This window comes from Saccostrea cucullata, unplaced genomic scaffold (genome assembly GCF_032062105.1).
Source record: "Saccostrea cucullata isolate Sc308-1 unplaced genomic scaffold, CSIRO_AGI_Scuc_v1 ctg381, whole genome shotgun sequence".
Lineage (NCBI taxonomy): Eukaryota > Metazoa > Mollusca > Bivalvia > Ostreida > Ostreidae > Saccostrea > Saccostrea cuccullata.
This window is the reverse complement of record NW_026925537.1, coordinates 124,097-242,500: the sequence shown is the minus strand read 5'-3', so window position 1 is coordinate 242,500 and position 118,404 is coordinate 124,097. Positions and strand designations below refer to the sequence as shown.

At 32.7% G+C, this 118,404-nt stretch overlaps 1 protein-coding gene and 3 long non-coding RNA genes across 10 annotated transcripts; 1 reads left to right on the top strand and 3 right to left on the bottom strand.

Annotated features, from left to right (window-relative positions):
- The first annotated feature begins 13,471 nt into the window (after window positions 1-13,471).
- Window positions 13,472-105,606, top strand: LOC134269153 (nuclear hormone receptor HR96-like). 7 transcript variants are annotated; one of them, XM_062751373.1, is made up of 7 exons: window positions 13,472-14,012; window positions 36,599-36,639; window positions 45,522-45,563; window positions 73,643-73,680; window positions 99,717-99,933; window positions 102,810-102,985; window positions 104,132-105,606. In XM_062751373.1, the coding sequence occupies exons 1-7, from the start codon at window positions 13,997-13,999 to the stop codon at window positions 104,940-104,942; spliced, it is 1,341 nt and encodes a 446-aa protein (XP_062607357.1). In that variant the 5' UTR covers window positions 13,472-13,996; the 3' UTR covers window positions 104,943-105,606. The 7 variants fall into 7 exon arrangements, with proteins under 7 accessions (XP_062607357.1, XP_062607359.1, XP_062607362.1 ...); XM_062751375.1 differs by lacking the exon at window positions 45,522-45,563 and having other exon boundaries at window positions 13,474-14,012; XM_062751378.1 differs by lacking the exons at window positions 13,472-14,012; window positions 36,599-36,639; window positions 45,522-45,563 and adding an exon at window positions 39,319-39,431.
- LOC134269145 (uncharacterized) lies at window positions 46,653-47,561 on the bottom strand. Its single transcript, XR_009992510.1, has 3 exons — window positions 47,545-47,561; window positions 46,878-46,981; window positions 46,653-46,714 (listed from the first exon to the last, which is right to left on the bottom strand). It is a non-coding gene; the product is annotated as an uncharacterized LOC134269145 (long non-coding RNA).
- On the bottom strand, window positions 52,723-86,657 carry LOC134269154 (uncharacterized). The gene is made up of 2 exons (XR_009992511.1): window positions 86,156-86,657; window positions 52,723-52,758 (listed from the first exon to the last, which is right to left on the bottom strand). It is a non-coding gene; the product is annotated as an uncharacterized LOC134269154 (long non-coding RNA).
- An 8,247-nt stretch (window positions 105,607-113,853) lies between the features above and the next one.
- On the bottom strand, window positions 113,854-114,781 carry LOC134269144 (uncharacterized). The gene is made up of 3 exons (XR_009992509.1): window positions 114,624-114,781; window positions 114,318-114,382; window positions 113,854-114,048 (listed from the first exon to the last, which is right to left on the bottom strand). It is a non-coding gene; the product is annotated as an uncharacterized LOC134269144 (long non-coding RNA).
- Between the last annotated feature and the right edge of the window lie 3,623 nt (window positions 114,782-118,404).

Sequence of the window (118,404 nt, the reverse complement as noted above, 5' to 3'; positions counted from 1 at the left end):
TTTCTTCTTGACAGCAAATTACTATTAAAATTTTAGAAAATCAATATTGTCATGTATGTATTCTTTGTTATTGGAACTTATGTTTCATGGAACAAAATGTACAAGTACTTAAACAAATTTGGTATAAGATATACCGGTATATTTGCTTGTCAATACTTCACCTGCTTATAAAGTTTTTATGCCCCGCCATGAATATGGCAGGGGCATATAGTGTTTGTCATGTCTGTCTTTCGTCCTTCCGTCTTTCCATCCTTCTGTCCTTCCATCACACTTTGCGTTTATCTCTGTTCAAAGCTTAGTTTCAAAGAAACTAGTTCTAATTGTAACGGGGACCGTTACAAATGTTCCCCAAACGCTCCCCAACTCCCTTTTGGTGCCATATTCCCTGTATCAGCTCCATTAAATAGGACAAAATATATGCATTCGAGACTTTAACAACGCCAAGTTCATTCAAATTTTAGCATTGCAAGCGTGCGCATGTGAATGCATGTGCGTAATGACCATATCATCTTGTCTACACAATCTATATATTTTTTATATACTAAATATTAAAGTACTTAATCCAAAAGTATTAAAAAATACACTCATTCAAGTGTATTTTTGATTTATCTCATTTCATGTGCACGCACGTACGTGCATACATGAGCATGGTGACCATATCTTCTTGTAGAAGTCCTTTACATCTATCTATGTTCTAAATCCCACCCCGTTTGGTTGAAAACCAAGGGAAATATAGCTGTTTAAAGTTTCAGCCAATCAGATTACAGTGAACGTACACGCACGTGTTCGCATGTGCATTATGACCATACCGTCTTGTAGAAGTTCATTATATCTATCTATGTTCCAAATTCCATCCTGTTTGGTTGAAAACCAAAGGAGTTATAGCTATTTAAAATTTAAGCCAATCAGATTGCAGCACACGTGCATGCACGTGTTTTCATGATAATTGCTATATATCATATTGTAGGATATCTTAATGCATGGCTATATTCAAAATTTCATAGGATTTCGTCGAAAAACAAGAAAGATATAGAGACTTTAGTTTCAGCCAATCAGAGCGAAGCGCACGTGCATGCGCGTGAGATCTTGCTTTTTTGATCATGTCATCTTGTCTACACTACTAATATATCCTTACATTATAAATTTCAAAAGATTTCATCAAAAAAATAGAAAAGTTAAGGCTATATCCATTATATTGGTCATTTCACGTGTTGCACGTGCGCGCTCTTGCAAGCACGTGCGCACAAAATGGCATGTTGACAATGTCATCTTATCTACATTTATAATATGTCTATATATTCTAAATATCAAAGCATTACATCAAAAAATGTAAAAGTTACGGCAATTTCAAGTATATTGGTCATTTCACGTGTTGCACCTGCGCGCTCTTGCAAGCACGTGCGCGCAAAATGACCCTCGTTCCGCAAATCTACATAACATGCCTACTTATCCAAAAAAGGTTTCCCCTTAATCGGATGTGTACTTTACAAGATCATTCGCGGACAAAATTTTCCCAAGAAGAAAAATAATAATAACTAGATGAGAAACTCGTTGCGAGCAACGAGAGGTCTTCCGTCCGATTCCGGTAAGAAAGCGTAAAATCGACCTAAAAAAGTAAACAAAAATTGCACACAAGAGGGATTGAGCTGCCAGCATGAAAATCCAACGAGTTAGATATTACTGAATTGGGACCTCTGCTCTGAATCTTCCTGTATATACCTCTGTGTAACAGTGCTTTTTGTCTTATAATTATGAAAGGCGAGTCACTATTCATAATTTCGCGCCAAACGCTACGAGTTAATTATAGCGCCTTTTCTTTGGAAAGTTCTATTAAATAGGTGTGATAGCTTCAATGAAATAAAAAATGTGTTCTTATAGCCTAAAATTCGAGGATTAGAAAGTACCCGGTATATTAAAAACATTTACAAATTCCATATCGTTTGTAAGCAAGTGACACTAAAGCGGTGAAACAGCTATGGATTTTTAACTTTTTAAAAATTCCCTGTTTATCCCCAAAGTGAACTCTCCCGATTAGTTAAACTTTCATGAAAAGGTTGAACTGTTTCGCCGAAAAAAAATGTTCGCCTTAGGACGGTCAGGGAATTGGATACCATTTATGCTCAATAACTTGAATCAGCTCTTTGAGACAAGAATGCTGATATAAACTCCATTAAACGATCTGTCAAAAAATGGTTCTCTTATTTTTGTCTTTTCTATTAGTTTAATATGACACGAATGTGCATCGGAAAGACAGTGGTTAAGTTTTATACTTACAATTTCATTGATATTCTTTCTGAGAGAGTATTACTTATAACTATGATTTAAGACCTGTTTTTCCGTCGTGCACAAGATATTAAGCATCGAATTTCATTTGCATAATATTATTATGTCTCTTATTTTTTTTTTTTTACTTTGAGATCCAGCCAAAACCCATTATAGAAGATACGTTAGTTTGAAACAGAATTGCGACTTAACTACGACGTGTCAATCCAAGAATTCCTTTACATTTCATTTATCCTTATGATACCTTCGTTCAAGCAAACGCTCAGCTGCCTCCGTAAACCCCGATTGCGAAATACCGGAGACAGCCGCCATTTTGGACCCGCTTCAGATTTTTGAATGCTTTTATCTGGAGTTTGGATTAATGAATATTCAAACAAATTATAAAGTAAGCATCATAAGAAGGGTTTCTATTAACATACCAAAAATAAATGAAAAATATTGAAAAACAAAAAAGTTAGAAAATACGATATTTTTTAATTTGCATCTCGTAACGACCGGAAGTATTGACGACGCACGAAAAGGTGATTCTGCAAACCAGAAAGTCATGATCTATCATCTCCAATAAGTCTCCATTTCATATACTTAGCTATTTTCGAGAAAAAGGGGCGACAAAATTGCATTTTAAAATCAGGAAATTGTCCATAACTTGGCACCAGAAGAGAATTTTCCAAATTTCTCTTCGGATGTAACAACTTCATATTATGACACATATTTTGTGAAAGTTTTATGAAAAACTGCTGAATAGTTTTCGAGAAATCGCCTGCACAAAATTTTGTCAAAAAAAAGAATAATAAGAATAATAAGAATAATAATAAGAAACAGTAGAATCACTATAAGGTCTTCCGTGAAGACGGAAGACCTTAACTAGATGAGATCTCGTTGCGAGCAACGAGTAGGTCTTCCGTTGAATTTATCGATAAGATGAGATGTGATTTTGACTGAGATATTCGTAATAAGGTAATGAAATTAAGTTTTCCATCATTAAATTTAATTTTTCTGATTTATATCAAACTATTTTGAGCATCTTTAGTTCAATATGCTTATAATTAAAATATTCCTCCTTTTTGAGATGTAAAGCATTCAAAATATAGAATTTTGGCCCCTCGCAACCCCATATTACGCAACAGCAACATGTAATCAAAATCTTATAAAACGTTGTTGCAAAGCGTTACGATGAATATCTTTGCTTCAGTAATGTATTACAAAATATACATGAGCTAAAGATGAAAGACTTTTGGCCCCTCTGGACCCTAATTTGAGGAGTCAGCCCCTTTTTTCTGGATTTCAAATGAAAGGTCTTGTGAATTCAAAGATTTTTTGTTCAAAACCTATTCAGAGATTTCTTTTCGTTGTGGAGATATGCTGAATGGAAATATTTAAGTGCTACCCTCAAAGTCCTGAATGGGGCCATTTTACAAAAAAATTGAAGTAAGAATATTGTTTAAAACATTATTCCGACCATCTTTTGTTCAATATTGCTTATCAAAGTATTCGCCCTTTTCGAGATATAAAACCTCAAAGATTTAGCATTCTGGCCCTTTGTGACCCCTAATTACGTAACCTATGACCAAAATTTTATAATATCTTGTTGCTAATCGTTAAGATAAATACTTTTGCTTCAGTAATGTATAACAAAATATTTATCGTTAACGAGCTAAAGATGGAAGACTTTTGGCCCCTCTGAGCCCCTAATTTGAGGAGTCAGCCTCATTTTCTTAATATCAAATGAAAGGTCTTGTGATTTTGAAGATTTTTTGTTCAACACTTATTCAGAGATTTCTTTTTGTTGTGGAGATATGCTAAATGGAAATATTTAGGGGCCACCCTAAAAGTCCTTAACGGGGCCCGTTTTACAAAAATTCAAAGTATGCATATTATGTAGAACATTATTCTGACTATCTTTTGTTCAATACTGCTAATCAAAATATTCCCCCTTTTTGAGATATAAAGCGTAAAAAATTTGACATTCTGGCCCCTTGTGACCCTTAATTACGTAACATATGATCAAAATTTTATCATATTTTGTTGCTAATTGTTTAGATAAATACTTTTGCTTCAGTAATGTATAACAAAATATTGGTCATTAGAGAGTTATAGATAAAAGATTTTTGGCCCCTCTGAGCCCCTAATTTGAGGGGTCAGCCCCATTTTCTTGATATCAAATGAAAGATCTTGCCATTTTGCACATTTTTTCTTCAATATGCTCTAACAAATTATGAACAGGTACGAAGATATGAAACAAAATGTGTCAATTTTTGTGAGATGTTTCTGAGACATTTTTCGGGCTCTACCGAGCCCCGGCGCCTTTTGCGCTAGAAAAATTTTGAGACCCAATTACAATTCACTATACCTTTGTTTACTTTCACTGAAAATCTTAAGTCAATATCTTAAGTCGTTTTGGAGGAGTTTCTTGGACAAGCCGACCCTCTGAAAATCAGAAAATCGTCCATATCTCACGACCGGAAGTGACGTCATCAATATAAAAAATTTCCAATAAGGTTCAGATCAATATCTATTAGATCTGAAAGTTTCATTTAAATCGATCGAGCCGTTTCTGAGAACTCGCGTGCACAAAAATCGGTAAGAAAAAAATAATAATAATAGGGAAAAAGAAACCGAACGAAAACAATAAGGTCTTCCGTTGGAAACGGAAAACCTTAATAAGAAACAGAGTAAAAACAATATGTTCCCCAACTTCGTTTGGGGAACATAACTATCCAAGATATTTTCATCAAACTTCACATGCTGATAGATATTGATGAGAGCTTTGCAACTGCATCAACATTTTTTGACCTTGACCTTATCAAACTGCATATGCTGATACATACTGAAGAGGCCTATTCAACTTCATCAACATTTTTTACCTTGACCTTTCCTTTGACCTTGACCTTTTTTTCTTAAATTAATGTTTAGCTCAGTTTTTAAGAAATCATCCAAGATATTTTTATCAAACTTCATTAGCTGATAAATACTGATGAGAGCTATTCAACTGCATCAACATTTTGACCTTGACCTCACTTTTCCTAAATCAGTGTCTATTCATATGCTGATATATACTGATGTAAGCAATTCAACTGCATAAAGATTTTAGACCTTGACCTTTCATTTGATCTTGACCTCACTTTTATCAAATTGTGTTTAAGTCAGTTTTAAAGAAATCATTCAAGTTATCTTTATCAAACTTCATATGTTGATACAAATTGATGAGAGATATTCAACTGCATCAACATTTTTGACCTTGACTTTTCCTTTGACCTTTGACCCCACATTTCCTAAATTAGTGCCAAACTTCATATGCTAATACATATTGATGTTAGCAATTCAACTGCATCAACATTTTTGACATCGACCTTCATTTGACCTTGACCTCAATTTTAACAAATTGGTTTTAAGTCGGTTTTAAATAAACCATTCACAATATTTTTTTTCAACTTCATATGCTGATGAGAGCTTTTCAATTGCATCAACATTTTTTGACCCTGACATTTCCTTTGACCTTGACCTCACTTTAAAGAAATTAGTGTCAAACTTCATATGCTGATACATACTAATGTAAGCAATTAAACTGCATCACTTTTCAAGATATTCTGATCAAATTTCATACAGTTATACAAATTTTCATGTTGCATTACTAATAAACCCTAGGCGGAGCATATGGACATATTTCTAGTTTTTAGACGGGGTCACGTGACCCGTCTATTAGTTTACTGTCAGAGGCCTCAAAACGGAAAACGTAGTGATAACACATGAATTAAATCTACGCTATATGAAAGAGTGCAGAAATTGTTTTGATCAAAATATAAACATTCTGTATCAAATTGAAGAAAGTGATATAAACTTTTTTCAAACTCAAACTAATAAAGCATTTTGAACATTTAATACTAAAAATATTAATTGTAAATCGCTCTAGTAAACAAAGTATTCTCCTGCATATTATTACGACTGCGTGTGCATCATCCATTGTTTACTTCCGGAAAAGTATTCATTCGTACCTGGTGAAATTCGGACAGTTCAAAAAGGTTTCCAGACTGAGCAATTATTGAAATTTCTACATCAAATTACATTAAAAACGTGAATTTATATCATACACAGTTTTGTTTTTTGTATATTAGAAAAAAATTAAGTTGTTATTAAAACTCGTAAAAAATAAATCACATTTGTGAAATCTAGCATGAAGATTATTTTGACCCCGTCTTTCAGCACTGTCTCAGTACTTTGATTTATGTAGTGTTAATTGCACCTCCTGATCCTTAGCCACCCTCTGTAGTATGCGAGTTTAAGTTTATAGCATAAATTCATGATGGATGCCATGGTGCCTTATGACATATGAATCACTAACCAGTCCCTCTATTAGCACTATAGAAACTGAAGGTTCTAAATACCACTGTACTTAACTATTAAGTAACCTAATTTAATTCTTCACTAAGATTCAGAATTTACAAAACAACTTACAACTAACACCAAAAACTTCATATGATTGTAAAATTCTGCAAAATTAATCATTCTCTTTGAAGTTGTTTATGTAAAAATATCTTACCACATTTCTTTTAAAAATTTTGAAATAATTTTCAATATAATATGTATAATGTCAATTTAAAAGTTATATGAAGAATTAAATTTAGTCGTAAGTCATAAGTCCTTTTGTAAAATGGGCTCCAGGGTGCTCTCATCTTCAGTAAGTGACACAGAATATTCTTTGTTGAACACATTTAATAGCTTCAAAAGAAATCAAGTAACATTAAAACTACTATATTTCCATTTCTAATTTTTTTCTCTGTGTTAACTCTTTGAAAGTTAGCGGAGTTGATTTCTTGATAATTCTACCGGAATGTAAATTAGGCAGGTCGAGAGGTCAGGAGCTAAGGAGGCCTAATATGCATGCAAATTTCGTACACATCTGTGTCTGTGTCTGACGCTAAGGAAGCCAACTATGCATGTAAATCTCGTGCGGCTGCCTTTGTGTTTGACGTCTGTGGCAGCTAGAGGACTATTGAAATTGGCATTGGAGCCCTCGTGTAATTTAAATCTATGTCTACATTTAAAATCTAAATCTACCATTTTAATTTACAATGAAATGGAAATATAAGGAATCACTGTCTAGTTAGTATAGTATGCCAGGGACATCAACAATAGTTGGAAACATGGGATAATTTATGCATAACGGGCTTTGCCCTTATGCAAATTATCCCATGTTTCCCACTATTGTTGATGCCCTGGCATACTATACTAACTAGACAGTGATTCCTTAAGTAAGAACATCAAAACTTCTAAATAAATCAGATAAACTTGCAAAAATTACGTATTTCCCTACATGAGAAGACATTGTTTTTTGAAAAAAAATTGTTCATGTCATTATCATCTTAACATTTTGGCAATTTTTATTTGTATCTTAATCTCTTAGTGACAGCTTTTCACTTTTTCTACACTGTGTATTAAATTCTAACTTGTAAAACCTAATGAATTTTAGACTTTTAAAGGTGGCAATTTTCTCTTACTTGATGCCCCCCATGAATTCAGTGAAAGCCTTTCTCTATGATTTGTTTTCCTGATCCTTTAAATTGTCTTATCCTACAATCTCGTCTCTCTCAACTTTAAAATGTTAATATTTAATACTGATGATTGTTCAAGTTTTTTCACAGTATGTAACAGCTCTTGCAAGTCAGGCTGGAAATTAAGTTTCTCTGATAAACTCATTGTAATTTTCTCCATTTATGAACGTGGTAGTCAGCTCATTCATTTACAAGATCAAAATATATCTCTGCGAATGTTTTTTCTTACCGCCATGCTGTCAAACACTTCAGTTCCTAATCTCAATCATCAACACGCTTAATAGCATTGAGAAAAAGGAAAATCAAAGCATTTAAATGACCTAACACATGTTTTTCTTAAAAAAAAATAAACGGATAAAAACGGACAAGAAACGAATCAAATAAAAAAAAAATGTAAATGAAAAGTAGAATAAAATATTTTGAGTCGGGCTAATTTCGTGGGTAGGTCGGCTAAGGGTAAACAAACAATATTTTAATTTAGGCCTAGTACAGATTAAGGTTTGTTCAAATCACGGCCCCCAGGGTTACTTATGTAGGGTGGAGCAACAATAGGGGATCAGCTTTACATTGGAATTTATAGGGAAAATAACTTGTAAAATTTTCTTTTCAAGAACAGCAAAGCTATGATTAGTCATATTATTATGAAAGCATCCTTAAGTAGTGAAGATTCAGGTTTGTTCAAATGATGACCCCTTGAGATTTGGTTGGGCCACAACAGGGGATTTCAAATATCTTCCAATCATGTTCCTATAGGTTGGGCATTAAATGTCCAAATCCAGTTTCTGCTTTTTCCTAGCTAAAGTGCTCTGGTGAGCGATGAGGCCCATGGGCTTCTTGTTAAATAAAAGAACTTGTTTTCAACTTCAAAATTATTGTACCAGGTTAACAGTCTGAATTTTGTGATTTAATTTATAGCACCTTACAAAACAATACTTTAAAGATGCAGCAGCAAGTTTAACCTGATTAGCACTCATGGAGAGAACAAAGAAATACTCTTGATAATTAATGGATGATTGTGGAGGCCATTTTACATGTAGTAGCCTCTTGTTAGTCAAAGCTTTGTAAATTCTCATTCCTAAATTGTCATTGATTGGTTCCAATGAATTTTTAAGGCTGCAAGTGATTTGTATACAATTTACCCATTGTGGTGCATTAATTTTGATGGAAAGCAATCTGATTTTGGACATGCATAAAGAACAGGTATAAATCTGATTTTCTGTTCAGAAAACCTGAAGAAATAGCATACTGTATAAACACATTTAATTTTAGTTTATTAAAGGGATAAATGTGTTTGCAAGTCTACTTGCTTGACAAAATCATCTGGCACGTGATTTACTTTGACACCTTATTCCTTTCATCCTTTCAGTTTTCCAAATTGAGTTTAAAATGTTTTTTACATGCTCGGCTAGAATTGTGCACATATTTGTGAAAATTTACACCTGCTTGAAAGTTATACCCTTTAAAAAAGGGTAATTTATGTAATTGAAAACCAATTGATGCAAAGGCCCGCCTTTTAAATGGCATTTTGTGCATAATCCGATGAAATTTGACTTATGGTTTTGGATGGAAAAACGACAGATCAGTTTCAAAAACTCCTTTATAGGTTTATTAATTGAGCATGGTCCCAACCCGTGATGAGTGGGTATTCAGATTTAATTTGTATCCCGTAATATGCTAGATGAATAGCATGGAGAGACACATTGCAGAAGAAATGCCTGTTAGCCTGATTTAGATTGGGATTATTTTCCTCTTTCAATTTATTCTCAAAGTGAGTCCCTTTATTGGGATGTGCAGTCCGTAGCAATAGAATTTTTTTCAGGTCCCTTTATTGGGATGTGCAGTCCGTAGCAGTAGAATTTTTTCCAGGTCCCTTTATTAGGATGTGCAGTCCCTAGCAATAGAATTTTATTTCAGTAGGAGTTTGCATTGACTTTTTGAAGAAGACAAAATAATGCCAGTATTGATTTACAACTCAAAAACTTTCAAGTTTTGTGCAGAATTTTTTTTTTAATGCAGAATAGTAATGACAGTTAAAATTTTGCTTTACCTTAAGGGTATGATTGATCGAAGCCACCACAGATACAGATGCTCTTAAAAGACCCCCCCTCCCCCCCGCAAAAAAAAAATAAATAAAACAGATGAATATATATTGTAGAGCCAATTTAAAGGGTGTTTCATTAAACTGAATGCTTCATTAATCCAAACAATTTGCTCTGGAGCAAAAGAAATCACACCTAATCTTAAGGCTTGACTGTATTTTAAATGGCTTTAAATCCATCATCATCTATTCTTCCACCCCCTCTATGGACCCTCTTGATAAAAATGTTAAATGCTCTTAAGGACATGGATCTCGAAAAAATATATTAAAATTCTGTTAAACTTTTTTCAACTGTAACTTATGCATGCATTTTTATCACACAGTTTTCATATCAAGCTGGCTATAAATTCCTCATTTATTCCAGATCTTTTTTTTTAAATCTGTATTTAAATTCAATTAAATTGAAATTCTCCAAAATAAATAAAATGTAGTGTAATTTTACCATATTAAAAAAAAAAAACAAAAAAACCATAACAAAATACAAGATACTAAACCTAGATTTTTCCTATAATGGCCTTTGAATTAAACAACACTGCATGCATAGATGCAAAGTAAATTGAAAAAAAACCGGTGATCAAGGAAACATTAGAGGGAAGCAAAAATGGAACCAACATTATTGCATAACAGATCATTTGCTTTATAATTTTAGAATATACTCTTGCTGCAAGGCCCTTTACCCATACCAAACCATTCTCACAATTTGCTCATGAGCAGCTCACGTGAGGATTAACCAGATTTCCTCACCTGAGTTGCTCACGTGAGTCTCATGTGCAATTTAACATGCAAATTAGGTGAAATGCTCACGTGAGCAGGGTTCTGCACATTAGCATTTTTTGCTCACGTGAGGAATCATTTTGCTCACCTAGAATATTGCTCACATGAGGCTCATGAGACTCATGTGCAGCAATTGCTCACTTGAACAAGCAACAACAGAACAAAATTCAGATTACAAACATTATATAATTATGTAATTTTAAAATGTGATTCATCAATTACATTTTAAATACTCTTGAGCAACATGTACATGTAAATAGATGCATGCATAATTATGTTCAGTGAACTTCATTTTTTAAACTTAAAATGAAATGAAAACTTTAATTAAATTATTATAATTATATATGTACAGTACACATATCAATTAAAGTATTATTATCCAATAGTTCCATTTCCAGTAGATTAATATAGAACATCCAATGTAAATGTCCAGTCAACATTTTTGACTTCAAGTACTAGATGGATTAAATTGTCTTAAAGTTGTCTTGGAGGCTAAACGTAGATGTTTCTGCCTTTGCTGAATTTATGAGTGGCATGCAGTCATACTTTGATGTAAAATAATAATCCAGTGGTCTTAAGAATCATAATCAGTTCATCCTGTTCCATTCTTTTTCCTTGCATTTCCTTTAAATGAGTGCCAACATCAGAACTCCATCATGTATGCAAGCTTAGCTAGGGTCCGTGATTAATCTGCAGATCCTTTGATTCCAACTTTTATCTGCAAAAAAATTTGAAGTTATACTTCGTATATTTTCAAGGTTCCATTGGTCATGAAAAGCCAGCGTATAGAAAAATCATATGCATCAATATTTAATTAGCTACTTAAATACATGTTTTCATAGAATACCGCACTGAGGCTGTCAATTGTACACTCTGACCAATTTTTCTTACCATATTTATAGTTTTTAGTTAAACTGTATAATGCCATAATTAAATATATCAAAATTAAATGCACTGATAATTAACACACAAACATATTATTTTTTTTAATTAGTAATATCTGAAATGAGAGGGGGGATAATAAATTTCAGAGCACTTACCCTATTCTCAGATCAGTAAATTAATTAATCTTTGAAATTTTCCTTCATTGTGGCTGCACCATGGTATATCTATACAATTGATCTTTAATCATCCCATGGACATACTGGATACATCTGTAACTTTTAAAGGCTGGCAAAAGTTCAATATGGTGATATATATTTCCAAAAGCAATTTCAAGTTCTTCATGTATTAATCCATATACTTTCAATGTCCCTCACAAACATTTTGTATTGAAATTTTGAACTGGTCTGAGAAAACTTACAAATCTTGACTGGCTCTTTAAACTGCCTTTAAGTAACAGTGGGGGACACAACAGGTTGTTTAGGTAAAAAGCACTTTCAAATTGATGGGAATATATGAAGATTAAAAGCTCAATAAATTAAGATATTCCTGCCTGGTCCCCAATCATTTGTGATGCTATCATCAGGAAGTGTTAATGCTTAACACATGGTCAATTTGTAATAAAGGCTTGGGAAAGCTACCACAAGAGTGTCAAAGTATTTATTTCCTCACGTGAGGCTCACGTTTTAAAATCTGTAGTTTAAATTCTCTGGTTTTGGTTCTACTTGTAATACTGAATTTTGACTATGTCCAATTTCCTCACCTCTTGCTCAAAAAAAAACTCACTTGAGAAAAAAACTTAGAAAAATCACTACCAATGCGCTATATCTTAAATAAGGCTTTTTCTTAGGTGAGCATTGAAAGACTTTTGCTCATGAGCATTGAGGTAAAATTTTGCACATGTGCATTTTGGAAAACAGAGACTAACAAACTGCACATGAGCAAAATCCAATTCTAACCTAATTTGCATATAATTTTAGAATATACTCATGTGCTGCAAGGCCCTTTGTTATTTTTTAATTTTTTAAGCTCAGAACTTAATTTACACTGCATTAACTAGCCTAGAATTTTAGTGAATTAAGGTATTATGTTTACTTTTGTAGCCTTCTTTTTCTGACGGTAATTTTTTAGGCTGCCCATATAATTTCCTTCACCTGTTTTTGCCACATAAATTTGTTCAAGTTAATGATCTGTAAAGAATAAAAACATTTACTTTCTTTATATGAAATTATTTGCACAAATTAAAATTGGAATGTGTTATAGAATGCAATGCAATTTGTTTTTCCATCCCAGTGTTTCATTAGCCTGTTATTTTTTTCCATTCCCCTCGATTTAACCAGGTTTTCTTAATAAACAGTGGCTCATATTACACAGAAATATAAATGCTTTTAGGATTTCTAAATGTGCACATGCTCTGATGTGTTTGACCTCGACCTTTTTCAGCAGTCTGGGGGCTGATTGTACTGCAGATACAATCACATTTAAATAGACTGGTGTCTCAGGCTTGTGAAATTTCAAATGATATCCGATTGTAATATGAAGTCACCCATATAAACATTGCAGTTCAAATTGAACCTTTGTCAGCAAACTTTTTGAACACTACACACCAATGTTTTAGCTGAAATTTTTAAAGAAGAATTTTTTAAGAGAAAAAAATGTATGAAATCTGCAGAAATTATTTTTGCATCCAAAATTGAGGTCTAGCTTATATAAATGAGACGGATAGAGAAAAAAATTAAGACAGGTATGCATAAAATTTGTGTCACGAGTTATTTGTGTGTTTTGACCCTTAAAAATGCCTTGGAGTGTTAAAAGACAGGTAGCAAGCTCATTTAGCATGAATTAATTCTTTGGCAAGGCCTCCTCATGGATGTACGCTAGAAATGATAAGAAAAGCACATCGAGTGACACCGAGATATATTTACATGTAAGGCAGCTAAGACCCAGAGGTTATCACTGAGACCCTACTGTCTGATAAAAGATTATTTTCCACAGGAAAATTCTTGGCACATGGCTTGTATTAACCTGTGTTTTAGTATATACTAGTTTTTCCACATCTGATTGTTTTGTTTGTGTATATACAGTTGGGGGCCAGAAATAGAAGGGGGAAAAAAGAATAGTAAGGGGTGAAAATATCATCAGCTGTGTTTGTTTATTAGTTCGGGATCATCATAGTGAAATTGGAGACCTGTGGATGAAATATACGTGGCTGTGAAATATGATTTTTCTGCAGACCATGCTTTTGATTGTCTTACCATCATAGCGAACTGCTTCCAAGAATTTCCTGATATCTTTATTTTTAGTGTGTGATAGCAATCGGCCAACTTTATTTTTGGTGGGGTACCACATTGCTTTTTATACCTCCCTCTGCAGATAATTCAAAATTTGGAGCTGTGCATGCTTTATACATATGGATAGCAACACAGGTGAGTTTTCTAGAGTATCTCTGATCAGTGCTGAGAATTGAAAAAAGAGAATGTGGCGTACTATTATTTGTCTAAACCCCCCAGATAAAACTCAGCTGATCAATGCTGTTATCTGGGACCCAGACTAAAATTTCTTTCTATACGGTGGAGATAAGATAAAGTCTAGGGAACCTTATTTTAAATTACGCAGGTCGTAAACTCTCGAATGTGAATAAATAAGTGAAAAATTGGTCATTATGGATCTTGTTCATTGTTGCTCTTGTTATTGATGATGTACTGTACAATAATTTAAGTTTGTTTTATTTTATGATAAGAGTTAACGTTCCACTAGAAGAGAGAAAAGCATACTGGCTAATGATCAGGTGATTTATTAATGTATTTAGCTTTGATGTAGGTCCCTAGTGTGCAGATGTAATATTTTTTTTTCAAACAAGACTGATCATGTGAGAGATGAAAGCAGAAATATCTTTTTGTTTTCAAGAAAAAGAAATTGCTAAAGTAGTTAAAATTGAGTGTTTGCAGCACTTCATATATGATTTTTTTTAAAAGTATAGCATATAAACAAGCTTTAGATATACAGCATTTACCCCACATTATTCAAACAATTTCCACAAAATATTTTTATGATTTTGTTCCTAAAACATAGAGCTTATTTTGTTCAAGTTCTATCGATTGACCTATTATGAGTAGGTGTTTGGACTGTAAATAGAACAGCTATATAAGCTAGCCTAAATCAGGTCTTTTCTCTGCAGCATTTTGGAACATAATATTATTTTAAATTCTGTTGTTATAATGTCAGATTCGCTATAAAGATTCTTGTCTTTGATGTTATGTCTGAACCAGACGGATTCTGGTGATCTAATGTTTTGACTTAATGAGTATAAGTTGATGTAAAAATACCATGGTTTCTAACTGTCCTGAAAAAGGAATTGATAACAGAAATCTAATGTTGTGTCAAAGTGAAGGTGATGGTCACATCTGATTTTATTTATATTTTATACCAAAGGCAAGAGTGGCTTGTAAATATTGAAGTATTTTTTTGTGAATTGATAGGTTTTAATTAATGTAAAAAGATACAGATGTCTGCATTCATGAGTTTTTAAGATAATTAAATCGTTAAACCATTGTTAAGGAAGTCTCTGTAATAATTGGATCATTACAAATTTAACTTTGAAAGTTTTTTGTCCTATGAATCATCATTTTACTTGCCAGACTGTCTTAATGATATTATGCCATGTAAGAATATCTAAAGGATATATGATTCTCTATAACAATATCCTTATTTAGGGAATCCTAAAGATGGTTTAAAAGGGGGGGGGGGGTCAACAAATTAACCATCTGATATAACTTAATTTTTTAGATAATGATATCTCTCAATCCATCAACTATCATTTGGCAAATAAAAATTTCATACTTTTTAGTTTTAGAATTTTACCATTATTGTATGTCTTTATATGGAGCTCTTCTTCTAAAGGAGATCAGATCAGGAGGCCCGTGTTTGATTCTCATTCATGGCGCCGCATCAAACCGAAGACATAAAAATAGGTAGTGACTGTTCCTTCGACAAGCACTCGGCATTAGAAGTGAAAGTCATGGGTCTTTCAGATATGCATGTCCTTAAAAATGTAGGTCCTAGCTGTGTCTCGGAAGGCGCTGGCACGATAAAGTACTGCTCAATGGCCCTGTATATGTCTAATTTGAAGCCCTTCACCAGCATATGGTGACATCTCTGTATTAGTGAAAAATTCTTGAATGGGACGTTAAACAATATACTTTAGACAATCTAAAAGAGAACAATATAGGCTGAAAAAGGCCACAACCACCCACCCAGTGATTTTCAAGTATGCCTAAGTAGGGTGTTAAAGTTCTTGCAAAAATGTACTGATGTTTTACCTTTATGAATGTCTGTACCTCAGTCTTTAATGTGTTTTGATTAAAATAGGTTCATTTCTGTAAGAATGTTTACCAGTACATGTAATTGCCTTTTTTCCAAGCATATATGACATGCGATAAGTTTCTGACCCATGTATTGAACACCAGCCTTTCATATATGTGAATTAATTTAGGTGAAAGTACTGTAAAACTGAACCAAAATAGAAATGTACAAAATACGGACCAAAAAAGATCAATTCTAAAGAATGTTATGTACGTGTACCATGCACAAGTCTCTATCCCCAGTCAGTCGTCTGTTTTCATGATACTAAATCAACCCTCTGACTCTGCATTAGAATGGACAATACTTAGGCAGTGTTTGACCCTTCTCAGTATATGGCCTCATCGTTCAGGCAATCTGAGTACTGATCTCAGGTCTCCCAAATAGAAATGTAAGTTAACATATGTACTTTCAGTTTCATGCAGTGTATGTAAGCTCTAGCTCTCTTCCCTTACATCACCATATATGTATAAAAAAAAGAGAGGTAAAATGGAGAAGAATCACCTGTTATATATAATAAACTTGTTTTACTTAATATATCAATTTTTTCGAATTTGTTATTTATTTGATTTATTGGATTCAATAACAGAAAACCAGAAAAGTAATTTAACATTCCTTAATTTTTTTTCATTTTTTGTTAGAGTCAATTTGGGATAACTGTATATAACAAATAACAAGAGACAACACCGGCAAATTTGAAAAAAAAAAAACAAAACTTTCCCATCCTCATCTTGTAGCATTAACAAACCCCTTTATTATATCCAAGAGGTCTTAAAAGATTGTACTTTTTGATTTTCTTCATAAATTCTTTTAAATTTCAGCAAAAACTGAAAAAGGCCACATGATTTTAACTATAGATTTGATGCATTCATAATTAAAATTAAGTGTGAACTATATAGCTCTGAGCATTTCAATAATACTGAAAGACAAATTTCCACTGTGGGTCATTTGGACAGAATAATTACATATTTTAACAATTTTTTTTTTGTAAATTTTTACTTTGTTTTGAATTTATACAAATGATATTGACAACCACAATCATCTTGAAGTTGCCATCTTAGAGAACTAGAAGTTAATTGATAATCAGGTGATTTCAGGTCATCCAAAATTACCTCTGGGTGGACATTTTTCAGACAAAGTAACAAGCATGAATGACAAACACTGCAGTGGGCCAAACAGAGTTATTAATTTAATTTAGTTTTACTGTCCTTATATGCAGATTGCAGTGTCCAGGCTCTGATATATGTACTTGGTAGTTTTTTCTTTGACACATCTTTCTGTACAATTATATGCATGCATACATGTATATATATTGAAATCAGCTTTCTGATTCATGCTTCTCTGGGTAGAATAAAGCTGTCTTGCAGTTGGTCTGAACTTTTTCGGATATTTCTCCTACAGAGACTAATACCGGATCTGCTCATGTTAAGAGCCTTCTGCCATCTTTAGGCAGTCCAAGGGCAGTCTCCCCATCTCCCTGTCAAGGTTCCAAGTTTCCCTTGGTCTAATCCTATTTTCTTCAGATTTTAGCCATATGTATGGCACGCCAAATTCACAAAAATGAGATAATCATAGTTTCACAATCGATAAACAAGGTTTATCGGTTGTAAACTATAGTTTACGAACTGTAAACTATAGTTAACAACGTTAATCTATATTTCACATCTGTAAACCATAGTTAACGCGATAATCTATGTTTCACAACCGTAAACTATACTTAACACCGAAAACAATCATTTGCGATTGCAAAACATAGATTTTCTGATAAATACAGTTTCACAATTTGTAAACTATAGTTTACAAACCGTTAACTATAGTTAACGATCTGATAAATATAGTTTCACGATTTGTGAAACTATGATTAACAACTCTTAACTATAGTTAACGATCGTAAAATATAGTTTACAGACGTGAATCTATGTTTATCACCAAAATCTATTGTTAACGTTTCATTAGAGACAGATAAACTTAGATTATCATTCGTAAACTATAGTTAACAATCGTTAAATATAGTTTTACAGATGAAAACTAAAACTATACTTAGTTAACGAATCGTTAACTATAGTTTACGGTTTGTAAACTCTAGTTTACAGTCGATAAACCTAGTTTATCAATTGTGAAACTATGATTATCTCATTTTTGTGAATTTGGCGTGCCATACATATGGACCAGATGTTCTATGGACAGTTCTTCTTTCCTTTCAATATTCTACTGACATAAATGACTTATTTATTTGGTCTTTGTCAGTGCAGTGTGTGGCCTTGATACTACTTCCAAATCTGTTTCCTTGTTGGAATAAATTGTACACTAGGTTTGACTGTTGACTCATGTGAGTATTGTGGCCAATAAGCCTTTAGAGAATACAGCTTTTGAGGACGTGAAATGCAATTAATTGTGACATTAATTAAAAGTTAAAATAATTTTTGGGAGAAAAAACTTCGATTTGTAAATGGGAGAGTATGATCAAGATTTTTCAATCCTGTAGTTTAAAGTGGAGTTGTTTTGTTAAGAGTTCTTCATACATAATCCCCTCTTAGCAATGCATGTCAGGTATTTCTTTATGCACACATTATCTATCTGGGCAACACAAGGCTTGTCTGCATATATTAATCAAGTTTTCCCAACAGGGGTTTTCCAGAAATACATAATTCAGTCACTATAGTCTGTAAAACTTAATCTTGTGAGATTTTCAGTTGAATTTCTTTTTTAAAAAGTTAAAAAAATCTTCTTTCATCTGTTTGGAGCAAACTGTGTTACAGATGTGTTGTTTTCAGTTGAAAAAAATATTATCTCGCTCAGTTTTTATCTGTTTTAAAAATAATGCTAGCTATTGAAGACAGGAATCAGGTTAAGTGCAAATGTTTACTGGAGGAAAACTGGGGTACCCTTGTAGTTGGCTAATTACAGAAAAGTCTAAGATTTAAATGTTCATCAAATTTAGAAAGATGTGGGTGAAGCTTGCCAAGAATTGTCCGCCTTGCTGCATCTGACTTACATTTTACTGATGAGTGACCAGGATTTAACAGTGGTGTATGTTTTTTGGAGCAGGTCTTATTTCCTAGTAACTGTAAGACTTATATTGACCAAACTTGCATGGATGATATATCTAAGGATGCACACACATAACCAGGCTTGCTTCAGATGCTGGATTTGACTTACATTTTCCATACAAGAGACATGATTTCAGTTTTTGGACCACAGTCATTCTTAAGTAACTCTAAGTCTATGTTCATGACCAAACTTGCCAGAGTTTCCGAAAATTATCGGTCCTACCGGCAAAACCGATAGAAAATTGAAATGTCTGATGAAATTCGCTATAGTACCGGTCCGTGTGACCGATTGTCAGATTGTGGTGAGGGCTTGTCCTGATTAATTTATTGTACTCTGATCTATTGCAATGCCTTCATTAATGAAAATTTTCAATGCAGCAAGCTCCTATTCTTCGTAAATATCCATAATCTTATCCATTTTGCAGTTCTACTTGACTTATTTACTTCCAAAAACGATCGTTTTTTCCTAATCCGAATTTCCTCCATTCCTCTGTTAATGGTAAACACATGCAGTATATAGGTCATGAAGTGCAATGTCGACTGAGAAAACGTAAAGGTAATTTAAAATTAATTTTTATTTTGAATTTCTATCATAACTGCTATTTATATACGAGTCAATTTTACAAGTGAGAATTAAACTTTTAATTTTAAAAAGAATTCTAGAAACCTAAATAAGAAATTTCCTTTTTCAAGAATTAACTTTTTTTTATAATGAGTTGTTTCTTTCCCCCAACATTTAATTGGGGCTTATAAGCTGCCACAAGCCTTTGTGGGCTGGTGCTATGCTTGAATTATTTATAAGTTGCATAACCCTGGTATCACAATCAGTGTTGGTGAGCCATGGAAATTGTTACATATTCAATGCCTTTTTTTTTTTAAATTTACATCTGATAAGAAATATATACTGTATATTCTGAAATTTATTCGGACTGATAGAATATGCATCGGACTGGTAGAACGCATTAAGTCATCAGTCTGAATGACTGATAGAAATATTTGGTTTTCGGAAACTCTGACTTGCATGGATGATACATGTAAGAATCCACACTACTGGACTTTCTTTAGATGTCGGATTTGACCAACATTATCCCAGATGACTGACTAGGTTTTTGGACCTGTTTCTTTAGGAAGTGACTAAAGCCTATGCTTACCATCTTCACACTAAGATACCTTTATTAATGCACACTACCAGAGTTGATTCAGATGCTGGATTTGATTTACATTTTCCAATCAACTACAAGACATACTTGGATCAGACTTAAATGGATGATGCATCTAGGGATGAATAGTTTCAGAGTTGCATCAGATGTGGATCTGACCTACAGTTTCCTGAGGATCTGACCTACATTTTTCTGATGAAAGACCGTAATAAATGTTTTAAAATTAAGTCCATTCCCAGGTAACTTTAAGACCTATCTGAACCAAACTTGCATGGATGATGAATGATGCTGAGTTTATGGGGTTGGAATTTGCCTTACTTAAGGATAACATTTGTTTATGTGGGTCCTGTAATCACAAAATTTATTTTTAATATACATATTCTGTGTGCAATTGTACATTTATATGAAAAATATTCCTCTCAAAGGGACTAAGCAACTTTAAAGTACAATTTTATTTGGTGTCCCAAAGACTGAAACAATATATAATTAAATGATATTTGTCTGGCTTCAATGTTATCTTTTTATCTACAAGAATTTAATATGCAAAACAATTGAATATCAGTATATCTCTATTTACTGGTATGCGGTATAACAAAAAAAAAATTATGGTTAAATTTGTACGCAAGATATGTTGTTGTATACAATAATAAAAAAGGTTTAAAAATGCAACAACAAATGAAGAAATCTGTTTCGCTGACATTTACTCTGAAGGTTTTGAAAATAAAATAATTAATTATCTTCTCAACCATAAATCGCAGCAATGCATTAAATGTTGATGAAGTCAACCACAAATCGTATCGTTGCATATTAAATGTTGATGTAAAGCATCTGAAGAGAAGGTTGGAATTTAGATTTAAAATAATAATCATAAGTGGTTCCTCCCTTTTAATTTGAGTTTGCCAGTACTTTAGAAATGCAAAAAGTTTTGAATTAGTACTCTGCATTTCAGGTTCATGTACACACAAAATGGAATGTTTAAAATATTATCAGAAAAAAAAAAAATTAATAAAATTAAAATGTGACTGGTATACATAGAAATTCTAAAATTTTAAAATATTTTTTTTTTTAACATTTATTTATTTCTCCAATATTGTATGTCTTCTAAATGAGTTAAATCAGCTCTGTAATCTTTTTTAAAAAAAAAAACAAAAAAAAACAATATTTGTTTATATATAATCTTGAAAAATTAATGATCTTGTTAAATTAGACTGTTTAGATTAGTTAGTAAATGTCAAGTTTCAGGTGAGAGAGGTTTGTCTCATATTAATGAGGCATATATTTCATGATTTTGTCACATGTCATATTTATAGCCATTACCGTAAACACGCAGGATTAAAAAAGTAAATTTAAAGAATTATGATCCCCCTCTTTTAGCATGTCACATTGGTTTGGATGCAGTACTATTAATGGAATATTGTAACTGTCTTGTTCGTGTGTCCTGACTTGTCTCTCTACATATCAAAAATATTAAATATTTAAAAATACTGTAGAAACAGAAATTTTCGTGGGCATAAAATTCCGTTGATTTGTCATCTAAAAAGTTTTCTTGGACATAAAATTTCGTTGTTTTGAAATTAACAAAATTTCGTCGGATTTATTTTCGTTGATAATTGTAAATATATATATATAATAATGATATAAATGAAATTCAATATATATATGTATATTAAATATGCAAGATCTGTCTTTTTCATTTATAGATAAGGACAAAGTTAAATGAATGTTAAGGTCTTAAGATTGAAAGAGTTATCAAAAACAAAAACTGTTGGAAACTATCAATGCTTGTGGTATATATATCTTATAACTTATTTTGGGGAAGTCAAGATATAGTGCCCCTTGCCTAATAGATGATATGATTTTCTGTGCTGTAGCAATATATGTATCTTAATTAAATTCCATGCAGTAAATACACATGTAAAAGCCCGATTTTCATTGTATGTGATATTTGCCTTCCTTTAAAGAAGGGAGGGCATATTGCTTTGCTGTTGTCAGTTGGTCTAAAGGTCTGTAAATGGTCTGTTGGTCAACCAACAGTTTCCTTTCATTTCCTTCGCAGAGGTCGCAATTTGGTATACAGATTTATCTCATATTTCTAGGTCAAGTTATACTTTGGGTACGATCAGCAATATTTGACACCTTGGACTTTGAAAAATTCCAATTATTTGCAGTTTCCCTGAAAAAGTTGCAGTTATTTTGCGGTTTCCATTCATTTCCTTTGCAGTAAATAACCCCTATTGATTTTAAGTTCAAAAGGTCAATTTCATTTCGGGAGGTGGCTGCAGTGATCATTGGATGTGAAGCCAGAATTTTCAAGGACATCCAGCTCTGCAGGAGAGCTCTGCAGCCTTGTCTCCATCTATCATTTGCTATGTGGTGTTGACAATCTATGAATTTAGTGTTGTCATAATTTCCCCTAGACACTCGCGTTTGTCTCTGTTTTATGTAACCAATGAGAAGATTAAAGTTCACCTTTTTTGCCCATTAACTATTGAATGCAAGCTTCAGACAGTCATTTGCAGTATGCACAGCACATATATTTATTTAATATAAATGGATGTTAATAGATTTGAAAATATTATTGGTACAAATTTAGAGGTCAGAAAGCTAAGGGGATTTTGATGCAAATAAGGAATTTTATTTATGTCCATTTTTGACAGCATTTTAGATTTATTTTTTTTTACACAGAGGACTAGTTCTGATTTTGACTATAAAGCTTGACCAAGATCACAAGAGCAGGCCATGTCTTGTTAATGATACATGTATTAACCTTCTACTCTAGCTATTTTAACCTATCCATATGTCCCAAAATACAGTTGAGTCTCAATAATCAGAATCCCAGTTATCAAGACTCTCCAACTATTGGACAAAATCTATGCAGAACAGAAATCACCAGTACAGGTAACTTTCAGTTAGGATGTAACAAATCTTACTGACTTTCAATAAGCAGTCAACATAAATGAAATTATGTGAAAAATAGATTCGGATTGTTATATATTTTCATAAATACAGATTCAGTAATTTTTCATTGTGCCATCTAAAATTCCTTTCCTTAATGTAATGACCTCAAAATAGATGCCTTACTTAAGGATATTACATTGGAGACAAACAATTTTGAATTTGTTATAAATGACAGATCAAATTCCTTTTTCATGAAAAAAAAAACTAATTAAAACCTTGAGACTATAATTATTAAGTTGTTAAAGATGAATGAATAATGAACCAGCTGAGATTAAAACAGAGCATAGATATTATATCACAACTGTCTGAAGCTCTTCCATGCTGGTTCATTGCACTTCTAGTCTTGAAATCATGAAAACACAACACATTTGATTGTTAATTTGGGTTAAAATTGTGGGACATGTAAATATAAATTTAATTTTCTTACATGTATTTAAATTTGTTTAATTTGTTTCATCAATCAAAATATGTCTCTAATTAATCCAATTTTCGATTTTGTATCTTTCCCACCATATTGCCCATCACTATATTTTAGGTATGTGATGTTTTTTTTAATCTAAATAATTTGAGAAGATGAGCTTCCTAAGTAATGAGGCTTGACTGTTGCAAGATAGGTACAGTGAAAACTGTCTCATCCGACATGCACTGGGAGACCAATTTTGTGTCAGAATAGACAGGATGTTAGATTGCATAGTGTTAAACACATGAAAAATAGTAAAATGGAAAAGAAATTTAACACACATCAGAATTCACAGTATGCCATATTGCACAGGTGCCAGATTAGACAGTTTTCACATTAATAACATTGACCTCCCTTTCTTCTGTCTATCAGTGTTTAAGGCTTTCAAAGTCATTGTTGAAACAGAGTTCTTGAAATCTTTTTTTCGCTGTCAGTCATTTGGACTGACTGTCCATTTGCTTCATAAGTTTTAATCTAGTTCGATTTTCTCACCTGTCTTACCTTAGCGCCGTCAACAAACTAGTATACCAATCATAGTTTGGCACTTGCGTTAATCGAAGAAGCCATTACAAGGTACTGGAAAGCGTTTGAAAGATTACGATCGGTAGGTTATAGGGATATTCGTACAAAATTTGGTCGGATTGTCGTAAGTTCTTCTATGAACAATTACCAGTCATTTGGACTGACACGGAACGCAAACTAATCAGTCCTTGTGTGTTTTTATCGGTTTTGCCGACAGGACCGAAAGATTTCAAGAACTCTGTTGAAAAAAATTCTTCTGATTGCTTCAATGTACTACTGCCTAAAATTAAGAACTCTCTGGTTGCTGGGATTAGGTGATAGTAATATGCAACATAGATATACATATACCTTACAATAAACTTTTCCCACTGATAATTTTTGGAGATATTCTTAATATACTTTATTTGTTCTTAACAAAAAATCTCAACAAACATTACCAGAGGTTTTGAACAGATATCAATGATGAAAATTCCTTGCTTTATTTAAAAAAAAATGAGACAGATATAGTTTTAGCTGTGTTTCCTCAAAATCTGATTCAGAAAAAGTAAATTGTGTAGTATCATTGGTCATTTACAAAAGTAAGATAAAAGTCCTTCAATAGATGGTTTTCCTTTGAGGTGATTTAAGCAAGAGTTATTCCCCATTGCCACCATATTGTAGGACAACATTCCCAGATCCCTTCATCAGTCTAGTCGAACCCTCAAACGGGGGTATACCCTCAAACGAGGGTTTTCCTTCCCTTAATGCAACGCGCGAAAGCGGAAGTGGAATTCAAGAACGATAACTCTTCTTATTTGAAAAATAATTTTTTTTTTTTTAAATCACAAACATACAAAAATGAATTGTCTACACCTTTGTTTTCAATTAAAAAATAAAATAAATTTTTTTTCGTTTTTCTTTACCTCATTTCTGAAGTACAAAAGTTCGTTTACAGGACAGAGGAAATTCGGACGGGCACACAAGAAAGTGTCGAAAAATAATAAATAAAATGTTAATTACACAAATTTTGTAATACCGGGGAAGGGAATTATATGTAGTTCAACTTTAAACAAACCATTGTTTGTTTATTCATCCGTTTTATTAAATTATGAACAAAAAAATCTAGTTGTGTCAAGCATGGAGGTCAAGGCGCAGAATATGCTAACTTGGGGAGAGAAAAAGTCTCAATTTTTGCAATAAACATATACTTTTTCGCAGTACAATCTCTTTAAACATCTTAAATCTATCAAATTTGAGTACATACAAAGCTACGAAATAATCCATCACTTTGCACGAGTATATTTTGTGGACCACACGTTTTTCCGTGAAAACGGCACTTTTTTTAGTGTTTGCGCATGCGCATACCCCCGTTTGAGGGTACGGTTTTCCTACTTCCGTTTACCCCCGTTTGGGGGTTCGACTAGACTGTTCATTATTCAACCAATTTCAATTTCTTATACTGGTTACTGAGGTAAAGATACAACAATTTTTTTATGAATATACGTTTGTTAAAGCCTCTTTCAATTCATAATTTCAAGATTGTAAATATTTTTCCCCAAATATTTCTGGCATGCATGTTTAGAAATGGTTGCTCAAAGAGAAAATTCACTACTTTGCCCTAGAAAATGGCGACCAAGGGGAATAACTCCGAGGCAAAATATATCAAAGAAAAAGCATCTATTGCCTATGACAAGGCTAGCTTTGGAGTGGATTTTGCCTGGGCATGGAAAAGTTTTATTTATGCTCATCCTGTCAAGAACTCACTGGTGCATTGTCAAAATCTGATAGCAATTGTGTCTTTTTTATATCACTTTCTTTAATTTTTTTTCTTAAAGTACATATTTTTGTGAAAATATGTCTGAAAATGTAGAATAAAAAATTTCAGCTAATTCTCTAGTCATTTTATGACTGGGAATATGATTCATGAGAAAAATTAGAAAATTCATTGCCCTGAACACAAAAATATAACTTCAGATTTCAAAGTGACTCTTGTAGATTAGTCAATGGTTATGCAAGTGGAAAAGTAAAATTACTGATAATTACCCCGGTTAAGAGCTTCAGACTCATAATCCCAATGTAATCACTTTCAATAAATGTATTTTGTTTTGATTGATGATGTTAGTACGTTACCTCTTGGCATTTAACATATAATCAAAACATTAAAGAAAGATGAGATTAATGTATCCCTTATTACTCCATAATGCTAAACATATTTGGAAGTATTCTACTGCACTGCTTAATCACAGAAGATAATACAGTCATCCGTAGAAAATGGTCGCAGATTTTTCCCCTAAGGTCTGTAAGTTTCAGGAAGATTAAGCATGCATATATTATCCGACTTCCCTTTCTATGAATCAATAACTATGATATTCAATATTAAGTCCTCTTTGGATGTAAACTTTTATTTTTAGCAACAATCTGATGCCCTAGCGTTTCAGGCAAATTATTAGATTATACATTTAATTTCTTATTGATAAAGTGGTTTATATTTTTTTTACATGCTTTTTGGACCACCCCCTTTATATGAACATTTCTTAACATCCTAAAAGAAATGGATTTTTTCCAAGTCCTACTTTTCCCACAGAGGTCAAATTGTAGTCATCAAAAATGTATGATTTATTATAACAGTTTCAAAGCCTGCTTCAAAACATGCTTGATCATTCAGTAAATGGCTTTGAAATTCTGCAAAAGCGGAGCATCCACACTGCTTGATTGAAACAAAATTGAGAAAGCTGGAAGCCATAAAGAGCTGTTCAAAGCTTACTGGAGGCATCATTCTCACATGACAATTCAATAAATATGTCAGTTAGTCAATGAAAAGCCTTTCTTAGGATCCCAATTATGGAACGGTATAGTAAATGATTTCTGAGTCAACATTTTCATTTACAGTATACTACCTGGTAATAAGCCTAAATTTTTCTTTTCTTTTTGTTCTTTTCATTTTATAAAAATAATTTAAAAGAAAAAAAAAAAGTTTCCTTATTTTGTCTTAGCTAAAGTCATGATTTGGACAATACTAATGATCTGTTTACTGTGAACTAGCTGTTCTCGTAGAAGAGAAAGTTTTTTTCCTTAGTTATACAGTGAAAATTGTCTAACCCGGTACACCTATGCTATCTGTTTCTGAATGTGAATTCTGCCCCTAATTTAATAAATTCCTATTTTTTGGTTACTTAAGTGACTTGAGTATTGCTACGGTGGGGTGTGTAAAATTTTTTAACATATTTGGCTTCTCTGGAAACAGTTAACCAATTTCAACCAATTTTGGCATATACATGTACTCTATGCAGGGATATTTTCGCCCCCCCTTTTTTTTTTCGCCCTTTTACGCTTTCTAAGAATTTTGCCTCATTTTAAATTCACCCAGTCACAATTCTGTCTAAGAATTGATACTGTTTTTTTTAATTCACCCAGTTTTAAATTTGCCAAATTGTGACAAGGGTGAAAGGGGTGAAAATTTCCCTGTATACAGTAGCGTGGGTGAAGGAGAACAAACATTGTGAAATTCATAGCCTATGCCCCCCTGGGGCCAAGCCTAGAGGGATGGGGCAAAAATCCATCAAACCTAATGCAATATTTAAAAATCCTCTTCATGTCTTGAACATTAAAATATATAGGAACAATCTTTAAAAATCTTTTCCCCAAGAACCACTGGTCCAGAAATGCTGAAACCAGTGAAAAGGAAACCTCCTGTGGGAGTGTAGATTCTAAATTGTCAAATCATGACCTCTAAGGTAGGGTGACACCAGAATAGATTGAAATATAATTGAAAAATCTTTTCAAGGACCATGAGGCCAAAAAATCTGAAACATAATATGGAAGCTTCCTGATGGGGTATTGTGTAAATTCTAAATTGTTCAATTCATGGTCCCTTGGAGTAGGTTGAGGGCACAATAGGAAATCCATGTTGTTCATTGAAATTAATAAGGGGGGAAATTTTAGAAATCTTCTCAAAAAACTTTGGACCAGAAATCTGAAACTTTAATGTCAAAGCTTCTTGAGGTAGTGTAGATTCTAAATTGTTCAAATCCTGAACAACAAGGGTAGGATGGGACCACATTAAGTATTACCAGGGGGGAGCGGGCACTGATGAAGTATAATACTAGGGTAAAGTTACTTAGGTGAGCGATGTGGCCTAAGGGTCTCTTGTGTCAGCCTAGCTATTTACATGAAAATTTGGATTTAGTCTAGCTGATCCAGTAGAAATTTTTGTAAGTTCCCCCTTTGATTGTAGGTTTAACTGGTCATACTGGGGAAAAAAAAACAACTTTTTTTCCATATTAAAGTAAAAGCAATGTCTTTTTCTGTTATAAGCACTGATTTTTTTAGCTCGAAAATGTTATTTACCTTCAAATGAAGAATCTTTTAGAAATAGCCATATGACCTTTATATGTCTGTGGTTCTGGGTCAAAGGAAACCAGAAATTGCAATCAAAAAGACAAATGATTTTAGGGGTTAAAAAAATTAACTTCATGTGAAAAAATTTACTTAAGTTGACTCAGGTCCAAAGTAAATAAAAAAAATGGTATAAATATGTATCTAAATCTAAAGTCACTGAGTGCAAGTTTATCAATTGTTTACACTGATGTTGTTTGTTTATTCAGAGAAATGCCTGTCTAGGATACTTATAGAAGGGGGAACTAATGATTGTTGCTTAAATTCAGTGTTATATAAAGTGGGACCTTTAATTAACTTTTTATCACTTTATTAATTACCATACTAATTACTGAGGTACTGAGAAAGACTCCGAGTAGAGCAGTATACAGTAGATATGTTTTTTATAATTTAATCAACCCACAAATAGTTGTTCAATTTTTTATTGGTCATTTTAAAAATTGTTTAAAAAAAATGCAGCTATACAGTAATCATAAAACCCACTTTTACAAGTGCAGAACCTTAAAGCATAAAGTGTAATATTTATAGTTTGATCATAATGATTAAAAGAAGTGATGTCCAGCATTTTGCTGATGTCCTCTCCTAGAAAATTTATTTTAAAAGTTAATTTTGAGTTAAGGTTCTTTGACCCCTCTCATAAGGGGAATAACTCTTACTGGTATAAATGACTTTTATTCCTTTCCAAATTGTGAAAAAAGATTTTTTAAATCTAATTTTACAACAAAAAAGGTCAATGTTTTTAAAGGTGCTTGCAAAAAGGCTTAAATCATTTGATCCAGTATATCATTACTTATTTTCATCGTTTACAAAAGTGGTACTTGCTGAGCATATTACTAAATATAGATATCTTTCAATACATTGTTTTCTCTGTTGCAAACTCTTTTGAGACAAGATCAAGGCCATTCAAGGGCTCTTGGTAAAATATGCATGTTTTCAACTAATTAGTTCATTGTCATAATTTACGCATACTTTTGTCGTGTTGAGGATCTCCTTCTATAAGTATAGTATATGTTGCTTTGAAGAAACATGCCTACTCTTTGTTTAAAATTAACCGATTTTTTTTTCCTCGGTAGAGAGATAAATTGTCGAGTCTGGCATTTGTCAGTGTCAGTCAAAAGCTTTGCAGTTGCAGACAAGCACCTGCTACCTTTGGATATAGTAAAGAGACACGATAACATGGACTGAGGGGACAACACGTCGAGACATGTTGATTTCTATAGAACAACCATTAGGACCCAGATGTTTTTGTAAAAAACCAAGTACAGCTTATAATAAGTTGATATTGATTTTGGGTGTATGAAGTTTCATTTGAGCTTCATCAAAAATCCACAACTAGTGATAAGCTGTGGAGGGAATGTGCTGGAGATATTATCTCAAGAAAATTTAATTTTTTTTAGAAAATTTAAGTCACAACTTTTTTTTTTAAAAAAGAAGGATGTAGAAGCCTTGACACATTAAAAGTTTGATCAGAAGATCCTGATCTAATGTCAGATGAACAAGATCACATAGGATAAAAAGATTAGAATTTTAAAATTTCAAAATCATGTCAAGTACATTTGTTAGGCTATTTTCAGTCAGGAATTAGTACTATAAGTATTCAGTTGATGCTAGTATTTATCTGTCATGAGAGTGTTAATATGTGTCCATTAAACAAAGTTGATTTTAAAAAAAAAACTGATGAAATAGTACAATTAAGTGAACTACACAGATATTGTATAAGCTTATATTTCACATGAGCGATTGCTGTTGACCATAAGATTGGTCACCACCTTAGACAAGAGTATAGGTGTAAGAAAATGATGGCTGGATTATTTAAGCTTGGTCATGTTTGTTGCAGAAGTTGTGAATATATGTAGAGAGTGCCTTAAAACCAATTGCTTTAGTGATATATAGGATTATAGGATAGGTGTCAACTTTATTCTCTTCTTGTCCTCATGTGTAGTAGGTTAAAATGTATACCTTTCCCAGTCTTTATAATCAATTTCTCAAATCCACTGTTATGAGTATGTAAAAATAAAAACCATATATCAATTTATTCTCCCTATGAAATAATCAACAACCAAAGAGTGCATGCACGTCATTGCCATGCTTTCACACTCAAAAGAGATTGTCTCCTAATCATTCATTGAAAACTTCTAAAATAGTACAGGTATTCTTTTTATTCTTTTAAACTCACCTGAGCCAATGGCTCCAGTGAGCTTATGTCCATTTTCTGTTGTCAGAACCACTGGGCCAGTTTCAACTAAACTTGACACAAAGTATTCTTGGATACAGGGGATTCATTTTTTTTAATGGCATCATTTAAAAATCTTATTCTCAAGAACCAATGTGCTTGAAAATATGAAACTGATATTGAATCATTGTGAGGTAGTGTAGATTAAAATTTGTTCAAACCGTGATCCCCAGTGATAGGGTTGGGCCACAATGGGCAATCAAAGTTTTCCATTTGAATTCATAAGAAAAATCTGTCAAAATCTTCTTTTCAAGAACAGCAAATTTAAGCTATGATTGGTCATATTTATATAGAAGCATCCTCAGGCAGTTAAGATTCATGTTTGTTCAAATCATGACTCCTTGAGGTATGGTAGGTGGGGCCATATTTTCTCCCCAAACCACTTTATGTTTAAATTTTCAATGTTGAACTGATTTCTGCTTTTTTCTAGCCAATAGTCAGGTGAATGATGTGGCCCCTGGGCCTCTTGTTAAGCTCCACTGGTCAGAGACCAGTTGAATTAACACATCAAATTGGGATCCTTTATCCCTCCATTTGTAAGCGATTTTTCAAGATATTGATACATGTAATACTTTCTCTTTTTTTTATTTTGATGAAATGTATTGCCATGGTAGCCAAAAATATTCATTTTAGAAATTCTTTGAAAAAGTTTTTCTTGCTACAGGTTTTGCTCAATATCAGTATAGCTGGGTTATAAATAGTATACACTATAAATTCAGTATTAATATCAACTTTTAGATTTAGTGATTTGAGTTAACAAAGTTACTTAATTAAACTAGAAAATTCTGTGAAATTCTCTTAAAATGCTACTTTTACAACAGTATGTTGTTTTTGTGCATTTTTTAGGAATCTACAGTAAGCATTCATTTCTATATAGCATTGACATCATTTTTACTTTCCCAAGTACTAATTTTACTTGCCTATAGAGCTATTGGATAATTGTTCAATGTTTATCCCTAAAGATCAAGGTCGTATGATGTAGCAGTTAATATTTCTTGAAAATTACTTAGTTTATAAATATCAATATTGTCCTGAATGGAGTGTGGGCTGGCCAGGGGTTAAATGGTCTGCCTGTTTTGCATATTTTATAAAAGAGGGCAACTAGTGTAATTGCTAATTTAAAAAAGAAAGTTCAAATTAAGTAGTATGAAAACACCTTAAAGTAAACAGAATTCTTAAAACATTTTTTACGTGATACTGTATGCTATTAGTTACTCTGAAAACATCTTTTGCATGCGTAATTCAGCATATAATTATTTGCTGACGAAAGGTACGTATCAAATCTGAAACAAAGATGTTGACAGCTGTTCTTGAGCACCTCATTTGTTGATGTTATTTCTGTTTTTAAAGATGACATTGAAATTACTTTTTTCACGGTGGAAACCGATCGATAACTCTGACATTGACATCATCCTAGTAATGAAGCGTGTCCGATCTTTCGTATTTTTTTTCGTCTTGAGACGTGAGAGAATTTTATATTTAAAAAAATAGATTTGGCTATGAAAGAATTAATTTTCATTCGATAAGACAAGTTATTTCTGTTTTTAGCTCTACTGGTCAGAGACTAGAAGAGCTTATGCGATAGTAATGCGTCCGTCGTCCGTCCGTCTGTCTGTCTGTCCGTCTGTCTGTCTGTCTGTCTGTAAAAATTTTTCAAAATGCTACTCCTCCTACAGTTTTGGTCTGATTTCAATATAACTTGGCACACAAGTAGACTACACAAAGATACATAATTCTGTGTATCGGTTTTTGATGTTGTTGCCATGGTTACTAAAAATAGAAATTTCTGTGAAATTCTTTCAAAATGCTACACAGTTTTGAAATATAATTTTTCACTAAGATACATAATTCTGTGTATCGGTTTTTGAGTGAACGGTGTTGCCGTGGTTAAAAAAATAGAATTTTCTGTGAAATTCTTTCAAAATGCTACTCCTCCTACAGTTTTGGTCTGATTTCAATATAACTTGGCACACAAGTAGACTACACTAAGATACATAATTCTGTATATCAGTTTTTGATTTCGATGAACGGTGTTGCTGTGGTTACTAAAAATAGAAATTTCTTGAAATTCTTTCAAAATGCTACTTTTACAGTTTTGGTCTGATTTCAATATAACTTGGCACACAAGTAGAGAGAAGTTTTTGATTTGAAAAAAAAAAATAGATTTCTGTTAAATACTCTCAAAATGCTATGAACAGAAGCCTTATAATTAATGTGGCATGCAAGTTGATAAAGAAACTTAATCAAGTTATTTCTTAAGAACTTTTCTCTTCCTTTGCTTTAAGTAGAATTAAAAATAATGATTAAAAAAAATGATGGTACACTGCATGTACATTTCTTCATTGATTCTCTCAGAGAAAGATTTGGAGTTATATTAATACTCTCTGTCTCAACAATATTAAATAATAATAAAAAAAAGACATCAATTGAATGCTAAATTGACTTAATTTGCAAATTTTTAATGAATTGACTATAAAATAAGAAAAATGTTACAGAAGTCCTGCCATTTCAAAGCCCATCACAACAAGGGCTTGTATGTGTAAGACTTAAACAGCATTTGCAGTAAGACTTATCCAGCATTCGTAGATATGTGTTATTAAGTTATACCATTTATAAAAATAGAGCCTTAAAGCTTAGATGTACTAAACAAGTGAATTAAATGAAACAAAATGAAGTGTATTCAATTTATTATTTTTTAAAAATATTCATGATTAGCTCTAAATAATATATCGAGAAGGCTCCAACAGAAGCAATTCTATAATAGGAAATGCTGTAAAACTGGATCGTTGTTGAGATCTTACGGCTTATATAATTAGTTTAATACATAATAGATATGTTCAAATTTTAAAAAAAAATGGACATTTATGGTCCCATTTGAAGAAGGAAGGGTATATTGCTTTGCTGTTGTCTGTTGGTCTGTCTGTCTATCCATTCACCAACAGTTTTCTTTGCAGAGGTTGCACATACTGAAATAAAATTTGGTATACACAGATTTTTCATTAGGCCTAGAAAAAAATTGTTTGTTTCCGCTTTCAGGCCAAAAAAATATAGGGTAGGTAGGTAGGCAATTTCTTTTTTTTTTTGAAAAATTTCTTTTTGCTTATTTAATCAAAACATGTATAGAAGTAACATTAATGACAAAAGAAATGGTGTTTTCAAGCATTTCTGTGACTTAAACTTATGGCATAGAAATGGTGATCCTAACTTCTTTCTGTCTTGAAAAGCTTGCAAAGTTGGAGGCTATAATTCCCTGGGTGAAATCTTGCACATCATGAAAAAAGCATTATATTTAGGGCGGCACTATAAATTAGTTGACATATTTTATGTCTCAAACAAACATATTTTTTTTCTAGGCCTTAGAATATGTAGGACAAGTTTTGTTTTGGGTACAATCAAGCAATTTTTGACAGAGTTATACCCCTTGGAGGTACAAAAACTCCCAATTTAATATTTGCAGTTTCCATTCATGTCTAAAGGGGGGGGGGGCATAAGTAATTCACAAACTTTATTTGTTTTATTTTTATCACAGACCATTTTCCATGAATTTATGTTGATCCTGGAATTAAATCTATACATTTTTCTAATTCCTTGATAAATGATATCCTCAAATATTGATGAATATTGATGAAACTACAGTACCACAGTGTTGTTCATAAATTGTTTTTGCCATGTTAAAATTACACATAAAAACTAATGCACATAAAAATATTTGTTACTGGAAACCTTGAAATTCTAAAATATGGCAACCAAAAATAACTTTTTACCGTTAAGCAACCTAGAAGTAAGTGTGGCTTGGAGCACTGCATGCATCAGTGTGGATTAATTTTTTTTTTTTTTTTTTATTTATACAAAATTTTATTCACATAAGTGAATGGGATTGGGCAGCAGGCAAAGCCTATTTTAGCCCTCTCCCTACAAGGTCAGAATGAACACACAATATATAGATATGAAAATAAATAGACAAACATAGTAACAAAAAAACAAAAGAAAAAAAAGTAGAAAGAGAGAAAAAAAAAAAAAAAAATTACAGTGAAATACATGTACCGGTTAGAAAGCGTTGGCATAAGTAACATACATGACAGTTTCAAATAAAACGTTTGGTTGCTGCGATGAAAGCATGTACTGCTTCAAATATTTGAGTATTAATACCTAGTCCATGATTGGGACTACCATACAAAAGTAAATCAAGTTCATGAGTTTGATCACAATCAATAATATTTTGAATTGTTTGGAAAAGTACATTTCTTGGAGAGTTATATTTTGGACAAGCAAAAAAATAATGATGAGCATCTTCAACAGAGTCAATACAGTATTCACACATTGGTGTTTCTGATAAAAATTGGTTATATAATTTTGTGTGTGGATTAATTACTTCTCTGTTCTTTCATTTTCCCTTATTCCATCTGTAAGAATAAAACTCATTGGTTATCTTCTCTTATTCTATCAGTAAGAGTAAAACTCATTGGTTTTGATAAGTGCAACCTATTGGCCAAAAAAAATCTGCATGTGGCATATTACATTTATTGCATACAAACTGCTGTGGATCATGCACAAATGTTTTTCAGATGTATTGTTAATTAAGTAAAACCATATGAAACTATGGGGATTATGTAAGAAAAATTGTGTATTTCATAAGTCAATTATTAAGAGGTGTGTACATCTAAATGAGTGGAAAGAGATGAGTGGAAAGAGATATTAATTTTTAGCTCACCTGAGCTGAAGGCTCAAGTGAGCTTTTCTGATCACATTTTGTCCATAGTCCATTCATCCCTCTGTAAACTTTTCATATTTTCAACTTCTTCTCAAGAACCACTGGGCCAATTTTAACCAAACTTGGTACATAGCATCCTTTGGTGATGGGGAGTTTAAATTGTTAAAACAAAGGGCCAAGTCCCCATCCAAGGGAAGATAATCAAGAAAAGACAAAAATAGGGTGGGGTCATTAAAAAATCTTCTCAAGAACCATTGGGCCAGGAAAGCCGAAACTTATGTGAAAGCATCCTGAGGTAGTGTAAATTCTAAATTATTAAAATCATGACCCCCGGGGGTAGGATGGGGCCACAATAGGAAATCCAATTTTTACATAGAAATATATAGGAAAAACCTTCTTCTCAAGAACCAGTGTGCCAGAAAAGCTGACACTTATGTGGAAACATCCTGGAGTAGTGTAGATTCTAAATTGTTCAAATCAAGACCCCGGAGGGAGGGGGGGGGGGGTAAGGGGCCACAATAGATATAAGAAGAGGGGAAATCTGGTAAAGAACTGCATCACCAAAGTTTCTCAGGTGAGTGATGTGGCCCATGAAGCAAAGGGGCTAAACAAATATTTTTTAAAAATAGAAATATAGAAGATATTAGATTTTATGCAGGTACAAATCAAGACCATTAGAAAAAAATTTTTTGATACTATTCTAGGTTTCAATCTTCTGAGTTTTATGCTTGGCAAGTTCCCCAGATGAGCACTTGAGAGTTTGTGTTCAACAAGCCTAGCTCTGGCTACTCTCTGGTCAGACAAGGTCTGACTTCAGCCAATCAACCTGTAGCTCTTAATTAATTGTTTTACATCAGACATAGTTCACATTTCCTCATTCCTACAGGCAGGTGCTTGTACTCAGTTTGTCTTCATTCACTTTGGAGTTATCGATGGTGTGCATAAATGCATTGCTGGTCATTTCCCTTGTTTTATGGAGTTAGATCATTGATGTTTTAAAAACTTTTAAAAGTTGGTTTGTATTTTTATTTCAGTAAACTATATAATATATGATATAACTTTGACATTTCACAAAGAAATCAGGTGAAATTTAGTATAACGAGCCAATAAAAATGCTACATACTTCATTGTTAGTGTAACAAATGTTTTTACCAAACAAAATTAATATCTATTTTTGAATTGTAGATGCAGACCTTGAAGCAGCTGCCCTTGACCTTGATGGAGTTGTGAGTATTTCTAAAATTCAAGACATAATAATCATCAGATACCCATGCATTAATGATCTTGTCTTTTACTGGATCATCACTGGTCAATAAATGTGCAAGGTTTAGCATGGGCTTCCGCCAATGTTTTCTATTAATTAGGAAATGTGAAAATTCTCTCTGATTTTATATATACATGTATTGTCTTCAGAGTAAGAGGAAACTTCAATTGAAAATGATAGATTTTTTAAAACATGAGTATATGGAACACCAGTGGCTATGTGGTAGATTTGTTATTTGATCAACCTACCAATATCTTTCTTTGTAGTTCATGCATTACTCTTCCTGATTTAAGTTAATCAAAACACAGAAAAAAATTCTTTAAGAAAAATTGATCAAAGGAATTGAAACTGGAAAAGAAATGTATTTTTATGGTCTGCAAGCAAGGTAATTTGAAACTGACAGAAGCAAGGAAAGGGGAATGTTTTTAACAGGTTGAATAAGACTTTTCCTTTCTCTTACATATGTACAAACAATCTACCTGTCAGGTAGTCGTGAACAGATACACAGGCTTGGATAGGAACGGACTTGTACCAGAACAAAGCTATTCTCCTGATGCGGGGCATTACAAATAAGAATTACTTTCTGGAGAAATTATTTTCACAAATTTATTTAAACCAAAAGAATATAATCCTGTTACTTTAATTTACATGTATGAATAATGAGGTCTTGTATACAGGGTCCGACACTCGTCAAAATTTGGTCTCGTCATTTGGGCAACCTTGGTATGGTCGCAGGTTGCCCGAATGAATTTCAGGTCGTCCAAATAAAATATCAAATGAAACAAAACTCAATGTACAATTGTTTAAAATTTGTTAAGATAATTAACAGAATTTGTGTTTTTTCAATTTTGTATTAAAAAATGTAAACCCGACATTTTTGGAATATCAAGATGTCTTTCAGTATTTTATCAAACAAAAATATGAGCAGAATGATGATTGAATCAGACATGCAGAATGCTTAAGTTTGTAGTTTAAAACATATAATCCTGTACCCCTTGCTTGTCGTAAAAGGCGACTAAATGGGGCGGTCCTGCGGAATTTACGGCAGGTGTGGCATGATCCCTCCCTGCTCAAAGGCCGTAAGTGCCGAGCATAGGCCTAAATTTGCAGCCCTTCACCGGCAATATATATCAGTGAAATATTCAGAGGGACAACAGAAACCCTGCATAAATGGGTTCAAATAACCTGGACTGAAGTAACGAGGTGTGATATTACAGTGGACACCCAACATGGCTGTCTAGCAGCAGAAAACGATCATCAGATGATCAGAAAGTTGTAGGGGGAAATGCAAGATGTTACAATGATGATAATTACTCTTTATATTTAAGGTGATTGTTGACTAAGTTGACATATTTTATATCTCAAATAAAACTTTAATCAAGACTTTTGGTAAAAATTGCATCAGCTGATTGATCAAACACAGATTTAGCAGGAAGGAAAATCTATGCGGCGGCAATTTGAACATGTTGAAAGAGTTGGTTTTTTTACAGGAAAATATTTTTGCAAAGCCTTATGAAGTTTATTTTAAAATATTAAAGATCATTATTAAATATTCCCAACTTGTCCCAGGTCGTCATTTGGGCGAGCCAAACTAAAAATCAGGTCGTCCAAAATCATTTCTGGATGGAAATGACGAGGTGACGAGCGCGAATGTCGAACCCTGTACAGTATATATCCACAAAGAACTTGAGACTTATCTTGTAAATTAGTGTCAAGACTTTCATGTTCTGTAATATTGTTACATTATTTCAAGTTCATTGATTGCTATATTGATGAAGTAGAATAATTTATAATTTTTAAAAAAAAAATAATTATGCTCATAAAGAAATATTATTTTTATCTGTACTCTCTCTCTCTCTCTCTCTCTCTCTTTCTCATAAATGAAAAACAGACCTGAATTAAGGGGCATAACTCTGAGCTGAGGATTAAAACCTAGGCTAAAAGTTGTGTTGCTATAATCTTTGTTTATTTAAATCATGTGTTGTCAAGTTTGAAATATTTTGAAAAATTATATTACTGTACTTTAAATGAGTTAATATTCTGTTATTGTTCAACCAAATCAGTTAATGATTAGCTATGTGACATTTCAGGGTATGTATTTCATTGGCAATTAATGACGCATACACGGCAGATATACTTTAATCAATTTATTATTTGACAGTCAGTGATCTTGAAATCTCGGGCATCACCAAAACTTTAATAGAATCCAACTATTTTTCTCAAACTACATATTTAAGAGAAAAAAAGAATGAATGAAATTAAAATTAATGCATTAAAAAAAAATATATATAACAAATTGATTAATTAGATATTTATAAATAAAACTCCTGCATCAACAGTTTATTTTTTAAGGAGGAACTATAAAACTTGTGTTAGAGTATATTTTTAAAGCATAATATCTTCATCCTCTTAGCTAGTTAAAGTTGTTACATTTTCCTCCTTGCATGATGCATATAAATGCTGTTATTGATTTATGAAAAAGAGAAGATTAGAATTAATACACTTTCCCATAACACAAGTATAATTAAATCCTAGATTCCTAGTGAAGGAAATGGAAAAAAGAATGTTATATCGTCAGCAGCAACAGAAAATGTGCCTGCCAGATACATGGTGGCCTAGATACTGAGGTAAAAGGTCATGACTGTAAAGTTGACCTATATTGTGAGCCATTTCCTCTTTCTGTTTACATGTGTACAGTGTTAGACAATATGGTGGTGTCTGATATGTACTTCTCTGTGATATCTTAGCCCACAGGTAGGTGACTGTAGATAGAAATCTAGTAATTACTGGAGATAGAATCTGTAAATTTTCATTTACTAGTTATATTCCAGGCTGTGATCTATTTTGAAATAGGCAGTGTAACGATATGAATACTCTGACTGATTTATGAAGTAGAGAGAAGGCCTGTACAGAAACATGAATGACTTCATCATTTTCTAGTTAAATGTAAAATTTTTTTATGAAGCTGGTCATTTACAAAGGATATAGGAGACCTATCAGTGTGGTCTTGATGAGAAATAAGTAGGAAGTGCATTTTTCTTTTATTATATTTGTTTATAGTCTATATATTGATATACTGGAATTCAATTTGGTATGTGTAAGAAGGAAATGAAGAATTTGTATGATCACAAAGTATGGAAAATGTAGGGTTCTGTATCTAAGTGAATTAATTGTTGAATAGGCCTATATTGAGTGTGTTTTTCATTTCTCTAGGGCTATAACTGCAGCATTTATACAATTATTGACTTATAGCTAGAATTTCACTGCAGCACCTGTGCTGACTGTAGACTGCAGTTTTTGTGGATCATGCAAAAAAATCTGTATTTTGGTAAAGCCAATTGGCGATATCCTGTGAGTATATATAATTTTAGTCACAGTATATCAAAGTATATAAGTGCGAATTTCTCATATTGACATTGTAATTTTTTGTCCCCCGCTTTCGCGAAAGCGAGGGGACATTAAATCTCGTTCGTCTGTCTGTCTGTCCGTCTGTCCGTCATACAAAAACTTTAACCTTGCCCATAACTTTTGATTTAGTGGAGCTATGACTTTCATATTTCACATGTGTATTCCTTGTGACAAGACCTTTCTTTGGGTACCACCAAATTTGACCTTTTGACCTTGACCTTGGAGTTTGACCCACTTTTACACAAAAATTCCAAACTTTTACTTTGGCCATAACTTTTGAATAGTAGGTACTAGGACTTTCATATTTCACATATGTATTGTTTGTGGCAAAACCTTTCATTGGATAACAACAACCTTGACCTTTTGACCTTGATTTTGGAGATTTACGTACTTATGAAAAAACTTTAACCTTGACCATAACTTTTGAACGGTGAGGACGAAGGCTTTCGTACTTCACATATGTAATCCTTGTGAGAAGACCTTTCATTGGATACCAATAACTTTTGCCCTTTGACCTTGACCTTGGAGTTTTAATTACATTTTAAAAACTTTAACCTTGGTTACAACTTTTAAACAGTAAATACTAGGACTTTATATTTCACATATGTATTCCTTGTGGCAAGACATTTCATTGGATACCAACAGCCTTGACCTTTTGACCTTGACCTTGGAGATTTATGTACTTATGAAAAAACTTTAACCTTGACCATAACTTTTGAACGGTGAGGACTAGGGCTTTTGTACTTCACATATGTGATCCTTTTGAGAAGACCTTTCATTGGATACCAATAACTTTTACCCTTTGACCTTGACCTTGGAGTTTTAACTACTTTTTAAAAATACTTTAACTTTGGTCACAACTTTTGAACGGTAGATACTAGGACTTTTATATTTTACATATGTATTCTTTGTGGCAAGTCCTTTCATTGGATATCAACAACTTTGACCTTTTGACCTTGACCTTAAAGATTTATGTACTTATGAAAAAACTTTAACCTTGACCATAAATTTTGAACAGTAAGGGCTAGGGCTTTCATACTTCACATATGTAATCCTTGTGAGAAAACTTTTCATTGGATATCAACAACTTTGACCCTTTGATCTTCACCTTGAAGTTGACCTACTTTTGATAAACTTTTTACTTTGGCCATAACTTTTTAACGGTCAGGATTAGGTTTTCATCCTTCAAAAAAATCAACTTCAGTGTTATTTCTCCAATAATTGCCCACGTGTAATGCTAGAACCAGCACAAAAAATATTTTTTTTGCAGTCAGTTTACATGCACTTAAAAACTAGATGGATTAAAAATATTTTTATGGTGTTATTCGATGAATAAAAATCTGCATAAGAAGGGCTGGTTATCAGGAACCATCTATGCAAAGTAGAAACGCGACAAGGATAAGAGGAGTTTATGTTAATTATATTCTGATTTAATAAAGAATGTCAAGTGTTAAATAACTGCTGAATCCAGTTCCCATGATAACCTTAAATGACCTTAGATAAAAATATTTCAACCATTAGGTTTATTTAATAATAAAGTCTCACACTGAGAATGAGTTTTGAAAATAAGATAAATAAGTAAAACTTGATAAAAAATGTTGCAATTCTTGTTGCAAATCTTTTTTAAGTATAGACCAGTAGAGTTACAGTCTCTACAGAGACTTTTGATTAAAGGTTAGACATCAGTATGAACTGCAATCTAGATTTATTCTTTATGAAGTTTATTTACTTTTTATGCATTTTATTTGTAATTTAGGGAGTTAAGGAGTATAAATCACATTAAATTGTCAAAAGAAAAAAATTGTGAGTGGGTGGTGAGATTCCCTGACAAGGCTGATGGATAGAGGAGGCATCTTTATGGAAATAGGATGTAATATCTGTATCAGATGCACAATTTGTTTGGCATTGCAGGACTAAAGCATTAAAAAATATGATCCTGATGATTGGGACCAGAATGGTCTGCCATAAAGCTATCTTTTCCCTTGTACAATTCCAACTTAATATAGATTTCTGTCCTTACAAAAGTCGGTGAAATCTTAATATTGTGCAAATCTGTGTTGTCTTTTATTTGGACTAGAATTAATTTATTAGATCAAGGTCGGAGAAGTATAATTTGTTTAGTTATTTTCAAATTAGATCGTGCTGTAATACCTAAATGTCCAGAATTGAATGAATTCCAATATCTGGATAAGATGAACATATTTGGTAAAAAAAAAAAAAAAAGATCTTTAAATGTCAGCATCAAAAATGTAAGATTTATGTAATATGTATACCATGACTTGACCTAAATCCAGAAAAGGATACCATTGGAAAAACAATTTTAAAAAGATTAAATTTTCTAATAATATAACAGTATATGAATCAACAATTTTCAAAATAAAGTTGACATTAAACCCACATATTAAATTATTATTGTTATACTCCCTGCAAACAAACTTTGGGGGTGGGGATGGGGGGTTGATTGTATGTTATTTAATCCCTCTTGAGAATTTTTCAATCCTATGGAGACACCACCATTTGCCGGTGAAGAGCTACAAATTTTGTTGTATACTCCGCACTCAGGGCCATTGAGTAGTGAGGGATCTTTTTCGTGCCAGCACCTACTGCGACACGGGACCTTGATATATACGGTAACATTTGAAGGACCGGTCTGCACATCCCACAGTGGGAACCCTTAATGAAGGATCAACTCCTTACTTTGCTACTCTAGAGCAGACATTCTAACCACTGCACCACGTGGGGGATGGGGTGATATGAGAATCATGTAATCCAAGTGTCTCTCGGTCCATGTAACCTTGCTTGTCTGAACTAGAACTTTGTAATATAGAATCAATGGAAGCTTGTACTTGGTACAGAGATTCTTTAAAACCAGAGGGTGTTCTTAACCTTGATCAAAGGTCATTCTAACAAGGTCACTGGAAGAAATAAAGTATACAAAACTTGTCCTGACCAAACCATTACAAAGGAGAAACTTGGAAGCTCACACTTTGTACAGAAACTGTTTATGCTGAAAAAAAAAGTTTATCAACATTGGTAAGTAAATCAATGTTCCATTGACAAAATTTGAATGAGCACTTTAAAAAAGATACAGAAGGGGGTATTCATAATTTGGTGAGCTCTTTCATTATTATATTCTTAAGATAGTTATTTTATATAATCGAGTTAAGAATTGGATATGTATACTGATATTTTTCAGAAAAATATTGCAATTAAGGAAAAAAATATTATTTTGAATATGCCACTAATGTGAGTATTGTGATAAACTTAACCATATTTAAATTTTGAATCCCCATTCCTGATTGACACAGAGTGTTGAATTATTTTTGTATCCCCTAGGGAATATTTCAGAATCTTTCATTTAGTAGACATTTGTCATACCAAGTTGAACTTTTTTTGTTTATGTTTTAAGCCAACCTTTATAAATAGGTTTTAAAAGTGCAATGGCTTCTCAGTGCTGTGTTTCATGTCATGGTCATCCAATCTTGAATCTTTTCTTATAGATTCCTGTTATAGTAAACCTTTGGCTTTTATTTCTGTCACTAAAAAAAAGATTGGATATGTCTGCAACCACAAACATGACGCTACTCTTAATTATGGACAACAATGAATAATGTTTGCATTCACTCCAGTTAGTTGTGAAATGTTATAATGTCACCCTGCTTTGCACAGTGGTTAGAATGTTTGCTCCAGAATCAGCGAGTAAGGAGTTGATCATTACGTCATGGGTTTGAATCGCAGTATAGGACGTGGAGTCCAGTATTAATTCAATGAGACCATATAAACCAAGGTCCCATGTTGCAAACAATCAAATTAATGAACAAAGAAGTTCTAAACCTCAACATCTTCTGTCTTGGTAAACAATTTTACTGACTACAACATGTATATACTTTAAAATGCTTCAGTCCTTTCCAACTCAAGACAGACAGACAGACAGACAGACGGTTTGTCTCCTTGCATAAGATGAGATATGTGTAATACTAAATCTACTAATATTATGCATTCAAGTGCTTATGAAACTAATTGCAGTTTATGATTTTGATTCAAGACTGTTTTAATTAAAACACACCAAGAAAGCTCTGATTAAATACTCTTCAATTTTCCCTGAATTATTTATTATAACATTCAAGAAGACATGTTGAAAACCAAGTTCTAAATCATATATGGTAAATAAGTGAAGTTTGAAGGTTTCCTTGTACTTTTAACTAGGAGGTTTTGTTGGCTAAACCAATTAACTTGGTTAATCATTTGTTTACATATATTTGGTTCACTAATTCACCTATAAAAAGAAACTGTTCATTGGTTAAATATATTAAGTTAAATTCTCAAATTTTGACTTTTCTCTTTTCTGTTAGGAATATATTTCCACGAAAAAGGATGCAGTCATCACATGCATTAGTTGTAGATTTAATAAATCATTTTCAAAATATACATATGCAGCTAAATACAGCTATAAGGGGGAAAAAAGTTACGAAAAACGGAAGAATTTTTTTCTAAAGAAAACAAATTCAAATCAAATCTTGTTTCATGCTGATCATTCCAGGTTATATGGGATAATTAAGTGGATATGAATTATAATTGATCAAAAGTGTCTTTTTGTGTCATTTTTTATACATGAAAAAAATGATACATTTTATTTAATTATAGACAATTGATAAACCTGCCTTATAATACATACATCCAATCTTTTAACTCTTAAGCATTAAAATCTGTAAGTTTAAAACTAATTATTGATCTCTTGAAAACAGGTTATTTATTGGGAATTAAAGCCAATTAACTTCATTTAAGGCATTTATGTACAAATTATATTCTTTAAGAATTCAAAGAATTCCTCTTCTTGTTCAATTTAAGAAAGAGTTTTCCTATTTTTCCATATGAATTAGTGAAAGATTATAACTTATTATTTAGAAAATATCATTGTATGATTCAACTGTGAAACAGACGAATGAAAGGGTTGTCTGTCGAAAATACCCTCAAAAGATTTTCACCACACAAAAAAGTGCCAACCCAGGACTCTATTGTTTGAAAATAACGAGAAGGCACAAATAACAAACGTTTTGGTGTCTCGGATGACACGTAGGATTTTGTTTGACTGGGGGTGTTTGGGGTTTACGGATCCTTGACAGGACAACTTTCTATACCCTGATCATTTATTGCTTTTATTTCTGCACTTATCACATAGCAGGACTGAGGAGTTATATCTGAAATACTTCACAGTCGTGAGGAAAACTTTTTTTATTCTGCGCTGCAAAAAGTTGAATATCTAAAGATAGGGTTACTACAGGAAAAATGTGTTTCATATTATAAAAAAGGAGAAATCTAGATACCTTACACCTTAGAATCCTGAGTGCAAAGAAGCACACATTCAGCATTTTGATTTTTTTATGAATGGATGCCTGTCTGATATTTTTTATGTGAACATTGAAATTTGAATTTCAGTTTCTAAGGGGCTATCTGGATTATGCCTCATCCTGCAATGAGGTAAGTTTTATAGGCAGGAAATATCATTGTGGGGTTAAGGATATATGTTACAGAGGACCACGTGCATGTTATATAACCCCTTCCCTGCTTCCTACCCGTCCTCCTGTTTCTGGACTTCGGATGGTACCAGGTGCTTTCAATTCGGGTTGTAGGTCTTAATTAGCATAAACTTTTAAATTTTTATTTTTTCACTTTTTGAAAATCTATAAAGACTTTACAATATGCAATTAATGTGATATAGATCCAATGATTATATCATTTCATGCCACTTTTGAAGAGGAATCAAATTTGATTTTATTCTTTCCCTGTTTGTATATGACATAATTATCGAAATTCCTGATAATATTTAAGATATAGTTCAGCAATATAATAACATGTGCTTTAATTTCCTGGCACACTTTGACCAATATTTAGTCTAATTGAGGATACAAGGACATTGCAAGCAGCTCAAAGGTCAGATATATGTATTCAGTCAATTGAGGTCCAAACATTTTAAAAAATTATTTTAAAAATGCAATGAAACATTTACAGATCATAACTAAAGATACTTTGTTAAATTATGCAATAATTAAAAGGTAGAAGTTTTTTTTTAAGTATGCATGAAAGGCTAAGTGGTTGAATTATGTCCATTGAACTTTGTCTTTTATTTCAGACTTTGTGCAATATAAAGACATGTCCTTATTGTATTTTACTTTAAATTATAAAATAAGGTTTTAACCGGTAAGCATTCTCTTAATTATTTGCAATGAAGAAAAACAATTCTAACAGGGTAGTCTGTCCTTTTGGCTGTTTAAAGTTAATTCTACGTTTAACGTCACACCTAAAGTTCAAAACCTATGAGGGAGGGAGGAAAAAAATAAACAAACAAAATTTTCAAACAGTTGTGAATTTATTCAAATTAACCTATTCAGTACATTAAAAACATTACAATTAAGTAATAAGAGCATTTAATTGATATGACACCTAAGATTAATTTCCCTAGCAGAGTTTTTCCTTAGTATGTAATCAGTTTGAGTCCTATTGTTAGCAAACAATGTAGTCTAAGACTGAATGTGCAGGAAAGTTTTTAACTAGGCCTCAGTTGTAATTGCCACATGTCTATGGTACCCTGGAGGCAAATGCTTCTTCTTGTGGTAAAAGTTGATCAGTATCTACAATCAAAATTATTGATGACAATATTTAAAAGTGTTCATGTTGAAATATCCTCAAATTGAATTATGTCCTATTTTTTCTTAGTATTAGATCTACTAGCATTAAGTTTTGAAAGTGTGAATACTAATATTTGGACCATACTGATAAGATTATCTTTAATACCTTGAATTCCACACAAAAGACAGGATTCTTCACATCTTGGAATACCCCAACCACTTTCCTTACTCTCCTTCACTTGAAAGGCCCTATCTTCGGTAAGCTTCTCCCTGCTCAAATGGTTATGACAAGTATATTATCTTTCCCAAAAATTGTAGCTTTTTGTAGGTACATAAATTATGAAGAAATCAATTATTTTACTCATTACTGTTCCTTTCGATTTTTACAGAAATATTTTTAATATGAAACATATAAGTAAGATTTAAATGATGCTTTTCACTGTATATAAATCACACAGTTTCCACTCAGTAAAAAAGTTTTTCGATTCTCTCCAAAATACAATGAATAAAAAAACCGTCGATAATAATTAAAATGACACAGGAAGTCATTATTGAAGCTCACTCCTCCATGGCATCTGATCCCACCTATGATGTTTTGAAAGTTCTGTTTGCTCTGGTCCTATTTTGTACTGTTTTATGGAATTTGAGATTGGATAAGTTCGTTATCTCCATATCTTTCATAAAAATTATAAAAATTCAGCCAATAGAATCACGAACTGAGAGTCTGTCACTGTCAGTCTGTACATATGATTCGAAGACTGACAAAAAAAAATCAACATACAAGACTTTGTCATTAATATAATCATAAAATAATCTTTTTTTTCTTAACTTACATTTATGGTCCCAAACTTTTAAATTAATTTAACTGTCCATTTTCTGTCACTACGGGATTTCCCAAACCGGAACGGACATAAAAAATTTCTCATAAACCTACGCGCGCGGGTGACGTTAAACGTAGTTTTAATTTTAAACAGCCTTTAGAATTTTCTGTATTCTAATGCAGTAAATTACAGCATATTCAAGGTGATGTAATTAATGTATTTATCCAAAGTTAGTAAAAAAAAAATGCATAATTGCACGGAGATTTTTACATCAACTATGTGGCTTCCTTGCACAAAACAAAAACAGCTAGGATGTGGTAATGTTTTGTAGATCGCTGGAAATAGCTAGGTCACAGGTATTCACTATACAATTTTGTTTCATATATCATTTTAACCTTTTTAAAATCATTCTTAATGCTGTTAGGATTTTATGGTATACCATGAATACTTGGATTTTAAATTAATTTTACTGTCCTTTGATTTCCCTAAAAAATGAAAATCCTGAATACACCCCCGACAAACTCTATGCTTCTTACACTCTGATTTGGCAATCCTTGTAAATTTATTTTAATTTGATACAAAATGTATTATTAAGGAGTCTTCTTCCATATAAATTTTTAAAATAAATTTTTAATGTTCTTCCTTACACAGTTAAGGTAGTTCTTTCTTACACAATTAAGGTATCTTTGTTTTGCATTTTCCTATTAAGAGATTTAAATTATACAATTCTGTATGTGACATCTTACAAAGTTTCATTAATCACCATGTTTTTTAAAGACTTGTCTTTCCATGAATTTACTTCCAGTAATTATGAACAAAGGAAAACAATTGGCACCAGCGTGTGCACTTTGCACCGTTTACTTTAAATGAAACTTGAAACCTTTATTTAAAGGACACATAAACTTTAAAATTGGGGCCTACAAAGACAATTGTTTGGTGTGAATATTGTACATATTGAAATATGTGTGAGATATATACAATTCTGATTTTTTTTTAAATTCTGAATTAAAAGGCAAAGTTTATTAACCCTCACATTATAAGCATGGAAATATTAAAATATTCAAATTGGGAGCAGAGATAAATATTCAGCTTGGGATCAGAGCAAAAATGGTCCCTGGAGGAGTAAGCATCTCCTGTAAAATGATCACATCAGTCGTGTGCTCCTTGTCATGACTGGGCAAATGGAAAATCTGTAGATTTTTGTTACATGTATATGCTTATTGTTAAGCATGAAGACTTTCTAATATGAACTCCCCTATTCTGTTGAGCAAAAAAAAAATATTACCTGCATATGGGGCTGATATGTTTCTAAGTTGATTCAATAGCAAAGAGCAGGTTCTTCACAAAAAAAAAAACAATCTTCAAAATGAGACAAACTACTTGCAAATAAGTTTATTTTTTAAAGGGTAAAAGCTTGTTTAAAGCCAATATTTTTCAGATTCTATGGTCAATTATTACTAATATTTTACTAAATTGACAACTCACAGATTTGTTTATTTTTCTAACCTTGATAAAAGGCAAACAATGGGTGTGACAAGTTGACAGGGGAAGCTTATCTCTCCATTACACCTGATCCTGACCCACCTCTGATGTTTTCATGAGTTTGTGTGTTTGCTCTTTTCATAAATTTATTGGGTTTTGAGCAAGATAAAAGCATTGAGAGTTTATCTCATCTATACATATCAAACATTGATTTAGTAATTTACATATATCTGGCTGTAATCACTCAAAATATGTACTGTTACTTTGAAAGAATTTCAATCACAGGTTTCCTAAATGTAATGCATTATTTAGTGTAGTATGCAACAGGTTGAATGTTCCATTAATTAAAAAAAGGTGACAGTATTGCTAGAAGACAACGTAACACTGAGGAATGAATGGTTTGTCAATAACTGCGTTAATTTATGTCAAGATTTAAGAAATACATGTACCCCAATAATCAGAATGACATGCAAATTAATTTACAAAAGATATTCAAATGAGAATTGAAAAATGGAAGCTCAGAGATGTTGCATTTTAGGTGAAACTAGACTACACAGGCACGTAGCATCGTTTTTGAAAGTGGGGGGGCCAACCTGAGAAATTTTTTTTTTACTTACCTGAAAAACTTGACAAGCAAAAAAAAAAAAAAACGAAAAATTAAAAGTTCCCCAAAGTCGAAAATCCTATTTCATGGGGGGGGGGGGGGGGGGGGGGGGGGGGGGGGGGTAGTGGCCAAGATTTTTCAAGACAGACTATCTTTCAATTCAAACTTTTTGGGGTAAATTTTCTTTATAACACTACACTGTGCTGAAATGTGGGGGGGCCAACCTTCCTTTCAGTAAACATTTTCTATAGTAAAGGTAATGTCGGGATGCAATTGTGCCTTTGTCCCAATCTTTTATATGCCTGCTACAAGTTGATGTAATTGCATGATTACTCTGTGAATTTTTTATTAATGTAGATTCCTTATTTTTTGCGAGTACTTATTATTGCGAATGGGCTCTTCAACGGCAAATCGCAGGAATAACAATTCATGAATAGACGGTTGATCAAGAGATTTTACATGAATTTCAGCACCATAAATATAAAAGCGAGTAATTTTATTTTGCGTGTGATGCTTCTCACAAAATTATGCGATAATTAATTCCATGCATATATTTAGGAATTTACAGTATGAGGAATTTACGCAATTGTGCCTTTGTCACAATCTTTTATATGCTTATTCATTAACCCTTATCGTGCTAATCAAGATCATTTGCCGCGATCAACAATGTTTACGTTTCAGTGCTGGTCGCGGCATAAGTCGTTTTTGAATATCGGAAATTCCAATTCCTATTTTAAGAATAAAAAACCCTTGTACAAACTATTTTTGTGTTGGTATTTCGTCATATCCGTTTTATAATCCGAATCACTGTTTATAAGCCCTTATTTCATTGGTTGAAAGTACAAAAGCTCATCAAAAAGACGCAGGTTGTATTCCTTGTTTACTTCAGTTACAAAAATGGCGGAATGTATCGACACTGACGATTTATTCCTAAACAACGCCGAATAACTGCATTTATTTTAAATTATCTTGGTAATTTAGAAAAGAAATTGCTTTTGAGTGCTTTGAGTATGTTCATTTTATTAATATCAACGAATTTATACCGGAGATGTAGATATATTAGTTGGATAAAGTTGGTGTTATGCAGACGACGATATACACGAGAACTGGAGACGTTGTGGACACGTCTCAGAATAAAACATGGAATTTGAGTTCTTTGTTCTTGTTTAAGTATTTTTTTTTACAATTATTCACACCATTGAAATAAATAAACATAAATAACTGAATATTTTCTCTAGTTTCTTAGTTAATGAGGTTTACCTGACGTACCTGTCTTACCTGAGCGTACCTGTATCACAGTAGATATACGTATAGGAAAAGGTGATGAAATATCATCGCATCAAAACTGTTTTCGATTGAAAGAAATCATATTTGTTTTAAAAGAATGAAATTTTAGTGTAGTTTTGTGTAGAATGCACATGCATTACATTTCTTACCTGTAACTTACACAGGTGAGTTTTTAGAATGAATCTGATAATGGAGTGACATTTGTGCTGATTCAAACTATAAAAATTATACGTATAAGAATTATGGATGTATCTTAAAAAATAAAAATTCTACTGTAATTTAAAGACACTAATATTTAAAAAATGATTTTATTGTTTTATGCAGCACCCTGTTATAATATTATACAAATATTATAAAGCATGATAAGGGTATCAGAAAAACATGGCCTTATTGTGTGTAAGATACATATATTAAATAGAGCAGAGTTAATTCAGATTTTGATCTGTTCTAGAACACAAAAATTCAGACATGTTACTAAGACTGTAGAAATGGGGAAATAGACATCCGGGATTAGAAACCAGGTTAGGGCCATTGTCCCAAAAATCTAGTTGGTTCTTTAAATTTTTAGTTGGGTTCCAGAGTTTTCAGTTCAGTTAATTAGATCAGTTTTAAACCTAAATTTCATTAATTAAACTTGAAAAAATCTTTATTTCTTATACAAAATCAGTTAGAAAATCAGGCTTAATCACCAATGTTAATGCCTGAATATCAGTGTTTAGGACTAAAGGCTACAGCATGACCTTTTTTCTCGTCTTGAAAATATCCCATCCTTTGGTGATAATTATCCCAAACAAGTGACAGGTGTTTTGCCATGGATGAAGTAAGAGTTTATTTATCACTTTTATGGACATAATTCTATTTTGTGTGTGTAATAGCAATTTTGACAAATAAAATGGATCCAAATGGATAACCGGAAAAATGAAATTTAAATGAAACCAAACAGCATGGGCTGCACTGTTTACGCCTTTATTCTGGAGAACTGTGTCAGTCCTAATTCAGGTTGTATCCATATCTATTTTTCTTGGAAACCCTTCTTCTTTATCAGTTTTATTGAGGTCTTTGGCTTATCTGTAGAAATTATGTTGTCTAATATGAAAATGAAGACACAGTAACCTTCAGAGTTTGTCTCAGTCAGTGGTTTAGAAGATTCATCTAGGTCATTAATATCATAATTGCTTTTTTATCTTGGCCTTCAGGGGAAAAGGTACATTGTTGCTTCTACATCAAAACACTGTAATAATTTGATTTTTTTTTGTGTTAGGTTGGTTTCAAAGCCTAAATATTAAAATTCTTAGATAGGATGTGTTATGCCACTGGGTGTAAATTTGATCTTTAAAAGAAATTTGTTCCTGGTGTTAATGAGCAGGGAACCTAATAATTAGCTGTGTTTGGCCTTAAGGTATAGAATACTGGGAGATGTATGAAGATAAGCAGGATATTATTTACAGTATACAGTATGCCTTACCTCGGACACGCTTGGTGAACCTCACGGAGAGGCAATCCATATATTATCTACTGTCATCTTACACACATTTAAATGAGAAAAAAAGAGGTTTTTTGGTGACAATGACATTGTGTATAGGAGATACCTGGAGACTAAGGTGCTCTTTAATCTGTACTTGTAGCGTGACTTTTTGGCGTAGGGGAATCCCATAGTACATTGCTGCAACATGTGGATTTTGGCAGAGTTGGAATATTTTGCAGTGTAGTAGATCCACACCTTGAATGATTCATTTTTGTGTAGTTTCTGGTTTATCTGGTCTCTTTCTCATTTTGCTGCAATCCATATCTTTCACATTAACTTCATGGTGGTGATGTAATTAGATTGACACCATTCTTTCTGCTTCGTTGGGCTTGTGAAAAATAAAAAAAAAAAAAAACATTTATTGATTCCAAACGAATAATTACAGAGGGAGCAAGTCTTGTGCATTGACATTAACACAATTTTGCGCGTGGATGTAAATTCTTTTCATGTGTTGTGTAAGAAGAGAGGTAAAAAAGATGCCTGCAAGGATCAGAAACTAGAGCAAGACTCGGACAAATGGACTGGGACGCACAGGTATGCTGTCTGATTTTGGTGTGTTAGTGGATTGGGTTTTATTGCCTATGTCTTGATGGTGTTAACATTTTTATTGTTTTTCAATGGCTGTAGACACCAGCTACAAAACTTTTTGGCAGGTTAAGGTAAGCAATGTGACAGTTTAGGTGCAATCCTCAATCTCTGGTCTACGTTTTTTTGTGTCTTTGTTTTTGTGTTTTAGAATTACCTCTGGATAAGAATAACTAAGAATGTGTTTACGTGTATATTATTCATTAAGAAATTCTCTGTTATATTGCGCAAGAGAAATATAATTAGACAAAGTGCAATAAACATCTTTGTATTGTTTATTTATTTTTGTTTAACTTAAGCACCTCAATTTATTTTGCTTTTCTGAATTGTATAATTCACATCATATGTATGACAGTTTCTAAAATTTTCATTTTTTTTTTTTTTTTACTGTAGCAGGGTTTTTTTTTTTTAATATATAGAGTATTGCTTTTACTGGAAAATTCTTTGAGTTGGTTAAATTATAAAATGTATTGGTCTTTTAAAAGACTTCAGTTTGAAAAAAAAAATAGTTATGCGTATTGATTACAAGTTAATCTGACTTATAACGTCCCATCTGTGAAGGATAGGAATGGCGAGAATGAAAAGATCTAATTTTGAAGTTTTATCAGGCCACTTTTCCTGTAATTGCATTTTTTGTGCACTTTTAATTATCGTTTCCTTTTCAAGGTCCATTTGCAGTTTAAGATATGTATTGTGTGGTGGATTAAGGCAAGAGATAAAAGTTCAAAGGAAAGAAAGATTTTAATCCATGTTTTTAAGATAATTACCTTGCTTTGGCTAAGGTGAGATAATAATTGAAAATGGTAAGATCAGTGATTTCATCATCAAAGACCGTTCATTTATTTATGGTTCTTGGTTAAAGGGAGTCGATGGGGACATATGTTTCCATTCTTTGAAATTGCCAAGTGTCTTTAAAAACTAAATTAACTAAGAAATCTATCAGTGAATTTCTCTTTGTAATTTTGAGGTTATTTGTTGTTTTTTGAAATGCCTGAAATTCGTGGGCTGACCCAAGGGTTCTATAAATCGGCCATTCCTTACTCAGTGCTCCTTCAGCTTTGTTTACATTGTCAGGTTTTGGGAGTCTGTATAAAATGAGGATGCAGAGATAACGTAATTGATGATGACTATGGAGAATTTGATACAACAGATAAGTAATCATGGAGATAGGGGAATTAATTTTGGTTCCTCATGCTTGTATCTTTTCTTAGAAATCTTTGCCATGTACTAAATTATCAACTCTTTCTGTCTCATTAAGCAATAAAGAATAGCTCCAAATAAAAAGTTTTTTTAGTCGATTTATAAGATAATATTATTCAGTGCCTTTGTTTACTTTAAGATTTCCTCTTAAATCATGAAGAGTTGTCAGAATTGGATTTCACCTGCATGCCATATTTGTAATTAAAGGATGAAAAATTTTATAGGATATGTCCTCAATGAAATTTTAGATGGACCTGACCCATTTTGCTAAATATTTTTGAGGCATCTCAGATCTTTAAAAAACTTGAGGTTCTGCATTTGATTCCATTGTGCTGACCAAAATACATGTTTGCTTATAATGTCCCTTTGAGAATTTTTTCACTCATATTTGAGATGCCACCACTTCTGGTGGAGGCTGGGCTGCAAATTTAGACCAGCATGTACTTGTCATTTGCGGCCTTTGAGTGATGAGGGATTTTTTTTATGCCAACACCTACTGGGACCTAGGACCTTGATTCAAAGGACCAATCTCCATGTCCCACAGTTGAACTCTAACCCACAACATAAGGATCGACTGACCTTAACTCCATGACTTTAGAGCAGAAGCCCAAACCACTGCACCACGTGCAGGAGAATAATACAATTATATTGTGAAATATTATATAAGAAGATAATTTTTTGAAGTCTCAGATGTTGAAAATTAGAAATCTCAATCTTCTTCTATCGGTTTATTTTTACTCATTCTCTTCCTTGTGATTACATTTCTTTTAGCATGTTTATCTATTGTCAGTCCTCATCACCACGGAATAAAACATTACATAATTCCAGGCCCCAGGAGGTACTGTGTTTGTATCATTATAACTCTGATGATTGACAGTACTTGATAGATCAGACTTCTGTCTCTATAAATATAGAAAAGCTAGGGTGCCTTCAGTCAAGTATACAATGTATCAATCAATGTAGAGGTGTTTTGACAAGTAGGTAAAAATATTTTCATTTGATACACCTGTGCACAGACTGCATAATACGTGATTGTTTTGGTAATATTTGATGATGAAGATTTTTTGATTTCATTGCATGAGGGATGTTCATGCACAAGTTCCTTCCTTGTACAAATATACTTTTTACTTGCAACAAAGTTTTTTGTTGAAGCTTTAACATTTTACGGAGGATGTTGAATTAGTCTTTGACATTTCTTCATATGCTGGATATTGCTTGGTAGACAGTTTAGCTTTTTTTTAAAAAAAAAAAAAAAAAAAAAATGTTTAGAAGAAAATTTCATTATAAATTTTAGTGTAATGAAGAATTTATAAATTATAAGGGTATTATTTTTTCAGTACTCAGGCAAAATTTCTGAAATCTTTATATTTGCATATTTCATTTTTTACGTGACCCGGCCTGTCTATTAGTTTACTGTGAGAGCCCTCAAAACGGAGGCCGTAGTGATAACACATGAATTAAATCTACGCTATATGAAAGAGTGCAAAAATTGTTTTGATCAAAATATAAACATTCTATATCAAACTGAAGAAAGTGATATGAACTTTTTTATAAATGAAATTAATGAAGCATTTTATAAACGTAAACTCAGAATATTAATTGTAAAACACACTAGTAAACAAAGTACTCTCCTGCGTAGTATCAGAGCTGCCAACCCTTACGATTTTGGCGTAAGACGTACGAAATCAGCGTCTAAAATACGCCTTACGATTTCTCTTTTTATTCTTCCGATTTCAGTTTTTCTCGTTCAAAATTTATAATACCTGTATTTTCATAAGCTGGCAGTCCATAGTATCTACATTATCATGTATTCATAATTCTTACAACGTTTGCTTGTATCATCATTTCGGTTTTAGAAGGCCAATCACATTCATGTCAATGTTTTAAAGTAAACAAAATGGAAACAACTATGTCTCAGATCGCATGTTCATTTACAAAACATCTTCAGCATCAGGGGGCTTAGGTGGTCCCTAGACCCTGCCTTACTATTTGTCATTTAAGAATGTTGGCAGCTCTGTAGTATTACGACTGCGTACGCATCATCCATTGTTTACTTCCGCAGGAATATTAATTCGGACCAGGTGAAATTCGTACAATTCAAAAAGGTTTCTAGACTTTAATGAAAAACGTGAATTTATGTAATTCACAGGTCTGTTTTTAGTTTCTTACTTAAAAAAATTATCAAAACTCATTAAAAAAATCACATTTGTGAAATCTAGCATGAAAATTATATGGACCCCGTCTTTCAGTACTGTTTCAGTACTTTGATGTATTTCATGGAGTAAAAAATACTGTATGGCCAGTTGAGTGACAGGTTTTCATGGAAAGGGGGGTGGGGTTGAGGTTGCCTCAGAATTGTTGAATGTAAATTTTATAAGGTTTTCTTTTAGACAGACATCTAGTGACACTCAAAACCAAAGAAATTTACTTTGCAGTCAACAGATGCTATATTGCAGGAAGTGTCCCCGGCTCGTAGTTCAAAACATAAGACTATTGAATTTCTTTAATAACTCCATAATTTTGTAACTAGACACTTGTATTGTCTTTTTCTGACATGCAAAATCCTTTAAGTCACAATATTGCATGCAAGATTGAGTGAATTAATTGCAACTTTTCATGCAAACATTGAGTATTTTCTGATGTTATCCTCAATGAATAATCTTTTAAAAAACTAACCATGACAAGATCTATAATGTGTCGATCCATTCAATGATCTAGAGTTGTTGGGAGAGGGGGGTGGGGTTAAAAAAAAGTTAAACAGCAATTAATGTATTAAAATAATGAATCTCAATCTATTACGGGAAAAAGATTGCCAAGACGATTATAGGAATTACAGCGCTATGACAAAAGTATTCGCGATTTTTCAAAATGGCGGACGTAAACACGATGCGCTTCGTAAAAATAAACAATAAATTGTGAAACAAATAACAGACTTACTTTTATTAATACTTGGTGAGGTGGCCCTTAGACTTGATTACTGCTAATAGTCGACGGGGAATAGATTCATACAAGGATTTGATATAGTTTTCGTCGAAGGAAGTCCAGATGTGTAAAATAGCATCGAACAATTCTTCCGGAGTCTTTATGTTTGGAGCTCGATTTTGCAGAGTTCTCTTGATTTTTAGCCATAAATTCTCTATAATATTAATGTCCGGTGATTGAGCTGGCCATACAATTGTAGGAATATTATTTTGTTGTTTGTAATCTACAGTAATACGAGCTCTATGGACGGGGGCGTTGTCGTCTTGAAAACGATAGGTTTTGTTGGGGAAATGTCGGGCAATTACGGGCCAAAGTTGATCTTTTAAAATGGATATGTATTTTACTGCATTGATATTTCCATTGACCATGCAAAGTGTACCAACCCCGTGGTAAGTGATGCATCCCCACACCATTACCGAAATCCTTCTCTGCCGAGGGGGGCACATGCACTGCGGCAAGTACGATTCTTTAGATGTTCTCCACACATACACTCTATGATTCTCTCCTAAAACTATCTGACTTTCATCAGAAAATATAATTGTATTCCAATAATTATTCACTGTGAGTTTTCTTTTCTTAAACACCATGCAACACGCCTTTTTCTGTTGATCTCGGAAACGACCATTTTTTTTCTAACAACTCTTCGCTTATAATCATGATCACGCAAAAATCTTTGGACTGTCCGTGGATTAACAAAGTCATTAGCATCCCTGCTTTCATTAAATTCATTAGTAATATCCTTTAAAACCCGTCCTCTGTTAGTTTTAGTATGTCTAATAATCCAGTTCTGATCTCGTTTTGACAGCTTCCGAGGGCGTCCTTTTCTTTTCAATGTTTTGACTTCACCAGTTGACAAATATTTTTTCCAAATAGATCTGATGGTTGACTCAGGTATTTGTAATAAATTCACAATTACTGATGTTTTTTGCCCCTCCTTTTTCATTTCCACAATTAATTTTTTGACATCATTTGATATTTCTGTAGATTTCTTACCCATCGTAATATCTGTGTGTTTACATAAAATCCAAGACAGCAGACGATAAAAATACTTACATATAACGTCACTTCCGATGTGAAGACAACTCTGTAAAAATTTCGTTTGTCAACACGGCATCTAATTAGAGTTATTTCCCATTCCCCGAGCGAGGCGCAGCGCAAGAAAGACGCCATTGCGTAAAAATCGCGAATACTTTTGTCATAGCGCTGTATGTCAGAGTTTGTTTCTTTTGGTTCATAAAATGTACCTTTGATGCATGATTTTAAATTTTTCAATATTCTTATTTTGAAGCTGACAAAAAACAGAGTATTATGAATATAATTTTTTTTTAATTTGGGGAACAATTAATTATTTAATTTGCTAGAATCTGTATTGAGTGGCAAAATGAGCCTATTTCTAGAGCAAAAAGAAGTGCATGCATGCATGGATTCAATTGCGTTTTGTTTCTGATGATGAAACTCAGTCTTTGTTTCAGTCCTACCAGACTTTGACTGAAAATGATGTCTGATGCTGCCTCTAATTATGGAAACACTTCAAAGGCACTGACTGCTATTTTACTTTCATTAGACATGAATTATAATTGAATGTGATGATTATAAGAGCTACTTTCTCCCTTAAAATGATAGCTTCTGAGTTGATCAAATTTTCTTTCAAGACTGACAACCAAGCAAATATAGGATGAAACTTCTTCACCATATATCAAGCAATTGAAGCGAGACTTATACCAATATCTATATACTGCCACTATAGTACTTCATAAAATTAGATTTCAGCTTAATAATTAAGTGCTCTTTTTCTTCAACGGTACACAATTTTTATCAATGTTTTCCCTTATTTGACTTTAATTTCAATTATCTCTTAATGAGGTATAATTTTTGAAACTTTCATTACCTATCAGAAACACTTTAAGTACCCCTTGACAAAGTGTTGAAGTGAACACCACTGTTAACATGGACTTTTCATATACACACCCCTCAGAGTGTATGTAACTCAGAGAAATGTTTGTTTTACTGGGTATTTACACTTGAGGTCACGGTAAGCCATGGTCAGTTAGTGGTGAATTAAATTGCCAGGTAATATGTACCTGACCATTATTAGTAATAGACAAATGTGAAGTGGTTAGTCTAGTGTAGCAGGCTTTACATAATAACACACATATCCTATGGATTTTGGAGTTCGTCAACATTGAAAAAAAGTGTGTGTATAAACCAGTATTCATTTCATTTTCACAGGGGTCAACAGTATTTACCTCAGGAGGTGTGTAAATATTGAGGTATTCTGAAGTTTTGTCGAAGATATCATACCTGTAGATGTGTGATAGTGCTTTCTGGAGTTTATACTAGTGACATACAGTAATGCGCATATAAGAGAGCTTCATTTTGTTGCAGAAAAAAGTGAAGTGTCTTAAATAGCTGGGTGTAACATTCATCATCTTATTAATCAAAGGAAGATTTGTGGAGGATTTACATAAGTTCAGTAGCATTAAAGGCAGTTATTCTGTGGATTTATCATGGTTTCACTTAATGAGAGGGAACTGTACAAGCACCTGCCTAGTTTTTGACTTGTGATGGCATCCATTCTCAGGTGACCAATTTATGACAGCCAAATATTTGTCCACATATGTAACATTGATTTTTTGGATGTTAATTGATTTTGATTTTTTGCCATGTTGGAGTTGTTACTAGTGCTTGATTTTTCTCAGCAGGATCTGTGATTTAGCTGTGAGCCTTAATTATAACAGTAAAATTTTATTTGATAACTATATTAAGCCTTGTACAATACAGCTCTGATGGATTTTGAAGAATCACGTGTAAAGTCCGAGGTATGTAGATCTTATAAAGATGCAATATGGATTTCTCTTACCTTATATTGCTTTAAACCCATAGGACAGAGAGCATTTAGCTTTTGAGAGTGTTGAAACATTGTGTATACAGTATTTTTACAATGCATTCCAGAAGCTATGGTCTTCAAAATTTAATGTCAGGTTCAAAACATCAGTTATCTTGAGAATTAAGGGTTCCAATGGTCCCAGCATGTTTGAGATATCAAAGTTTGACTGTATATCTAGTAAAATTATCCATGTCAGTGTTTGAAGGTGTTACACATACAAATTAATAGGCCAAAGCTAGAGATGAATTATTATTATCTCAAACTATTAATTTGACTGCAAAAAACACAAAAACAAACCTCGATCAAGCTATATCAAGAAGATTGAAATAAATTTTCAAAAACAGTTACTGGGTCCTCCGTGTGACTTTGATATAATTCCATGGTGTTGGAGATATTGTTGCTCGAGATACAGAAGTTTAATTGAAATCTCTCTTATGAACTAATGAGATTGCAGCATTTTTTTAAAGGTCATTTAACAGTTTCCATTTTCATCCTTTAGGTCATGCAGTATTATTGCCTTTAACTTTCTGGATAACATTTACACTAGATTAAATATCTCTAAAGCAATCTATATACAAAAAAATTTATGGATACATATGCAGGGGGGTCTTAACATAAGGTCCCTGCCCTCTCTGTAAGGTCAAGGTCACTGGAAGAAGCAATGGCATTCTGCTTCTATAGTGACTGTGTCCTTTTCAGACTGAGCTTGAGTCGAGGCCATTACCTCAAAAAATATATTGAGCAATTAATAATCTTAATGTCAACATAAACTAACATGGGACTTTTTACAGAAACTCTCTTTTAGTAAGTTAAAAATCTGTGGTTCAGTTGATTGTACCTAATAGAGTATGGGGAATTTTTACTCAAGATGCTGAGGTGATTGTTAAGGTCCTAGGGCCTGTTGAGAAGGGTTACAGTAATAGTTTTGGATGTTCTGATACTGAGTTATCAGCTGTTGTGTGGGAGTTGGGAGCAGAAAGTGGAAATATAAATATTGTTAGGTATGATAAAATATGCATAATGATGACAATGAAAGCTTAAATGGATCAAAAAACAGGTTACATTAACTCAGATTTTATATATATTTTTGTTTTATAAGAATTAAGGGAGAGCCCCAGATTTGATAAGGGAAGTAATTTTTTGACATTATTTTTCCTATAATAGTATACTGCCGATAGCAGTGATTTCCCTGTCATGTACGAGAGATCAGTTAACTCCCGTAATGTTAAGGTCTTTGACCAGAATGTCATCTCAGCGGATAAAAAGTCTTTCGTAATGATTTAGTGATTCTGTTATTACTGGTTCTTAACTTAATGTACAATACATGATAAATTTAATGTAGATTGTTTAATGTCATCTTGTCCACTCCCTGTCTGTGATCAGATTTATAGTTGATTAACAAGTACATGATTTGCATGACAAATAAATATATATTGGTAATAGAATAAATATTGATATTTTGAGTCCTAAAAAAACTATCAGTGAAATTGTATGATAATTTAAAAGTAACAAAATGTGAAGAAGTTTGACACAGACTCAACCAATCATGACAAATTTTGGTTCATTACTGCAAGTCAGATTTATACCCAAAATAGCAAGTGTTACCAAATGTTTGCCGTAGTGTTTCAATAAATATAGAAAGAAATTATATGTTAAATAAAATGTAGCCTGTGATTAAAATCAAACATCATCAAATTATGTGAAATGTTAGGTCCCTTTGCTAAGTCTGGGGTGACCTATTGCTATGGGATCCTCATTTCCACCTCCTTGAAATTCCAGTATCATCAACTGGTTTTGGGGGTGAAGCATCAGTGGTCATAAAGAGAAACAATTTGGTGCATTTCTTGATACCAGAACACCCCCTCCCCCCTACTCCCAGGAAGGGAACAAAATCATTAAAATTCATTGACTTTGGTTTCAATTTAAGAGTGGTTTGTAATCTTTTGATCATTTCCATCTCCCTGAGATTTGAGAAACATCAATTGGTTTTAGAATAACACAAAAATTGTGCATTTCTGGAAACCTAGGTTTCTCTGATTTTAGTCATGTGTAACAAATACATAAACCTAGGTTTCTCTGATTTGTCATTTAACAGTATTGATCAGAATCATGCATAAAATAAAATCCAGGAGCTGGACATTTTTTTTCTTTTTGAGTTTCAATTAATGCCTTATACATGAGAATTTGAATGTTAGGTTTTCATGATAAACACTCTCCTTGTTTAGTTAAGGAACCACTTATGTACACAAAGCAGGGTCGTATGAAAAGATATTTGCTTTTTCTGAGTTAGACAACTTAACAATATTGCCAAACACAGGTTAGATTTTCATTCAAAGAGGGGCTAACAAGTCAGCAATGTTATTCTATGGAATTTCTTTCCTATAATGGACTCAAAGAGGACGGATGAAGAATACATGCTTTATTGTACTTTGAGAGGAAGTTTGGGGCGTGTCTTTCTACTTAGGAATACTCTGTGTGAGGAAGTTAGGGAAGCATCCAGATACCTTGGCTTCTTTGTGTGATTCAGTGTGGCATTGGAATTATTCTGGTTTTCATAAAAAGATGTACATATGGACTGTGTTTAGAGGATAAAAGGTAAATTTACTGTAGATTCCATGATAATTTTGGTTTTAATATTTTGTAATTTCAGAGAAAAACCTCTTGGCATATAAAATTACTCATAAATTTTATCTCTTTAATGCTGAAAAACATGTAAAAATTTAACTTCAATATTTTGTCCACTTGCAAATCTATGTTCTTGTGATTTATATTTACCAGCGATCATTACGCTCAACTCTTTGCATCCCTTTATGCCAGGATTTGATGCACTGGCCATATCCTTAGAGTGTTTGCCTGGCTGTCCCTTAGACTCAAAAATCAAGCATGATGCATTTTATTCCTTATTATTTATTATTTCACTATTGGGTTCTCTGAGGATGCACAGTTCAGAGTTGAAGGTTTAAGAAAAACAGAGATGACAGCATGGAGATGATTTGTTAGACCAAATGTCTGACATTCATTTAAAAATTGTGAACTATAAGATACTTAGTCTGATCCATGCTTTTATTTTGAATAATTGTGTAGCATATAAAACATAACTTTATCACATTTGTTGCATCTTTGTTTTGAGCATACCAAAGCAATGGTTGTCCATAATTGTGCATGAAGGAAGTTCTTTTTTAGTGTGTGTGTTCAGAGACCAGAAGAGCTTATGCGATAGTAATGCGTCCGGCGTCCGTCCGTCTGTCCGTCTGTCTGTCTGTCTGTCTGTCTGTAAACAATTTTTCAAAATGCTACTCCTCCTACAGTTTTGGTCTAATTTCAATATTACTTGGCACACAAGTAGACTACACTAAGATAGATAATTTTATGTATCGGTTTTTGATTTCAATGAACGGTGTTGCCGTGGTTACTAAAAATAGAAATTTTTGTGAATTTCTTTCAAAATGCTACTTCTCCTACAGTTTTGATCTGATTTCAATATAATTTGGCACACAAGTAGACTACACTAAGATACATAATTCTGTGTATCGGTTTTTGAATTTGATAAACAGTGTTGCCGTGGTAACCAAAAATAGAAATTTCTGTGAAATATCTTTCAAAATGCTACTCCTCCTACAGTTTTGGTCTGATTTCAATATAACTTGGCACACAAGTAGACTGCACTAAGATACATAATTCTGTGTATCGGTTTTTGATTTCGATAAACGGTGTTGCCGTGGTTACTAAAAATAGAAATTTCTGTGAAATATCTTTCAAAATGCTACTCCTCCTACAGTTTTGGTCTGATTTCAATATAACTTGGCACAGAAGTAGACTACACTAAGATCCATAATTGTGTATATCGGTTTTTGATTTCCCTGAACGGTGTTGTCGTGGTTACTAAAAATAGAAATTTCATTAAAATGGTTTCAAAATGCTACTCCTCCTACAGTTTTGATCTGATTTCAATATAACTTGGCACACAAGTAGGCTGCACTAAGATACATAATTAGATTTATCGGTTTTTGATTTCCATGAACGGTGTTGTCGTGGTTACTAAAAATAGAAATTTCTGTAAAATTGTTTCAAAATGCTACTCCTCCTATAGTTTTGGTCTTATTTCAATATAACTTGGAACACAAGTAGACTACACTAGGATCCATAATTGTGTGTATCGGTTTTTGATTTCCATGAATGGTTACTAAAAATAAAAATGTCTATAAAATTGTTTCAAAATGCTACTCCTCCTATAGTTTTGGTCTGATTTCAATATAACTTGGCACACAAGTAGACTACACTAAGAACATAAAGAGACTTTATCAAGGATCATTATTCTATTTATTGCTGTTGTAAAGTTTCAATTCCCAACTGCGTAAGTACTGTAAATCACTTTTTATTCATGAGAACTTTATTTTAGCGTAATTACGCGAGACGGTATACTTCATTGTCGCGTACAATAAAATTCCTAAAGATTATATACAGCAATGACCACACTTCGTGAAAATTTTGTCTCGCTAATAAAGAGTCAATGTATATCTCGCGAAAATAAGGTGTCGCTAAAATTAAGTGATCTACAGTACTTTTCTCTTCCTTTGCTATAAGTACAAACCAGTAGAGCTTCAGTCTCGACAGAGACTTCTGGTTTGTGTGTGTGGTTCAATTATTGAAAGTTCTGACATAAGTAAAAGTTGGCATTTGACTAGACACCTGTAAAACACAGAACAGTACTACATGTAGTAGCCACTTTTAAAACATGGAACAGTGCTTTGCTTTAAGAAGCCTATCTACTTTTGTTAGCTCACCAGGCTTGCCAAATATAAACAGTTCAATGGCAGAGTACTGAAGGACAAATCAGGGGAATAGGAGGAACCTACCGTTGTTGTACCTATATTGATAAGTCCAATAGCATGAGCAAAGTGATATACAAGCAAGATATATTGATACATTTTGAAATTTTATCATTAATATGTACCTTTTAGTAATGAACCTTTGTTTTGGAGCCAGGCTTGTGTCTGTAGTGCAGTCTCAAGTCCTTTTCCTGAGTATCACTTTTCACATCATGTTTTTGCGGACACCAATCGCCTTTCCTTTAAAAAGAAGTGAATAGTTGAACACTTAGTATTTATTGACTGTGACTATAAATATGAGCATGATTGTTTCATTTTGTAAGTGTTAATTCGCTTTGCAGAATAAGCGTGTTGACTATAAAATGTTTAGGTGTATAAAGCTTATTGGCATTCTACATGTTCTTTCTCAGCAGTTTCTATCATCAATATGGATGTTGCAGTTCGTGATCAAGTAAGAAATTTGGATAACCGTGTTTCCCTGAGCGTCTGTACAATAATTGTTTACTGATATAATTAATTATAACTTATCAGTTTGCCCGTTTGACTTTGTCAATCTGTCTGTCTGTTTAATGAGTTTAGGGGTGTTTTAATTAAAATGCTATTAGTAAGTATGGAGACTTCAAACTATGATTAACTATACACCTGAAATATGTTGTTTAACAGGTTTCTGTGAATACCACTATAAATTTTTGTAGTTCTTTTTATTTTGAAATTATATTTCTTTAACTCTTTGAATTATATTTATAGAAACAATTTGTCACATCAGTTCATTAGGACCTATAGACTGAGTTTACATATATGATATGGATATTTTGGTACTTAGTATATCACTTACTCCTTGTCATATACTTAATGTATTTGATATGTGAGTTCACACAATTTGTTGCATTTTTTTGGCCATTGGCATTTTTAAAAAAAGAATTTTTTGTGCATTTATAAGACCTCTATCACTAGAATTAAATAGGACTAATTTTGAACATTTCTCAGTCAACAAATTTAGAAAATTATTTTATTGCACAAAATTTCAATACATTTTAATGTTTAATCAATAATAAAATGAGAACAATGTTTGGTATGGTATATGCATGTTTCCTTACACATCTGATACATAAGGGATTTGTACCAGTCACTGATCTTGGGTATTGTGATATGTTACCTGTATACTGCATAATGCTGTTTTGGTGTATTTACGAAAGTATACATTATGATAAATATATGTAAGACTGTAAGAACTCCAAAGTCAGATGATCAGCTCCAAACCCCGTTGGTTTGACATGCCAAAGTCCGATGGTGCAGAAAAACAATCAATGTCAATTATGACCTCATACTACTTAGCAGCTGCACCAATTTACAATGCAGCTAGATGCCAATGTCCGATGGTTTTCTATAAATGTTAGGTGCAAGACTATCCAAGAGTCAGTCCATTAATTTGCAAAGACTAACCCTTATCAGACAAGTGGTGTGCGAGGACTAACCCTACTTTCTGTGGTGGGTGCAAACAATAAGTAAAATCGGTAAAAACTGTATAGGAGGACAAATACTCAATTGATATGGTTTTGACTGAATGACAATGGGTCAAGGATTGTCATCGGAATATTGGGATATATCATAAGCATAGATTGTTTCTCCAAACAACCAACATGCCATAGGACTTTAGGGTGACCATCAGACTCTGGTTTACGTACTGACATCAAACCACAGCATCAGGGTTTGGCACAGACCATCAGACTTTGGCATTAAGGGTAGGATCTCGGGACTTAAGGACTAGGATGGTCAATAAATGGGAGTAGGATCCCAGGGCTGAGACTAGGATGGTTAATAAATAGGAGTAGGATCTCAGGGCTGAGACTAGGATGGTTAATAAATAGGAGTAGGATCTCAGGGCTGAGACTAGGATGGTTAATAAATAGGAGTAGGATCTCAGGGCTGAGACTAGGATGGTTAATAAATAGGAGTAGGATCTCAGGCCTGAGACTAGGATGGTTAATGAATGGGAGTATAGGGGCAGGGGCAGTTTATTAAAGGGATTATACAGTATTTTCAAATTTATAAATTTGAATCACTTCATGCAAAGTTTTGGAGTGTTTGTTCAAAACTGATCAATGTTCATGTAACATGTTTTTCACAATACCCAAAGACCTGCAATTATAAAATGAATTTATTGCAAAAACAAATGTCATATTGAAAAACTTGCTCTTTTTATAGAATTTATAATTGTTTGTTTAAATTGACAGCACACTTGTAGACCACTGTTTTTCATTCATCATCAATGTCAGGACTAGTTTCTTATATTTATACTAGTCTTGTAACAACCAATCAATACATTTATAGCCATGTAGAGTAAGTGTGCTACTTGTAGTTCTAATCCACATATGGCTATAAAAAAAACTCAATGACGCCATACTTAATTAAATTGTCAATACTCATTTTCTTTTATAGTTACCCCGAAAATGTTGGGTTTGCAAGTTTTCTGAATTATGGGTTTCTGTTTTCATGAATTCATCAAAAAGGAAATGTTCAACTTCTACAAAGCTGGATGTTTTGGGGCAAAATAACACATTTGATTGATTAGTATTGGTCAATACAGAACAATGCAACATAGTAACACTGACTCTTCAACAGACCTAGAGTACTAAATATAAGTAACTATGCAATGATGAAGACAGGAAATGGGAATAATTCTTGTCACAGTTCATCCCCAAGTTGTAATTAAGGTTGAAAAGTAAATTTTTCATTCAATGTCATTTTATGTTAACTTACTAAATTATAAGAACTAGGTACACACAGTAAAACATCCACAATGGCTGGAATACTTATCATAGTAAAGTTCTGTTTCATTACAATACCCTTTAACAGAGACAAATGACTGATCAGCTTGAAAACAGATTTGGCATTATACTTTATCTGAGTACCGTATATACTCGCGTATAAGTCGGTTTTTTGGGAGTTAAATTTTAGACCAAAAGTCTATGTCCGACTTATAGGTGAGTCATAAAAGGATTGGCATTTTTCTGGTCGGCGAAACGTAGTATTCTATAAACATGGTTATCTTGAATAAAGTCTGGATATATCATATCATTAGGTTTTATGTATTCTAAGATTAAACGTAAAGTACAAGTATTTATATACATATATCTAATACTTTTTTTTATGCGCCCGAATTTTTCGGGGCGCATATTGTTTTTGTCCTGTCTGTTTGTCTGTTTATCTGTTTGTCTGTTTGTCTGTCTGTCTGTTGTCAACTTTAACCTTTGCCAAAACTTTTGAACCGTAAGAGATAGAGACTTCATATTTGGTATGCATACTCCTCTAATAAAGTTCTTTCAAATGACATCAAGGTCAATGACCTTGTGACCTTGACTGTGACCTATATGCTAAATTTAGCTTTTTCAACTGTTTGTCATAACTTTTGAACCATAAGAGAGAGAGACTTCATATTTGGTATGCATACTCTTCTAATAAAGTTCTTTCAAATGACATCAAGGTCAATGACCTTGTGACCTTGACTGTGACCTATGTGCTAAAAATAGCTTTTTCAACTGTTTTTCATAACTTTTGAACCATAAGAGATAGAGACTTCATATTTGGTATGCGTACTCCACTAATAAAGTTCTTTCAAATGACATCAAGGTCAATGACCTTTGACCTTGACTGTGACCTATATGCTAAAAATAGCTTTTTCCACTTTTTGCCATAACTTTTGAACCATAGGAGATACCAGGGACTTCATATTTAGTATGCATACCCCACTAATTAAGTTCTTACAAACAACACTTATGTCAATGACCTTGTGACCTTGACTGTGACCTATATTTTAAAAATAGCTTTTTCGAACTTGACGCCGGGCGCATAGTGTTTCACAAACACATCTTGTTTTATCTTAAGAATGCATTATTTATTTTTAGAACATTTTAAAACATTAGAACATTTATTAGAAATTGTCATCTGATTCTGACAAAAAGTTGGTCCGACTTATAGGCGGGTCAATGGCAAATCCTCGCAAAATAACCGAAAAAAATACAACCGACTTATAGGCGGACCGACTTATAGGCGAGTATATACGGTATGCACTGCAGATTAATTATTTTACCAAATTCCTCAGCCTTGAATTTTCTTCTCCTTGATGTCTATCACCTGATTTGATGCACAAGAGCAATCAATTTTAAACCTAAGCACTGCTGACAAATAAGTTGGTGTAACAAAGGTTAGAACAATAATTTTTAAAGTTGGCAACAATGATTAAAGTAAAGACAAAGAAGCTTCGAAATGGGTTCAATAAAGCTAACAATATTTAAATTAAGTGGTACATCATGTATGTGAAATCAAAGAGATCGATTTAAGTGTGAAAAAAAAGTTATCAGTTTGAAAACTAGTGTGATCAGGTTTTTTTCTATTTGTTGAAATGGAGTCATAGTCTAGCTGCCTTAAATGTGATACATTTTTTATCTGGATTGTTCAAAATTTGAGATCATATTGCATTAATAAGGAAAAGTCGGTCAAGCCGTCTCATTTGATTTTACATTTAAAAAAGTATATGTGTACTAAATTCAATGATGCAATATATTCAGTATAAAGTAAGAGGGCTTTATGTAATTTTATTTACAATCAACTCTGTTGAAATTTGTTTTTAATGAGCTGGATTTTTTAACTAACTTCAAGAGTTCTGTAAACCCTGATTGAACATTCAGAATGCAGTTAATAGCGTGAATAAGGAGTTCTAAAAATAAATAAGTTATGGCGCTTAACACAGTAGGATATGTTTTTATTTGTGTTCTTTTGTAATTAAGATGTATAAAAAATATAATTTACCCTTTATGTTTGATTGCATGCAAATATGATTATGTGCACTTTTGGGGGAATGAGAAGTCTGGATTTAAATCTTGCAAATGAACCCAAGATCCTAAATTAATGCAGCTCTTTTTTTATATTCTGCGTCTTTATTGGCAAGGGAAATGGGTTAAAGTATATGAGCTGAATATTTTTTAAAGTGCTAGCGATTCATCAACTTCTACAAAGTTGATGATAATTAGATTAAAGCTTTTCAGATTCGACATTACACAACATTACACCTAGGTTTAGACATTTTTCTGCTCAGACCTATCGAGTTTGCCTTTGCTAGAGTTAGGTACTCAGGTGAATAACTTCTTGATCCCTTTAATTGTTTACTTCTCTCAGAAAATGTTGAGATGTTTTAATGGATTTTGTCTTTTTGAGCCTTAAAAAAAGATTGGCAAGTGAAGCATTTACTGATGGTTTCTAAAAGCTTTAATTTAATCATTACTTTTATAGGTAAATGTTTTGATATATGAGAAATGAACATGCAAATTTAGGCTCTCATTAAAAAAGTTTAAAAGTTTTACTTTAACATTGCATGAGTATTAATCTTATTGAGATGGTTTCAAGAAGATAAATACTGAAAGATCATGGATTAAAATTTAAAATTCTCAAAGAATATACTGGGAGAATGATAATTAAGAATTAATAACATCAGTCATATTTAATTCAGTATAGTTTAAATTTCAATTTTTTGGCTTTACTGGCAAACTACAATGGGGCCCATTCGATGAAATAAAATTTTGAAAGAAATAACTTGTTCAATATGTACATTCTGTTTTAAGTAGAATATACTGTGAGGTTATTCAGTGTGTTGGACTATAGCAGCAGTGGAATTCTTGATTATGAACAAATATACTAACTTCCTTGTGTGTTTCAATCTAGTGACCTTAAGATGTCTGTTCTGAAACTGATATAGGATCACATCTGAAAGGCTATAAGATAATACAGTCCCACTTGTCTAATTGCTGAAATCTTGCCTATTTTGATGAAAACTTGTGAGTCCCTTCTTTGGATTGCTGTCTTTATTCAGAATATTGTTTGATCAGGCAAATTTGTATATAATTTTTTTTTTTTATGAAAAATTTCCCAAATTTTACTACACTACTTTTTAATTAAGATTTTTTGTGAGTCACTAAGTATTTGATGGTGAATTGTTGTTCAAAGTTTATCATATATATGACGAATAGACAAAGTGATTATTTATCAATTAATGTTCAATCCCACATAGGATATTAACAATCTATTGGAAATGAAGTTTTATTGTGACAATTGATGCAGCAATTAATTTATAGAAGTGTTAATTATTATTTGTATGTAATAAAATAACCCCCTTTCTCTTAACCAGTAAATAATCTTGACTTAATACTAATTCGCAAATAACTTATTATTTGAAGTAAGTGCTTGAAGGTGATCAAATGCTGCAAACTTCTGCAAACTGTTTAAAACAGGGAGTGCAGTGCTACATGGTAAAAATCTCTTCTGTAATCAACACGGGGTTGTTGACATGTAAAAATGTATGTATATAATACCTACGTGAATTTGTACACACAATCAAACCTCATTTATCACATACTTAGTGGAACTGAGGAAAAAAATTGAAAGATATTCAAGTATAATTTGAGATATCCCCTGTGAAACACTAAAAGATTTTTTAAGTGGTTTGGACTTCCATTTCACTTAGACATATCCATAGTATTCAAGACATCAGTGGGTTCAAGATAGTGAGGATCAACTGTACATATATAAATAGTTATATATCATACACTATATAAAAAAAGGTACATCATGACTTTATGTAATGAACAGATTAATAACAAACAGCACCAGAAGTACTTGTAATCAACACAGATGGGGTTTTTTTTGGGGGGGGGGGGGGGGGGGGGGGGGGGCAGTTGTCTGATTCATTAAGGTTAAATCTGCAGCTTTTCTGATTTAATTGTGCTAGAAATTATGTCTGTTGGCCTAAATTATAAGCTTCAATATTTTGGTTAAAAAATTAACAATGATCATTGCTTTACTTTAGAATATTGCAATTTAAAAAAAATAGGTTTTAGCTACATATTACTCACTGGGATTTTCCCCTTTGTTCAGTGAGGAACAATGTGAATGTCTCGGTTATACTCTGTGTATATTATCTTCTTTAACTCAAGTGGAAACTTATAAATAAAAGTGAATTTGAATTGAAGATGACATGTTTTGCTTCAGCAGTGTTCTAAGAATACTTGTTGTATGGCATTGCTAATTGACTTCATAGCCATCACTGTAAGTGGAAGAAAGGAATGAAATTGTTCATTCAGGTCGTGCTTATTTTGATGGTCAAGTAAATTATATATACATTTAAAACAGCAGTCTAGCTTTTGGCTGACCAGCACCATGATATTCCACATGTAACAGGTGACTGATTTAAAAGCGTTCCTTAACGACCCTCATAAATAAATGAAGAGGCTTCATTGCTGTATATGTATAGACTTGAGTTGACATGCATTATTCACAGGTCTACAGGCACCTGCTACATACTGAAGACTTCTCCAAATCACAGATTTAGATTTACAGTGTGACATATTGACCAATTTATTTGTAACATATTTTTATAAATTAAAGTATCAATTTTTTTGGTTTCATCTTTTTTCACATAAGTATATCAGATCTACCTAGTAAAATACCCAATTTGATAAATTGGTAATAGGACATGGCTTTGCTATAAAATTATCATAAAGGATGACAGGGGTTAATTTATTCACCACAGAAAGATTTTTTTATATATTGGATGTATGTTTGTGATATTTATGAAGAGTTATTTATGTATTAAGAAGAAAACAGAATCCATATTCAGCTTCAGAGGAATATGAAATTTTGAACAGACTTTTTTTTTTTTTTAATTTCATATTATATATTTTGACCGGTGAGGGAAAAATTTTGTAGCCATAATTGCAGACATGCATTTAGTAATCTCATTTCATTATATGATTCAGAAACTGTTTTGATTTTAAGTGTCCATGAATAACATACCCTGTTATAATATTAATTGGTATTTTAAAATATTTTTCATTGATTATTGCATGACCACAATAAAATGAATGTTCGAATAAAAAGAATCTTATGGTCAAATTAAACAGAAACTATTGGTAATATTCTTCATTGAGTATAAGCAGATATGATCTGTCTGCAATCTGAATAAAAGAAAAAATGAATGCAATAGTATGTGATGGAGCTGCACTTGGAATATTTTTTTTAAAGATCAGAAATTTTGTCTTTAGATGTTGATAAATATTTCAAGTAAAGAAACTCACTGTATAAAAAGTGGATCCATTTCACATTTTTTTTCCTAAATGAGTTCCTTCAAAATGATTTATTTCAACCATTCATATACCCACCCACAATCTATAATTTCAACAAAAGTACAAGTCAGTTTAATGTTCATTTAACATATTTTAAATTGCATATTTATTTATGCAAAACATTACTAATGGTAATTGATGGATAAAGTGGCACTTTATTAATTAAGAGACCAAAGGTACAAGTCAACCCAGAAAATAACCTACAGTATATATATATCCATCATTTCAATGAGATCCCATTGGCATCAAGTGTTTTGTCAGAAAATTGACAAGGATCTGCATATTTAAACACTGAATAAGGGCAATTTAAATTAATATGCTGATATCATTCTGGGAGTACATTTGACTCCCAAACAATAAGATCCACAAAGGCTATAAAGTTTATCAGCAGTCATTGTCAGTTTTATAAAGAGGGAAGTAATGAAAATTAAAAAGCAGTTATTCAAGGGTGGTTTACATCTGATACTATCTTCGTTTCCTAATAAGCCACAAAGTGCATGTCTAATTTAATTTCACAGCAAGGTATTTGATTGTTGTTCTTTTTTTCTGTTTCAGTATCTTTATGATGATTCCTCTGTGAAGATGGATCTCAGGTATGTTATAAACACACACACTCAGAGAGAGAGAGAGAGAAAGAGAGATTGTAACAAAAGGGAGATAAATGCAATTTAGAATTAAGAAAAATACCCATTGAGGAAATGGAGTTATCCTTCTTTGCTTTTTTCTCAAGGAAAATAAATTGATCTGTTCATCTTTATCCTCCACTCAGCAAAAATTTAGTTCCTTTTCAGGCTCAATTTACATTCATTGATAATTTCCATATGCCCATAAATATATCTGCATTCAGATCTAATTTGATAGGTAAAAATGGTTTCTTCCTGTTGTCACATACTTGACAACTATTAGTTGACAACTGAGGTCAAATACCTAAGCATCTATTGACAAGTCAAGTTGTTGGTCTGTTTGAGGAAATATATACAGTGAAAAAATCAGAATGAGTCACTTTGGCACATGGACATTTGCGATTGTTTAAAAAAAAACACATACTTTTATTGGAGATGACATAATTTTATGCAGATCTAAGCCAAAATTTTAGTAAAAGATTAAAGATGACAATGTTTTTGGTCTGACTGTTTGTTAATTAATTCATTTATAAAGTACATATCTTATAAATATTATCATAAATAATTATAAACATAATATATTATAATATTATACTTTCATGTAAATTACTTGAATCTGATTCGTCGAGAAACATTTGTTAAAAAACACTATTACCCGCTGAATAAGGAAGCCACGCCCTCCTGCATAGCAACAGTCAACATTGCTTGACGACGAGTGATATTCCAAAAAATAGCGACTGCGCAAAATTTATGCGCGCACGGTTCACTGTTATATGTATTTGTATATAACATTCAGTATAATATAATAAATATTGCATGTAGTTGAGTGTAACATTGAAAATTCTCACCCCTGGAAAACCAGTGTCAACCTCAGCTGCCCCTCGGTTGAAATGGTTTTCTTGGGGTGAAAATTTTCAATGTTACACTCAACTACATGCAATATTTCTATACTGTTAAATCATTTGTGATTTTTGGTGGCTCAATACTTGTGGGTACCTGTCATCCACAAATTAACGTCATGAATCCATAACATATATAGTTACATCATATTTCCTTTTGCAGATAAGAGAATACACCAATTTTAGTGAATTTACTTCCCCCAAGAACCTGTAAAATTTCAGCAATCAAAAATTATTGACAATTTCAATGATTCCATGGTATTATAAAAAATATTGAATATTGATAGTTTGATAAGGCCAAGTAAAACTTTCAAGCTCATAAATGTTTAGATGTGTACATTGTAAATGGTAGACTTGGGAAATCCAGTTTCAAAATAAGGTGAGTACGTAAATGTTATCCCAAACTCAATGGGGCCAAGAAAAAAGTTTTATTTATCAAAGAATTCAAGATATTGAAAGAAAAATGTTGTTGGGACTCCCAGCTCACTCTGACTTGGATTTTCGAGATATCAATGTTCTAGATAATATTCTCTAAAGTTCATTTCTGAGATTTGGATTCATTTACCAAGTCTTTAATACTAGTACGTGACAGTCTTGTTTTTTTTTTTTTAGGTAAAAGTTGTTTAAACCCATTTATGTAGATGTTTCTTTGAGCCTTTATCCGTACAGATACAGTGTAATTTTCATTAATTATTCATTGATTGTCAAAATAAGTTTTGTCTTGTAGATATAAAGACAAAATGATGTAATTATCTTTGTTAATTATTCATCAGAAAAGTTCCTTTCTTTCCCAGGATATGTTATATTTTTAAGCTGGTGTAATTAACAGAATAAAATTGCAACTTGGCGGTTCATTTACAATGCCTATACATAATTTACTAAACAAAAAGTACGTGATAGCCTATTCTTTCACGGAGTTGCCACATATTTCCTCGGAATGAAGTTGAACACGTTTTCATACTAAAACAACTTGTTTATTGGCGACAAAGATCACGGGGAAAATTGTGTTAAGCAGAACGAGGTGATGAATATGTATAAGTCATAATAAGGATAGCAGTGTTTGGACATGTCTGAATCACATCGCGTGTAAGCTGGTTCCTAGCCCAAACTGTCAGCACTTTGAAGCGCTTGTTCTTTGTGATGCATATGAGGGTCATGAACAGGGAACCATACTGCCATTAGTGGCGCGAGGACTCTTGTACCATATGTGTCAAATGTACTGTTCTGTCGTAATTGTTTTTCTTCAAACGGTTCCAATTTTGAGTGACATCATATATGATAATGCCCAAGCTAAGATTTTATTTTTCATTCTAACATTGATATTTGCATGAATATTAAAAAGTTTTTTTTCCCAAATAAATGTGGTTATGGAAGCATTGTTATAAAGGAAAATAATTATCAAAAAAAACTGACTATTCTAGCTATTTTATTACATTGTCTGTAAAAAAGTTGATAAATGCATGTAAAGTCTTGCATAGTGGTGTCAGGTACTTAAATGATTGATGCTTTGCTGGTGATTTAAATGCTTTTTAAAACTATAAAGAGACTTTTTAAGACATTTCTCATGATAAATAAAAAATATATAATATATCTGATATACAATTTTTTGCATACTTATTAAAATTAACCTTTCATGAAGGCTTAATATATGCTGTTTTCTTTTTTGTTTTGTTTTTTTTGTTGAGATATTGCAGTTTTGCTATTTGAGTGATTTCATATTTGCCAAAAAAAAAAAAAATTATAAATATAAGGTCTGTTATAATTAAGCCCTGTGGTATATTGTTCAATTTTTTCCCTATCAAAAAATCCTAAATTTGTGAGTTAATCATTTTAAACCGGTTTAAAAAATTTGCAACTCTATATTTATATATACAGAAGCTGTTAAAAATGATTTCTTTCCATATTTAAGATGTCGAGAAAACATGACAAAACAGTTGTCAATAGCAGTTGATGATAAGGTGATATTTTCTTCAAATCAAGCCAACAGTAAAAAAAAAATGTAAAAAATACAAAGAATGAAAGCACCCGAAATACTCTCTGGGTGAAAAAATCATAGCGGAAAAAATCGGGAACACAGATCTCATGTGTTGCATTTTTAACTTGGATAAAAATCTTCAATAAATGTTGTAAAAAATTATTTGAGTGCTTTGTACTTTTGTAATTTTTGTTTCAAAAAAATTCACTGCTCAAGAATGGAGTAACAAGCCTCAGATAATAAAAGGCATGGCTGTTGCAAAAAAGAACAAAATTAGATTTTTTTGAGAGGGGCTGGGAATTACTTCAACATAGACAAAGATATATATTGAATGCTGGCAAGCTGCAGCAGTAATGACATTTGTTGATGAATGTATTTTATATTACATCAGCATACAGAGAATTCTAAGAATGTTGATTGAATCACTGCATGACTTGCAAAGAGATAAGATTACATCAGAGAAGACCAGAACTACACTAATTGTTAAACATATCTGCCAGCGTCAGAGGCTTTCATGGTCAGTGCTCACCCAATATAAGAGTGCTCAGATAGTTTACTTGGAAGAAAACTTTTTCTCTAATTTTTTTTCTTTACAACATACATATTGCCTCAGTCTAAAAATAACCATTTAAAACTAACTGTTCCCTACTGCTGTGCATTAATCTAGTGCATTTAGACATCTTATAATGTTAAGGGTGAGAAAATTTGTAAAAATGAAGTCAGCAGTGACATTTGAACTCTATAAACCACCGTACTTATATTCTAGCTGACAAAGCATATGAAGCAAAAACAATTTAGAGAGAAATTATGTCTTGATTACCAATTACCAGATTTGAGAATTTTGTTTATGTATAGAAGTATACAATTGACACATGAGGTCATTAGATGATATATTACAAAGCAATACATCTTTCTGGGTTCATTTCCTCTCTGTCTCTCTTTGACAAATCATGAACCACAAGGTAAACTGCCTTTTATCTGTGAACCTTTGTTTTCCATTTTGTTAGTACTGCTGTACTTACTTCATAGAAAAAACAAATATATATACCCATAGTTCCACTGGATTGGACAATTGTTACAAATTAATTCAAATATAGAATTTTCAGGAAACTAAGTGTCTAGGGTCCAATGTCCTTATAACAAAATTAGGAATTTTTATATAAAGTACTTCCAGAACGATGCGAAAAATTAACCATTTTCTGCAGAGTGCAGTTCTATTTTCATACTTGGTAAATATTATTATAACTCTCACCGGCGGGCAAGACAATATTCAAAAGTCCAATAAAAAGTACACATACAGTATTATCGAATTATTCCTAATTCAGATTGATGAAACTAGACCCAAATAGGACAGCATTTAGAGTAGGCAATGTAGCTTCTATATATGTGTAATCAAATTAACTTCAACATCAGATAAATGTGTGATGTCTGGCTCCATATAGAGAATAAAATGCTGTTCATTTTGCCATAACAGCTTTATCTTACTATATATCCTGCCCACTGTGCATTTATCGGGAGCAAGTCCGTCCATATTTGAAAAAAATGTTACCTCAAACTGTATTTTATAGTGTGTCCATTTGGACTGATTCGTTTTGACTAATGAACTGAGTGGACTCCCAGATGTACTGCTTTGGTTATTTCTGTAAAGGTTAGACACTAACTGGGCAAAGAAAACCCTAGTGGGCAGCCATTCATTCACTTAATCAATTCAGATGACTTTTTTCGTTCAATGACATGCAAGGGAATTCAGAATTGTTAAACCAAAGGTCAGTGCTTTACTGGACAGAAGTCGGAATTTTCAGTTGGTAAGAGACAAGGAAATAAAAATCTGGATCAGTCGTTTCTGTGTGTCGTTTCATTTTGTAGGCCATTTAAACCTTCAAGCAAAAAAACAAAATAGAAATGGGAAATCTATATCCTAATTTTTTAAAAAAAGGATGCAGGGTTATTCAGGATAAGTATTGAACTTTCATTGATTTTGGGTGTAGAACAATCAAGATAAATTACACAGTGCCGATGTTTAAGCTTTTCAGATGCACATTTTCAACAAAGAACATGTGGGACAGCTACCATACCATTTGCCAATTAACGTATTATCTTTAGTTATAAAAGCTTCTGAATTGTTACTCTGTCTAATAGGTACTTTAATAAGAAGATCCTCCTTTAAAAACTTGACATATACTATTCTCTACACACTCTGTAAATTAACGGGGTTCCATTTAGAATGGCTTTTGAGAAGTCTTGGGACTTAATATGTTTATACTTACAAAAAAATAAGTTGCCACAGAAACAAAAGAAAATATGTCGGTCATGCTTGGATGTAGGTACAGTCAGCGATTGCAAAGTGAGGGAATCCTACGGTGCCCTCATTGACCTAGAATTTATTTTTGGATCTTCTCGGCTTTTTGCAGCTTAAGCCATTTTGAACCTTATTATTAAATTTGAAGAAGAAGTGCAAAGCTTCAGAAAAATATTGCTGTGACCAAGTAATAGAAGGTGACATTTAGTACATCTAAATTTACGACTAGTGAAAAGAACAAAAATATTTATTTTTAGAAATGTTTTCTTATCGGTTTAAGAAAAATATTGTGAGAATTTGGGTGGTTATAATAATTCAGCTATCAATCAAACTGGTGGGAATAATATGAATTAATTTATTGAAGAGCAGCGGGCTTTCATTAGCATTGGATTCACTTTAATAGCATGTACAGTACAGAGTTTATCTGTTCATTTCTTTTTCTTGGGCGTTAACATTTATATGGAATTGGAATGATAAATTTGAGATGATCTCGGCAGTACATTAACTGTACTATTAGGGCACAGATTTGGTTTTGATTTCAGATATGCTCTCAATCTTTGCGAAAAAAAATCGTTAAAGTTCTACAGTGATTCCATTTCATAATCATACGATTAACATGTCTCCAAAATCTCCGTTTTAGTATGATAGATGCCGTAAAATATTTAAAATATAAATTAACTTCCACCAAAAAAAAATTTACACCAACTGATCTCTGGAAACTAGGTCACATAATGTCATTGTAACAGTATGAATATGTAAGAATATGTAAGAAGGCAGCTAGTGTAAAAGTGCTCCGCACAGAAATAGAATTATAAAGATGCAGCAAGTATGCACCCTCTGCAGGGCATGGGCCTAGAATCACAGGGTACCCCCACCAATGTGTCTCCATTTAATTGTGCTGGCATATCAGTCATTGCAAAAACATTAGCCAAAGTACCAGATAAACCATGGCAAGGTTTTTTTTTTTTTTTTGGACAGGTTTTTTTTTATGGATGAGTTCCAATGGCAAAATACATTCAAATGATATACATAAACAATGATGGGAGACGGATGATAATATAAACGTTACATGTGCCTGCAGTCTAGCTAAGACAAAAACAATATCTCAAGGGTTTATGAAGTACATTTGTGTCCTGTAGATTAGATTTAGAGAGATTTCAAATAAAGTTATAGGCTTTTTAAAAGCAAAGACAAAAAATTAAAAAAAGAGGAGGGGGTATAGTTAGTTGAATCATACATTATAAGTCTAGGCAATGTTCTTTCTTGCATGCTGCAATTTTATTTTATTTCTTTTTTTTTTTTTGGAGTAACATTTTTTTTGAACAAGAGTACTATGAATTAACCCCCTTACCCCCTTAAATTGTGTAGTTTTGATGACATAAACAGAAGATTGTATAGGGAACATGAAACTTGGGAAAGTCTTGAAAAATGGAAATACAGTATTACATGATTATAGCAAAATGTCATGCTTTCAGCAGAAGTTAAAATATTTCATGTGTACAACAAAGTGATATTCAATTCCTGTAATTTTTTAATATAATAATTTATTAACTTTTCATTAATAAATAATGTTTATAACGAATAGAAAATTGCTTCTACATAACACTTTTAGGAGTGTTGGCGGGGGGGGGGGGGGGGGGGGGGGTAATAGATTATACAGGTCTGATCTTAATACAATATATTTACCTGACTTCTCTTTATTGTACAATAATTTGACATATTGTTGTATTGACACCAAAGTCAGCCCAGTGAGGGTAGAGATAAGTTACAGTCTTATCATTATACTGACTGATTTAACATGCTTTAAAAGTACTTTGCAGATCGATTTGGAAGATTTGGGTCAATATAACCTCTGCATTGTTTAAATATTTGTACTGCATTATATTATGTAATCAATAGATGGCTATAGGAATAAAGATGGCTGATGGCTTCATCCCTTTACATGTTGTAATAATGAGAATGCATCAATGATCAAGCAGCAAATTTATGAGAAGCAACTAAGGGTAAAAACCTTTGCTTGGCTGCAGTTGATGAGATAATTTTGTATTTTGTTGTGATGCATCCCACGCCCAAGCTGATAGTCATTGATTTTTGAAAAAAAAAATTTGTCTGAAAAAGGTAGGGCTTAACTATTTGAATTTCAAGGGTGTTGTCATTATTATATGTATTAATATTTTATTTGTTTGATTGGTTCGTTATCGTAAGGGCACTCTATGGGAATTGACAGGTTTGAGATGGAACCCACCTCGTATGATAATGGTCAGTAATGTAGATCACAGGATCTCCTTTTGGGGTTCATAGAGTATTTTGATACTGGAAAACAGTTGGAATTACTCCCCTTTGATTCAACTATGTGTTTTTAAAGGCTATGTATATATGATATGTATTATCAAGAGAAATTTATTAATAACATTGTACTAGAAATAATATTTTACATTTTAAGAGTCAAGGTGCTGTATACCTATTATCTGCAAATATGTTCATGAAGCTTTTCAGAAAATGTATAATACATGCCATATATTTTCTGGATTTGGCTAATAAATTGGGATTCAGAGAATTTTTTACTTTTCTCATTGATAATTTCACAAACTATTAAGATTAATCAAGGATAAATGTTTTAGTACTTGACTAAAAAGAAATGTAAGTAGTGAATCTGGAAATTTTTGTGTCAATTTATATTTGAGTCAATATGCAATAGATTAAGTTTTGCTTTCTGAATTTTTATGCAGCTCTTGTGGTAGAAATAATTGTTTAATGGAGTTCAAAACATGAACTTTCCACAGAATTTATATTTAGTTTTTCTCTCCTCACTGCTAATACAGAGCAGAATTTAAGAAAGTAAAATAATCGCAATTCAGACCTTCAGAGGAGAAATGTCTCTCTCTTTCTCTTTAAATGAATCTGACCAGAACATAACAGTGTTTGTCATGTCCATCTTCAATCTTCCTGTCTTTCTGTCTGTCTGGTTGTCAAGCTGTAAGAGCATTATAGCCAAACATTCTTAAGAGATCATATAGAGAACTAAGGATTACATAATGAACTTAAAACAATAGGCTTATTTAGTTGGGATGAATCGATCACGGCTGTATCAAAAGGGAGGTTTCATTTATACAAATGTGTCTCTAGTAGCAGAGAATTCATGTCTTATAGACATTTTTATCCCTTCCCAACAGAGTTTGAGGGGATATAGTAATGCACTTAGTGGGTGGGGTGGGGGTAAGTTTGTCCTCAATGCGAAACAGAATTGATGTAATTTGCATCTGAATCAATGGTCATATGCTGCCTTGATCCTTGTGAGGGTATATGCTCTGCTTTGTGATGCCCTATTTTTTTCTTTCTTATTTTGTTTTCTCTCTTTCATACTTTTTATATTTTGTTTATGTGTCTGTGTGTTTTTAATGTGATTTTTTAAGATTAAATAAATATAAACAGAAAAGTTAATGTGTGCAATGAAGTTTATTAAGTTTATTATTTTTTCATGAAATTCATTGACTAATTCCTGGACTATTTATTGTTGATCCCATAATTAATTCATTAATAGTGTGGTGCCAGAAGGTTCCGCAGATTTTCCTTGATTTATTGATAAAAAATTACCTGTGTACTCTTATAAAATGCCGAGGCTATAAGCTTTTAGATGAATATAACGAGTACTCAGAATGCAAGTGAAACCAGAAGTGCAAGTCTGTAGGATCAGAAGAAGAACGTCAGCATAATGCATCAAAATCGAACTGATGAAAGAGAAAAAAATCTGTTTTATTAACTAACTGAATTTAATTACAAAATCAGAAGCTTCCATATCTGTAGTTAGGTTTTATCACTGTCTTTCATGGTGTTTTTCTGGGAGGAAATGAAAGATCATAACCTTCAGACATCCCATCCTTGATATGTACTCTACCTAGCTGACAGATACTATTGTACTTTTTTTTCCTATATTGTGTGCACTTATGTAGTTGATATTTGTTAGGGATTCACTGCCTCAAGGACATTTGTTTTTAAGGTTTCATCTATTCAGTATTGAGGATTGGGTTTTTTTTTTCTTCCTTGTTTATATGCTGTAAACAAATATCTCTACTCTGATTTTTAATTAATAGAATATTCTTTTGAGTCTTGTATTTCTTAACACTTCATGCATTCTTTTCACATTTTAATGACAGTGACTCTATCTACAGCTCAACAAAAAAAATTTTATATACTGTAAACCAACTTTTATTCACATGTGAAAAATTTTCGTGAGAGCCTCATCATCGCCAATATTTCTCACAGTGAACCGATCCTTAAAGTCTCTGTTTCTATTAACAACAGATCAAAAAAAGGCTTGATCACAAAAATTGATTGTGCAAACTTGTTTACCTCTGCTAAATCATGAAATAAAGTCACAAATAAAAGTTGGTTTACAGTATCTCCAAATTTAGAAAACAAAAAGGGGGGGGGGGGTATATTCTCAAAGCAAACATCATGTCTAATAATTCATTACCATTATCATCAAGAATAACAGGGTCATAATTATTCATCATATTAATATGCAAGCATCTCCATCTTTCCTATTATGAATAAGTTACTAAAACCATGTGCATTGGCCATTTGTACAGTCTGGAATGGCAACAACCCAGGGTCAGAATTTTAAATCAAAATGTATAGAAAACATGACTTTTCAGACCTTATTTTCAAGAACAACAGGGCTGCCATATACTACTACCATAAGCAACCTTATTTCAACTGATTCTTTAAGTTTATTGACCTCAAGAAAAATCTATTAAAATATGTTTTTAACAAGACAGGAGACATGAAGGCAGGAAGCAAATGACATTTTATTAGCTGCATATAATTGAGGCATCAATTCACATCAATTTGTATAAAGAAAAATACATATTTTGATGCTTGGTTCTTATGTCCCTTGGTTTGGAGCTGGGGTGGTGGGGTAGATTCCACTTTATATAAGCTGCAAAGAGAGATAACTGCTGAGATGTTCCCATTCATTAAACTGAATGCTACTAGGAGTCCCATGGGATTAATTAGCTTTCCTCCTGAAGAAAATCCAGAGCATTATCTTTATCTGTCACATTGAGATTAATTACCACCTCTGTCTGCAAATGAAGTTTGTTTTGAAGTTAAATCAATTTGGGATGCTATGAACACTCTGAAATGTGGATTTAAATATAAATTTTTATTATTTATTTTTGTTTGATAGTTATGATTTCATTGAATCCTAAAAAAAGAAATAGATTAAAGAAGATTTTTTGATTTACCAGGGTACTTTTTTTTCACTTTTTTCCTTTTTTTTTTTTTTAAATATATTAATTCAAGAATGTTTTTAATTTTTAATGTAGTTGTATAAAAACCATATCATTAATACTGAAAAAGTTCTTATTGTAACTTTAGTGTCAATGAGAGAGGTACAATTAATCCCTTGGGATTAATTATCTAGCCTGCTGCAGAAAATTTAGTAGGCTTCTCTTGCCTGCTTTAAGATTAATGAAAACCTTTGTCTGCAACTGCTGTTTGTTTGAAATTTGCCTTCATGATATTTGCTCATTGAAGGCTGGCATTTTATATAACACAAGCAAATTGTTTAAATATAAATTCAATGTTAAGTTGTTCTTTACTGCCTAATGTAAATACAAGAATATTATTTTCAGGTTTTTGAATATTCAGGAATAATGTTGAAATTTTAATTCTTTGCTTTTTCTTTGTAATTTATTAATCATTGAGAGGGACATTTTCTAAACTGATATATAATCTATTAAAATCAATCATACATTTTATTAGATATAATGTGTTATCAGTCAAACTTGTATAAAGATGAACACCCACTTATAAAAGTAAGGAGTCAATTCTTACATCACGGGTATGAATCCCACTATGGGACGTGGAGACTCGTCCTAAGTGCCGAGTATAGGGTAAAATTTGCATCTCTCCACCGGCAAGTGGTAACGTCTCTGTATGAGGGAAAAATTCTTGAGAGGGACATTAAACAATATACAGTCAATCAATTGTATTAAGATTTGTGTTTATACAGTCAAACTTGCTTATAATGAACCTTTATAAATAGAAATCGTGGTTATAAGAAAGTTATGTTTTCCTACCATCTCATGCCATAGAACTAAATTCTTGTATGGATAAGATAAGTGATGTCCCCAGGAATTACAAGTTTGACTTCTGTTTAAACTGTCAAATTTATCATGTAGTAAATTAAGTTCTACTGACCCCAGAATATACGCTGCACAGGAAACACATTATATGAGACGTCAAGTTGTCAGGATGCAGTCATTAAATTTAGCAAAGATTATAGAATAGTATCCATATTTGTAGCTCTATTGAAAGCAAGTTGCACTGAAATGGAATCATGACCCTTGTTAAATAGCACTGGGATATAAAAAGTGATTCATAATAAAAGTTTGCTGAATTCTATATGGGTAGATTTTCTAAAGGAATGCAGCATGATATTTCTCTTGTTATATGACTATAAATGACACAATCACGGAGTGCATGTAGACAAGAAAAATGAATTTGTATCTGATGAACTGTAGTGATTGTATTGGACTATAAATATCAGTGTACTGCAAAAGTGACAATGAACTGGCATCAAAACATTTATCAGTTCCTAACAGCTAAAATGTCTCTCTCTATGGCTTTTCTCAATGATCGAATAGCTGTTTAGCATAAAATTATTTTTTTTTACATTTAAAGTATACATCATTCTTGAAAGGGGGATGGGGGTCCAGTTTTGTATCTTGAAAGAGGTTTAGTGGAACAATTTTTCACAAGCAACATAAAATAAATTTGCCACTATTTTTTGTCACCATTTTTTTTTAACAGAAATTGAAGCAGTCAGAGGTGTTTGATTACAAGCTCAATTATCTTACAAATGGTTGATATATTACACATGATTTGGTATTTATAAGAAGTCAGCCAACTGCAGTATAAATCAAACTCTTGCACAAGGAAAACTATTGTTATGCACATTTGATGCAGATTGCTGTGGGCCATTTTTTGTGGGGTGGGAATGGATTTTGTTGCTGACAAAAATATTACATAACATTTGATATTTTGTTCTGATAAACCCACTCAGTTTTTTCCCATATAACTATTAAAAGGGGAGGTGAGGTCGTGCCAACTTAAATGGCAAAAATGTGCATCATAACATGTCACAGCGACTTTTTATATGTAATCATAGATGTATATTGACCCCCCAGGGACCCAGAATTTCTGGATATCAGCCAGGGGACATAGAAACAAAATGTGTTTAAATAATACAGAAGTACATATACTTACCTTGAGTGAGTGCTGGGTTCTGTTGAACAGGGCATCCCTCAGATGATATTTTTTTATTTGTGCAAAAAAAAATATTGAAGCTGCTTGCATAAGAGAAGTGATGAAAGATTCTGTTGAAATATTCCTTATCTTTCACATCATCCTGAAGATAAAATTGATAGAGGAGAAAAAAAATATAATGGAAATGTATGTAAATTGCTTCCCTTCACTGTCCTAAAATGGCTTTAGGGGAGGGGCTTAGTCAGAAAAGCTAGTCACTGATTGGCTGAGAGGGAATTTTGCACCAGATGAACTATGCGACACAGTTTGTTTACTAAGCCAGTTGATCAAGTGCTTTTGCTGGTTTAGTGTTGTATTGAGTGCAGTACATACAGCAGTGTTATTCCGTAACATTTAAATCTACTAGCCGGCAATCACACACGCGTGGGTTGTGTGAACCTGTTTATTGAACAATTCATAAATATTTACTCATATCCGTGGACTGGTCAGTTAAACGTGAAGCTGTTACAGCACAGGCTCACAGTTTGGTGTGACACAGTTATTTATGAATGGATATGAAATGCTGGAACACTTTTTTTAATGGATTTCAATCTAAGATAGAAGAAAAATTAAGTTAGAGGCAATCTTTGTGACCTCTTTAAGTGGATGTTTTTATTATTATTTACTTTTTGACGTGAGTATATAGTTGGAACTGTGTTTTTGGATTGATTTGAAACATTATATTTGCCGAATAATCCACCTCGCTGTATATGGACATAATGTTTTCTGAATATAATGGCCATCATGTCCCCCAGCACTATGGGGGACCTCATGGACCCCCACCACCCCACCATCATGGGGGACACATGCCCCCCGCTGGTCATCACCATCCCATGGCTGGACCCCCTCAGTCCTACAGTCCCTACATGCGACCGAGGATGGATCCAACAAGTGATGTATTCACCTGTTTGTTTGGCGATCTTTTTGTCAAATGGTGAGTGGATCAAGTGAAGTTTGAGGGGTTTCTTTTTTAATGCCCGTTTTTATTTTTGACAGCTGCAAATTATATTTAAAAAAAGAAAGATGGAAAGTTTCTAAATATATATGTTCTATTTTGTTTAATTAATTGCTTCTGGATTTTTTTTCTTCTGATGGTTTATGTAATATAGAACGGATTAATTTGTTTGATGGATAGATGTAGGTTTTTGTTATTAATTATGAATTATTCAAAAGAATCGGTCATATATTTTTTTTTTCCATGAAATTCTTTTACTTACTATTATCTGCATAATAATTCCATGAAATATATAAAAACAATCTTAACTTAGTCATACAAAATATAAATATGACTCAGAATTTTATTATTCATCATGTTACATATTGCAACCTATTACACACAGAGAGATGTATGTAAACTTGTCAGCGATTTTTACTTTTCTGCGTGATTTAAATGCATCTGAGGTGAGGTAACAGGACGAGACCCACTACAGATAAGTTGTGGCGTTTTCCTGAGTATTGCTCCGTGCATAAGATCTCCCTTCTTACACAGTTTTTCCCTGGGAAGTTGCTGGATTGACTATTTCCGCTCCTTAGATTTTTTCTGATGCATGTCGACCATAATATGGTTCAACAGAGATTTGTTTTTTTTCCTATCTTACTTGTTGATGCAATTTTTAATGCAACTTTAAAGAAAAAAAACCCTTTATGATCTCAAGCATTTGCTGAGTGTTAATTATTTTTGTGGATATATAGATCTCAAATTTTTTAGAAAAAGGAGTAAGGAGAACAAAAATATTATCAATCATTAAATTACATAGACATTCAACAACTATAAAAATTTAAAAAAAAAAAAAAAAAAAATGAAAAGAAAAAGAAGAATGCAGCTTTTTTTGTAAAGTGATGCACAATTCTCAAATAAGGCCCACCCATGTTCTAGCATTGCACAAAATGCACTGTTACAATACGAATAATCATTTGAACATCTTTATTGAAATGGAAGTGGTAAAATATTAGCTGATTTACATATGTAACTGTCTGATTTACGACTCTAAGACTGTGTTATCCCCTGATAAAGGGTTTTAAATACATGATAAATTGATGTGTCTTTAGACATGTTTATGACTCTTGTGGATCTCAATTTTAAAAAACTTCTCTTGTATGTCTTTGTTTTAGTGAAAGCGTAAACAAATCAAAACTTATGCTTCATTTCATGTTGCTTGTTTAGCTTTTTGAACATAAAGTTTGTGTATTTTGATCTTGGGATTAGTTCCTAATGTCAGGAGGTTACCTCGGTGGTCGACATATGATAAATATATGATTCAATCTTTTGTACTCTTGCGAAAGTGTGCATATATCCTCACAAAAACAGAGTTTTTTTTTTTACCCCCGATATTGCATTTGAATGGGTATGTCAAATGTTTAAATATTTCAAATACGCAATAAACAAAAAGATATAAGTGTAAACAACTGTGCAATAAAAATGACTTGCAAAAAAGCAGGAATATTTTTTACATTGATAAACTAAATGAATGAGAACTTCAGAAGTGTATAGAAATATCCTTATAAAAACTTAGTTGTTACGGCCCTTAATGATTTGTTATGAGCCACGTAAACCCTCATTTCGTAATTGGCTCTTACAGTTTGTATGCTAAGAAGCTTACCGTACCTAAATGCCCATTGTAAATATTTTTAAAGGTGGGGTATTTTCATCAAAATACTCTTAACTTAAAATGTCCATAATCTTCATAACACTGTCCCTTAACCCTGTGGCTAATATCTTTTCCTTTATTTTTCTTTTTTGAGTTTGATGTTTTGTAAAGACCTTGTATTTTATCTTCAAGCACACGTCTCTGCAATTTGCTTGTTAAAATTAACAGCAATTTGTAGGTATTTTTCCTCCTAAAGAAACGGGGATCACATGCCTTGCAGATATCGTAGGGTAGAATACAGCGCGTGACAAAAATACGTCAGTAATTTCTCAGCTAATTAAGTTTTCCTTTTCTTTAGTGTGTGTAATCAGGGGAAAAAAATTGGTATTTTGTTGAATAGGATAGGCTCTTTAATATATGGGGTAGTTAAAATTCAAAAGGGGACTTATTTTGGGGGATCTAAAGTTTAAAGTTAGGCTATCTTGTATCCAGCTCTTCCCTGTTTAAGGGTTAAAGAACAAACTGTGTGCAAAAATGTTAATTCGGTAACTGTGTAGGACAGAACTTATTTTAAATTCAGCATATAAAAAGATATTTGCATTGAATTAAGACTCCATCTTGGCCTGTGTGTACTGCTTTCATTCAATATATAATACAGATGAAATTTCTTTTTTTTTCTCGACATGCATATGTAGACGTCGACATTATGATTAATAAATTCATTCAGTTTCTCGGCTAGGTCAAGACATTTTCTGAAATTGAAGGAAGAGTTGCACATCAATTAGCCCACTTTGAAAAGATATATCTATCTTGGTAATAAAAAAAATGAAATTGAAGTAAATTGTCCAGTTAAAAATTGTAAAATGTAAAGCAGAAATGGGAGGCAAATATTCTATCGAATAACACAGGTAAGGCAGAAAATCGTACGTAGCATTTATCTTGTTTTCACCCATAAAAGTCATCAATTTTATGTTAATTTTTATGGTATTTAAATATTACATGTATTATATTATCAATATGCTCTTTTGATTTTAAGTTACAATTGTATGTATACATCTTTTTTTATGTAATGAAAGGAAATGATCCATTTTCGAATTTAGTATGTACAGTGTATTTGACAATCCTTTTTCCTTGCATGGTCTTTTTGAAAACACCTGAACTAAATTTTGCAATTCTGAGATCAATAGCACAGCTGATCTTCCTAGTTCCTGTCTAGATAATCACAGATATAAAAAAAAAAGGTCATTGAAACCATCATCGTTAGTTTTATGATTTTGATGAGGTGAGAAAAAAAATTATAAGTGCAACTTTACAGGATCAAAGGTCCACTGTGAACAGTTTTGACAGCAATGTTTGTCATTTAAAACAGATTCATGACACATATATTGGGTCAAATTTATATTTATTATGTTTTCCAATCTGAATTTTTACATAGATTAATTAAAGAAATGAAATCTCCTAAAAAAGAATTCAGCAAATTAAAATAGTCAGTTGCAAGCAGGGAAAGTGTATAATGCATTCAAAATATGTGTGCTTAAATTCCTACATGTTATAAAACTTTCCCAGTATACAAGTCATAATGAAGCTACAAGTAATAATTTAAGGGAAACAATAGCAGGTTCATATGTTAATAGATTTTGATTATGACTACAGCAAAAATTGTCACATTCCGGGATTTTTTCCCTCTTTGGTGATCACTTCTTTGACATTGGTCAGCACGCACTTTCAGTGGTCATCTTGGACAGGATTATGTATTCTGGTACTAAAAACCTGACGTCCCATTATAGTTAATGACAGTAATGCAGAATACACATATCAGAGAGGCCCATAAATTTCCAGGGTCAAGAGGCAGGTTAAAGGTCACTTAGGGTCAAACACCTCTCTGAAATCTGCACCAAATAACCTCTGTCAATATTGTCAGAAGATGGCTCCAAGCTAAGTTATAATTAGCCTGTAGAACTATTAACAGTCCAACAAACACTAGGAGATTTCATATAAGCTGATATTTGATACTATGAAATTTGGAGAGCTATACTTTGTTCAAGGCTCAAATCATTATAAAAAAAATTAAAAGGAAAGATCTTTAGATAGTTTGAAATTTTTAAAAAGATAATTGAAGTCTAGGCTTATAACTGTTAAAATTTAGTGTTAGAACAAGTTAATTTTGAAGGTTGGATACAGACTTATATTTCTTTCTGTCTGAGAATTTATATATGCATGCATGGGAATTCTTCATTATATGCATCTACTTAACAAAAGTAGATTCAATTCTATGAAAACAATATTTTTCATATATATTTCTGAAAATCTTTATTTTTTTTTTTTTACTTACTATTTCTGATAAATGATAAACGAGTAAAAAGCATATTAATTAAAAACCTATACAATCATTTTCAAGTGTTTAAAAAAAAAAGTAGACTGCATGATCACCACCTGGGACATCAGCCACATGCACATATGTAAATGTTTGGGACAGCCTTAAGGCTTTGCTGAATATTATAGATGTATTAAAAAAAAAGCTTTACTTAGGCTGGACTCGGTCCAATCTATTCAGGATTTATACAGGCATAAAGTCAATTACAGAATTTCAATGAAATCCCAGTGTTGCAAATTCAATGTCAATGGGCATATTGACGTTCTTCGATTTGCTTTCAATTTCGACATTGAGAATCGTCCAGTGTGAAAAGTCGAGGGAATCTGATGGGGTGAAATTCGATGGAAGAATTCGTCTGATTGAACTACAGCAATACTAATGGAAAATAGATGAACATCCTTAAAATATACGTTCACAGGCTGTCGATGTAACCCACGTAATGTCTGTGTGCAAGTTTCATATCTTGAGGGTTCGAAAGAGGCTAGAGAATTTGAAGCATTGTTAAAATATATAGCGGCAGATGTATATAACTATTAGATAAGAGGAATAATTTGCCTTAAAATGTACAGACGCATACTTCAAGGTTCATCATTAGGTTAAATGATTTCTAAGATAAATGCTGATTTGCATTTTATTTGCCTTTGGATACATGTCACAGAGCCTATAAAATAAGAACTTTTCCAACAGACTGTACATTTTAAAGTTGTTACTGACAAAATAGATTGCATGTATGTCTTCCATAAACTTAATCCCTCTAAAGCTTCCCTCAGAATCTATTAAATGTTGATAAGAAAATCTTTTTGAAAATGGTAATTAGATAATCATGGTTGTGTCTGACTGTTTCCTTAGTTGGCAGATCTGATAGAAAAAAGGTGGGGAAGACAGAATTTCTGGGGATGGGAGTGATTTCCCTTGAAATGCAAGGGAACCTTAATTAGAGATGTAAAGTCCATTTATAAATAACAAGCAAATTGAGCTAATCAGGACTGACACGGGATTAAAGTAGGCCTCAGAATTCGTCTAATTATAGACCTTGTGATATATGGATAGGCTGTTATGGACAGGAATTCACTAAATTTGTCTCATACACAAGTCTTGTGATCTAATTTCAGAAAACTAAAATAAATTCATTCAAATTGTTACCTGTAAAGGTTGACAACTCTTGTTTGAAATTAGGTTTTCCTTAAATTTGCAATGTTGATTAGGAGCTGTAAGATGATTTCTTACAGCTGATAGCAATTTTTTTTTCCTTGACATTTATTAGATTGAAACATGTGTGCAATAAACATGGATATTATGCAATCGAGAATTTTATGAAAGAACATTTGAATTTACGTAAGTCCTTAACAAATGTTGTATAGAAGCGCTAAATTCTGGTATGTAAGGATTTTTATCCCAGGGAGACAGTTCGAGAGTTAATGCTGGCTTAGTTTGCATAGAAGTGTCACCCAGAGACCAAGTTTACATTGAATCAGTAGATACAATAGGACAAAAAAAAGTCAGACTGTCACAAAGATATAAACTATTCTGGTATTTCTTACGTAAACTAGAATAACTCATTTGTGATTTTGTCTAGGCTTATAAAGAAAATACATTTTATATACAATAATTCCTTAAAGATAATAATTGGGCATATATCTTAATTTAAAATAGAGACTATTGATAAACAAGAAAAATTTTAGAAAAAAAATTATATTTGATTAAGAAAAAACCTTCCCTAAGATAAATGGTAGCATAAAAAAGGTCTATTTTTATATACATGTAGTTATATGTTTAACAGTATTTAAAACAATATCTTTTTGTTGTACTGACATTCATGTCTCTACATATATTGATAATATGGTATACATGACATTAAAATCCTGGATTAAGCACTTTTAGTGAAATCAGATGTAAATTTAACTCAGAGCTGATTACTAATTCTAGAAAAGTGCTGCTCACTGACGGGATACATCATTTCTGAAAAACAAAATGGGAATTAATTTGAATATAAGGTTCATTGAATAATAATATTGTTTATAGTGTGTGCTCAAAAATTACATATTTGCACTGTATTTCTTGGATACCACAAGGCCATACCAATTTAATTTTTTGCTCATTGTACCCACATAGTCGTATCTAAACAAAACTATACAAATAATTTTAAACTAAATTTCCCGCATTGGGGAAATAATGTGCTAATTTCTGTTCTAATTCTTATTCTATTTTTCATATTTTATAAGTCTGCTTACTTTACAAATCAGAAAATTCAGTAAAAAAATTTAATTGTCTGCTTGATTTTTTTTCATGTTCTGCCCCTCAACATTAAAATGTAAAAAAAAAAATAATAAAGTTCTTGTGACTATATATAGAAAATGATTTTTCGATGAGTCTCGTCACTGTAATGGCTCTTGGGTATATTTAACAAACCCACCCACCCTTAGCTTGTTCACTGCAAGAGTAATCAATGGTGTTTCCTATTATAACGTAAGTAAACAGCCATTGGAGAAGGGGAAATAGCTCTGTAATCCAATCAGTATCTTTTTTAATGGGTTCAATTTTGATTCATCAGCGGGATTCTGTATGGTAATTAAGGTCTGGCTACAACCACTCATTTTAATCTTGAAACTCAGAAGTACAGCACAACCTTTATCAACTGGGTCAATTGCTTTATGCACTGTTGAGAAAAAAGTACACTTTATAATATTTTGCTTGAGTTTTTTTTTTTTTGAATGATAAAAATTCAAGTCTTCAAAATGGATGATAGGATTTTTTCGGTTTGTCAGATATGATCATTCTTTTTGCAGGTAAACAGTTACCTTTTATTTGTTATGAAAAATTAAGAAGTCAAAAGTGATTGAAAAGGCTGTTAAAAGTGCTTGAGGTTTAATATGTATGAGGGGTCTCATCCATATTATAAGAAAAATTAAGGTACAGTTGAATATTTCCAGAGACACTGCATGACTTGTGGATTAACCACAAAGACCTGGAACCATTGGGAAAAGTTAATTGGCCTGACTACGTTAAAGGTGACAGCTAGCAGCCATATTGAAAAATATGTTTACTTTATGTTATATTGGTCTCAACTGTTTTTCATATGTGAACAAGTCCTTAAGAGCGAATTGCTTGTGATGTTTTTCCTACATTGAGTTAGATACTTGCAACGAAAATCATATAAACCTTGAGTCAGCAATTAAGTCCATATGTAACAAAAGTTAGGGCGTGTTTATAAATATTAAATACACAAAAAGGTTAAATGAGAACAATGAATTGGTTTTTGCTTAAAAGTGCATGTATTTAGAAGTTCTAATTTTATAAACCAAGGGTTAGAAGGTTAGTGTGATAAATTTTCAATGTTATAAAAGAACTGGATTTTTTTTCTTTCAAAAATTCAGAGTTGGGAGTAAAAATGAATGATTTTTGTAGCCCAGGTGTCAAAAATTAATGATTGAAATTTCAAACAAAGATGTCTTTCTTTTACGTTGACTTTGATCTGAATTAGTGTACATTCTATCTTGACATAAAATCATTCTTGAGGCTTTATTTCAATCTTAAGAAAGAACAAATTTTACCCCAAAGATTGTAGATCAGTAATGCGATGTGGGTATGTTTCATTGGACATAGTGTGACACGGATTCTTTTTCTTTAGTGGCAGGTTCCGTTAAGGGTACACGAAACATTGATTTTTCAACAGATACTTTAATCGGCCATTCATTTCCACAGCCACGACCCTGCATTTTCCCAAATGATAACAAGAAGAAATGGGCTACGAACATGAGATTATTTGTACAAAAGTTTTAAACAATGGCTTGTGACACACAAAACAAGTTAAAAAAACCACAAGGTTTCAAAACTATGATTCATGAAAATCTTCTTTTTCATTTATTTACTCGAGTGTTTACAGAGGGTGATATCAAATCTATGTTGGGAGAGGTCACTTGGTGCAAGCAAATACGATTCTATAATAGCATGAGAATTTTCCCTAAATAGAGAGTCCAGAATTCCTGTTGTGTTTTTTATTTACGATCCTAGCGTATTTACTGCCTCATAATTAGATATCTGTGGTGTTATGTAGGGTAAATTATAAGGATATTTTTTTATATTGTGGTCTTCCGTTATTATTTTTATGGCTTTTTTGTTTGGATAATTTAACCGTCAGTCAGAATCTTGCGGTTTCCAAGTGAATTTTTTCTTTGTTACATTAGCAAATGTAAAATTGATAACAATCATATGCAGTAACCTATAAATTAATCTTTTCATTTTGAAAGGGAATTATAATTAATAATTTGATTAAGAATGCTTTTTAAAAATAGCTGAATTAAATTTTTTTAGTATTTATTTTTTGAATGCGAAAAAACCAAAAAGATTTGAATTTTTGGGGGTATTGAATTTTGCTTCATAGGAAGTAGAGAGCATTGAAGTTCACTGCACTTAGATATATATCCATCCACCAAGACTTTAATTAGAAACAAAAAAAAAATTCCAATAAAAAATTGGACACTGCTATGGCTCATTGCTGGGAAGTATCCGCTGTACTCCAGTGTATTGCATTACTTGTTAGGCATTGTCACAGTTGAAGTATTTTGGGATTTTATTTCATTGAGTAGGCGCAACAAGGGAAATGTCTTATTTTTGATGAACTTTATGTATCATCAGCAGCACGCATATATTTATGTTTGCATGCACTTTCAATGTTTGTGCCAAAGTACAGAAGACCCTGTAGCAATTGAATCTGCAGAACCTTTTTCTGACATTTTTTCTCTGTAATTTATCAATATTTATATAAAATGAAATTGGCATTTGCTCTTAAGTCCTGAACTATAAACAGATGTGTTGGAGTTTTGTGTTCTGCTTTTCTTATTTCTTTGTAGGAAAATATGTTGGTAAACAACAGTCAAGGGAAAAAATGAATTCTTTTAAACAAGGAATTCATGTATGCAATGCACTTTCAGGTTTTTTTTTCACTTTCTTTAACATGATAATACAACAATTCTCAAGAGGAAAATGATTTTTAAAAAGGGAGGGGGAGATGCACTGTAGAAGAAGTTGAACTTGCTATCTTTGAACATCAGTGTCTGGAAAACCATGGACTAACTACTATTTTGACTCTGTTTTCATTACCCCAGTATCTGGATTCTTCAGATGTTAGTGGGCCATTGAGTTTGAGTTAACAAGGTTTGACTGTATGTAATATAATTACAAAACACATAAAGACAACTTTGTCTAAAAAATCTCAGTAGAGAGTGTAGCCAATCAGGTTTATTTTGTTTTTAAGAATGCTCTGTGTAAGTGATATTGAGTTTTTAGGGGGGTTCTTAACTCAGGTGTACTAATTGCCCTTTGCTTAAGAGGCAAAATTAATGTGAATATAAGAAGTGGAATTGTCTTCTATAAGTTTTCTATCAACTTTCAAAATGTTAAAAAAAAAAAACTTTCTTCTGCCGTTTGCATTTTTCCCTAGATATGAATGACCCAGTACAACCTTTTTTCCCTGGTTGGTTGAAGTAAAAAAGCTGTTCTATTGAGTTTAAGAAAACAGACACCCCAGGACATAGAATTAATGAGATGGAGCCTGTATTTATCTAATAGGCCTAGTCCGTCATGTAACTTCATTCTGACATCTGTTGTTACTACTTTTTTTTTTAAGAGCGCTCATTTTTCAAGTTGTGGCTTATGATGAAATTGTGTATCAAATAGCCATTTTTATCTATTCAAGAGGGTTTCCAAATGAATGAGATTAATTAACACAACAATTTAAGAACAGCATCAAGGTTTTGAATTTCAATCTTTCCTGCACCTGTTTTGCACCAGTTTTTCTCTCTCAAAAAAAAATTTTCTTGTGGGAATGACAGACACAAAGTATTTTCATATGATTTAAAAACATATTAAGCAAGATGTTACAGTAAATGAATAGAACCTGCCAAGATTTTTGTATAATTGTCAAACACAATAGATAAAGTGTCGTGTTCACTCTGCTTATAGCCACATTGCCTCTCTAATTATTATGCTAGCTGCGATTTTTTTCTGTAAACATGAATTTAAAGAACAAATTTAAATTTGTTGGATATTTAGCAATCTGTTTTCCCAAGAGTTCACAATTTTTGAGCTGAATTCAACTAAAAAGAAATCATTTTACAGTCTTTTTATCAAGAGGCGCAAGGCATTTAACTTCTGTAAATATTTTCTTACAAAAGGTTATTGGGTGCAGTTTTTCTTTCGACCAACTGGGAACTGTTTGCCTAACTCCTTGACATTGAAACAAAGAATGTTCAGTAGCGGTTTGTGCTTTGGGTTGTTTATCCATCAGACGTTAGGGCTAGAAAGCAAAAACTTGTAAAGCATAATGGAATATAATTGCAGGTGACAAAATTAATAAAGGTTACCGTACATAATGATAAAAACTGACAACTTGGACTTTGATATATAATGTATGGGTGGCCTGATTCTTTAAAAAAAAAAAATCAGTTTATTTTGATAAGAGTTTTTGTAAAAGAAAATTTGATAGTCAGTAATTATGGTTAGCAAATAACATTACGGTAGGTAGAAATATAGGATTACATGTAAAATTTTCAATGAGCTAGGCTCTAAAAAAAAAAAGGCAATAGAAAATAATGATTATTTTTGCATGTATTGACATGGAAATTTTGTATTTCACATTCTGAAACTAATTGTGCAAACTAATGAAGGATAGTTTAACTTTATGGCAGAGGATTTGTTTTGACTTGTCAGGAGGAAAAAGAAAAAAAAAACCATATATCTGACATGATCTTGTGAAAAATGTACCAAATAACCTTTCATGGATGACTGCATTTCTTCTTGGAGCTTAATTTCCAGCGGAGGAGGTATAAGGCCCATGCAGATCTACAAAAGTAAACCAAGGCTGAATTAATCTGTTAATTAATACTCCATTATTATAAAAAAAACTTCTAAACAAAAGAGAAAGATTCAGCTTAAAATCAAAATAATTAATCAGTGAAGAGGGTCAGGTAAAAGAAATAGCTAGTACATGTAGTTATGTCCCAACCCACACTGTGAGCTTAGACACACAAGAGTTATCTTTCCTGAGCAGATTTTATGTTTGTTCAAAAAAGTACACAGAGTTTTATTTTTACAACCTCAAAAGATGGCGGCCATTTTGTTTTGTGTGAGTGAGAGATTTTTTCGTCAAAGTGGGTCAACAGAAAAAATCTAATGGGAACGGATTGGTGAAGGGGTGACCCGGTGCAGGTAATCTGGGGGGAAGTCATCCGTAGCCTGGCATGAGATGATTAGAAAACCATCTCTAAGGTTCCTTTCTTATCATTACTGCTTGTAAAAAATATACCTTGAGAAGAAGAGGTGTTATTGAATAACTACCATGAAGGAAGTGAATTAGGCAGAATGGGTGTTTAATACGGTGTAATTTTCCCGCTAAACACATCTCTCAAGCCATTCAAGTCTTTTGAACATAATTTAAGTCATGATAATTTGATTTTGGTTGTCTATCTCTCGAACAGGAAATGAGATACTTCATTTCTATAAACAATTTTAGCCAAATATGAATGAGTTAATATTGGATCAGTGAGTTTTAATTAGTTTATGTTTTAATTAACTTTTAATACCTAAATATGCATGTGCATATAAATAATATGTATGTGCATGTCTTAAGATTACTTATCATATATATATTCATAGTTAATTAAGGATGAAGTCACATTGTTTTAAGCTTTATTTATGTATAGACCCTTTTGGAACTTAATTTGTCTGGTTATGCTGTTTAAACCTCTTCGAAATCAAATTTTGAGGAAATACCAGCTAAAACTTATAATACGTATTTTGTTAATTTTCCTCTGAATTAGACAAGGATTTTTCAACAGCTGATCTCTCTTGAAATTACCTCTGGTATCATTGTGCTAAAGTTTTTTTTTCTTTGTTGAAGAGCACCATATGATGCTATATAAAAATTTATTATTAAATCAGGAATACAGTTTCTTGGGGATATAAATTGCTACTAGCTTAAAAAAAAAATTTCTTGGGTACATTCACACGTCTAAAAACAGTTCATTAAGTTTAGGTTGTTTTTATGTGATTTACACGAAGTTACGAATAGAAAAGGTAAACATCTCTTTTTGCCATTTAAACATGTTAATTGTAGGGGTAGACAAAATAATATCAACTTTATATTGAATGTCATATACTCATGATTTTCTTTTTAACAATAAACATATATGATAAAAGTTAGAACAGTTTAATTACACTGTAGTAGCTGATTAAAGTCACATGGCATGCAAATACCTTCATGGAACAAAATATCACTTCAACTTCTACTTGATGGCAACACCTAATGGGTAATGATAAAAGTACAAAGAATGGATACAATTGTAATTATAGAAAAAAGATTTATCCCTCCAGTAAGTAAGCAATAAACTAGGCTGCTTAGAAAATCAAAAAGGGCAGGTTGCTTTGTTCCTAATTAATTCTTGCATCAAATGTCATCAGACACATGTCAGACGTCCTTGTATATGGATGAAGGTATTGCGTACTGATTAATATTTTTATCCGGCATTAACATTCTTATGGTATTTTTTTTTTCATCTTTCAGCTTCGAAGATTCAAACAGTAATACCATGCCCACCATGGCGAACCCTTACCATCGACCAATGGACATAGGTTCAAATGACTTGTCCCACAAGGCCCGTAAGAATAAGGAGGATAAATACTGTGGGGTTTGCGGGGACAGGGCACTGGGTTACAACTTCGATGCTATTTCCTGTGAGTCTTGTAAGGCCTTCTTCAGGAGGAATGCTCCTAAAGGACTGGTAAGTAATATACTCACAGAATAGTAGAAACTCAGTAGGGCTTAAACAAGCCAGCAAAGAAAGGTATACACAGAACTGCTGATGGTGGGTCTGGACAAATAAGTTAAGTACCCAAGGAAGTGTAGAAAATCAGATGGGGTTGGAACAAAAAGTAAAGGACTCAAGGAATTATTAAAAGAAGGGATGTAATTTGATGCATGATACAGGAGTGTTATACTGATTACAAAATTACCACATTTTTCTGTCATGTCGGCAATGCTACAAATCTTTTGTCAAAAGTGAACATGAAAACAAATGTATCATTTGATTGCTTTAAGAAAATTGTTTAAAAAAGAGTAAAAGATTGTAGCTTAATTTACGACTTCCCAGTAAATTAATATTTTTTACATTTTAAATGTCCAATGGGTTTTTAATGAAAGAGGAAAACAAATTATGGTTAGATTGTTTCATTAATGATAATAAAAGGAACTGTTTTAAAGGAAATATAATCAAATAAACTTTGAGCTATGTACCTTTTATCTGTGTGCATTTGAAAAATAAGACATCTCTCTGATGAGATTCAGCTGAAAATTTGGCAAAGTAAAGTCGCACTGTTTAACACTGAGAGTCTTACCAATGCATGAAACGCAGTAGTTCAGATACTGGGGGTCCCGATGTACAAAGTCTACACTGTAACAAATACTCTAGAAATCGACAGCAATGGCAGGGACTAGACTGACATTGCCACAAAAGAAATAATTAGTGTCATTGTGCTCACTTTGTTTCTTTGACTGTCAACACCCAAGTTCAGCTTCTTTAATGACAGGAAAAGGAAGGGCTACTTATAAACTGAAGCTAATCTGATAGAAAAATATAAGTATTGTGAACTGACGTGGTAAACAAAAATATTCATGTACACTGTACACATGCAAATTATACAGCCAGATATTATATAATGTTACTTTGTGAGGGATAGCAAATATAAACAAGCATTATTATCATATGCTACTGAATGATGTGTTTTTTGATTGCTCATAAGAAAAATACCGGGTATAATAGAGGCTCATAGTCTTAGAGAATATAAAAATTGTATCATCAGAACTTTGAAAATGTCAAACTTAAAGTGCATGTATTACTAACAAGATATGTAATTATCTTGACCTTCATGTTGAGGATTATTCAGCGAATTTTTAACAAAACAAACAAAAAAAGAAATAATTAAATCTTTAAACCTGAAATAGCACACCAAAAAATGCTTTCAAATTCTAGAGCAGATGTACTGATATTTCAATCAACGTAAGATTTTTTTTGTCAGTTTCATTACAGATAATTATTTTTTTACTGTAAAAGCTTGAACAAATATTTAAAAAAGAGAAATTTTGGGTGTCAAGTTGAGAAAATTTGATATCATGATTAGAACACAATAGAATTTGCACTATTTCAGGCTTGAAAGAAAACATCATTTCTTCATCCATGCACTGACAGGCAAATTAAGACAAAATTATTTTAAGAAACAAGCAAAGTTAGAAAATAAGTTCAGAATCATTAAAGAATCATTTTTTCATCCTGATGAAATAAAAGCAACTAATACTGCAACAATGAAGGCCCAAAGAAGGATATATCAGATATATTTTAGAAATAAATTAGACCAAAGAAAAGAAGATTTTAGTAACGACTTATCATATAACAAAAAAAAAATTCAAAAGAGGCAGTAAAATATCATGACGTCTGAATTAATCTGTGATGTCTTGAGATATGAACCTGGTTTGTCATTGGCAACATGAACTTTGTCTTATTATTATAATAGAAAACTTCTTTTATTACAAAGAGAACATCTGTGCATTTCACTGTATGTTTTATTTGCAAGTATAGTCCAATTATTTTGTGGAAATTTTTCCATTGGAATCTTGGTCACACACATAAAGCGTGCTTCAAATTTAGCTTTTAAGATTCCAGGAACTTTAAGTGGAAATTGCACTTTTGCTATAATGAAAACCATAATTATGAAGTTTTATATACATCAAAAACTTAAAGATGCAAGAAATTTTAATTTGACTTTTAAATTTGAAGAAAATTTATCTTCATTAACATATTTATGATAATGGTTTTAAATAAAATCAGTCAATGCATTCTTATTGAATGGAATTATTCCCCAAATTATCAATGATCAGGCCCGTTTTTGACATTGATTTTCAGTTAAAATCATCTGTGTTTAACAGGTGTCAAAATTTAGTCACACAAACCCCTAGACATCTGAATGCATATGTGATGTCTATCGCACAAAACCAACAGGGGAGGTTTTATAATGGTGTATAGAAACGGACAAAGCCAGCAGTATATCGCTTTTAAAAATCTCGGGTATGGTCTGTTCATGCAATTCTGATGTACTTTGTCGGAGTCTTTTGTGCGTGAAGTAAACCTCTTTTTTAACATATTTAGCAGAGTTCATTACCCAAATGCACTGCAGAGGTGTTAACTAGAAAATCCCATTTGCAAATAGTTTGATATATTTTGTGAAATATTTTTTTAATGAACAATGATTGAGCAAATGCACACATAGTAACCAGTATCCATACAACTAGAAGATATTCACTCCTTAATTACTCAGTTATGTAATTCTACATAAATTATACATTTGTATAGTTATACAGTATACATATTAGAATATTAAAAAAATAAACTTGCATATAGGAATTTAATACAAAATACGAGAATTTTTATAATCATTGCACTTTTGTAAAAGTTAATTCAGAAGTTAAAGGTTCCTCTCAGCTAGATCCTTTTGCTGAGGTGCTAGAAATTTTTGTCTGTATAGTGGCAATATACATAAGAACTACATGTCTGTTGTACTGTTACTGACACATTTAAATAAAGCTTTCCTATGGGTTTTTTTTCAGGAATACTTCAAATGTCCATATGAGGAGAAGTGCAAGATGGACGTCTCAAATAGGCGATTCTGTAAACGATGTCGCCTGCGAAAGTGCTTCGAGATCGGGATGCGGAAGGAGTACATTCTGACAGAGGAAGAGAAGCTCCGAAAACGTCAGCGGATCGAGGAGAACAGGTTGATCCAGTGTGTCTTCGTTCTGATTACATCACACACAACACACTCTGTCTAATCTGTCTCTAACATTACTGGCCCCGAGACCATAAACTGAGAACACGTTGGTTAATTCAAAATTTTGATTCTGTCTATCTTAATGTTTATTTAACATATGGTTTTACAATTTGGCAGTTATGTATAATATTCAAATTCCAACAAATGATGCAAATTTTGTTTCATTATAATTTTTTTTTTTTAGATTATACTGATTTGAAATTTTGACTTAAGTCTGTTCTCAGTTTGTGGTCTTGAGGCCTGATAATCCTGTCAACAATTCCTTGTATTCTTATAGTAATTGTATAAAAAACATTCAAACAGTAACTAGCTTAAAATTCCTAAAATATTCAATCTGATTCATTGTTTAGTAAACAAATCTCAGTCCCATTATCTTACAAACAAAATTCCCTTTTTTTCAACTATACAACTCCCATGCCCAATCAACAAATTTACTTTGTCTCATTACAGAGTCATTCTCTTAGTTCAGTCAGCTGATCCAGGACTTCATAGTCCACTTGACAAACTAAATTGATCTCCTAGTCCTATCAGTCAACAGACTGGCCTAGTCTTGTAATCAACATTTCCATCCTTCCTTATGATAAATGACCCTTATATAAAATAGGTCCAGTTCCACAGCCCATAAAGGAAGTCCATACTGTCACATATTCAGTACTCCAGTCAAATTGAAGTCTACTCCAGTGTCAATAAGTTCCTTTTTGAATTCTCAAGAGAATGTAAAATATACCCTACTCTCTGACATGTTGTCTGTCTGTACCAATTAATAGCTACAAAGTAAATTAGTAATGATCACTGAACCATATTGGCTAAAAATCCATAGATTGACTGTGGTACAATATTCATAACTATATGAAATGTAAAACGGGGCATGCAGAGTACCTTTCGTAGTCTTTCTTCTGAAATTTTTTTTTCTTACTTTTTTTATGGAAAATTGCATTAAATGTAAAAATAAAGTCTGAGTTCCATTCCTAAGTAAAGAGAAAAAAATTGTATTTTTCATGGCTTTCTAATACAACAAAGAAGTGAAAAACATACACAAAATCCTGAAGAGAAAGTAATTTGTGAATATATAATATTTAAACATTTTGTTAATGTTTTCAGGAAAGTACGAGATGTAGACAAGACAAAGACGCAATCAGGAATAGTCAGCACATCAGAGAACAGACTAAGGGCGTTAGAACCTGATGAGGAGTACATGATAAATGAAGTAGTGGGAGCTTACAGACAATCTTTGGAGGTGTCCATTGCTTCAGAACTGCCAAAAGACAAACCGCAAATGCACATGAAAGACTTGGTAAATATTGCAGAATTGAGTGTGCGTCGAGTGATAGACATGGCCAAGAAAATCAAATCATTTAAGGCATTGTCACAAACAGATCAGATTAGTCTTCTAAAAGGAGGCTCCATCGAGCTGCTGATTCTGAGGTCGGTGATTTCATTTGACAAGGAGAAGAACTTGTGGTTGGATCCGCTGGATAGCGAAGATCACTCCATGGACATGAAGAATCTACAAGAAGGAGAGGGAGCCACTTTATTTGCCGAGCATATGAAGTTCACCCGGTCGCTAGCCGTCGACCTCAAGGCTGACGAAACCATGTTGATTCTCCTGCTTGTTATATCGCTGTTCTCACCGGATAGACCAAACATTAGTGACAAATCTTACGTTTGTCAAGAGCAAGAGAAATATGCTCTGTTACTTCTAAGATACCTAGAGTCTAGGTATTCTCCCTTCACTGTGCGTGCCATTTACCCCAAACTGTTGATGAAACTTACAGACATTCGCGATCTGAATGAGGAGCACTCCCACGTTCTTCTGAAGGTCAATCCGGAGGGGATTCAGCCTCTGATGAAGGAGGTCTTAGACATGAACCTTAAAGACAATGGTGGCGGCAGCTGTGGAAGTCCTATGTGATTGATGTAGATAGATAGAGATTGGGGGAATAAACTCAGTTTTAATGACATAAAAAAATTAATGTCCCAGTGGGCACATGTTGTGCAAGTATGAATGGATGAAAATCTAATTTTCTGCTTGTGTTTTTTTTTTAACTCTATTAATGAATGTATGATACTGACATTTAGAGAATACATAATTTTTTTAGAATAGAACATGATACAGCCACCCATTTCAGATGGACGTGTGTGGCGGTGTTAGGTCCGCAATCATAGGGCAGTTCTCTACAGCTAAATTATCTCATTCTTTTTTCTTCCTTTGATTTTTTGTATGTAACTGAAAAAAAATGAATTTCTGAAGAATTTGATTTGTTTTTCCCAAGAAAAATGACATGCAGAAGGAATAAATTGACACTGCTGTTCTGTATCTCCTGAGTGCTCAACCTGTGTGCTTGTTAGCATGTGTCTGAATTTTTTTCTGACTGTAAATATTTTATAGTCTTGCCAGAGTTTATAGTATTGCTTATAATGGAATATTATATATTTTATTTCTCTGTTTATGATTTGTATTCATCATAGTTAAACCACATATGTTACATAGATGGTCATTTTTTCTGCAGTGTATTCATGTTGGTCATAACAATGGGTCGAGCTCTTGACCACAAAGTCTGATAATAATATACCAGCCATACATATATTTATACCCCCCGCAAACGAAGTTTGGGGGGGTATATAGGAATCACCTTGTCCGTCTGTCCGTCTGTCCGTCTGTCTGTCTGTCTGTCTGTCTGTCCAGTTGGTAAGGCGATATTTATGCTAACATTTTATTGATTTTGGTAAAGTATACTTAGTCCTCTGGAATAACATTCCAAATAGAAGAAATATTGGGAATGAACCAAATTCTAGGCGTGTGAATCTTAGATTTCTTGTTTGTTTTGATTGGTTTGTCGAATGACAAAGACTGTCAAATTGAAAGTATTTGAAACGTCCGTCCGTCTGTCTGTCTGTCCGTCTGTTTGTGCAATCGTGTCCGGTCCATATCTTTCTTACAGAGGGACATTAGAATCTACTACTCCACACTAAGATTGCTCATGACCTAAGGGTGTGTCATGACCTTGACCCAAGGTCATTTGGGGAAGTTCAAGGTCACTGGAAGAAAAATTTCATAATTCGTGTCCGGTCCATATCTTTCTTATTGATAAACTTGGTAGGTTCTCATTTCACACAAAGATTGCCCATGACCCAAGGGTGTGTCATGACCTTGACCCAAGGTCATTTGAGAAAGTTCAAGGTCACTGGAAGAAAATTTTCAAAAATCATGTTTGATACATATCTTTTATAGATAAACTTGGTAGGTTCTCATTTCACACAAAGATGACCCATGACCCAAGGATGTGTCATGACCTTGACCCAAGGTCAATTTGGGGTATTTCAAGGTCACTGGAAGAAAATTTTCATAATTCCTGTCCGGTCCATATCTTTCTTATGGATAAACTTGGTAGGTTTTTATTTCACACAAAGATTGGCCATGACCCAAGGGTGTGTCATGACCTTGACCCAAGGTCATTTGGGGAAGTTCATGGTCACTGGAAGAAAAAGTTCTTAATTCGTGTCCGGTCCATATCTTTCTTATGGATAAACTTGTAGGTTCACACTTCACACAAAGATTTCCCATGACCCAAGAGTGTGTCATGACTTTGACCCAAGGTCATTTGGGGTATTCATAGGTCACTGGAAGAAAATTATCATAATCGTGTCCGGTCCATATCTTTCTTATGGATAAACTTGGTAGGTTCTGATTTCACTTTTTTTGGGTAAAGATTGCCCATGACCCAAGGGTGTGTCATGACCTTGACCCAAGGTCATTTGGGGTAGTTCAAGGTCAAGGAAGAGAAATATCATAATTTGTGTCCGGTCCATATCTTTCTTATGGATAAACTTGGTAGGTTCTCATTTCACTGAAAGATTGCCCATGACCCAAGGGTGTGTCATGACCTTGACCCAAGATTATCTGGGGAAGTTCAAGGTCACTGGAATAAAAATTTAATAATTGGTGTTTGATACATATTTTTATTATGGAAAAACTTACTATCTGAAAAACCCAGCGGGGGTGTATTTTGTCCCGTTTGGACAGTTCTAGTTTGTACATTCTGCAAGGTTGTTTGCACATTATATATATTAATCAATAATTATGTTTAATTAAAAAAAATTAACGAAAATCCTGTCACTAAGTGCCTGAGTGTGTAAAACAGAGGAATGTGATATTGGTGATGGAGGAAGGAATTGTAAATTCTCTCCTATAAGTCGATCAGGACTATAATTCCCAGTTATCAGCTACAGAGTCATGAAATGAACAATTAATCAGGTGTATCTAATTTCTATGTAATTTTCTACAAGATATGGTTTAGCAGCAACTACCTGGTCATTTTAAAGGTTACACATTTTTCATTTCTGCATCTTAATTGATAGTCAGAGAAACTTTTCTGTACTGAATTAATCTTAATGTATCCATAAATATACATTTTGTTGAATTACTGGTAAAATCTTGCTGTATAATGTTAGTGTTTTTAATGGGAAACAGAAAATTAGTTGGAATTTTCTGTGTAGAATTATTGGACTTTTTGAATTTTCACGGCTGAATCAATACACTTATTTTTCTGATTCTCTTTCTTGGACAACTCTATTATCAGTATCTGTATAATGGGTGTTATTATAAAAGATCCTTAAGACATGTATCTAGGAGAGATAACTCTTTATGAATTTAGCTTCTACATCAGCAACAAGTTGTAAAAAGTTCAGGGTTTGGCCAAGAATATTAACACTGTTTTCAATTCTTTGGATACGCAAGTTGTTTTATCTTTGATTTCCAAATATAACATCTAAAAAAAAAAAAAAGAATAGTTTTTTGAAGTTGACACATATTACATCAGATTATGTAAATTTCAAAAATAGTTTGAAAGTTGATAGAACAATTCATTGTTTGTAAAGGATTCCCATATGTTGAAAGGTCAATCACAGCTAGTGCAATACCGGTGAACATACAGAATATTAATGTATATCTTGTCAAATTATTCAGTAGAAATCAGCAATTTTGTTCTCCCTTTGCAACCAGTTTTTTTTTAATTAGTTAATAATGGGCTTATGCCATAATTTTTTTAAGTGCATATGTTGAAAAAGTATGGGATTTTTTTTTTCCCAGAAGAATAATGCTACTTAAATGGAAGATTTTTATTTTTACTTTCAGAATTGTGCTTTTTAGTTTAGGGGGTAAATTCTTCTATATTCTTTTAACAAGACCCAACGTTTTGATATTATGTTGGACAGAGCATGTCTATCATTTTTTTGTTTTAAAATTTTACTAGTTGTTTGAATGGAAGGTAAAAATTTTATACTGATTTTATTGTGTGTGGTATCAGATTTTTAAAAAAATCTAGTGTGTATGTTCGTTGTTCCTGATTATGGGGTGTGGTTACATATATTCATCCTTTATTTTTTGGTAATGCTGTGAAAAGAAATTATTTTAAGTTTTCTTTTATTTTATTCTGTTGAAAATGCATAAAATGATACCATTTGAAGCCTTTGAAAAGGTTTTGTAGTAGAGTTCATGTCCTTAAAGTTATACCCCCCCCCCCCCCAAAAAAAAATATCTTGACAATTATATTGAAAGTTATTTATCTAATTTCTAGTAATGAGACTGAAATTTAAACAGAAAACATCAAATCCATGATGAAGGTCTTAGAATATGGGATATGTTATGAGTTCACATTTTAACCTTTTTGTGTATTGCCCTGACATCTTTCTTATTTAAAGTGTCCATACTAATTAAGATAATAGAAAAATTAATGTTAAAAAAAATATACAACACAGAAAAGCTATAATTGACAATATTTTTGATATTGTGAACATTATAGTTAATTTTTAAGATTATAGCATTCTATTTTACTTTGAAAGAAACAGATTTTAAGATTGCATGCACATGAATCTGATTCTATAAATTCATTGTTGATACTAGCTGTTCATGAATTCTTGCAATTGATGATTTGCATATTTTGTAATATTAGTGCTAATAGACAGTTTAAGATTAAAAAATGCATTGTCCTTCAAATAATAAAGGAACATAATCACGCAGCAATCATTTCCGCTGTCAGATTTTGGACTATTTTTGCTATGTTACAGCCATTTATGTATTATTTGGTTATGTATATTATGATAAATAAATCATGTATTGTACTGTTTTTCATTCTTCATTTATTTATTCTAACAGAGCCACTTTTAAAGGGAATATTTTTAGCCGACCTTTTTAAATATTCATATGAAGCAGAATTTATTCAAGACTTGTACCGAGAAGAAGAAATCACTTGCAGTGGCCTTCAACTTGACATTCAGACAATAAATGGATGGTGTTTTATCAAAGTCAATAGTCATTTCCATTCATGTATAGACTAGATATATCCCAATGATCTTGTAGTAAGAGACACTACAGAGTGGGTCACATCTGTGTCATACTGGATATTTTACTGACTATAGACAACAAAACAACTGAATTATATCTCAAACGAGACGACTTTTAGTTTTGGCATTGTCAGATTTCCTTATTTATGCAATAATATTCCGCTATCACATGCATATGGTATTTATTCTCCCAATTGATTCGCTACTCAAGAGAATGCTCTGAGTACACATGTTGATGATGCAGGGATTTCGACAACCACGTTTAAAGACAGTTTTTGGTATATAATGGCCTATTAGTACATATAAGCTGTCATATTTTGCTGGCTTGTTTCATACCAATTGTTAGGCCCTTGTTTTTATTCTAAATTTGAGGACGGGATGTTCCATCAACCTGATGAATACAAAGGACCCACGGCGGAGATGATCGGTACTCAGGGGATGCTTACTCCTCATAGGCACTCGATCCCATATCTGGAATTTCCTGAGGTCCATGCTCTTTTTTTATGAGATTGGTTGCTTTTCATTATCCTTTTCCTTTTTTATTCATGGATGAATTGTTTTCAAACTGTCATTCCACAAAATTCTTTTTACTGGTTTATTTACTAGTAATTAGCTCCTAGGGGTTTTCAATCCTTTGAAAAAAGAAGGATAACTCTTATTTAGATGAAATAAAATAGTGTATCACCAACATCCCCCCTCCCGCTTTATGAGTCATAATACAAAGTGTCATTGATATTTTTTTTTTTATTTCAACAAAACATTAATGCGCGTGAAATTTTTCAGTTAAATTTTTTTTCAAGTTGTTTATTTCATTTCACTTTGTTAACATACTAAACACAATCTAAACGAGGAGAGGAGAGGCTGGTGATATGCTATAATTTTATCATATATTTGAAAATCTTTTCCCTTTCTCTTGGAAAGGAAACGGTCAAATTATTTGCATGGGTATAAGGAGCAATTAGCCCTCCTTCAAAATTGTAAATCCATGACCCCTTGTCAAAGTGTTTTGCATCACGGGTCTGTCATCAGATGTATTGTCTTATCAAAAAGTATGCTTTCACATGTAATACACTTTTTCGCATTCACTCCACAAATACTCCGCAAATTGAAGGCTTTTTAGCTCACCTGAGCCAAAGGCTCAAGTGGGCTTTTCTGATCAAAATTTGTCCGTTGTCTGTTGTTGTTGTCGTCGTCGTCGTTGTCGTTGTAAACTTTTCACATTTTCATCTTCTTCTCAAGAACCTCTGGGCCAATTTCAACCAAACTTGCTACAAAGTATCCTTGGGTGAAGGGGATTCAGGTTTGTTCAAATGAAGGGCCACTCCCTTTTCCAAGGGGAGATAATTATGAATTAGAGAAAAATTAATGGCATTTTTTAAAAAATCTTCTTCTCAAGAACCAGTGGGCCAGGAAAGATGAAACTCATGTGGAAGCATCCTCAGGTAGTGTAGATTCAAGTTTGTTCAAATCATGACCCCCGGGGCTAGGGTGGGGCCAAAATGGCCGATCAAAGTTTTACATAGGAGTATATAGGGAAAATCTTCTTCTCAAGTACCAGTGGACCAGGAAAGATGAAACTCATGTGGAATCATCCTCAGGTAGTGTAGATTCAAGTTTGTTCAAATCATGACCCCGGGGCTAGGGTGGGGCCAAAATGGCCGATCAAAGTTTTACATAGGAATATATAGGAAAAATCTATAAAAATCTTCTTCTCAAGAACCATTGAGACAGGAAAGGTGAAACTCATGTGAAATTATCCTCAGGTAGTGTAGATTTAAGTTTGTTCAAATCATGACCCCCGGGGGTAGGGTGGGGCCAAAATGGCCGATCAAAGTTTTACATAGGAATATGTATAGGGAAACCTTTTAAAATCCTTTTTTCAAGTACTTCCACTTCATGTGTAGTGATATTTATATGGAATCATCCTCAGGTAGTGTAGATTCTAGTTTATTCAAAACATGACCCCCCGGGAGGTTAAAATTCAAGCCCCCCCCCCAACTCAGTTCTGATCTAAATGTGCTTTTTCCTAGCAAATTACTCAGGTGAGCGATGTGGCCCCTGGGCCTCTTGTTACGCTTTTTATGCGCCCGGATTGATGGATCCGGGGCGTATATTCATTTGTTTTTGTCCTGTCTGTCTATCTCTCTGTTTGTTTGTTTGTCTGCAAACTGTAACCTTCGCTATAACTTTTGAACCATGAAAGATAGAGACTTCATATTTAAAAACTTTAAAAAAAAAAGGTTTAAAAACTTTTTTGTTCGTTAAATCCTGCGACTTTTGCACACACACCCTCTCACACACACACCCCTTCCACAGAGACAAATTTCACATGTAATTCATATAGAACAGTTCCAGTAAAAAAGAACAAGATGTGTTTGTGAAACACTATGCGCCCGGCGTCAACAAAATTTTTGAAAAACTATTACTAGCATATATGTCACAGTCAAGGTCACAAGGCCATTTACCTTGGTGTCATTTGAAAGAACTTTATTAGTAAAGTATGGATACCAAATATGAAGTCTCTATCTCTTGTGGTTCAAAAGTTATGGCAAAGGTACGAAAAAACAACTATTTTTAACATACAGGTCACAGTCAAGGTCTCAAGGTCATTGACCTTGGTGTCATTTGAATGAGATTATTAAGTGGAGTATGCATACTAAATAGGCAGTCTTTATCTTCTATGGTTTGAAAGTTATGACAAAGGTTCGAAAAAACTATTTTTAGCATACAGGTCACTGTCAATGTCACAAGGTCATTGACCTTGTTGTCATTTGAAAGAGCTTAAGTAGTGAAGTATGCATATCAAATATAAAGTCTCTATCTTTCATGGTTCAAAAGTTATGGCGAAGGTTAAAGTTTGCAGATGAAAAGCTATTTTAAGCATATAGGTCACAGTCAAGGTCACTAGGCCAGTGACCTTGGTGTCATTTGAAAGAGCTTTATTAGTGGTGTATGCATACCAAATATGAAGTCTCTATCTTTCATGGTTCAGAAGTTAAAGCGAAGGTTAAAGTTTGCAGACAAACAAACAGACAGCTAGACAGGCAGGACAAAAACAATATACGCCCCGGATCTATCAATCCGGGCGCATAAAAAGCAGTCGTATTTTTAAATAGATACATGTACCGATATGAATAGAAATGAAGGTCAATCATTGGTAATAAATAAATAATTTTATTCAACACAGTACATAGATGTTACATGTAGAATGGGAAACATTTGTGCCTTTTTCGCAACCCACAATAAATAAATTATTCTCTATGTATATTCAAAATAATTCATCTTCATTTATCTCGACTGCAATGGTGTTCAAATTACAAAATTTACAAAGACACGTCATATTCACATCATAGATGGTCAAAAAGCATACAATTATTTTTTGAAAATATTTGTTAATTTTCAGGAAAACTGACAAGATATGCTTCTAAAAGTGCAACAATTATTGGTCCTGGCAATTCACCATGAAAACACTAAGTATTTCGGCATGCAATTTACAAGGGGTTTGTATTTTATTCTGAAAACGTAAAATCCACATTATATTCCACGCACAATAAATCTACATATTTTATTGAAATCTTTAAATCCAGCCTTGCAATTTTAATGAACTTTGGAATTTGCACTAAAATCAGGAGAGAAGATTTGAAATAAAACTTATGATATTAAAAAATTAAATTAATGTCGTCACATGCAACATATCTCGTAAAATTTGAAATATATCCAAGATGGTAAATTATGTTGGACAGAGCATGTCAGGATGGTCATTTTAATTTCTTTTAAAGGGAGGGTGAAACCAGGGACCGAGATACCAATATGATATATTAAGTATATAGGCCCATAGTGAAACAAACACTTACCCTCCCCCTCTTTAAAAAAACGGTACCCCAGAAATATTAAAGGAAACCAAACACATGCAGGTCTCTTTCAATTAAAAATAATTATTGTTGCCACCGATTCTGTCATGGGTGGAAGATTGAAAGCGCGTACATAAGAATTTAACCCTGAACTTGCTGGGCCTGCTGGAGGTATAACAGGTCAGTTCCGGTAAGGTCACTTCCACCAATTCCGGATCCGCTGCTTCCGGCTCCAGAAATGAAGTAGGCGGCCAGAGCGCCGACGGCGAGAACTCCAAGAGCGTTGTTGGTGGCAGCAGTGGCGGTAGTTGTGGCGGTGGCAGCTAAGAAAGAAAAAACAACAATCAGTTATATATATATATATATACATATATATATAGACAGCAAACTCAAAGTTAACATTCAATATTGCAAGCGTTATAGTTTCTTTTGTTATGCTACTCCAATTTAATTAAAATCAGATGTTAGATCCGCTGGCATACTCGCTACACTAACTTCGATGTTAATGTAGCGAGTATGCGAGCGGATCTAACATCTAATTTTAATTACATTGATGCTACTCAGGAAACCATTTATTGCAATTCCATATAAAAAAATGATTATAAATTAAAACATTGTACTTACTTCCGCAAACAGAACCACTGAACCCGGCGAAGCAGACACATTTTCCAGTGGCGGTAGCACTAGTAAGTGGGGGACCTCCAGCGGTGGCGAAAGTGTCCAGTGCGCAGAATCCGTTAGCTGTTGAGGTACAGGCAGCGACACCACTTGTGGCAAAAGAACAAGATCCGCCTCCGTAGACCTGTGCCATGGAATTCTGCACGCCTGGAGAACAAGAAACATACATCAAACTTGTGTATCATTAACTATCAATGAAGTATAATTACAGTATTAATTAATTAATTGTCTTAAAATAGGGAGCAGTCCTAACATGTATCATGATCGATCGCCTATTGTATCAAAAATTAAAATAGTCTTTCAGCGCAACATTTCCAATGAATTAAAATCTACACTTTGAAACTTAATTTTTTGATAAACATTAAAATGAAAGGGGGCACTGAATATGTTTTCTCTAACTAAAGAAGCATACTTACAGATGACCACCAGGCAAGCGACAACAGCGAGTTGGAATTTCATCGTCGGAGTTTAGGATGTGAGTCTGCATTTACAAAAAAATGAAATACAAATTTTAATCCTTGAATTGTTAATATTCATGAAAACCTGATTTAAAGTAAATGAATTTTTTTCTATACTTTCACAGGTTTTAAAAAGTATTACTCAAGTCAAATACACCAATTAAAAAAAATGTAAAAATCTTTAAATTCAGTCTCAATTTTAATGGAAAATTTATATAATTTTGAGGTTAACTGCGATACACGAAATGAGGGACGTGACCTTACCTTACTGAGAGAATATACTCGACTGACTACGGTTCGGTCCCTCTACCCCTTATATACTTTGTCCAGCGGTGGGATGAAGCCTGTTATGTGATCCGCCGACAGCAATATGCAATATGACTAGAAGTTACGGGTTAAACACATTCACGCGAAGTAATACCCTCGTTCACTGTGTAATGGGAATGAAGTTGGTTGTCTGGGTTCTGATTTTTCCTTGACATGGTCGGATATTCTTGAAAGACTCTTGCACATACTGAAGGCTGTGTTTTAGAAAAGATTCAAATATTTTAATTTTAAATGTTTGATTAACAGGGTTCCGGTAAAAAGGAAATATAAATTCTATAATTAATTCTACCCGTTAAATTCAACATTTGCAATATGTCACAATTCTTTAGATTTATCAAACTTGCATACGAAATAAATTAGCTTTTTGAATTAAATAACTATTTATCTGTGTGTGTTTTTTTATGATAAAAAGTGGACGTCTATATTGTATTTTTCAAGACAGTAAATAAGTTATGTCACTGGAAATTTATTTCTGAAATAAATGCTGCAATTGTATAAAGTATATCTGTGTAAATAATAAAGAAGTCTTTAAATTCTTTCATGTTCGCTAAACCACTAAAAATTCACTTTATTTAATTAAGTGCGTAAATTTATCCGAATATCTTCACAGTCTCTCGATTGACCTGCGGGACAAGTAAAACATATCGAAGCTGACGTAACACAGGCGGTACGGACTTCCCTGATAGCTAGTGCAGCACATGGGGAAGTTCTAACCGAATACATTACGTCAGCATTCACACATATGCATGTAAAGCCATAATCGACATGCTGCATACACAAAAGCGCAGTCAGTTATTTTTTCAGCAAAAAATAAATGGTTGATATTAGTTACAAGGGCACTTCAAGTATTTTATACATACATGTATGTATATCAAATGTACATGGATACCCCCTTACTTATTTGATCCCCAGTCCCATAATATATATATAAGCAGCATGTTTTGCAGTCAGTTTTAACCTTCACCCCTCTCGTAAACAAGGTAAACAATGTAAAACCGAAGTATCATAATGGGCGTTGTATATATTAACTAAAAATAATAAACTTTGCGAAAACCGTGATAAATTTTAATAGCAACAAGCAAAATACTATAAATACCTATGGAGTAGAGTATAAACGATGTAGTTTCAAAAACCATGCAAGCTATTGACAAATAACTTGATGATACAAGGGATATTAACAACCCTCGTTTAGTCATTCCGCTATTTTTAGCTCCATTGGTCGAAGACGATGTGCGGTGTTGCCATGGTTACTAAAAATTTTAAAAAAAATCTTTAAAATATTTTAAACCCTAGTACTCCTACAGTGTTGGTCCGATTTCAATATTACTTGGCACACAAACAGACTTTACTAAGATACATAATTCTGAATATCGGTTTTTGATTTCGATGTGCGGTGTTGCCATGGTTACTAAAAATTAAAAAAAATCTTTAAAATATTTTAAACCCTAGTCCTCCTACAGTTTTGGTCTGATTTCAATATTACTTGGCACACAAATAGACTTTACTAAGATACATAATTCTGAATATCAGTTTTTTATTTCGATGTGTGGTGTTGCCATGGTTACTAAAATAAAAAAAAATCGTTGGAATATATAGGTCTGATTTCAATATTACTTTTCACGTAGGTAGACTATACTAAGATACATACACTGTAATTCTTTATATCGGTTTTTGATTTCGATGAACGTTGTTGTCATGGTTACTAAAACTAGAAATTAATTTTAAATATTTTCAATATTCTACTTCTCCTACAGTTTTGGTCTGATTTCAGTATTACTTGGCACACACGTAGACTATACTAGGATACATAACACATTTTGGCTTTCGATTTCGATGAAAGGTGTTGCCATGATCATTAAAAATAGATATTTCTTTGAAATATTTTAATGCTACTCCTACGGTTTTGGTATGATTACATCCTGCCATGTAAAAGACTAATCCAATGATATTTTTAGCTGATGCAAAGTTCGAATGCTACTTTTCTTAAACCAGTAGAGCTACAATCTCATCAGAGACTTCTGGTAATGATTGATTTAGTGACCTTGTTATCTGACAGATACTATTTATTATTTTTTTTTTTTTTTAATTTTTTACAAAAGTAGAACGGCCATTTTTTTTACATTGTCAACGGATTTCTCCGTATACATATGCATGTACTAGCACTAGCAGCGGTCACCGTCCACAGCGGATCCTCCGTCGTCCGTGATCCCGACTCTGATGTTTCTAGAAGTCCACGTTTGCCTTTTCTCAAAATTTGTATTATTCCAATAGACCCTCTAGGTGATTATTGTTCTTTTCTTATGCTCCCGGATCCGGGCGTATATTGTTTTTGTCCTGTCTGTCTGTTTATCTATTTGTCTGCAAACTTTAACCTTCGCCGTAACTTTTGAACCATTAAAGATTGAGACTTCAGATTTGGTATGCATATTCCACTAATAAAGCTCTTTGAAATGACACCAAACTCAATGACCTTGTGACCTTGACTGTGACCTATATGCTAAAAATAGCTTTCTTGTCTTCAAACTTTAACCTTCGCCATAACTTTTAAAACATGAAAGTTAGAGACTTCATATTTGGTATGCACACTCCACTAATGAATTTCTTTCAAATGACACCAAGGTCAATGTGTGACCCATATGCTAAAAATAGCTTTTTTGAACCTTCACCATAACTTTTGAACCACGATAGATAAAGACTTCATTTTTGATAACTCCACAAATGAAGTTCTTTGAAATGATACAATGTCAATGGCCTTGTGACCTTGACAGTGACCTATATGCTAAAAATAGCTTTTTTCCGAACTTCGTTACCGCCGGTCGCATAGTGTTTCACAAACACATCTTGTTTCTTTTTCATTTCCATCAAAGCATATGAACGAATAAGCCCCCCCCCCCCCCCAAAAAAAAAAAGATGCCCATGGATGGACAAATAAGAAAGTTTAAAAAATATGAAGATTAACCATACGATAAATAATATTTCATTTTTCAGTTGTATGTACTTGTTATTTTATAACAGATTACTATATCAGTATAAGGAATCTCTACAATTTGTCACACTTTCAAAATTATTTTGATATGTACAAGAATATACGCCAGAATGAACAAAAGAAAAAAAAACGTGGTCAAATATTTTTTCCCCCAAAATTATGAACAAACTAAAAGCACATGTTAGAAATAGATAATTATGTTATGAATTCTAGCTATAGTGAGGGCAAAAAATATTGTTAATTTTTGCTATTTTATACAATTTTCATATTTATAAATGATATAGTATTTTTTACCACTACTTAAAGTCCCCCCCCCCTCCCCCTTCCACGAATAGTCTCCTCAATCTCATCGATTTTGCTCAGTTTAAGTTATCACAGCACGTGTGGGGAATTGAACTGCATCATTCTTGATGCAGTGTTTCGACAATCATTTCCTTCTAGCCATAAGTCCTTAATCCACGATAACTTTCACCTTTTGAAAACGTGCAAATTGACTTCCAAGGTGCATGTATCTGAGAATCGATTGGAAGTACCGTGTATTTTAAAAAATGATATTCTTTAGCAGCATGCCAGAGCTCAGAAAGCATAAGAGATTATCAGACATAATGTAGTTGTCATACCAGCGTTGCCCTCTAATAGTCTTGATCAAAAACCATGCAAACAAATATTTAGGGTCAACTAACCAAGTCCGGGCCTCACTCGAAACAAGGTTAATTAAAATTAAACTAAAAA

What these genes read in the sequence shown, in the direction of transcription:
- LOC134269153 (XM_062751373.1), top strand. An exon ending in CCCTTGACCTTGATGGAGTT is followed by an intron (nt 36,640 to 45,521) that starts GTGAGTATTTCT and finishes TTTGAATTTCAG; the next exon opens with TTTCTAAGGGGCTATCTGGA. An exon ending in GAGGAGAACAGGTTGATCCA is followed by an intron (nt 102,986 to 104,131) that starts GTGTGTCTTCGT and finishes TAATGTTTTCAG; the next exon opens with GAAAGTACGAGATGTAGACA.